This window comes from Anastrepha ludens, chromosome 3 (assembly GCF_028408465.1).
Source record: "Anastrepha ludens isolate Willacy chromosome 3, idAnaLude1.1, whole genome shotgun sequence".
Classification (NCBI taxonomy): Eukaryota; Metazoa; Arthropoda; class Insecta; order Diptera; family Tephritidae; genus Anastrepha; species Anastrepha ludens.
The window spans coordinates 56965032-57109210 of NC_071499.1; the positions used below are offsets into that span (position 1 = coordinate 56965032).

Sequence of the window (144179 nt, forward strand, 5' to 3'; positions counted from 1 at the left end):
ATAATAAATAGTCAGGTGTGAGAGAATTGGACTGGTTGGACACTTCTATCTTGTTGAATGTGCCAGAGACTTCACTATCCGAGACGATTAATTGCTTCTCATTTTAAAGTGCCACTTGACTCTTTTCGTTTTCTTAGCAATCAGTCAAACAAAAATTTCAAATTACGAACCTGCGGCAACTTACCATTCCAACTCAAATTAAAAACAGCAAACTGCTTTTTGTTAATAAAACAAATTTGCTACAAAATTTTAATGTACATATCAACTGGTCTTTAAACATAATTCAATTATTAAAGGTTTGCTCACTAGTGACATTCGGTTTTTGATACTCCTTTACAAAAGGTTGTATTTAAGAAGGTGAATAAAGTGGAACAAATTAAATCCTTTTTGGTAAAAATGGTAGCAAAACAGTATTTTCTTACTGAAATGGAAACAAACTGCGAACGATTTAAAAAAATTATTTTAATTAATATTTGAATGTAAATAATGGTACAAATAGAAGTTATAAGCGGAAATTGCCAACTCTAATATTAAAACATGAAATTATTTCGCTTAATCCAAGATTTTATTTTGTACATTAATTATTAAATTTAATTAATATGAAACTATTTTGTTAAAAATAAATAAATAATTGGCACGTACAATTCTATTAGTTGTTTGGCCGAGATCCACCTCCTATTTGTACCGCATGTCTTGATGTTGTTTCAAAAATGGAAGGGCCTACAGTTTTAAGCCGATTCTGGTAGATGGTTTTTTATATGCAGCTTTTTCATGCTGGTACTGTGCTTTGCCTCCTCAGGACACTTCATCCATCCATGGTAAGGTGGGCTCAATGGAAACAAGTTCCGTCAATCCCAACTTTTTTATAATGAGGTATGCAATGTTATCGGTCGCGTCGGGACTATCCAGAATAATTGGCCCTGTCGTAACTCTTTGGGAAATGCTAGCTCTTCGCGAAACATGAGTTCCTTCTAAATTAACGCATCACAAGAGATAAAGCTTTGTAAATTCTCCACTCAACGATCTTGGAGTACGTCAAATACTCGATCATGTCCTGACTTAAGCGGTATGTATTCCATGTCATACTAGCATAGTCCTGAACATCCGATGAAAACTCATGAGCTAGTTGTTCCTCGTAAGCAGACCATTTTGAAAATGAACTGTTTTTTCTACAAATTTTACTTTTCCTCCACTTGTACTCAAAATTTCTATAGCTAGCAACCCAGTGTCTTGCTAAGGTTGTCAAGTTTGTCAAGAGAGAACGAGAAAGCTGCTTACTGAGCAAACCTTTTATCATAGAATCATGGTCTTTAAATATATCGGTCCGAGAGTATAGTAGGCGCTTGAGAGAACGAAAATGCATTTACTGTTAGTTGAGACTTTTAATTCATAAATATTTTTAAAAGTGTTTGGAAAAATTTATTATTCTGCTTGACAAATTTGGTTTAACTTTTTTACATTTGTTGTTTGATAAATTTTATTTATATATACTTTTTTAATTTAAAATTTTTTTTTTTACACTTCGGTAATAACTGCATTTCCCAACGAAAATAAATGGTGCGCGACAATATAAAAAATATTTCAGAATAAAATAATAAAATTAACATTTGTATATACAGAAATATACAAGGAGAAAGAGTTAAGAAAAATAAATAAACGAATACTGAATCTTTTTTTAAGTTAAATAAGTACTATTAAAAATATTAGAAATATGTATAATGAAAATACGAAAACAAAACCTTAATCATGTCAGATAAATAATTAAAATCAAATCAAGGCAACTGAAACTGTGTGGAAGGAAATACCGAAATATTTATCATTTGCTTCATTGAAAATAAAAATATGTGTAGGATGTTCCAATAGGGATATAACAAGTGAATATCGCTTCTTTGGTTAATTTCACCTTGTAAGAGACCAAGATTTTTACGTCAAATGCGCCCCAATGTGGACAGAGAGATCTTCAATCCCTGTGAACAGCGTAGAAATGAACAGTTTAATGTAGCTCATTTTGAACTTGCACAGGAGCATTCCCGGAATATGGTAAAGGGTGGTTAAGTTTCAAGGGCCGGTGTTGATTTTGAATGAAATACAATTTTTTTAGGAATATATTGTCATTTCTCTTTATTATGATAATATTGGTATAGCTCAATTACGTATGGAATAAAATATTGGCCAAATGGCCGCCGCGGCCTCGGCGGCACACCTCCATCCGATGGTCCAAATATTCGATAACGCTGAGGCATAATTGAGGTTCTATGCCGTTAATGTGCCGAATTGTCTCAGCCTTTAGCTCTGTCGTTGCTGCTGACTTATCGACGTACACCTTTTCTTTCAAATAACCTCAAAGAAAGAAGTCCAACGGTGTCAAATCACATGATCTTGGCGGCCAATTGACATCGCCGCGACGTGAGATTATTCGGCCATCAAATTTTTCGCGCAAAAGAGCCATTGTTTCGTTAGCTGTGTGCCAATTGGCACCGTCCTGCGGAAACCACATATCGTCCACATCCACATCTTCCAATTCGGGCCATAAAAAGTTTGTGGGTGCATTGGTTTTTCGTCAATCACTCTTGGATTATAATTCGCCCAAATGCGGCAATTCTGCTTATTGACAAATCCACTGAGGTGAAAATGTGCCTCATCACTGCAGATGATTTTCTTCGAAAATTGGTCATTCACTGTTGCCATTTCCTGCCACCATTCTGACCATTGACGACGCTTGAAATGGTCAAGAGGCTTTAGTTCTTGAGTCAATTGCACCTTGTAAGCGTGTAAATGCAAGTCTTTATGCATAATGTTCATCAACGACGAGCGTGAGAGGTGAATTATTAGGCACGACGACGAGTTGAGGTGGACGGCTCTTCAACCACACTATCGCGAACAGCAGCAATATTTTCTGCAGTACGAGCTGTACGAGCATTCACTGGTATTTTCACATCTCCTAAAGATCCGGTTTGCTCAAACTTTTGCACAATTTTTCCGATTGTACGCACATTTGGACGATTAAATTGACCGAAAAAATCACGAAGTGCGCAATATGAATTTTGATTTGAACGCCCGTTTTCAAAATAAGCCTGAATAACTTTAAGGCGTTGCTCGATTGTGCACCTTTCCATGGGTCAAATTGAGTTAGTCTGAAATTGAAAAATGTCAAAAGAAATGCAGAAAAAAACGTTACGTTTAGGTGTGGTTCACATTCAATATCGGCTCTTAAAATTTAACCACCCTTTATATGAATTCAGAAAATTCAAAATACAAATTTATTCCACAAAAGTGATATTATCGCCTTCAAAGTACTCCCCATCAACCGCAGCGCATTTATGCCAGCGTTTAGTCCAGGTCTTCAAACATTTCTGGAACTCTATTTTCAGTGTAACCTTCAGAGCCGTCTGCGATTTTTCCATTACCTCCTTTCGGCTGTTAAAACGTTTTTGACGCGATTGAACAGAAAAATTGCAGAGAGCCATGTCAAGTGAATTTGCTGGCTGTTAGATGGTATTCGTTTTTGGCAAGGCGAATTTATTACAGGTGACAGCAAACTCATATAAGTAAAACCCTACATGTATTTGTTGTTGCGTTTGGTCCAAGCATCACGTCAAAATCAGTAATCAAATGTAAACATACGAATGTAAACATACCAATACATACAAACAAAGCATATCATTTTGACGTAAGCCATACCTACGGCGAAAAATTCAGCTGGGTGAATGCTGTCACCTTAATAAATCCACCTTGGTTTTTGGTCAAAAATTCACGTATAATGATGACACTGTGCAACGGTGCGTTCTCATCGTGCAATCATCCACGAGTTTTTTTCCCACAAATCTTTTCTTTTTTTGGTGAATCGTTCACGTAAACGTCTCATAACGCCCAAATAATAGTATATATTAAGGGGTTAGGGGTAGTCAGAGGGCCAAAAAAATTATGATTTTCAAAAAAATTTGTTTGCTAGTCAGTTCCTTACTTAACAAAAATAAAAACATAGCATTAATACATCATGTTTCGACTTGACTTTAGGAAAATTAAAAAAAAAACTAATAATTGTAAAAGTTATCGCTGTTTGTGTGGAGCCCGTTTCTCCAGAAGTCCCTTGCGGTGATCATCAAAAGTCCTTGGAGATTCATCTGAAATCAATCAGACAAGAGAAATTATTGTAGTTTCATTAATAGATATGGAAGTTATCTTGTTTAAAATTAACCTGCCATATTGTTAATATATTTATAATACAGGAAATATTTTTCAGATTTTCTAGAAAAAAACCGACAATTAATTGTTTAAAAAAATTGAAATTTTTGAAAAAAAGGTCCTTCGATCAGGCACAAGTTTTTTATGTTTTTCAAAAGCAGTATAAATTTTATTGAAATCTACCAAGCGGTTTTTAAGATCCTCCTCCTATTTGTAGCGCGTTACAGTGATCACCAGTTCAAAAACATAGTTTTGAGAAAAACTCATTTAAAGTTTTGATATCAGCTCCGGAGCGCCCTTTGTTAATTGTTGAATAACTCGAAAAGTATATGTCGGATTCACTTCAAATTTTCACACAATATCTTTAAGTTAATATATTGTACTTTAAGAAAATTGAAAATTCTGACTACCCCTAACCCCTTGAAGTAATAATTAATAAAAGAAGCGATCTAGTAAATAACTTTGGTCCACTTCAGAATAATGCAAAGTGAAATATACGCACTCGTATGTTGTTGCTGCATGAGAGTCGAAACTTTTTGTTTACTTGGCAATGATGCAAAACACATTTACAAATACATACACACACACATACATGAGTGTTGCTCAATATCGCTCATTTTATCACTCGATTATAACGATTATTTAAACAAATAATCCTCCAATCACGTTTTGCTAATTTTTTAATTCAATTTTAATAAATAAAAAGAAAAATCAAACAAAGAACGAAACAAAAGCCCACTTGAAAAAAACTGCTGCCCACTATTAAATATCATAACTGACAAATAATTTTTATAGCATTTACAGGCATTTGTAGGGGAAAAGAATCGCAATGTGTATAGCATTTGCAAATAAATGTAGGTATGTATATAAGTATGCAATTTTTTAAAGCGCAAAGAACTATGAATCTTTATAAAAACTAAGCACAAATATTAGAGCAAACTCGTTGGTGCCAAAGTAAAATGCAGTGAACCGTAATCGCTTTAAACATCGCAAAGACATGAAAAAAATCTACATAAAAATATATGTACATATATACAGGGTACTTGTGAGACCTCACATAAAACAATAAATAAAGTAGAGTATCATATAATTGATGGAAAGTGCTGGAGATGCATACATTTTTGTAACACCAAAAATAACTTCCATATCCATCAAGAAACTATTGTAATATCACAAAATATCCATAAAACACAACTAGAAAGCCACCTATGCACCCACACACTTTGTATTTACAAGAGTTTGTACTCCCCGAAATGCTGTAATAAATTATTTGTAATTCATGCATACTACTTACATACATGTATACAGTACACTCGCGATAACGTGAACTAATTGAAACGCAATTGCGGAAATTTTCACGCCAAGATAGTGATAGCAAATCCGGGTCGTTTCTGTAACGTAGGACCGACTGTCGAGGAAACGACATACTCGTCTTCGGCTTCGCTTCCACTCTGCCTGCAACCTTCACTTTTCTAGAATTGAATGGGCTATAAATGTGCCGCCGTAGCCGAATGGGTTGGTGCGTTACTACCATTCGGAGTTCAAAGAGAGAATGCAGGTTCGAATCTCGGTGAAACACTAAAATTAAGAAAAACATTTTTCTAACAGCGGTCGCCCTTCGACAGGCAATGGCAAACCTCCGAGTGTATTTCTGCCATGAAAAAGCTCCTCATAAAATATCTGCCGTTCGGAGTCGGCTTGAAACTGTAGGTTCCTCCATTTGTGGAACAACATCAAGGCACACCACAAATAGGAGGAGGAGTTCGGCCAAACTCCGAAAAAGGGTACGCGCCAATTATATATATATATATATAATATATATATGCACATGTATAAATTAAATATAAATAATTAAAGCTGGAATTTTGATTTATAAAGCTTTTTGTTATGCATATAATGAAATTTATTAAAACAACACTTTAAAGGTAAAAATATGTATAAGCAACATTTGATTTTTGGCTCTCAAATTCACCCGACGCAAATCCGATGGATTATTCTCTTTGGACCATTTTGGAGAGCAACTAAAAGATTCACCAGTATCGAGGCGCTGAAAAAACCCCATTGTTCGCAAGTGGGCCAAAATAGCTGCAAGTCACATTCGAGCAGCTTGCAATTCGTTTCTGGACCGTTTTAAGCCATAGTGAAGACCAAAGGTGGTCATATCGAGCAAAAGTAAATTGATTCTTAATTTTGTATTAATTTCACGCATTTTTTACTTTGTATTGAATAAAAGTATAACAATTTTCCAAACTAAATTTATGGCCTTTTTAAATGGTTACACTTCGAGTGCCGGCCGCTGTATTTAGTAAAATACGTGTCTGCTTATTTTCCATAACCTATTAAAAATACTAAAGGGTGGTTAAGTTTCAAGGGCCGGTGTTGATTTTGAATAAAATACAATTTTTTTAGGAATATATTGCCATTTCTCTTTATTATGATAATATTGGTATGGCTCAATTACGTATGGAACAAAATATTGACCAAATGGCCGCCGCGGCCTCGGCGGCACACCTCCATCCGAGGGTCTAAATTTTCGATGACGCTGAGGCATAATTGAGGTTCTATGCCATTAATGTGTCGAATTATCTCATCCTTTAGCTCTTGAATTTAGCAACTTTTCTTTCAAATAACCCCAAAGAAAGAAGTCCAACGATGTCGTTAACGTTTAGGTGTGGTTCACATTCAACATCGGCCCTTAACATTTAACCACCCGTTATAAGACACCAGAGATTACAGTTTTTCGTATTGTGGCACTGTTAAATAACATAAATAATTGCTGTAATTTTTATGAAAAGTTATAGCCTATTTCCACCAAGAACTTAACTGCAGTTAAAAGCTGCGTTAAGTTTCAGAAATATCAAATATTTCCACGGCATTATAATGTAATTAACTTGAACAGCAATTTTTTTCACATAAAAGCTTTGTTAACAACAAATGGCTGTCAGAGCTGTTTGTATTTTACATTTTTATTTAAGAGGTTATCAGCAAGTTTCATACTTTCTTTAGATTTGTTGTTTCCGAACAATGGGAAAATTTACGTACAGCGTTTATTAAAGAAAATATTTGCATATTTTTGCTAAAAATAAACGAAAAAGCATTTTATGGTACGCAAAACTTCATTAATGTTGCCTCTTTGGTTTGTGTAGTTCGCATGGGCTTTCGGACATATACGAGTACTTGTAAATTAGATGTTTAACTGTAATTTAGCATAAGCCGCAGTTAAAGCTCAGTGGAAATACGCTATTATAATTGTAAATATACTTAAAAACCTCTTAAAGTTATAACAAAAAACAGATGTCCTTTTCAAAGGAATCATAAGTCGACGTGAACTCCAAATACAACTCAGCGAATACAAATGCCAAAATGACTGACTCCAAAAGTGTAGGTATGTTCATGTAGCTCTGTTAAGGAGAAACCCAACTATAAAGTAAAACAAAAACAAAAAAACGATATACTAGCTTAAAAATGGCGTAAATAAAGATTAAATTATTGTATAAAATGGTACGGGCATTTTGAATTAGTAAATTAACTTTTTGTATGAAGAAAATAAATTAGACTACATAACAGCTGCCGAAAATGGCTGCGGTGACTAATTTTTAAACGTCATATTTTTTTAATTCTATTATACGCAAATATAAATGTTTCATTTCCAACTTAAAAAGTTAAAAAAAACAAATGCTTCTTCAGGTTATTACTGTGGTGTATTCCCCTCAAGAGAATTCCGTGCCAGTGCGCTCACCCATAAATATGTAGACTGCAACTGTAATACAACAACTATTAACATATGTAACACTTTAAGTGCATCATTAATAGATCGAAAATCGTTTGCGAAGCTTCTTATAAGATATGTAGATTTTGCCTGAGTACTGGATTACTGCGGAATGTTAGTTACTACTTTGAAGTAAACTTCGCATTGTATTTTACATAAAAGTACTGATTTTCAAATAAATTTTTTGTACTAAATGCTTCCTTTTCATCAAAACAAAAACTGTAAATAAAAATTTGTAAGTCAAATAATCTATGTAAACGTATTAAGCAAATATTAACGTTTCATTTTTTCATTATTCATAAATAAAATGCATACATACATACATATACTCGTATGGTATAAGAAATAAGTGGCATGATTGCATGCAAATGATGATTTGTTTATTTGTTTAGTTAAAATAAATGTAATTATTTATATATTTAGTATACGTTAGCAAAAAAGATATTTAAACAGTATTATAAACGAATAAAAAATAATAATCACAGTAAAAGAAAAAACTATTTTTCATACATTTTGTTCCTAGTTTATTAATAGTTAGGTTAGGTTAGCAAGGTTGCTTCTCTAAGACAAGACACTCGGTGGCCCTAAGGTCCAGTGAGATACCTGCATTTAATTTCCATCCCCTAAGTAAGGCCATAACAACCGCGCTGGTGGTGAACGAGAACAAAACGAAGTACTTCCTGTCATCAAACAAACAGTCGGCACACTCGCGTATCGGCACCCACGTCACTCTTGACAGCTATGATTTCGAGGTTGTAAAAGACTTCGTATACTTAGGGACCAGCATTAACACCTATAACAAATGTCAACCTAGAAATCCAATGTGGACTCAGTAGGCAATTGAGTAGTAATGTCCTCTCTCTTAACGCACAAAACTAACTCTCTACCAGGCTCTCATCATGCCCGTCCTAACGTATGGCGCAGAAGCGTGGACGTTGGCAACATCCGATGAAGCGACGCTTGGAGTGTTTGTGCAAAAAGATTCTGCGCAAGATTTTTGGACCTTTGCTCGTTGGCAACGACGAATATCGCAGGTGAAGGAACGATGAGCTGTATGAGCTTTACGGCGACATAGACATAGCGCGGCGAATAAAGATCCAGCCGCTACGTCGGGTCATGTCGTCCGAATGGATACAAAGGCTCCAGCTTTGAAAGTATTCGATGCGGTACCAGCTGGTGGTAGTAGAGGAAGAGGAAGGCCTCCTCTGCGTTGGGAAGATCAGGTGCAGAAGGACTTGGCTTCACTTAGTGTGTCCAACTAGCGCCGGTTAGCGCGAGATAGAAACGACTGGCGCGCTTTGTTAAACTCGACCAAAATCGCGTAAGCGGTTATCGCGCCGATTAAGAAGAAGAAGAAGTAAGTTGCCTAGAGCACTTAGATCTTTTTAAAAAAGTAACTAGTCCCTCCATTGAGACATTTTGCAAACTTCCCAGACGTTCAAAGAAATAATCGTCAAGATATTTGGCCCGCTTGGACTCCCTACTCTACCAAAGAACGTCAAACTGCAATTGTTGTCGTTGTTGACAAAACGTTTTGTTCGTACGCATTAGTCACTTGTGTCTATTTGTTAACATCGCCTCATTTTGTGTGAGAAATGTGAACCGCAATGTACAGGGTGAAGTCCAAAACACACAAGACTGGCGTCTTGTGGGCGCCATCTTTTCAATAAGCTAGTGCGGTGAAAGCTTGATGACATTCGGTTCAGTGGAAGCGAAGTTATTGTGTCTAAAGTGTCAGTATGTTCGTGTCATCGGTACAAAAATGAGTTTCGAGCAAAGAGCTAATATCAAATTTTGCTTTAAAATCGGTAAAACCGAAAACTCCATCGAAATTGTTCGTAAATTTATTAAAAATGAACCGAAATCATCGTTAAAATTCATGGAATCAGAGTTGGATATCTCCAAAACATCGACTTATCGCATTTTAACTGATCATTTGGGCTCACGAAAGGTCTGTACACATTTCATTCCTTACAAGTTAGCTGAGGACCAAAAATTGATCAGAATTCAACATTCCAAGACCTCATTTAAAAGGCGAGAAAATACGAGAACTTCCTTTACAACATTGTAACCGGTGATGAAACGTGGTATTTCCAACATAAACCTGAAACTAAGCGTCAAAGTGCCAAATGGAAGGCCCCAGACGAGCCACCACCCAAAAAATCAGGTTTCGAGAAGTCAAAAATCAAGTCGATGCGTAATTGTTTTTACAATTCCATGGGAATTGTCCACAAGGAGTTCGTACCAATGGGCCAAACCGTCAATGCAATTTTCTATCTTGACGTTTGTTGCATTTGTTGCATCGCATTCGTCGAATTCGCCCTGAATACCGCGCAGGAGGAAGCTGGCGCTTATTGATCATCGATCCACTCTTGTAACTGATTTTTTGACTAGAAATCGCATTTTAAGCATCAATAACTCGCCGTATTTGTCGGATATGGCTCCCTGTGGCTTCTGCCCATTCGGAAAATTTGCATTTGGCCATGAGAGGAAAACGTTTTGCGTCCGGAAGAACATTCCGGTCAATGACTTGACACTTTCTTTCGAAAAGCTTTTAGATCGCGTAAAACAGTGTATCGAGGCCAGAGGGGACTATTTTGAATAAATAAACTCGAAGTTATCAGAACAAAGCTCCTGTCGTTTCTATTTTAACTCAGTCTTGTTTATTTAGGACTTCATCTGGTATAGTATTTTTATTTGATTTTAACGTCGTACTTCAATCACGCAATGGTGTGCGTAAAGTTCTATTCTCGAAATGTTTTTTTTATTTTTTTATTAGGAAAAAAGTTATTCAAAAGCAAAACTGGATGATTAATTTTGCGCTATCTTATCTTATTTTTTAATGTATATTACAATATTTGGTTTTTTAGCAAGTACAGCACTCAGGCAACATTGAGTTGATTGTACTGCACTCGGGTTCAGTAATTTTCTTCAAATCTACCCGACCTCCGAAAAAATCTGAGTAGATCTTGTGGACCAGAAAGTGGTCCGCCGCATTATTTTCCTCTCCACCTGCTAGGCAGAGTGCACTGCCTGAGATGCCCACCTTTTCCATGTACTTTGTCCACAGAAAGTGGCCCGCCATCAGTTCAACCAGCTGCCGCAGTCCCTTCTGCTTAATGACAGGAAGATCTGCGACAGTCGGTCGGGCATGACAGGTGACATCAGTTTTGTCCATATGTATAGCCTCTTCAACCTGCCAAGCTCGCTTGTGGGTTGAAGTAGCACGTTTGCTAATCGTTGCTATGATGGCTACAGAAGTGAGTGACGGAACGAGATGCGAGCCAAAGAAGTTGGCCTCTGAACCTATTCTAGCTAAAGAGTCAGAAGCCTCGTTACCCGTGATACCCACGTATATCGGTACCCATGTTAGCATCAGAATATTATGTCTACCGCCTGGATTGACAACAGGAGCAGAGTGTAGTTTTCTCCCGCTGGATTCCATGTAGACACCAGGGCCGGAACCATGAGCCATTTGTGAAAATGGAAAAACAGGGTTTGTCGAGCCCATTTTCAGAGTTTAACCACAATTGAGCCTCTGGCAGCACCACACTGCATCTCTTTTTAAGTACGACTCCTGATGGAATGGAGTCAAAGGGCATGGAGAGTATCGTTCGATCGAAGTACATACCTTCTCTGTTGTCCAATGCCGGACAGGACAATGTGTTTCAGCAAGCAGATGACCTTCAAAGCCTCACCTTAGATGAAAACACCGGACCATCTAATGCCAGGCCTGAAGTTGTCGGAAGAGCTCCGGTGCAACAGATAGCCAAAGTGTATTGTAGTCTCCATAAGGTTCTCCTGACTCCCACAAGAGAGAGTCTACTCATCCAGACCACTGATTCATAGGTGGCAATAGGTTTTATCATAGCCCTGTAGATCTGTAGGACCTTGCTAGGAGAAAGACCCCACGTTTTCCCAAACACACCCAGAAGGCTGTCAGTGCTTTGGATGCCTTTGTTTCAACGTGTGACTTCCAAAGGAGTTTACCATCGAGGATTACTCCAAGATATTTGATTTCTTGGAATCGCTGGATTGTGACTCCTTTTAGCTTAGACAGAACAAGTTCATCAAGCCTCCGTCTGGTAAAGAGGACAATACCAGTCTTGGTAGGGTTTGCCGATAGCTCATTAGCATAGTTTCAAGTGTCAATCATATCCAGAATTTTCTGCACCTCTTAACAAACAGGCAACGTCGTCTGCATATGCTTGTGCTCGGACTCCAGCATCATTTAAGTTGCCTAGGGGGCAGCCTCTGTTTACCCCGGATGACACCAGCAGATCTTCCTCTATCGCACCGTGACGATCGTTTGAGCTAGCATCGAACGAATCCAATTCACTAGCTCCCCATCTACGCCACGCCTACAAGCAGAGTTGCACATACTGTCAAAAGTGGCATTATCTCCCTCTGTGTCGAGCGCCAATCTTCGGTGGGGTACCCGGGTCTTGCCGTTTTTTGTTCTGTTCGGGGATCCTTTTTAAAGGTTTTTATCTATAAATCGCGGGAAAATTAAATTTTATGAAGCTACCTGGAAGCTCAGGTTGTTAGCTAAATTGAAATATGTTAAATTCACGTCCAAAGTTGAAATAGCCAATCTGGCTAGACCCGGGAGCCACAATGGAGGGTTAAAGGAGCTTTCTACATCTGCGATGGTAATAGGCGCGAGCTTAAAGGCAAAAATATCAGTCGCTGTATATTTTTCAATCGGATGAATTGAACTATCTTTAAATTTTGGTTGGACAAAAACAGGAATAATAACATAATTAACGTGTTTGCACATTTGCCTTACTATTTAATACTTTATTCCTTGAAATTGTAAAAAAATTCACAAGTTTCACACTATGCATACACTTTTTTTCTGAGTCGTACAAATATACTGGCGTTTCGTGAACTCAAAGTCATTTTAGTTACCAAAAGAGCCGTCAATATAATTACAATTTCTGGAAATTTTTCCTGAATACTAAGTATTTATAAATTACAAAAATTTATTCACTTCTATATACATACATATGTCTGTTTGCAGGACAAATAAATGTAATAAAATCAACTCTTTCAAATATTAATTCGAAATTAGTATATTAGGTTCAATGGTGTGTAGAATATTGAAGCCTTTATGCAAAATGCAAACATGTAGTACTCCACACTCCACCAAGAATTTCGAGAACTGAAATGTAAAATTCAGTCAGTGCTTTTTTCTTTTACACTAAATCAAAGGTTACTCACCTGAACGGCGTGTTCGTGTGTGTTACTAATGCATATTACCGTACGACCCGATAACATTTCCTCCAATTGCGGCACACCCAAAGCCTCTAGGCGCGGCTCCGATATTTGTGCTGTGGCAAAAGGTATATTAATGCTTAAAGGCACGCGCACATGCGCGAACTCGACAGCACTACGCAAATCCAACGCCAGCATATCAGTAGGCGTATGATGTAGAAGATGTGTAAAATCATTTGCGCTTATACGCGGGCACATCTCAGCTTGCAAATGCATCAAAGTTACATCGGGTGTAATATCCTGAAAATTATTATTTTTTTATTAAATTACAATACTTCAGATGTGCGACATACAAATTCAGAAAGAGGTGCTTCACGTAACACGTGGAAACGATGGGAAACACTTTTAGGTGTGCACTCATACATTTTTTGCGACTCTAAAACGCAAGTTTCCATTACGATGTCTGGCAAATCGGAGAAAAGTAAAATGCACTCGTTGAATCCAGAGTTGAGAAGGGTAGTCTTTAACTGCTTCAGTATAGCGATACCGATAAACAGAGGATAGGAACTATCACCTAGCATAAGCTTGTCCCAGAGATGCATTATTTTGTGTAGCGGGAAAACGTCTGTAGCAAATCAAAATATTTTAAAAGAGATAATAATTTTATAAGTGCAAGTATAAACTTACGCGAAAACATTGTGAGAAACCAAGGAATCGCAAAGAGTTCTGGTATAAAATTTATGATTGATAAATGCTTGGCCAAAATAGGTTCATGGAATGCGGTGAGTTGTGAGAATTTACTGAGATACTCTTTAATAATCGCTGAATTATCTTTGAGGAAAAACCATTGCAAATATTTTGGTATGAATTTGTAAAGGCTGAGAAATGCTAACTCTAAATATTTTATAAAAAGTAATATCGTAAATTAGTGCATCTAATCTATAGATTGAAATTTCGTCTGCTATTCACCCTCATTATTGAAGTTAAGATATAAAAACGGCGCCGTCAGCGAATCTAATCCTTGCCAATAGACGTATTGTGGATGAGCAGTTACCCAGGCTTTTAAAAGTCGTTTTAACTTGCAATGACCCTCTGGTGAAGACAATAGTTCGTCATATTGATGACAGCGCGGTATATCTACTTCGATCTGAAAATAAAAGAATTTGTAAGTGTATAATTTCGTGTATGATTGTACAAATTGTCGCACTCACTTGACGATCTGTGGAGGTGGGTGTGAACTTATCGATTTTCTCATAACTGCCATTTGGTATTACCCCAAGCAGGCATGCCCAAATAGGGCCGCGTAAATGTGGTGGTATATCTGCCGCAGCTTCTTTACATATCATTTCCCTCGTGTAAGGATAGCCCTAAAACAAACGTATTTAGTTTTGAGAATTTGGTAATTTGGAAGTACACCAAATGCTTATCACCTTTAACAACCGTGAAAAGAGCCGTACACGATAAAATTGATACTCGATATCTTTTTCGCGTATTACCAAAGGTAATTGCTCCATACCAGCACCAAAGTTGTGTGGGAATTTCGGCGAATGTATCAATGGAAAATAAGCCATTGCCGGTAGGTTGCAAAGCTTTTCAAAGAGATTGTTCAATTTGAGTGGCACTACACGATCATCCATAAGATACGATTGACTACGTTTCGGTCCGACGATTGTGCCATTCAGGCAAACCAATTGCGGTATCGCCAGTATTGGCGCCTCGCTACGAATTAAACCTTCTTTTTTAAGTTCGGCTTGCACATCACCGCCAGCTAATTGCCACCAATAATATATCTGTTCCAGCGGACAACGCAACAACAGAACGGATGATTGTGGAGGTACGGTATATGTGTAGGCTTTGATATTTTTTGCAAAAAACTCATGCGATAAAAGAGTACTCGGCAGTGGGCGTTGTGAAGGTAACACACATAAACAATTTTCCACCAAGGAACGTAAGTCTTCATTTATGTTCTCATATAGTTCCAGGCAATTATGTTCGCGAGCAATTTTCTCAAACACATTACTTGTTTGACAGAATGAAAGTATTTTTCGCGTTATATTCGATATTTTCAAATTAGACCAAAACGTGGTGTGCAACAAAAGTTCAGCCAATATCATTCCCAAAGACCATATATCGCTTTTTATATTATTTTTCGCGCCGAGCAGGCGCTCTGGCGGCATATAACGTATATTGCTGCCAACGATAAAATAGTGCAGTGCATAATAAAATAAATTACTTTAAATACAACTTACCCAATAGGGAAGGGTACATAGTCGCCGCCCTTAGTCATATGGTAAAGCCCATAATTGAACAGCTTGACATTATCGCACTCATCTATAAGTATATTTTTTGGTTCCAAATTGTGTATGACTAAATTGTGTTCTGAAAGCTCATTCAGAGCACAAACAATTTGATAGAATATTCGTGCTACCAGCGAATCCGGTAATTCTACTCGCGATCTTTCTTGCAAGGTATTGCCGAAGTACTCAGATACTACAATTGTGCGCTCTAAATGAAAAGTAGTATTTAATATAATTTAAGGGATAAGGGGCGTATTTACCATGCTACATACCATGTTTACCACGCACAAAGTCCAAGTATTGGCACAGATGCGGATTTCTCAATTCCTTAAGCCGTTGCGCTAGTCCCAAAATCGCAATGGAATTTGGTGTTAGTGGTAAGCCATTGCTGCCACATACATCACCTGGGTGGGTTCTCGCAAAGAATGTAACTGCGGCCAAGCGCGATTCTGGTTTGCTCAAGGAGAGACTCATCCTTCGTTCCCTATTCCAGCTTTGCACTCAATTTCCGGAACGACAAATTTACAAGTTATCCTGCTACTACACTGATTTCATCTTGCTTTACAATTGTACGGAATCAGCCGGTAAATTAGTAAATTCAAGCAAGAAAAGTATACAAAAATGTAGTAAAACCTGACATTTGTTTATGCGGTCAGCTGGTTACCAACTTAAGAGGGAAAGCGAGTTCATACAAAGTGCCCTCCAAGGCGAATCTATTAAAGGTGGTGTTGGTAAATCAGCTGATTTGTTTTGTTTTTTTATTCGCCATGTCCATGTGGCTGTCAGTCCGGAATGAATATACTTACAATACTTAGCTTTGACAATCAAACGTACAGAACTTTGTTGTTCTCCTAATGCCACCACCTTTAATGAATGCGCCTTGGTGGCTTTGGTATGTATTTTGTTATTGCAGTTTGGTATTATAAATATCAAATTATCAATTAGATTGAACACAAACAAATAAGGAATTAACAAAGAAGCAGGGCACTTTGACATTCAAAATACCAAATCACAAGAAAAAACAAACAAATCAGCTGCTTTATTTAAACCTGCTTTATTTAAATAAAATGAATTCGCCTTACTAACAGGGTTCTGGTCAATGCTTAAGTTTAGTAGTTTTTAACCAAAGTTAGCCATTTACTTTCCTTATAATACGTTCACATATAAGTAGATTATCTACTTTTTCGTGCTTAACTCACAATCCGTAATTTAAAGCGTGATTGCACATACAAAAATTCTCCCCCGAAATCTGAGATAATAAAATACTGCTAGATTATTACCACGCTTTTTTAAATATAACCCTGTGTTATCAATAATTTTTTTTACGAATGCAAAGAGAAGCGTCAATGTAAAACTAACTAAAATGGCTGCCATAATTTTTTGAAACCTCGGTATACGTTTTTTCTTCAACTGTTTATTACTAGCAGTCAGTTGCAGTGAATAATAATTAAACAAACCAAAATCTTCCACCAAAGCAATTTCTATGGAGAAAATGCTTTTTTTTTTTGTTTTTAGTGGGTGAGGTAGGGTTCAAATGGCCTTCGCACTTACAGCGACCGTCGACTACTGCGTCGTGTAGTGTGTCCACTAAAACGATTCCTCCTCTCCTTCTGGCGAGGCACCTTTAAAGAAAAACCTTTCAAGCAGTCTTCACAGCTGATTGCCAATTTTGCAGGTAATCTGCCATATGTGAACGGGTAGATTAATTTTGTGGATTTGTTGCTAATTAATGCATCTGTGATGGTACTTTTACTTTCTTTTCTTAGTTATTTGGTTACTGTTGTTCTAAAATGGATTCTTTTTGGTGAAATTTCATAAAAATACCTAGTAGATATTTTTTGACTACAACATGAAATTGAACATTTTCATTCTCCATTTTGGCAACATTTTTGTAACGTAACTGTATTGGCAGCATTCCATATTTTGCATCCAATGGTTGCAATAATTAATGACAATTGCCATTGAATTTGCGAGAATTAACGACCCTGCATGGATAGGTGCAGAGCGAAAACTTTCGCATCTTACAAATATTAAAACTAAATTTTGAAATAAATTGGAGATGAAAACTCTTCACCTCATAATTTTTTCAAAGGAACTGTTTAAAAATTAAATTAAAGGATGAAGTAGTGACTCCTGGAGAGTGGTTATAATTTTGAACCAGACACTTTATTCAATTCTGTTAAGAGTTTCCCCCGCTGTCGAGCTGGGTGTGGTGACATCGTTGTTGTTGTTGTAGCATTATAAACATTCCCCATACATAAACGGGGAATGCTGCTGAAGTGACAGTCCTTTGGCCGGATATAAATCCGGGTCGTTCCGGTTAAGAAGAACTGACTGTCGTGGGACCGTCTGGCGACATCGTTTTCGCAGTTAATTTCATTTTCACATTCACACTATTCGTAGCCCATGAATCTTCCCACTACTAAACTTTTTCTGGACTTAGTCTATAGCTCAACCCAATCAAATTGTTGGCCAACTAACTCTGAATTTTGTTTTGGTTGTAGTGCAACCACCTTGTATTAATTCGTCTTTTTATGATTCTTATGCAGTGGCAAGGCTTCCGTCTACTCGTTGCAAAAGTTCTCGTTGTCTTGTATTCGACCGAGATGTCTTCTACGAAAAAGTTTCCCACTTCCTTCTTTCTGTGCTTGGATCTCATCGTGTTCACTTGTTCGCGTGTGAATTCTGTATTCCGTAGGCTGTAGAAAATCGGAAAGAAATGGTAATTATATTATTTCGTAAAAATTCATAAAATTTCGTAGATAATTTTTAATTGATGATACCAGATGACGAGACTGAGTCTAGTCTTTATCGCATTCTCCTTTGTATTTTTCATTGGAGTTTGTAACATTAAAGTACACGACATAAGATTAATCGGCAACGCTGAATAAAAATGTAGAATATCTTTATTGTGGTGTAATGAGTTTGTTACTTTAATTTCTTGTTTATTCATTTTAGGAAAATGGTAAAAAGTTTAATCCAGTCACAAGTGTTATGGAAGTCTCATGAAAGTAACGGGGAAATATTGGATTGATACAGATTCCTCTGAAGAGCCCATAAAGATGGCGGTTTGAAATGGTACGTTTAATAAATGGATGATTATAATTTTATATAGTCCTGGAAATATATGATGATTAAAGTATCACAGACCTGTTCTGATAAATTTTTGAAAGACAGTTGATCTGCTGACAGTTATTAACCAGTCCAGCAATATAGTAGCGGAATAAAACGATATCTAATATGTTACTCATTCTTACAGGCTGTTTCACGGATTTCCTAGGAAGATAGTCCATGACGCACCAATTGGAAAAGAAAATAAGGTTAGTATTTTTCCATTTTAAAACATTTCATTTACAATTTCCATATGATGAAATTCTGCTTCTGAAGTACCTTGTGGATTATATAACAACTCAAGCTCAACAGGCCTGAATGCATTATGTTCATAAATTAATATTTTTGCATTTTCGAAATCTAATTGATGGTTATTTTGTAGGGAATTCTTTTGACGAATGCAGAATTACGTGCATGGAACATTGAAGCTGCCGAGGAAAGGTAATTATATTATAATGAATACAAATAATTTAGTATTTTAATGCAATTGATGATAAAACATGGCATTTCCTTTTGCGGTTTCCACCGGAAGTTTCTAATGACGGTTAGGACGTCTGATGCTTAACATAAAATGTTTTACATTTATTTGAAACTCGGCAATCATTAAATATATTTTTTTTATTACAGGTAATTTCTTCATGTGTACAGTATTCGGAAAATGTATTCGTCCTGCTATTGAAGGTGTGTAAAATTTCCAGTTATTTGATTCTGGTTTTTGTATGATGATAAAACATGGCATTTCCTTTTGCGGTTTCCACCAGAAGTTCCCTAATGATGGCTAGGATGTCTGATTCATACACCAAAATTTTTTTCTATTCACGTTTTGATTATGTATTAAAAAATTGCTTATTTTTATTTTTAGGTCCTTGGAGCATACAAGGAAGTTCGTTTAAATAAAAAAATTAAAATCGTAAACTATGGTGTTTTATTTTCCTATCAGAATTTTTGTTCAACCTTAGGCAATTCGATATGTGGTGTTCCAAATACTTGGCTCGTATATTTTACGATCTAATTTTAAACGTCATATATTACGACGACCGCCGTAGCCGTAGAGTTTTGTGTGTGACTACCTTTAGGGAGTGCGTAGGTTCGAATCTATCGCCACTCGATAGACAATGCCAAATCTCCAGCCGTGAATATTTACCATGCGGAGTCGGCTTAGAACTGTAGGTCCCTCCATTTGTGAAACAACATCAAGATGCTCGCCAAAAATAAAGGGGAGTTCGGCCAAACACCGAACAGAAGTGTCCGCACCAATTATTTATTCATTTGAACCATATCACTTTGACCATCAAGTTAGACTTGCAATAACTAAGAATTTGGAAAATTTCTGAACTTCTTCAAATATAGTAATTTAAAGAAAAATGCCATGCTTTGAATTTTAAGAAAAACATTTTTTTTAAATCATTGTAAAAGTGAGTAATAAAATTTACTGCGTATTCTTACAACGTTACTTGCAAGGGTTTTATCTTTCTTGGTTAATGTATGCATCGGTTCATAAACACATCTTCCCAGCTTCCCTTAACTCCACCTCTGGTTGCCTGTTACTTCAGCAGCATTTCCCATATATGTATAGCGATTGTTTATGCTGCTACAATAACAAGTATCGATCTGTTTCTAAAAGGAGACTAACTTATCTGTGAGGACTTCAAAGAAATGTGTTCGTGCGACTTTGTTGGAATTTATTATTTGCACATTAACATCTCTTATGGCTTCAGATTCGCTTTCGAAAAATAGTCAGTCAATGAAATAATATAAGTTGTTTTTGAAAATTGGAGAATGAAGTTGCTAATAATGCATGTGCCCATTGCGTATTTGAAAAATAGGGGTCATCTTAATCATCCTTTTTCTATATAGACCCATTTTACTGTCTACTTGTTCATTATTTTCTTCGTCAGAGTGTTTTACCGGTTAACTATTTACCAATTTATTGATATAGTAAAATGTCAATCGACCTATAATTATTTTCCTTACCATAATATTGAAACTTCAAGTTATTTTACCAATAACCAACCCTATCTAAATTAAATAAAAAACCCATGATTTAAAGTGTTCTCGTCATTTATTTGTTATTTCGAGATTTAAGCCTCGACTTGGTGACGTGCAGCAGCGCTGGTTGGCTTCTCAGCCAAAAAGTCTGCGAATTCTTGGTATGGAGTAGCACCCAAAGGCATTTCCTTCCACAAATCAGGAGTCAAATAGGCATAGGTCTTAGCAATCGCAGCATAAGTGGCTTTGGCGAAATTACCCAAAGTACCAGTTGAACCACGAGCGGAGGTGTAACAATCCTCAATACCAGCCATGGTCAGCAACTTCTTGGGGACAGGGGCCGATACAATACCAGTACCACGTGGAGCAGGAATCAAGCGCACTGATACAGAACCACACTTGCCAGTGACTTTACATGGTACAGTATGAGGTTTACCAATTTTGTTACCCCAGTAGCCTCGACGAACCGGTACGACTGACAATTTAGCCAGAATGATGGCACCACGAATAGCTGTAGCTACTTCCTTACTGCACTTGACACCAAGACCAATATGACCATTGTTGTCACCAATGGCAACAAAAGCCTTGAAACGGGTACGTTGACCAGCACGAGTCTGCTTCTGGACAGGCATAATTTTCAATACCTCATCACGGAGTGCAGGGCCCACAAAGAAATCGATGATTTCAAACTCTTTAATGGGCAACGAGTAAAGGTAGATTTCCTCCAATGAATGAATTTTTCCATCACGCACCAAGCGACCCAATTTGGTTACTGGAACCCATTCCTTTGAATCTTCTTTGCCTCCACGGCCACGTCCACGTCCACGGCCGCGACCACGACCACGACCTCCACGGCCACCACGAGAACCAAATCCTCCACGGAAACCACCACGGGCTGGAGCTGCGTCCGCCATTCTGAAATGAAATACACTTATTAATATGGAAACATTTGAGGTTATGTACATTAATGCTAATAAATTGGATCAGACACCTTTAAGCCATCATTAAGTTATTACGCCTAAGCTCAATAACTTTACGGTGGAAACCGCAAAAGGAAGATAAATAGTATCATCATAAAGTTTTATTTAAAAAAACTAAACTGTGTACTCAACACAATCGAACACGTGGATGTCAAAATAATCAAATCGAAAAAACATTTACACCCACAATTCGAAAATAAGAATTTTATGTATAAAACGAGAAAACACCGAATTTTACAAATATTAATTAATTTGTTTTCAATATCTGTTAAATCACATATTTTATAAAAAATTGTTGCTTACCTGTAGTAAATCAAGTAATATCGGTGAAGGGAAAAAACCGAATGAACGAGTCGATGGCGCTCGCTTTTTGAGAAGCCATTTTGGTTGTAAGCGGCGAGTCGCTACAACTCGTTGGTTACCAGCGATTTGCTATTAGGTTGTGTTTCGAAAGCGGTTTAGATTTTCGGGCAAAACACAAAGGTGTATTTCGGTCGTTTTACAAACCACTCAAATAATATGCTCTTTGGGTTATTCAGCTCCGGATCATAGATATGGTTGTTGACAGCAGCTTTTGAGTGCTTATGTATTCTTCCAAGGCGCATTTATTAAAGGTGGTAGCACTAGACCAACAACAACATTATGTACATTTCGTCCCCTTAGTATAACAATAGCCTATATACTCATAGGCTATTATTTTTTTTATTGAATTTTTGGATTCTCCATCGTCGATTTTATATGTGGTCAAAATTTGGTCAAATTCTAGTTCCACAAAGTGGGTCAAAACGTCAGTCAAAAATAATAAATATTTACAGACATAACGAGATTTGAGTGAGAGCTACTTTCGACAAAAAGTTTGAAATTCATTTTCTCAAAACATCAAAAAATTTATAGGCTATTTTAATACCAAGGGGACGATTTGTTTGTCACGGCAAAGTATTGGAAAAGTAGAAAACACAAAATTAATTCGCCTTGCTTTATTCTGTGCTGACATCCACATGGATACAGCGAAAGAAAAAAAAAAAAAACAAACAACACCAACACCACCTTTAATAGATTCGCCTTGCATTCTTCCCAACATTTGCTGTTTGGAACAAGATAGCATTAACGATGGACTTGTTTGTAAATTGTACACATTTTGAATAGAACAATATTTCAAATAAAAATCAGCATAATATAAGTTGTCTTCGATTCGCTACTTCTCTGCTCTCTTAAAACTGGTATAACTCTGTATTCTCAAATGCGATAACTCTCTTTTCTAATAATAGGAACGTTGCATTACTAATACTCATGAAGTGCCTACAAATAAATATCAGCTTTGGTAGCTGACAGCGGGGAACGTATGTTCATTTATGCCGTTGTTTCATCTATTCGCCAATCGCTAACGTATAGCGATTCTGTAAAAAAATTGGCCTCTACACATTTAAAATGTTCAAGTTATATCGCAAATTAATTTCAAACTATTGTAAAGTGATAAATGCATACGAATTTTGCTTTAGAAGTATTTATTGCCTTGCAAATGTTCTCAAATTATCCACAATCTCAAATGGATGCAGACCAGCTGTATTTGAATTTGTAGGTTCTTGTATATTGAATGCTGGCTCAGCTATCGCTCAAGATTGACGGCCCTCAGACAACTACCAATGCAAGTATACACTATCTCAATTATTAGTATGTATACAATTTTGAATCAAAAGATTCATAAAATACTTGAACCATTATTAATAGATTAGAACTCTTTCCAAACAGCATTGAGCATAATTGTTCCAATCTGCCAAATTAAAATAATTGATAAGCTTACATCAAGGCGAATCCACATAAGCGAGACTTGTTTTCTTGCATTTACTGGTTAGTCTGCTTTTTTGTCAAGAATGCTAGAATAAAATATTGTGCTTTCCGAATGCGCTGTGTTGTAAAGCCCATACATAAACATATAAAAGAAAGGGGACAATTCGTTTTCATTAATTTGTTTAGTTTAAATATCACAAATCACAATATTACTAAGCCATTCACTGAATTTTCACAAACATCAATTTTCTCTTTTTGTTTTGTTAATTTTTTTGTATTGGAAAGGGAGCTGACGCCAGATTTGTCAAAACGCCATAAATTAAAGTAATGTGTGTATCTTCATATTCCTTCGTACCATTGAAGAGAGAACGACTAAATCGGCCGATAAAGTATGGAGTGTGCAGGCACTATAAATATTTTCATGTCTTGCACCATAGTTACCAAAGTCAAAGTTTGACAAAAAGCGGTTGTTTTTCTTTTGCCGGTTAATTCCTTTTGACTTTTCTTCTAAGAACTAAAAAATTTTGTGTAAATTGTGGAATATACATATATACCATAACAAAAAAAGTTATCTGTTAACAAATTACAATTAATTGCATGCAGCAGACGAAATCGCAAATATAGCCTAAACTGATAAAGGAAAAAACGTGATAAAATTAGAGAGACGTTGAAATTGCAAAAATGACATTTACTGACGCATTGCATTATGTTGCCATTGGTAATCCAGTAAGCAAGGCCGTCGTGTCCGGCACATCGTCATTATTTACCCGAGGAACGGTATGAATTTTTAAGTAGTTTTTTTTTTTATTGCTTACATAAACGATAACATTTTAGGCCACCACCAACAGCACACCAATCGTCAAAGCAACAACAGAAGTCGTCGGCGCAAAAGTAATGGGTGCATTACCTCCCTTATGGAAACTTGCTGGACGTAACCATAATTTTGTGCGACTAGCAGGCTTAAGCGGTGCTTCAGCCGTTATACTTGGTGCCATAGGTAGCCACACATTGCCGCCATCGCATGAGAAAGATGAATCAAAAACAATTTTTGAAACGGCCAATCGTTTTCACTTCTTCCACTCACTAGCGCTTCTAGGTGTACCATTGGCAAAATATCCGCTTCTGGTAAGATAGCAAACTAAATGGCAAAGCTTTTGTTATGGCTAAGTTAATCATTAATGATGTTATCTCAATTACAGGCCGGCACTCTTTTAGTTACTGGAACATTTTTGTTTAGTGGTACTCTATATTATCGTGCATTTACTGGTGATAAACGTTTTGCACGCTTCGCTCCGTATGGTGGATTTTGCTTAATTGTTGGCTGGCTAACACTGCTGCTGTAAAAATTGATCTTATGCGTTAAATAAACAATAGCATTTCTGGAATTTAACTGATGGCTTGATCAATATGTGTACACATATATTTTTACGAATGAATGGCATTATCGTTTGTATATAGAAAAGAGGCAATGGAAATATTATAATAAAAAATGGTTTCGGTTTTAATTTCTATTTAAATTAGGTGTAGATTAATTTTTTACTGTTGCATATAAAAATTAAGGCAAATTTATAAAGACATTGGAAGTAATCACAACTGCGCATCAAAAATATGTACATACATATTTGTGTTTGCGCATTTTTTTATTTGCGAAGTCTTTTGTATTTGTAATTTAAACATACTATTTTGCCTTTGAAAATGGCAACAATCAATTTTAAGAAGCATTTTTAGTAATATAAACATTGTTTTTTATGGAAAAAAGCGTCGCAGGAGGAAATTTGGAGTAAAATCCGCTTGATTGTCTGGATTATGTATCACAAAAAATAATAAAGTAATTAAAAATCCAAAATCACCGTTTATAAGTGTATTGTACTGCTTCGACAAGCTTGACAAAGCGGTTCTCGTGTTTTTTTGCATAGAACTTTTTCTCGTGTGGGCGCGACTTCAAAAAAATAACCCCCATCAGTCCAACTCCGGCTAAGACCTCTTTCCACGTTAAAACTATTCAATCAAAAATTAAAACGTCATATGCATCAGAGAACTGCACCGGCTCAGTGTAAAACATTCATACGCTTCGCTTGAACAAAAAAACAGGCCTTTTCGTTCAAACGATCGAACTTGTTCAAATAAGTTATTGTCATTGTTTATTTCAGCTCAATCAAATCATGTGCTGCGTTTTAGCTCTCCGATGTTATCACCAATCGTCTTCATACAGCCGTTTCGGGTATTTGCTCGTTCGGCTATACATTCATTTTTTTGAGCAAGAATAAAAGGGCTATAGAGCCAAATGAGCCGGTTTGAACACGTATGATCCCGCATGAGTTTTTGCTTGTAACTAACGATAGCAAAGTAAAAGCAAAATTTTAAAGCAAAAACACTATATTTTCATATTTGTTTTTTTCTTACAACTTTTAATAAAACACGAAAGAAAATAATGTAAATAAGGAAACATTGCTGAAACCAACTAATCCTTTCAAATATGAAACGCAATTTACAGCGTACATTGTACGCCAACGCTCGTTTGCTCGAACAAGTGCTATTTATAATAATGACACTTACTTCTTTGAGCAAGTTTGATCGTTTGAACGCAAAGGCCGATGCTAATTTCATTCAATGCTGCTTTTTGTTCAATGATTAGATTTGAGCCGAAGACATTAGATCATACGTGTTGACTGAGCTGAACTGCGCGTTCGCCTGCATGAGCTGACTGCACTTGACCAAATATTTTGGTTCAATTGACTGAATGTGAGCAAGAAATTTAGCGTATGAACAACTCAAGAAAACAGTGAGCCATGCAGGTCTCTGATATGCATGTTTTTCTAGTAAGGAGGCATAATAACCGCCATCCCCATTATCAACATTGAACTGAAATCCTTCATTTTTCTTTTCATTCGCAGGCATCCGGCAACACTATTCTATTGTCAATTCTAATGAATTGTTATTCGCGCATTTGCATTTAATTTTCATAGAAATATTTCGAATACAAGCATAGAAATAAATAAAAACACGCGTGTGACTATATACAGATTTTATGAATTTAAGGGGTTATATACAGTTAGAAGGCCGAAAAAAGTGAATTTTCCAGAATTTTTTCTGAGAAAACTTTTAAATTTATTAATCTAAACATTTCTACATACATATATTATATTATCTTTTAACTGTATTTTAAGACTTAGTATTAGTAGGAGCTCTTCTCACGGATTTACACTGCGTCAATAAAGCTGGAGCAAGAGAACGCCTTTTTGATATTGGAAAATCTGCAAGATCTATAAGAAAACTAAAAGCTTTTTCTCTAAGTCAGAATGACCTTAAGGGTATTGAACTGCTTACTAATCTTCAAATACATCTTCAAGATACTGAAAGTAAGGGAAAAACTCGCCAAAGCTAAAATTTCTGAGTTTTGTAAATCAATTTGAATATCTTGTGTAATAAATTTTGTTTTGATAAAAATGTTGATTGAAATCCGTTTTATGAACTCGTTTTTTATATTTTTCTCATAAGCGGACACATTTTTTCAGTCCGTTAGGTGTCCACTTAAGAGAGTGTTCACTGCATATGTACGTACCTTAGTATTAATTACTTTCAGAATTCTGAATGATATTTCGTTTGATATTTACGGTCGATAAAGCAGATTGCCAAAAGCCGATAAATATACTACATAATTAAACTTGGAAACACCGATTTAATCTGCATCTATTTCATAAGCGCATTTAAAACTGTGCGCTTATTGTTTCACACTAGGTTGTTCAATAAGTTTTGCGATTCAATAAGAAAAACATAATTTTATGGTTTGAAATACACTTTATTATTCAGTATAGTCTCCCTGAACATCACTTATATATTTGTTCCAACCAGATTTCATTGTATGAATTCCATCCCTGAAGTGAGAATCTGGGCTGCAAAATACACAGCTGTTATAACCTCATCATTTGTTGAAAAACGCTTTCCACACATGAAACCGATGGAAGTCGCTAGCGGCTAAATCTGTTGCATACGGTGGATGCTCCAACAATTCGAACTTTAATCCATGAATTTTTTGCCATTGCCAAAATGCACTTGTGCCAGGGTGCAGTGTCCTGATTAAAAATTAATTTTTGCAAATTGTGCTTTTTTCACGAATTTTTTACTCCAGCTAGTCTAAAAGATTATAATATTCTTCATAATTTATTGTTTTTCTAGTTTGTAAATAATCCAAAAAAAAAAAAAATTTCTTTCGTAACCAAAAAACTGATGCTATCCCCTTCTTGGTCGATTTCGGAGCCGCAGAACCAGGTTCACACCACTCTTTAGCCTCTTGTTTTGTTCCAAGATCATTGTGATAGACCCAAGTCTCATCCATGGTGATGAATCGACACACAAAATCCGCTTTATCCTTTCGAAAATGCTCTAAATGTTGCTGAGAAAGTCTTATTCGAATGTGTTTTTGCTACATTGTTAGCGAATGCGGCACCCATTGTGCACACAGCTTTCTGAGACTCAATACTTCAGTCAAATAATTGCTTGCACTGACCAATGAGATGCCTAGACTTCTACTCTTTATCTAAATATCCTTCAGTCACCCCATTATTTTCCAATACGTTTTCCTGTATTTTTTCTACGATTTCTGGTGTTTTTGTTTTTAAATTTAGCAACCCATCTTTATACTGCACCAACTGATGGGGGAAAGTCCTTATACACTTTCGACATTCGTTCATAAATTTTCTTTGCTTTTAAACCTTCCAATAAAAGTTCAATCAGTGCAGGATACTTGATTTTTTCCACGTCGATACTAAATGGCTGGTAAACAAAGAATGAATTGACAGATTGAAATGAGACTTCACATACGTTCATATGAAGAGCGTTCCAGCATAATGAAAAAATTAGGTTAGCAGCCAACGCTCATATCGAGATGCAAAACTTATTGAACAACCTAGTACAAAGAAACGGCTAATATATTAGATGCAATTTTAATACATACATATATAGTTTTCGATCTTTTTTTCGAAATTCGTCAGCAATATTAGAATCCTTATTTTGAACCTTAAAAACGTTACATCAGATTTGAAATCAGTACTTTGAACACGCCGTAATACCGAGTTTCGAGTAAATCCCTTCAATTCATCAAAATTCGATTGCCATTTTGAATTTTGAAAGACTTACATCACTTTATTAGTCAGCGATATCAATAATTTAATTTCAAAGTTTTAAAATAAACGTATTTCTCTAATACCAAATATGAGCAAATTTTATTTAATGCTTAGTTATGTATGGGAAACGCACCGCATAAATTGTAAGAAAAGTTCAAACTAATCCAGTCCAGTTTGCGCCACACAAATTTTTTTTTTAATATTGTGAATGTTTTATAATTATTTTATTTTTTTCAAATTGTACTTTTTCTATGTATTTTTATAAATAATGTTTTAGTAAATTCTCAACCTTACCGACTTTTCATAGGAATTTTGAAATTTAGTTCATACCATCTTATTATTCAATTTACGTGCAGTGAAACCTCCATAAAACGAGCTTCGTAAAGGCAAAAAAATTATACGACAAACTTTTTGCTGAGACCCCTGAAAAACCTTCGAAATGTTCCGTACAAAAATACTTTCATATATATAACGAGGAAATTTTGAGCAAGCAAACTTTGGATGGACCGACGAAGTAAAGGACGACTTCAAGAAACTTAGGATAACGAACTGGAAAAAAGTTGCAACCGTTCGAGACGTATGGAGGTCCCACGTGCAGCAGGCCAAAGCTCACAAAGAGATGTAGAGCCAAAAGATGATGATGAAACTTTCGGAAATTTTGAGCAAGCAAACTTATGCAAGATGACGTTGCTCAACACCAGCAGCGCCGTCAGAATTGGGAAGGACCTCTCCGAGCCGTTTGATACCAAACGAGGTTTCAGACAGGGGGACTCGCTGTCGTGTGACTTCTTTAACCTGATGTTGGAAAGGACGCTCAGGCACAATTTTTTATAAGAGCGTACAATTGTTGGCGTATGCCGCTGATATTGACATCATCGGTCTTAACAACCGCGCTGTTAGTTCTGCCTTCAAAAACTGGGTCTGGTGGTAAACGAGGACAAAACGAAGTACCTCCTGTCTTCAAACAAACAGTCGGCGCACTCGCGTATCGGCACCCACGTCACTGTTGACAGTTATAAATATTTTCAAGGTTGTAAAAGACTTCGCGTATTTAGGAACCAGCATTAACACCGATAACAATGTCAGCCTTGAAATCCTACGTAGAATCTCTCTTGCCAACAAGTGCTACTTTGGACTAAGTAGGCGATTGAGTATTAAAGTCTTCTCTCGACGAACAAAACTAACACTCTAAAAGGCTCTCCCGTCCTAACGTATGGCGCAGAAGTGTAGACGATGACAACATCCGATTAAGCGAAGCTTGGAGTATTTGAGAGACACATTCTGCGCAAGATTTTTGGACCTTTGCACGTTGGCAACGGCGAATATCACAAGCGATGGAACGATAAGCTGTATGAGCTTTACGACGACATAGACGAAGCGCAGCGAATAAAGATCCAGCGGTTACGCTGGCTGGATCATGTCGTCCGAATGGATACAAACGCTCCGGCTCTGAAAGTATTTGATGCGGTACCAGCTGGTGGTTGCAGAGGAAGAGGAAGGCCTCCTCTGCGTTGAAAAGATCAGGTGGAGAAGAACCTGGTTTCACTTAGTGTGTCCAACTGGTGCCAGTTAGCACGAGAAAGAAACGGCTGGCGTGCTTTGTTAAATTCGGCTAAAATCGCGTGAGCGGTTATGGCGCCAATTAAGAAGAAGAAGAGAAACTTTCGGAATATATTGATGGTTAAAGTCCTGTTAGCAAAAACTTCCATGTAATGAAGTGGAGTGCACATTGTTTGACCTGTTTTAATTGTTGTTAAAATTCTATAACTGATAATAGAAAGTCAAAAAATTAATTCATTGTTAAATCTCGAAGTCAAGCGCCAATTAACTCATAAAGGTTCTTAGGACCAGGGAAGCCATAGAGAGACTAGCCGTAGACAGACGGTTACACATCTATTGGGTACCCGGGCATAAGGGCATTGCAGGAAACGAAATTGTAGAAGAGATTGCCCAAAGTGCTATTTACATATTTATAATTCGAACAAGAAAACGACATACCGAAACCTTTAAATACGATATACAATTAAATCGCTGCGGATATTAAAACATGAATATACAGGAGGTGGAATAGTCTTGCCACTAGCCACACAGAATGCAGATAAATACGCCAGATTCCTACTAGTCCTGTCTAGAAAAGAAATCAGAACTGACATAGGTCAGTATACCTACAGGCCACAATTTGTTAGCGGCACTCGCATAGCAGGTGGGAATTGCAAACAATGATAGCTGCAGATTTTGCAACGAACTATATAGAAGAGAGGGAAACTCATGAACATCTTCTATATGTTTGCCTTGCATTAGCTACAACCCGAATGAAATGTTTAGGAACTCTACAATATGAGAGGTTAGAATGTCTCTCGGGGCTAGAGCTGCAGAGCTTACTTAGAGTCGCAAAAGACACAGTCTTATTAAAAGAAGCCTACTACAAGGAAACGTAAGGGTCAAGCTCCATCTGGTACCACCAAGGAGCAATAGGTCTATGTGATGGTTTTCAGCCAAACAGCAGGTGCGGCCGAGGATCTCCGAGTATTGATCTTGGAATAAAAGCTACGATGAAATCCTTCGAATTGAGATGCCTGAAGATCTGCACTTAGTGGGATACGCAGATGACATTGCAGCTGTAATAATCGCTCGAAACACGGACGAAGCCAAAAGGAAGGTAAATCAGGTAATGATCCGAGTTCAGACATGGCTAGACGACCATGGATTAAAGCTGGCCACAGGGAAAACAGAGCTAATCCTTCTAACCAACAGACGTATCCCATTAGAAGTAGATATTCCAGGATTGCAATTAGGCACAAGGTTAACTTACTGGGCGCACATAAATCATGCTGCCACAAGAGCTGCCAAAGTAAGCGGCATGTTAAGTTAGCTCATGACAAAACTTGGAGGTCCAACGCAGAACAAGCGAAAACTTTTAATGGACACGACGAACTCGATTCTCTTATACCGATGCGAAATATGGGCAGATTCGCTAAAAGTGCAATACCGGCGGAAAACTCTATAATCTGTGCAACGCACCTGCGCTCTCAGAGTGGCTTCTTCATAGAGAACAATATCTGAAGCAGCGGTGTTAGTTATCAGCGGAATCCCAATTGATATTCTAGCACAGGAGCGCAAACGGATATGGGAGGCAAAAATCCCAGGAATTCCAGTAGCACGCTTCTCCGATATTACAGGTTGAATTCAAATGCTCACACTTTGGCAGGCACGATGGAACTCTGAACGGTACGGTAGATGGACAGCGAGACTAATACCCGATCTAAAAAAGTGGCTAGAAAGAAAGCACGGTGAGGTGAACTATTACCTCACACAGTTTTTGTCCGGACATGGGTCCTTTCGCAAGTATTTGTGGCGAATGGGAAAAGTGAGCCTACCAAACTGCATATATGGAGATACTGAGTATGATGATGCGGAGCACACCTCTTTTAAATGGGAGAGGTGGAATACAGAGAGAACAGCTCTGCAACGAGTTATTGGTGTATTTACACCTGAAGAAATAATCAAAAAAATGATGATAGGCGAAGAAAAATGGAATTCCGTCGCAAATTTCGTGGAGCATTATATCCGAAGAAAGAAGCGTGAAATGGAAACTTATGTTGAAGAGCACTGAGCATAGGCTTCTCAAAACAGGCGACCCTGAGGGTGAGTAAGTAAGTATTCTTCTTAGGACGCCGTCTTGGCCCTCTACCTCGAAGCAATGCGAAAGCAGTTCCGGGGTGGAGGGAAAAATCCAAGAGAAGAGGAGGGATACTTTCAGTGGAATCACCATACACGTAGTGGCGACGAAAAAAAATGGCTTTCAGCCAGTCAGGTCAACCTAACCTAACCTAAATAAAAACTAGAAGAAAAAGTCAAATTAAGCTTAAAACGTATTTTTTGTATTTTTGCTTTTTTTTTGTATTTTTTGCATTTTTCATTATATCGAGGTTTGGATATTCTATAAGTATAACGAAATTATATATATACTAACACATTCATCAAATTCCTTCAACTTTGTTTTATCGAGGCTTCACTGTACCTACGTACTCGTAACTGTTTAAGGTGAATGAAATTATGTATGCGTACCTATACAGTAGATAAATTTTAAGAACGTGAATTGGAATTCATGGAAAATGCAACTAGGCAAAACGAGTTCGCCAACTTCACCTTTCTTATGATCACAAAATTCTGCTTAACGTATCTTAATTGATTAAAATGAAACAGCGGCTCAAAAGCAATGCACAAAAATGATTTAGTGTGTAGCATATACACCTAAATATAACTACATGTGTATATACATATTTATATATAGTACCAAAAATAGTCAATTAATATTAGTACCGGTAAAGTATCCCGTCAGTCAAGCCTACTAGTTCTGAATTACCTAAACTATATTCTTGCCAGTTTGCCTTGCAGTTGAAGCATTTAAAAGACGACTTCTCTCTATTTTCAATGCTAGCAACTGGTATAGAGAAGTCCTACGAAATGTCAAGCCTTGCCATACCGACTGGTATTTAATTACTCAGTCTCTTCATCACCATTTATCAGTTTACCCTATTACCCTAATTGTGTGCATCCTTAATGTTTTAATCACTCTTATTTAGATATATAATAAGCATATTTCTTTTGCACGCATTTTGGTATTTTCCCAACTGGTACAGTCATAGTCACTCTCGTAGTATGAGTTCTTCCGTCAATTACCAGTTCATGTACCAGAATGCTTGCTGAGTACTTTGGCGTTTTACTGTATACTCTGCAGTGAAGGTAGAGATTTACTAACTATTTATGTATGTGATATAGTAATGTGTATCATGACCCACATTTAAGTGGGGAACCCCATGGCAGAAATTATACCAAAATACACGAATTCATATACAGTTTGCCAAGAAAAAGTTTTGACATATGTACTAAAATATTCAGGTTATTTGCACTTGTGCAACTAAAATCATCGCCACTTATTAAATTCGCTTGTTTCAAACTGATGTCATTAATTTACATAGTTACCAGCACTTCGTAATGATAAACTTTTTGAATCCACCAAAGTATGTAAAAAAAAGCTTCTCTCAGTTTATTTGCTTATTTTCAGCATCGTTTGATAAGATGATTTGATATGTTATACCGTCATCTCACTGAATTGTTACACATGCGTTAGTCATCGATCAGTCATCTGTGATCGCAAGAGTGATTTGTTGATCAAAATATCAAATCATACGTAAAATAGATATAAAGAACGTACAAATGTCTGGAAAACGGACATCGTTTGGGGTGTTTCCATTAGGCCTATTATAATTATATATACAATCAGGAAAAAGTGTGCAACTGTTATCAGAAATGTTTTATTTTCTTCGATAAACTGTTTATAACATAATGAATTGTGTAAAAAATTAAAATAGGTTGTAGCGAAAATCTGCACCGCGGAAAATATCTGACCGCGCCGAATATGGACCCTGGACCCACCCGCGGAAAATGGCTTTTTTAAGCGCCTCGAGACTGGTGAATCTTTTAGTTCGGACTTTCCTCTCCAAAATGGTCGAAAGAGAATAATCCATCGGATTCGCGTCTGGTGAATTTAAGAGCCACTGTGTGGACGTTATGAAGTTTGGAACCCACGGCTTCAAAGCAACCTCCAGAATACTTTCCCGATAATGCTTAGCGTTTACCTTGACACCAGGCTCGATAAAAACGATTGGAGAGCATCCATCTGCGGTTGCAGCGGGCCAAACTATTACCTGTTTTTGGTGCTGTCTCCTGGTGGCCAATCGATGACTCAAATTCTCGTATGAACGGTCGGTCGATAGGGTTATCGTTTTGGGAGTTTATGAATTGTTCAATGATGCTATGGTTAGATATTTTCAGTTCTTTCGACATTTGTTTGTCACTTCATCGGAGATTTCACTCAAGTCGCTTCTTCATTTTTTGAACCATTTCAAGTGACGTTGCAGTCTTTTGATGACCACCGACATGGCGTTTCGCGATGCTACCAGTATCATTGTGCGATAAACAAAAATTGTATTTACTTTAAAGTGTTCGAGCTCACGAACAAACGCTGATTGTGATTTTCTAGCCAAATATTATGCAATCACACTATTACGTTTAAAACCCATTACTGACTTTTTTCGCGTTTATTCTCGACAAAATGCTTTCGCGCGCTTGTAAATAATACTCTGGACTGTCATTTAGCCATGCACGGGCATCAGCTGCGCGAGTGGTCTGAAGTTGGTTACATTTCGAGAGTCGGACCCTGTATGTTATTGAGAAAAGTAGCCACAAACCCGCAGATTTCGACAATAAATTTTGCTAGTGAGTCAGAGATGGGTGTGGGGTCGAAGTTTCTCATGAAACAGTTCACCAAGTTTTGCAAAAGCACAATTTTAAACACTTCGCGAGTTGTTCGTAAGAAGCCTTTGCTCTCTGCATACCATATTGAAAAGCGGTTATATTTCACTAGAACGTACCGAGCTCAACCAGCTAGGTACTGGGATGATGTGATATTCAGCGATGAAACTGAAATTATGCTGTGTTACAATGTTGGACCCAACCGAGTGTGGAGGCGTAAAAAATAATGGAGCTTTTTATAAATAAAAAGAACAAACGATGCCATCGTTTGGAAAAGTTGCTATACAGTGAAATAAGTGAGACATTTGGATGTATGTAAATAACTGCAGTTATTGCGTCAGCTCTGTTGGTATGTTTTTTAATGTGGTCGAAAAATGAGTTCCAAGCATAAATCTGAATCTTAAAATAATTCATTGAAATGCACGGTAACTTATCCCTCACGAAAGCTTACAAACGACTTCAGTCGGGTAGAGAAATGTTTCAATGAAAGACCGTGGATGACCCGGCCAGTGAATGGAAAGTGAATTATATTCAGAAAATATCCAAGTTCATGATTTTATTATAAGCGATTAGAAATCGTCTGTGAAAAGAATGGAGATGTGACTGGGACCGAGTTGTGAGGGAATTTTTGACAAAAAGACAATTATTTAGTTGACCCATCGAAGAAAAAGGCAATGAATACATTAAAGCTATTGGGATTACCATCCTAAAGAAAATTCCTAAGCAGGTCTTAGAAAGGTCCATGAAATCATGCAAAACTTTGCACAGAAGGTGAATGCATTGATTAATGGAAAATATTTGCTTGTCATAATGTCTTTTGCTTTTGGGATAAGGGTCTAGACCAGCTATTTCTAGATTGATGGGGTAGACAGGTTACAAAGCTCCTATGCATCCTAAAGAAAGTCCATGAAAAATTCACCCTATATAGGATGTATTCAAAATGATTCTACAACCTTTTATAGCTAAGTAAAGAAGGATTTAAATTCAGAATTTAACAAAAAATCAGGAGTGGTGGAGCAGAAGCCCGATTATCAGTCGTCGATCAGCAAAAAAAAAATATTTCATTTCATCAAAGAATTGAATTGCCAAAGCACACCGCTACTGAAGTGTCACAAAATGTCACAATGTGTTGGTCTCTGTCGAATCCATGTAAAACTTGAAAGATTCGATGGAATAAAGCATGCACGCAGATTAAACAGGCAAGGTTGAATCATTTCATATTGCAAAGTCAGGGGAAGGCAGTATAATGTTGTGGGGTTGCTATTGTGGGGAAACCGAAGACATGAATGACGCCTCTGTTGAGGAGGAATTGAAAATTAAGTCATGTCCTGACGCATCCCAACATATTTGCTGTATTGATTTTTTTGTCTGTGACGACATTACGAGTATTTCATTAGAATTGAAGCCTTCGTTATTTAGTTATTTTATAGTTGTTTTATTTTGAAACATACTCGCTTTCTTCATTATATTTGTTTATCCTAAGACGTTAAAAATAAAACAACACACGTCTGTTAATTTAATTTATTTATTTTCAATTTTATGGTGGTTTCAAAACAATTTGCTTATTATTTATTAAAATTATTTTCTCTCTCGTACTGAAAGAAGGAAAATCTTCTTTGAAATTCTTCCGTTCGCCACGAAAAACAAAAATAAAAAAAAATATACACATGCACATATAGGCGGGGTGTACTGCTCATTTTACGCCACCTTCTAAATACGCAATGCTGTAAAACTCACTTCACCAGAGAGAAAAATGTCTAAGAACTTTTGTGGAAGCGTAATATAACCTTTAAATTGCCATATAGTATACATCGTGACATATGGCTCACCATAAACATTTAGCCGAAAGTATTTGTTCACCTTATATTATAAATTACATGAGATGTTAACTTTTATTTAAGACTCCTCAAAAAAAAGGAATATCGTAAATTGAGCTTGTGTCTTCTTTAATAATATGCTCACATACATATAACGAGATTATCTATTCTTTTCGTGCATATCTCGCAATCAATCAAATCATACAAAATTTCTCTCCCGAAATCCGAGATTATAAAATAAACTGTCTCTTCTTCTTGTTCTTCTTCTTCTTCTTAGCATCAAAGTCCTTCGTGAGCCATTGCTTTATTCACAACTTTGCGCCTTTGTGTCTATTTAAGGCTACCTCCTTCCATCGCCGCAGGTTTACCTTTTCAAGGTCAAGCGACTTTCTTTGCTTTTTGACGTGATAACGTCTTATACTTCGATTTAACAGGCTGCACGCACGAAAAAATGTGTCGTTACCTTGCTCATTAGTGTTACCTTGCTCATTTGTCGTTACCTTGCTCATTGCCGTTACCTTGCTCATTTGTCGTTACCTTGCTTATTGTCGTTACCTTGAATGAACTGCAGGCGAAAGCGCGGAACGAACGGCAAAGCAAACGAAAGGCAACGTTCGGCATCTTGCTCTCTCCTATTTAAGTGAGCGTATATATGTATGTATATGCGCAAATGTACATATATAAATTCACGTATTTGTATTTGCATATGGCATCTTATTGATTATTATTAATTTGATTTACTTGAAGAATTTAAAATAAAACCAAGTTTGTTAATAATACCTGTTGTTTTAAGGTTATTATTATTAATTTTTTTATTATATATGAAGGAAAAAATGTATGGTATTGTAATATTTACCATATACCTTATAAGATATGTTGTATACTAATATATGCATATAAACATGCATCTTCTTATATATAAAAATGGAGACGTTTTTTTGTGTTCGTTAGTCGCCGATTCACGCCTAAACGCATTCACCGATTTCAATCAAACTTTCACAGATCATTGGTATTGGTCCATAGACGGTTTATGTGAAGTTTTAAAGAAATCGGTAAAAGTATGCGTGCGTTGTGTAAGTGTGAAAAATACAATATTTGCGTGTTTCCCTTATACGGACATTACGTATACGGAATGAGAATACACGCAAATGAATAGAATGTACACAGACATGAATAACATTGTTTCGATGTCGAGTGACGTATGCGACTGTATTATTCGTAACGCAATAGTTGCCCTGTTTTTCCTGTAAGAACAAAGACGGCGAACTGGTGACTGACGTACAGAGCAATCTTAAATTATGGAGGGAACACTTCTCGAACTTATTAAACAGTGACAGCTGCGCATGTCACCGAGAAAGTGAAGATCCCGATACCCCAATCGTTGACGACGGAATTGTCGTTCCGCTGCCCGATCAAGACGAGGTGAGAATATCGATAACGCGGCTAAAGAACAACAAAGCCGCGGGCGCCGACGGACTGCCGGGTGAGCTATTCAAGCATGGCGGCGAGGAGCTGGTAAGGTGCATGCATCAGCTTCTATGCAAAATATGGTCGGATGAAAGCATGCCTGCCGATTGGAATTTAAGTGTACTCTGCCCAATCCATAAGAAGGGCGATCCTGCAATTTGTGCCAATTACCGCGGGATTAGTCTTCTAAATATCGCCTATAAGGTTCTAGCGAGCGTATTGTGTGAAAGGCTGAAGCCCACCGTCAACCAACTGATTGGGCCTTATCAGTGTGGCTTCAGACCTGGAAGGTCTACCATCGACCAAATATTCTCAATACGCCAAATCTTGGAAAAGACCCATGAAAGGAGAATCGACACACACCATCTTTTCGTCGACTTCAAAGCTGCATTCGACAGTACGGAAAGGAGTTACCTGTATGCCGCGATGTCTGAATTTGGTATCACCGCAAAACTAATACGGCTATGTAAGATGACGTTGCTCAACACCAGCAGCGCCGTCAGAATTGGGAAGGACCTCTCCGAGCCGTTTGATACCAAACGAGGTTTCAGACAGGGTGACTCGCTGTCGTGTGACTTCTTTAACCTGATGTTGGAGAGCATCGTACGAGCAGCAGAACTTAATCGCTCAGGCACAATTTTTTATAAGAGCGTACAATTGTTGGCGTATGCCGATGATATTGACATCATCGGCCTTAACAACCGCGCTGTTAGTTCTGCCTTCTCCAAACTGGACAAAGAGGCAAAGCGAATGGGTCTGGTGGTGAACGAGGACAAAACGAAGTACCTCCTGTCTTCAAACAAACAGTCGGCGCACTCGCGTATCGGCACCCACGTCACTGTAGACAGTTATAATTTCGAGGTTGTAAAAGACTTCGTCTATTTAGGAACCAGCATTAACACCGATAACAATGTCAGCCTTGAAATCCAACGTAGAATCTCTCTTGCCAACAAGTGCTACTTTGGACTAAGTAGGCAACTGAGCAGTAAAGTCCTCTCTCGACGAACAAAACTAACACTCTACAATACTCTCATCATGCCCGTCCTAACGTATGGCGCAGAAGCGTGGACGATGACAACATCCGATGAAGCGACGCTTGGAGTGTTCGAGAGAAAGATTCTGCGTAAGATTTTTGGACCTTTGCACGTTGGCAATGGCGAATATCGCAGACGATGGAACGATGAGCTGTATGAGCTTTACGACGACATAGACATAGCGCAGCGAATAAAGATCCAGCGGCTACGTTGGCTGGGTCATGTCGTCCGAATGGATACAAACGCTCCGGCTTTGAAAGTATTCGATGCGGTACCAGCTGGTGGTAGCAGAGGAAGGGGGCGGCCTCCTCTGCGTTGGAAAGATCAGGTGGAGAAGGACTTGGCTTCACTTGGTGTGTCCAACTGGCGCCGGTTAGCACGAGAAAGAAACGACTGGCGCGCTTTGCTAAACTCGGCCAAAATCGCGTAAGCGGTTATAGAGCCAATTAAGAAGAGAATAGTTGCCCTCTCTTTTCTTTCTTTTTTATGCATGCGTGACACGGCATCAAAGCACATTGCTTTTTTTTAAACTGGAAAAATATTTTGAGCTTCATTTGAACGTTTTATGATTTAGATAAAATAAAAATTCGTTAAATATATTTGATTCCATTAATAACCATAAGCCTGTATTTTTCGAAGTTCAAAGTTTTTGGACAAATATTGAAACATTTACTTAAATTAAATGTTAAATACATACATATATATAAATGCGCAAATGTAAAAGTTTAGATGGATTTAAAATATACGAAATTATTCAGCGGTTGAATCCATACATTTTTTGAAATCCATCAATATGGATCGACAGTCGCCATAAATGTTCTTTTAAAAAATAAAATGTGTTAATTTGATGGTAGCTCGAGTATTAAGATCAGGTTTCTATTAGTATAACTTTGTTCATGGGTTTGAGTAATTTTTTTGTGGTGAAAGTCTAAGATCACAAAACAATATAGCATTAGCGCTTGCATCGTCTGGAATAGCTGCTACATTATTAGATGGTGGCCGTACAGCGCATTCCGCACTTAAATTACCATTGAACATGCAAATTAATAAAAATCCAACATGTAACATTTCAAAAAATTCTGGATTGGGAAGAGTTTTGCAACAATGCAAATTAATTGTGTGGGATGAATGTACGGATGAATTACGTAATAATCAAGAAATATTTGGTGGCGCTGTAATATTATTGTCTGGTGATTTTCGTCATACTTTGTCAGTAATTCCCCGTTCAACACCAGCAGATGAATTAAAAGCATGTTTAAAGACATCCCATTTATGGAGGCACGTAAAAACTTCAAAAAGAACAAATCTATATGTAAAGATGCATACAAGTCATATGGACATATCAAATATACGAATCTATTCCGTACGCAAGCAAATGTAAGCTAATGTGCTTGAACTGCAAGCGAGAGCGCGGAACGAACGACAAAGAGCAGAATCGGCCCCCGCGTTCGGCAACGTTCGACATCTGGCTCTGTCCTACTTGAGTGAGCATATATATGTATGTAGTATATGTATGTATATGTGCATTTGTATATAAATTCACATACTTGTATTTGCATATGCCTTCTTCCTGTGTGCATGGTAATGAACCATTTCTCTGTTGAGAATAGGACGATGATAGAAAAAGTAGGAAATGAGATGGAGTGTTTCGAGTGTATAGTGTCTTGAAAAAGGCAAATCGATGATGGTGCCTCTTAGTGTTGTTGACTTATTAACGTCTGATGCACAATCGAAATTGAACATATCTTTCATGAATTTGATAAATGTTTCGTCATTTTTCACGTTTGTGTAAATGTAACTTGACCTATTCCATTGCAATTCCATTTACCTCCTCCTCTATATCCATACAAAATATCTATCAAACAAATAAAATTAAAATTTTGTTTTGAAAATTGCAACCATTACATCAGTCTTCTTATGACGTTTTCACGTTAAACTATCGTCAGTAAACCGACTTTACAGACAACCTCTTTTTTGTTGAGCTGGTGACGCACACAGGCTACCAATTTTTCCGCGAATCCGATTGAATGACGGTGATTTAGAATCGTTTTATGATCGCAGTTCATATTTTCTGCCGATTCCCGACTGGTTTGGCGACCGTTCTCCTTCAAAAAAGATTTGAGATGTTCGAATTCAGAAGGCCTTCCACCGTGGGACGTGTCATCGACGTCAAAGACGCCATTGTTGAACTTTGTAAGCCATTTCCGTTTTGTAGACTCGCCTATGACAGCTTCTATAGACACGTCGCAAATGTCACGGGCTACTTGGGCTGCTTCGGCAACTTTTTGACCTCGATGAAAAGCAAAGATGAGCAGGTGTCGAAAATGTTGATTTTTGCCTCCTGGGTATTCCATTTCTTAGCCTCAAAACTAATAAAAAATTAAATAACTCAAAAATACAATTAACATAGTTTTGTAGAGCAGAAAGAGTTCTATCGAATGAATACCATTTACCAAAGAGAAAAAAAAATCGTTGTAAAATAAAAGAAAATATAAAAACGCTATGAACTTATTCCCCAACTCAATATTTTTGCCAAAGTGAAGTTAATGGGGTTGCAATGTTTGGAAATCATTCAAAATGACTACGAAAATTCGAACGGAGCTTTAAGAAGTCTCAATGCACTTAAAAAAAAAAAAAATAATAATAATTGGCGCGTACACTTCTGTTAGGTGTTTGGCCGAGCTCCTTCTCCTATTTGTGGTGTGCGTCTTGATGTTGTTCCACAAATGGAGGGACCTACAGTTTCAAGCCGACTCCGAACGGCAGATATTTTTATGAGGAGCTTTTTCATGGCAGAAATACACTCGGAGGTTTGCCATTGCCTGCCGAGGGGCGACCGCTATTAGAAAAATGTTTTTATTAATTTTGCCTTCACCGAGATTCGAACTAACGACCTCTCGGTGAATTCCGAATGGTAATCACGCACTTACCATTAGTAATAATTGTCCCTTCAGTCTGGCTATGTGTGTTAAATTACTTTGAGCATTTTCAACTTCCACGTCTTCGAGCCAGCTCTTTCTGGGCGTCCTTTTCTTCGGCATCCAACTGGACGTAATTCAACTGCCTTTAGAGTTGTTCTTTCCTTGGGCATTCTAAGCACGTGCCCGAGCCACCTTATCCTCTGAGATTTTATAAATCTTATGCATTTATATTACAGAAAAAAACGTAGGTATGTCCTTAGACGCTTTGGTCTGTTATTGCTTATTATAAAATGTAATACCGAATTTCACATGCGTTTGCTGGCATAATTCTTTGCAACCACGTCATTTACGGATTTCCTCCAACTGTCTGTTACTAGCAGAATATTTTGCAATTCCATTAATTACTACTTCTCTTTGGTGCTTCTTCACATCCTTGACGATAATTTAAAAAAAACCCCAAAAAAAAAAAAATAAAACATTCCAACAAACCAGTATGGAAAAATCCTTTCTAAACATTTTCACAGCTGATTGTCAATTTTGCAGCCAATCTGCTATATGTGAACGGGTGGATTAATTTTTCTGGATTTATTGCTCATCACTGCATATGTGAACGTAATTTAGGATTATAATTTTAAATTAGGATTATGATTACGATCCAGTATTTCGTGCAGTAAATTAGAATTTAGAACGAAATAAACCTAATGTAGTTAGTCACAACAATCATAAGTAGTATGTATATATGTATGTATGCGTATGTATGCATGCATGCGTTAGTATTAAAATATAAAGAAAAATAAACGCTCCAATTGAAATAAAGATTACCACTGTCACCGAGATATATAAACAATTACTTTTGGTACGTTCCAAGTCCACTCGTAAATCGAGTAAATACATGCTTACATACATACAAATGTATGAAGGTATTTATTTAGTTGTACATAACGGATCTTAGACGCAATGTGCAATACTTCGCATCTCGTCTTTGTGTTGATAATCTCCTCAATTTACCTGAGAGATAGCTAGTAGATGTCTGTACAGCGTATCTGCGGTGCTGTATCTAATGTGATGGAAAACAATATCATTTACAATGTGTCCCGAAATAAAATGATTTAAAGGGGGAAAAAGGAGAGAAAAAATGTATATATAATATAAAATATCTAAAGCTATAGTCAAGATTTCGTTTGGATATTTCACTTGCGCGACGGTATTGCCACCGTCATACCATTACAAGTGGAAATGAACCTGACAACTTTATTGCGCACTTCCAGAAAGTGCTTAATTTCGCAACCTACCATATATACGGACATGATTCAAATATGCAATGGCACGTACGAGTCGGTGGAGTGTTACGTTAATACTTTATTTGACATTATTTTCCACTCAGAAGGTTCTAAACCTGATAATTATATTAACAAGACTGAAAGTCGAACTATCATTGTAGGAAACAAGAGAAGTTGTATGTACGAAAAGGCAATTTTCAGAGTGGTGGTGAATGAAAGAGTCAAAACTTAAATGCGACTTTTTAAAAGAATTACTGTCTGAAATGGAATATTTAACTATACAATGTGGGGAACAAAAAATTTAATAAACTTTCAGGGAAAATTTGACGCTTCGACAAGTAAATTCTTAACAAAAAACAAGTAAAATCAGCTGGATTTTAGAGGCAGCCACAATCAATTGAGACAAGTTATTCGAGCTGATTTTAGCTATTCCTTCAGTCAAGTTTTTGAGAGTATTTGACTATATATAAGTTCACATTTTAAATTTGCAAAAAAAGTAATACTTGTTTTTTGTGAGTTATCAATTTACCTCTAAACTTTAAACAAACTGACTGGGGTAATCAAAAAGGCAAGACTTGAAAGAGTTGTGTAAAAGGCAAGTTCGTAGGTATGATGACTTTTTGCTTGGTTCAAAATATACGAACTTTTTACGTTTATCCTTAAATTTGCTACGTGTTTTATTTAAAGCTATTCATATTTAAGAATTTTTTTCGTAAAATTTATATGAATGAAAAAAATATATATATTGTAAATATTAAATGATAAATAATAAAAGCGAAGAGCCATAGTTTTGCTGCATCTTATATTTGAAAACAGCAAAGTAAATTTTTTTCTTTGTGAATTATTTATAAATCACTCTCCTTCTATCAACCATTAAATTTCGATCTGAATTGTTTAATTTACTATTCCCAGCGAACTATATAGTAGTTGTCAGGTGAATTTGAAAATATCGGTCTCGTGCAACTCTATTTATATTTTTGTATTCGCAAATTTGCACATTTGCACTACCCCCAGCTGCGCTCCATAAAATGTAAATTCTAACCTAAATGCCATAGGTAAAATGAGAAATATAGTATAGCATGTGCTGGAATGAGTCGTATATATCTACAATACAATATTATTTGTTAGCGCCATCTGTACTATAACCACATAGGAAATACTCGTAAAACGTTAAGTCGCGCGACTTTCTGCTAAAAATGATAAAGCCAAGTTGTCTCCTCAAATTCCAAATGAATGAGCGAGCGTACAGCAAGCGAGGCACCGACCGACTTGGGTAAATACAAAACGCAAATTTTATGAGTTTATGACCAGTTGAGTGTTAAGTAGCTAAGTAAGCAACAACGTAGATGCCGACTCGAGGATGAAGAAGCATCTTTACTAGATCTACTAAATTCAGTTAGCAATGGGATAAGTGAATAAGTGTATATGTATGTATGTGTGTATGTTCATTGCAGTCAGTTGATTATGAAGTTGTTAATTTTTTTTGTTTTCCTTAAATTTATTGTTACTGTTACTGTTAATAAACGTAAAATAAAATAAATAACATAAAATCCGCAATCCTAAAATTTAGTTTAGAGAACTGTCAACTTTGGTGGAAATATTACATTTGCTGCTTTAGTTGTTATTGTTAGCTCGATTTAAAAGAAAAAAAAACAATATATGATACTTTCCTTAAATTACGTTCGGTGGAGATAATCAAGTTAATTTGAAGGGTTTTGAGAGGAGGAAATTTTTTCCTTCCATTTTAATCCTTTATCTTCCACGTAGGATCACAACAATTCATAATCCACCTGTTACTTTCTTTTCTCAATAAAAAAACTATAATCATCATCATTGTTTCCTTGAATCCCTATCGGGACATAGGGCACCAACAGCGTCTACACGCTATCTCTTCCGTCTACCGAATAATGCCTTCCAGCTTAGCCCGAGTTGAGCCGTTTGCAATCCAAAGTTCTTTTCCATTTTTGCCGTGTCCTCATAGGTGTATACACCAATTCATATAAAATCAAATAAATTTATGTTAAAAAAAAAGTAAAATAAAATAGGGATAGTCACTTAGAGGGTTGCCTTAACAGTAATGTGTGACGCATGTATCGTTCGCAGGAGTTTGATCGAGTATTCCTTTCAGTTTTTGGCTTGTGCCGTAATGTTGCCTTTAACTGAAGTCTCTACAGTTCATTTCTTAGTTTCTTTACCTAACATATAGCGAAATAACCAAACTTTTGTAGTGCCTAATTGGCGAAAATTCGCTTCCTTATTTAAAGAGGCTTCACTTCTGGAGATAATTTCACCTTGTAAAAATGTAGGCCTCGAGAGATTGGGGAATTTCCAATGCCTGTGAAGATCATCGAATCGAGTAACTTAGCTAATTTTGAACTGAATCAGTTACGGTCAAATTTGTTTGATACTTCGACCGGTGCGTTGTCTCACTGGCACAGAAGCATTCAATAGTGAATATGTTTTAATTTAGCACACATAGCCAGACTGATGGTTCAATTATTACTAATGGTAAGTGGATTAAAATATTGGGTTGGGGAATAAGTTCATAGATTAAGTCAAGTTTTTATATTTTCTCTTATTTCACAACGATTTTGTTTCTCTTTGGTAAATGGTATTCATTCGATAGAACTCTTTCTGCTCTACAAAACTATGTTAATTGTATTTTTGAGTTATTTAATTTTTTATTAGTTTTAAGGGTTAGAAATGGAATACCCAGGAGGTAAGAATCAACATTTTCGACACCTACTCCTCTTTGCTTTTCATCGAAGCAGCCCGTGGCATACGACGTGTATGGAGAAGGTGTCATAGGCGAGTCTACAACACGGAAATGGCTTGCAACAGAATGGTCGCCAAACCAGCCGTGAATTGGCAGAAAATAGTAAGTGCGATCATAAATCATATTCATTCAATGGGATTTACCGAAAAATTCGAAGCCTGGGTACCTCACGAGATCAAAGAAAAAACAAAGAAAGCCGCCTTCAAATTGCTTCTCAGCATCTCGCCCGCCATCGAGCAACACACGGTCATAGACAGCGCTTTTTGTACCGAATCGTCACGGGAGATGAGAAATGGTTCCTATACATCAATATGAAGCAAAGAAAGAAGTGGGTGGCTTCAGGAGATACGCCAAAGCCGGATCAGAAGATCATGATATGTGTTTGGTGGGACTGCGAGGGCATGGTGCACTAGGAAATACTCGAAAAAATGCCACGATCAACAAGGAGCTCTACATTACATATTTTTATAATATACATCTTGAATGCCGTTTCAAGGTTACTAGATATAAAAGAATGGGTGCGTCCGATTGAAAGCCAGTAGTTCTATACCAGCTATACCCAAAATTAATGTAAGTAATTTTTGCGAATACATATATTGGGTACGCGTAAAATCATTGATACTTCGTGTTCTTCATGTTTACCGTTGCAAAAGTAACTTTACCATTTCATAAGGAAATCATTAGTTCATCTATATCAATTTCACTTTCGTGTGTCCATGTTGCATACTTTTTAACCAGAATCTACAAAAATTCGGCATAGCGCTTTGAATTTTGGTATAATACTAGGTTGTTTAATAAGTTTTGCGGTTCGATAAGAGAGGACGTTGCTACTAGCCTACATTTTTTGTTGTTATATTGGTACACTCTTGATTGAACGTATTTGAAGTTTAGTTTCAATCTACCAATTCACTATTTGTATATACGTGTCGCATATTTTCTACAAAGGAAAAATCAAGTATTATATCTTGCACTGATTGAATTTTTACTTTTTGGAAGTTTAAAAGCAAAGGAAGTTCATGAACGAATTTTGAAAGTGTATGAGGACTTTCCCCATCACTTAGTTCAGTAGAAAGATGGGTTGCTGAATTTAAACGTGGTCCTATAAGTCTTGAGGACGATGAAAAACAGCAACATCAACAGAAATAGTTGGAAAACTACAGTAAATCGTATTGGAAAATCGTCGAGTGTCTGAGAGAGATTGAGTAGAAGTCCTAGGAATCTCATTCGGCAGTGTAAGCAATATTTTGTCTGTGGTATTATGTTTCAGAAAGCTGTGTGCAAAATGGTTGCCAAGTCCAAAATAAACAAGACTGGCGTCATAAAAATGTGTCTGATGGTGCCATCCTTTTAATGAGTTAGTGCATTGGAAGTTACATCCCTAGCTGTCTTCCATTGAAAGCTTGGTGACATTCGGTTCAGTGGAAGCGAAGTTATAATTAACGTGTAAAGTGTCACTATGTTCGTGTCATCGGTACAAAAATTAGTTCTGAATAAAGAGCTAATATCATATTTTGTTTTAAAATCGGTAAAACGTTTACCGAATCATTTGAATTGACGTAAAAAGTGCATGGCGATGATTGTCTATCTCGTGCCAGAGTTCATGCGTGGCTTACACGTTTCAGAGATGGTTGTGAGGACATAAATGACAATGAAGATATGGGCTGCCCAAAATCAGTAATCACCATTAACTCCATCGAAATTTTTCGTAAATTTATCAAAAATGAACCGAAATTACCGTTGAAATTTATTAAACATCGATTTATCGGTTCATTCCGTACAAGTTAACTGAGGACCAAAAATTGCTCAGAATTTATCATTCGAAAGACCTTATTAAAGAGTCGAAAAAACACGAGAACTTCCTTTACAACATTTTACCTGGTGATGGAAGGTGGTGTATCCAACATGAATCTGAAACTAAGTGCCGAATGGAAGGCCCCAGACGAGCCCCCACCCAAAATAATCGTGTTTGGAGAAATCAAAAATAAGTCGATGCTCATTTGTTTTTACGATTCTAAATGAATTGTCCACAAGGAGTTTGTGCCAACGGGCCAGACCGTCAATGCAATTTGCGTGCTTATTGCATGATCCACTCTTGAGACTGATTTTTTGACTAGAAATCGCATTTTAACCATCAATCACTCACCGAATTCGCCTGATATGGCTCCCTGTGATTTTTACCTATTCGGAAAATTGCATTTGGCTGTGAAAGGAAAACGTTTTGTGTCCGTAGAGGCTATCCAAAAAAGCCGACATCCTGAAGGACATTCCGGCCAATGACCTGAAACACTATTTCGAAAAGCTTGTAGATCGCGTAAAACAGTGTATCGAGGCCAAAGGGGACTATATGGAATAAATAAATTCGAAGTTATCAGAACAAAGCTCCTGTCGTTTCTATTTTAGCTCAATCTTATTTATTTTGGACTTCACCTTGTAAAACACATCCGAACGCTACACGAGCAACATTTAGAGCGTTTTCGAGAGGATAAAGTGAATTTTGTGCGTCGATTCATCACTATGTATGAGACTTGGGTCTATCACCATGATTCTAGATCAAAAAACAAGGCTAAAGAACCTCCGAAACGAGTTCATGTCCAGAAATCGGTCAATGTTTTTTGGGATGGGAAAGGTATTTTGTTTGGGGGGTTACTTGCAAACAATAACAATAAGTTATGAAAATCATTGTAACCTCTTAGACCAGTTGGAGGAAAAAATTCTTGGAAAAAGACTCAGTTTGCAAGAGAAAAAAAAAAATCCTTTTTCATCAGGACACTGCACCGTGTCACCAGAGCATTTTGCCAATGACTAAAATCCATGAATTAAAGTTCGAATTGTTGGAGCATCCACCGTATTCACCAGATTTGCTCGCTAGTGGCTTCTATCTTTTCCATGTGTGGAAAGCGTTTTTCAACAAATGATGAGCTAAGCAGCTATAAACTTATACTCAAAATAATTGAATTTAGAAATAGAAATTAAGGGTAGTAAAATATGAGAATTGAAAGTATAAAATTAAAGTGGTTTATTTATAAAACCCTATGTACGAGTACGTGGGTAAGTGTATTAAAATAAAATAAAATTAATTAAGTAAATAAAATGAATTAAGTAATTTTTAAATAAAAAAAAAAAAAAACAACGAAAGGATATTGTGTTTCCTTGCCTAGAGATGTATTTCTAGAACAGTCTATTTTTTGTATTTCCTTGCTTAACAACTAAATTAGACGAAATTAGTTTTGCATATGTAAATACACTTGTATCCTATCTATATAAGTATATGAGGGAACATGTGTGTGTATGTATCTTTTAGCAATTTTACAGCTACTCCAACACATACACAAGCAGCTGCAAAATCCTCAACACCAACACGAGTTTGTGTGTTTGTATGTGGAGAAGCACTAAAGCCCATAAATTAATACAATAACTTTATATGTACACACACATATGCACATTTATACCCAATGGGCATGTTTGTCGCTAATGAACATAGATATGTACATGTGTGCGTCTGCCTTCAACTCTCAATGCTCGCTTTTCGTTTGCTGTTATCAGCACCAACTTTGCCGATCGTCAGCCGCTTAAGTCGCTGCTATGATCGTTTTGGCCCACTGCCGCGAATGTATAAAACTGTGTTACACGCCACGCTCAACATCAGTGAGTTTAGATGAGATCTTGCAATAGGTTAGACATTTTGGCTGCTAGATTCGACTGCTTTCCACTGCTTCGAATCGAAATTGATTTTTGCTTTGGTTACTGATCTGCATTGTCGCCTTTATTCAGTGCGTACATAAATACAGTGTGCAGATACATACACGCTCGTATGTATGTGAAAAGAAATTAATATTGATTGCGCTGGTCATTAGTAGCTTCCTTTCGTGAAGCTCAAGCAATTAGATTTCAGTTGTGATTTATCTGTTCAAGCGAATTGTAGTTTATTTTTTGCGAAATTCTAATCTAACATTAATTTGTATGCTGGAAACAATTTTATGAGTAAAGGGAAAGCAACACTTTGGTTTTCTTGTGACTAATTTAAGTTTAGTGAATTTAATAAAATATAGTTTTTGTGTGAAATTGGTTGTGAATCGCTGCAATCAAAAATGTGCGAATTCAAAGACAAAAAAGGCGGCACTACACATGGTAAATACATTTTTTATTTAATTATAAATTATTATATATTATTAATTATTATAAATTAAAAAATAAATTATTTTGAGGTGCAAATGTTTTAAGCAAAACATGTTTTTATTTTATTTTAATGAGTGAAGGATTGTATGAAATAAAATTTAAAAAATGTAGTTCCACACTAATAATAACAATAAAAAAATTAATATTAAATAAGTTCAAACGAAATAAACAAAAATACAAAAGAATGAATTGAAATGAAATAAAAACTGAAACAAAATAAGAAAAAATGCAAAAAGTAAAGAAACAAAAACTAAATAAGGTATTCAAAATCTACTTTTATTAAGTCTAATTAGAGTTTATAAAAATAATTTAACAAGAAAAGCAAAATTAAATAATTTTAAATGAAAAATAATAATAACAAAATAAAAAAATTACAATAAAATAAATGAAATAAATTAAAATTAAATTTATTTAGTTTAACTGAGATTTTTAAATCTACAATAGTTTAATAAAAAAAATAAATAATGAAATTTAAACTAAATGAATTAAGTTTAACTAGAATTTTTAAATTTATTATAATAAAATTTATATAATAAAAAAAGAAGAAAAATGAACTAAAAATGATTAAATGAAATAAATTGAAATTAAATTAATTAAGTTTAATTAAAATTTTTAAATCGAGTTTAATAAAATTTTATATAATAAAAAGGAAAGGAAACATTTAGTTAAAAATAAATAATTAATTAAAACAAATTAAAATTAAATTAATCAAAACCTAAAAAAATGAATTAAAAAAAAAATAAATTAAATAAGTAAAAAATTTAATTAATTAAGTTTAACTAGAATTTTAGAACTTAAGTTAATACAATTTATACAATAAAACAGAAAAGAAAAAAATTAAATAAAATGATATAAAATTCAATTAATTAAAACCTAAAAGAACAAGAAATAGAAAAAAATAAATGAAATGAAATAAAATAAAATAAATTAAGTTTAACTAATAGGATTATCAATAAGTTCGTGCGGTTTTACAACAGATGGCGTAACTTGATTATTATTCCATCGATCCACATTTCCAAACATTCATTGGAGAGCTACTGTCGTAAGGCACAAACGTCAGTATAAGTTTTTTATTTGAAGCGTAAACAACAATATTTTTACCACACTTGAAAATGTCGAATTTCGTGCCAAATAATGTGTTTTTGCGGGGAATTCTTCTTCATTATTTTAATATGAAGAAAAAAGCAGCCGAAAGTCATCGTATCTTGGTGGAAGTTTATGGTGAGCATGCTCTATCTGAGCGAACGTGCCAGAAGTGGTTTGCACGCTTTAAAAGTGGTGATTTTGGCTTGGAAGACGAAGAACGCGAGGGTGCGCCGCCAAAGTTCATGGATACCGAATTGGAGGAATTGCTCGATCAAGATCCGGCTCAAACGCAAGAAGAGGTTGCAAAAACTTTGGGAGTTGATCAATCAACCATTTCCAAACGTTTAAAAGCCATGGGAATGATCCGAAAGGTAGGCCATTGGGTGCCGTATGAATTGAAGCCAAGAGACGTTGAACGCCGTTTTATGGCATGCGAACAACTGCTTCAACGGCACAAAAGAAAGGGTTTTTTGCATCGAATTGTGACTGGCGATGAAAAGTGGGTCCATTACGACAATCCAAAACGTCGGGCAACGTATGTATACCCTGGCCATGCTTCAACATCGACGTCGGCGCAGAATATTCATGGCCTGAAGGTTATGCTGTGTATCTGGTGGGACCAGCTGGGTGTTGTGTATTATGAGCTACTGAAACCGAATGAAACGATTACGGGGGATGTCTACCGACGACAATTGATGCGTTTGAGCCGAGCACTGCGAGAAAAACGGCCGCAATACGCCGATAGACACGACAAAGTTATTTTGCAACATGACAATGCTCGGCCACATGTTGCACAAGTGGTCAAAACATACTTAGAAACGCTCAAATGGGATGTCCTACCCCACCCGCCGTATAGTCCAGACCTTGCGCCATCCGATTACTATCTCTTCCGATCGATGCAACATGGCCTGGCTGACCAGCACTTCCGTAATTACGATGAAGTCGAAAAATGGATCGATTCGTGGATTACGGCAAAACCGACCGAATTTTTCACAAAGGGAATCCGTGAATTGCCAGAAAGATGGGAAAAAGTAGTAGTAAGCGATGGACAATATTTTGAATATTAAATTTGTAACCATTTTACGTCAATAAAGTTTCAAATTTCGAAAAAAAACCGCACGAACTTATTGATAGTCCTATTAGAATTTTTAAATCCTATTTAATAAAATTTATATCATAAAAAAAAGAAAAAAATAGATAAAAAATAACTAAATGAAATAAACTAAAAATAAATTAATTAAAACTAAATATATTGGAAAGAAATAAATTAAAATAAAATTAACTAGGCTAAACTTGAATTTTTAAATTTATGTAACAAAAAAGAAATGAAAAAAATTAAATAAAAAATAATTAAATGAAATGAACTAAAATTAAATTAATTAAAACTTAAAAACAGATATAGAAAAAAAATGAATTAAATTAATTAAGGTTAACTAGAACTTTTAAATTCTATTTTATAAAAAAGAAAAGAAAAAGTTTAAATAAAAACTTATCAAACGAAATAAATTAAAATTAAATTAAGAATTTAAATTAAATTTAGTTTAATAAAATGAAAAGAAAAGAAAAAATTAAATAAAAAATAATTATACTAAATAAATTAAGTTTAAATGAATTGGGTGTAATTAGAATTTTAAAATTTAATTTATTGAAATAGAAATAAAAAATAAAGAAGTGTATAAAAATAAAAATTATATACTTATGTATATATTATAACTAATTATATAAATAAATAATTGTTATTAAGTTTATTTAGAATTTTAAAATTTATTTAAATTAAATAAAAATAAAATAAAATTGAGATTAAATTAAATAAAGCGAAATGAAGTCCGATAAAATAAAATAAGATAAAAAAAAATAAATTTAACATACAGACCATTATTCATTAACAAAAGGTTTGCTGAGTAAGCAGCTTTCTCATTCCCTCTTGACAAATCACAAAAGTGGAAGAAAAATAAAACTTGTAGGAAAAATGTTTCGTTTTCAAAAGGCTGTGTAAGCACCTGCTCTGTCCATAACCAAAACTATATGGCAAATATCCTGACATAAAGTTTAAATTAGGATATCATAAAACGTCTTTTTGGGGCAATGCACGTGGAAGCTGGACGTATTAATAATAATTAATCACAGCCTCCGGATGGCAGATGGTTTTTTATGAGGAGTTTTTTCATGGCAGAAATACACAACATTTCCTATCATTTCTTGTTTCATGTCCGGGGTAGTTTGTCAAGTAGTTAGGAATGCAAGAATAATCGCGACTTGGGGGTCAAAACTACAAACTTACGTGGGTGTAGCATAGTTAAGCAAGGGGTGGGTATGCTCACAGCTTCTTTTTAGTCAACTAAATTTATGATGACTTCGTTTCTCCTCTGAAAGGCTTTCATTACGGTCATTATGCTTAGGTAATACGTACCGTCATATTGGCGAAATTTAAAAAATTAATTTTTAATAAATTAACAAAATATCAATCTGGGTTTAGCTTAATAACCTCTTTTTTTAATATCACTCCTGGCAATTCCCGTTTGTACCATTTGAAATTTACGTACAAATAAAAAATTTTTTCCTACAATTTTTACCAAAAAGATATGTATTTAATTTTTCACTTTCTTCGCCCTTCTTAAATACGACATTTTGTAAGTGAGTGTCAGAATTCTAATGTCACAAGTGAGCAAACCTTTAATAATTGAATCATGCATGCAGACGATCTCCTACTAATAGAGTTGAGTAAATCGAATAACAAAGAAATAGACACTTGCGTGTTTTACGAAGATGAAGAGTGAAATTTAAACATTTTTTTTTTTAAATTTGAAGTATTCGCAAATTAAGATATTGCCATTAGAATACGTACGCGAATTGTATCGCTATCTAATTTCCCACTAATAATTGAGAAATTAGTTTCTCTCACGTAGCGCAAAATATATGTATGTTTCTGCTGATCTTAATCAGCATTCCTCAGTTTTTGCAAGCATCAATACACGTGATTTTCACGCGATTTCGTGCAACGCATCAACATTTTATATTGGAGACTAAGTCAAAGCGTTTGTTATGTAATCATAATCAAATTCGCAACTTCCAGTAGCTCTTTTGCTGGTACGAGTATTTGTTTTGACGCGCTTTTTGTTTTTCTATGATTTGTATAAGACTTAGAAGTTCAAAAAGTTATCAATAAAAAAAATAGCGAAATATCATAAAAAGGTAAACCGAAAAAAACTGGTGAAATCAGCTTCTGAACCAGGAAAGCATGTATCATTAAAAATCTGAACTTTCGCAAAATAATTTATAAAATAGAGGCGGTGTCACGTTCAAAAAAAATTTGTTCCAGTTCTTTAATTGAAATAAATTATTTTTTAATGACATTTATATCAATTCGATCCATAATTTTTCAACTCTCAATTAAAGCAACAATGCAATAAACTGTCACGAGAGTCTACTGCGTATACACATTTCTTTTTAAGTACAGTGAAGTTTCGATAAACGAGCGTTGATAAAACGAAAAACTCAACATAACAAAATGTTTGCTAAGACCGTTGAAATACCCCGTTGTTGCGAAATATTTTATACAAAAATGATCCATAGATATACTGAAGAAATTGCGGTCACGAATACAGTGGTTGTTTTTCTTTATTATTTGATCTAGAAATAAAAACTAAAAAAGAAACAAAAATTATAATACTTTTGCGTCCAAACGCGTAGCCATAAAAAGTGAAGCTGTACTTTAATTATTTTTTTTTCAAAAATTTCTCATTTTTCGTTGTATCGAGGTTTTGGTATTTTATAAATATAACGGAACTATAGATATAATGAAGCAATGAAGCATTTGCCCCACCTATTCAACTTTTACTATAGCACGTACAACAAACAGGTGCATTGGATTTGTTTAAGAGAAACATTGTAATTTTTTTAATTGCGTTATGTTACGGACGTTTAATTTGCATTGGGGAGCGTGCGAATTGTAATTAAAAACTTTTCAAATGAATTGCTTTCTTCAAAGAGTTTACGGAGTAGACAGAGTTTTGTTAAAATGCTGAGAACAAATTACTGAAAAAAATTACGCTTTACTTTTCTAAGAAAACCTGATTTATTGAAATATTTGATGATACTAGTTTTTTTAATGAAAATCTAGTATTAAGTAGATGTCTGTGCACTTTTGATAAAATAACTTAAGTCGACTTAGCATTTTTCTGACCGGCACTAATTTGCTTGCTTTTCCCCAAATATTGAATCCATTAATCATTTATAGCCTTCGGAGCCTTTCATAATAATAATAAACATCTTAATAAAAGTTCGATACAGTAGTAGAAAGCAGATCCTATTAAAGTCGTATAAGTTGTTGTTGTTGTAGAAGCATAAACATTCCCCTTGCATATACGGAGAGTGCTGCTGAAGAGACAGTCCTTGTTCGGATATAATCCAGATCGTTCCAGTTACATACAACCGCCTGTAGTTGGAACGTTGTTGAATTATTTTAGTGCTCTATTTTGCATATTTGGCGGCCGCCGTAGCCGAATGGGTTGGTGCGTAAATACCATTCGGAAGTTACCGAAATTCTGTGAATGAAACATCAAACGATAGAAACAGTTTTTTCTAATGGCTCTCGGCTCTCGGCTGGCAATGGCCAACCTCCGAGTGTATTTCTGCCAAAATGCCTGAAAAAGCTCCTCATAAAAATTCTGCCGTTCGTAGTCGGCTTGAAACTGAAGGTCCCTCCATTTGTGGAACTACATCAAGACGCACACCACAAAATAGGCTGAGGAGCTCGGTCAAGCAACAAAAAATAATATAAAGAATATTGTGCATATTAGATAGATAAACATACAATTCTAACTTGAAATACTATAACAATTAATACTATAGATATGCTACTGTAACTTTCTTTCAACTCAATACAAAATTCTTAATCGGTAGGTGCATATTTCCAACAATTACAAATAAACGTTTTCATTGACGGCTTTTGTGTTTTCGGCAACCCCCATTGAAATTATCTTGTAAATATTTTCATTGGATATTCTAGCCCTCAAATGTTTTATTTGAAAGTTGTTTTCAACTTTCCTTAAAAATGGGAACCAATTGGCTCTTAAAAATATAAGTTATGGAGTTAAAATGATCGCCATGAAATTCTACTTTAATACATTGACACTGATGTTTTTATCAGAAATCAACTTATAACACTTTTTACAACGTAATATTAAAAATTATAAGACCAAGATTTAGAAACTTTGTCCCATTTCAAACAACTGGGTTGGCTCTCCGCAATTCAATATGAGTATCAAAGTATCGTTTTTGCTTTCGATAATAAAAAATGTCGGGGTGTTGTATCGAAAGTTCGATAAAAACTGTACTACAGCACGATTTCACTCCGCAGCTGTTAAATGCAACAAAATGCAAGTTACAAATTTTAATGTTTGTGATAATATTGTTGTGCTTTTAAATGTTTTTTATTTCATATACAACATTTTTTTATATAATTACAATCATGGCATTAATGCTATGCTTTCATTTTCTATAAATTATATGCTTCAGCAACTGCAAATGCGACGACGCTAATCGACGACTCCAACAACTGCAATTCTACGAATTTACCCCCAAAAAATGGTATATTTCATTAAACCATTCTTTATATGACTAGAACTTTTTATCATTCATTCTATTCGCCATTTAAAGGTTCTTCCATGTAAAACAATGTGTCGCGAAAAGTCTTTGACGTAGTACTTGACCCCTAGTATTGTTCCTCCTGTTTGCTGTTAGTAAAATATCCACTTGCGGCCGCCGTAGCCGAATGGGTTGGTGCGTGACTACCATTCGCAATTCACAGAGAGAACGTCGGTTCGAATCTCGGTGAAACACCAAATTAATAAAAACATTTTTCTAATTGCGGTCGCTCCTCGGCAGGCAATGGCAAACCTCCGAGTGTATTTCTGCCATGAAAAAGCTCCTCATAGAAATATCTGCCGTTCGTAGTCGGCTTGAAACTGTAGGTCCCTTCATTTGCGGAACAACACCAAGACGCACACCACAAATAGGAGGAGGAACACGGCCAAACACCCAAAAAGGATGTACGCGCCAATTACATATATATATAATATATCCAGTGTTCCTGCTAGTCTCAGGATTGGACGAATATTGTACTTCTCATGCATTCTCCTTAGTTTTATTATTTAATATTTATTTTAGAATGTACGTAAAGACTTCTTTGGTCAGCTGGTAATTTGTTTCTACAAAATTAATTTGACTTACCATAACTCTGGTAACTCCATATGATTTGACGCATCTCTTACCCTTCTTCTAATTATTGGAGCGTTTTCCGCCTAAAATCGTACAAAATCACACAATAAAATTTCACACTTTCATACGACTTGTTACTTTTATTTATTTCACACATCTTTTGGCAACTACAAAGCGAAACACTGCCTAAAATTTGAAAGCGAGAATGCTCATATCCAAATATGGAAACAAAAACGGTCTCGTCGGGAGCCTGATATCGAAATGAAGTATGGAGCCGACGAGTGTCGACTATCGAATTACGGAAAGTCACCCCTGAGAGGCATTACTTCGTTCTACAAAGGAGTTTACTCAGCCTTTGTAGAAGGCACCTTGTTTCAAGTTAAGATCCACAAATCCAGAACATTTGGACTTCGACCAATCTTTTTGGCAGTTTGGCGATTTCAAAGTCCCTCTGAGGTGGAGATATCAATTTGTCTTTTTCACGACCTGTTCAACCTTTCTGATTTTCCATTTTATTAGAATTGAGATTTTTTCGACCAAACACAATGAATGCTTGAAAAACTATCCCTTTAATGCGCAACTAATGTAGGCTAACTGAGTGCGTCTATGTGAATTAATAAATCAAGTACAGTATTACAACTGCTGAAGTTTGACTGCTGCGAAATACCGTTAGATGGAATAATGGTTTGATGTATGCAAAGTGATTCGCGCAAAGTATAGTCTTCACTTGGATTATCAGAACCCCTTGTGTTACTATATCAAATACGGTTGCTTTAATAACCATTTTTTTCCATAGAAATTATTGCCTCTAATCAAGTGAACCGTACTGTATTTCAGTTTGATAAGGCCGAACTTAACTCCAATAGGATTTGGCAAACAGCAGTGAACTTATTGTCTTCATTTTTGAATAACTATGATAATTGTCAAAACATTTATTCACAATGTGATCTTAGGTTGGACTTGGTTGACCCTGTGACCGCACTTAGACCAGAATGTGAAATGTGATCTTAGTTAGTGTCCTTTTTAAATTGTCTTTGAATTATCCTGTTGACAAACATTATACAGGTGCTTTATTATTGTATTATAAATAACGCAGCTAAGACGATTTATTGCTAGAAGAAACATTTATATACCATCTACGTATATGTTGGTTTTGCAGTTGAGAAGTGCTTGTTCGAAATATATCGCACAGAAATAGTAAATATGTAGTAGTGTGCAGCTCAGAATTAAATAATTAATGTTTTAAAAGTGTCACATTCTCAATCGAGTCATACAAATTTAGATAATTGGTCATCATCGTAAAGCAAAACACATTTAATTATAGAACTTCACCATAAGTACATTCCAAATATACTTACATACATACATATATACGCATATCAAGAAAATATGTTCAAAGAGTACTTGGTCAGCGAATTTTTTCAAGAATGGCTCATATATCTTTCAAACATATTTACACTACAATCAGAATCATTCAATCAAGTGTACGTGGGTATGTATGTATGTTCATGCAGGCGTTTGTAATGAATGCAAAAGTAATGAAGTTGTAATCTCGTGCATCTTTGTGTGCAAATACCACAGCTTGTCATTTTCATATAGATATGTATGTATTGAGAGAGAATATACCCACCTACATATATGTATGTACGTACGTGTTGTGATTCATCACTGTTTACAATTATGGTAAATCTGAATGAGATTGTAGGCCATACAGATATACATACATATGCACGTGCGTATTCTTCTGCTTAGATATACCTGCCTATTAACCCGAATAGTATCAATATGATGAGTAGGTATGTACATATGTAGGTATGTATGCATCTATGTTTAGCGTCATGAGTTGTAATTCGAAGCTTTTCGTTACGCTGTCTCATCTTTAAATAAATTTGGCTCCAGTTACGGCCAGGCATCGATAAACCTTGCCAATTTATTGGTGTTATGAACGCGTGATTTCCTCATAAAGAAATTAAATTCCAGCACTTCGAAATTCCACGTTAACACTTGATAAACAATATGAAATAATGCGATTTGATAGTCAGGCGTGTAACGCGTTAAACTTTAAATTGTGAGTACACGCTTATGCTCAATTTTCTTTTAATGACAAATGCTAAAGAAATATTTTTTGTAAAATTATTCACTGTTAAGCGTTTATGTGAGTAAATATTTGCTTAATATCTACTTATATGTATGGATGTGTCGGGAAATAAACAGATACACATACATATTTATAATATTATATAATCAACTACGCTGCGATAAATAACTACGGTACAGGGTTTTATTGAGTAGTTTTGACAGATTTGTTTTTTAATAATTTGTATAATTTTTAATAGATTTTTAATTTTTTTATTATATATTTTTTACAATTTGTTTTGTGTTTAATAATTTTTTAAAATTTATTTTTAATAATTTTTTTATTACATTTTTTTAACAATTTGTCTTATTTTTAATAAATTCTAAATTTTTTTTTTTAATTTTTTTTTAAATTTGTTTTATTTTTAATAATTTTGTAATTTTTTTTTAAAACTTTTTTTTAATTACATTTTTTGTAGCAACTTGTTTTATTTAAAAAAAAATTGTATTCCAAGTTTTTATTCTAATTTTTTTTATTTTATTAAATTTTTTTAACAATTGGTTTAATTAATAATAAGTTTTTATGAAAATATAAATTCAAGTTTCAAAATTTGTGCGAATAAAAAAAAATTCAACAAATTTTCCTCAAAACTTCACACTTTTTAATCAGAATTTTAAGAAAAATTTCGAATCTGTATACAATTACAATGGGAATTTCAGTATAACCAAGTGCTAGTGACTACAAAATACTGTTAATTTTTGATTTTTTTTTCGACGGTTTTATACATTTTCTCCATATAACGATAATGGATAAAATAAATATAAAAAGGAAAAAAATGTGAAATGATTAATCCATTTTTCTATTAGGTCTATCGAAAAGTGACGAGTAGACAGTTTGTGGGGAATTTCATTATCTTGAATGTGTTACAATTCGTATTAACATTGTTCAAATGGTTCATAGATATAGATATACAATCATATTTATATATAAGTACACCAATGGACAGAGAAATAGCGCACATACCCAGAATAAAATATTACGATGATTATTTTTACTGGACGACCTAGTAAAACAGTTTTTGGACTGGACACTGAAATTGCGCACTTTTTCGATGTGTAAGAAAAACAGAAATTAGTTATTTCAAATTGGTTAAATTTGTTTATTAATCGCTTACCTGAAGAGTATTTCATTCAGTATCCATAATTTTTCATAGCTGCTTCACACCGGCATGGCAAACTTTGTATTAACTTTTGGTAGCTGTTCAAAGAATAAAGTTCCATGCTTCCTGTACTCCTTGCCATAGTTCTTAGGCATTTTTAAAATTTTTTATCCAATATTAACCTTTATATCGTTTCACAGAGCATTGTACTGGCCAATTAAGAACTGCTATTTTTTCTTTTGAAAGCCAAATTCTCACCACTTTTGCTATATGCTTGGGGTCGTATCATACATGAATAACTGCTTTCGTGGCATGGATGCGAAGGAATATGTCTGCATTGTATTTTTGAGAATATCAAGATAAGCAAACTTATCTGTATTGCCATTTATGCTCACTATTGGTCCAACTTCATTCCAAGAAAAATATCCCCAAACTATCAAGGTACCGACTTACTTTTTATTGTACACCGAGGATTGAACTCTAAGCTTTTTGGCCTTGTCCTACTAAATTGTTGTCCTTCGCGTAGGTGTCTTTCGAAATTTCTTTCTTTTAAGCATATTTTTGTCTGCACTAATTTTATGACATTGTATGCCATTAGTATATAAGTCAGGGGGTCAATTATCGTTCTGTATAAACGTGAAGTGAAAACAAGTTTTAATTTTCGTTTTCAAAGACACTTTTCACTCTGCCTTTTCCCAAACGATTATTTTGCGATTCTCGTTTGTGCGATGATAGAAGTGTTTCATTTCCACTGTAGTCATGAAACGTTTGCAAGTGTGATATTCAAATTTCAAATGACATTTGCTTTGAAGCTGGAATAAATTTAAAGAAAATGTGTCGCAAATAATTATTTTGCTTGATTTGGAGCAAAGAGTTCCTGATGAAGAAAGGTAAGATAACGCGTTTTAATAAATTTAGTCCTATTTTGAAAATAATTTAATAATTATAGAAATTCGTTGATAGTACTGAGACACTCACTTAGCGATGGACAAAATCTACTCCATATTCCCCTACAAATATTTCAAGTTGCGATATTTTGAATATGACAAAAGGATTCAAGGATTCGACTTGATATTGAATTTTAGAGCTCATTCTACAACAGTAACCATACATATCCTAGTTTAAAACTTTGAGAAATTTAAAAAAACATCTTAAATATTCATTAAATTCTTCAATTTTTTACACACATTTTTTATAAACTTTTAGAATATATAGAGTTTTGTAGCCTCCTTCTCCATTTTTTTAAACAACAACTATCAATGAAAAGAAATTTTTCATATAAAAATATTTTGACATTTCTTTTCATTTTTTCACATAACGCGAATCGAAAGTGTAAGACTTTTTATTTCACGTTTAGGCAGCACGAAAATCGGCCCCCCAGCTCATTATTTGTGCAATTTTTGTTTAGTTTGTTCGTAAAGTCCAATTAATGTTTTTCTTTTCAAGTTCAAAATATATGTATCAGTGTTATTAATTAATTAACTTGTTGTGCCAAAAATAGGTAAAGCAGTAGTCATATTGAAGATTAAATTCTAGCTTCTAATTCTAAGGCTTTTTCAATATCTTTATTCTATTATGATTTTACTTTCACCACTTAATAGTCAAATTAAAAGAATCTTTATAGTAGGCTAATTCATAAATAAGTCTAAATATCAACACAACAACAAAATGTTTACATATATTTACCCTCATAATTTACAAATGCTTGCTAATTCAAAATTGTGCTATTGAAAAAGTTTTCGTCTGCTTCGCTAAGTGTAGTTCCTTTTTAATTAATAACACCAATCAGTCATTGCAAAATGGAGTACTTACGTCTGTTTTCGACAAAACTCTGTAAAAGCGTATAAGAATTAGTTGTTGATATACTTATATTGTACAAAGTTAATCACAGTCACTTCAATAATATTTGCACAATCATTCAACTATATTTTATAGGTACGTACGCATAACCACACGTGTGCCGTCACGATACATATTTTGTGTAATGTCTGTCAATAAACTACACGCGCCAAATTGTTTAAGAGTCAGTGGAAAATGCATGTGGAAAAAATGTACTCGTATAGCTATCGAAAAACTTTATAAACGCACACTTATAAAAGTCATATAAACAAACAATTACTTATACGCCCCACCCTCCACACGAGTATTCGTAGTACAATGCAATGCGCAGTACCGGCACTTTCACAAATTTTCAATCTTATAGTAGTCCAGCTTATACGGTACTTGAATTAATCTCCCATGTGTATTTCATTTACTATGCGTACCCGAAAAGAGGAGAGCTTGCGGGCATTGGCGTAAGTGGATAGAAAAAGCTCTTACAAATAATACTAACTATAAAAAAGAGAACTATATGTTATAGAGACAAAACACTGGAAGAAAAACTATCAATCCGAATATGAATCAATGAATCCTATTAAACATGCAAGCAACTCCAGCCATGTTTTTGACCGTAAAAACTTTCAACGTGGATGATCGACTTCGGCTATTTTGCTTATACAGTTTGTCTTACACTATAGACCGCTATGACCGCTACAACTGAGCAGTTATTTGACCATTTTAATTAAAAAAAACTCCATTGTATGCGCTTGCAATATTTATTATACGCAATATATTCAATAAAATGTATGCTGGTGGTGATGGAGGTGTTATCTGAGTGCCACAGCACAGATCCAATTAGCACAAAGGATGCCTCTTGTAAAACCACTACTTATTATTAGACGAACCCTCTTGATTTGACTTTTCTGCAATTTCTTTCATGTTGAGAATTCTCCCAGCATTCTATGTCGTAGAGCTCCCAGACTTGGGCACTCACACATTTTTCTTGATTGCAGCTTCTACATCTATTGTTGTACGACCACCCCACCTTTCTGGCAGGGTCTCCAAAAGGCCAGTGACCGAATATTATTAAAGTTATTCTTGATATATCTGGATATGTGGCTTTCTTAACAACTTGTCAGTTCTGGATTTGTTGAAATTTGGCCACGTTTGTGTAGTTATTTCGCTGGTGTCCGTGTCAGTCCATCTGTCAACGGCCTGCTTCTGGAATAGCGAGAAGATCTCCTTTTTGCTCATGAATTGGGGGCAGTCTATTTCTACCGCTTCGGATTCATTATAAGATGCTCCCTGCCATGCAAGTTCATCAGCTTTCTCATTTCCTTCTATGTTCCTATGGCCAGGTACTTAGATGAGAGCGGTGTCAGTGGTACGCCCTAAAGCATTAAGTTCTTCTTTGCATTGCCTGATGATTTTCGAATTGGTGGCTTTAAAGCTAAGATGGCTGCTTGACTATTTGAAAAAATACATACCTTCGATAGTTGTTGTGGATGATTTTTAATTCTCCTGTGAGCTTCTCTTATCCCGAGAACTTCTACTTAAAAAATACTATTCCAATTCTCCAGGCGAAAAGACGTGGACGTTTCAAACCAACTTGGATCCGTCAGTATAAAATGTATAGTCATTACCATCGGTTATAATGGCTTCACTTCTTCGAGTGACATTTTGTTATAATTTCTGCGCAAGTTGTGGAGGAAATCGCATCTAAATCAATCGAGCTTACCTTGATAACTGTCATTTAAAACGCGGTAAACACCAATAAACGGCCAAATCATTTTTAGGAGAACCTGCGACAAATATGAACCTTAACTGGATGTTTAAGAGTTCGTTAAAATTGTCGATTATCAGCAATACACTAGGATTGTTTTATGCAACTATTCGCCCAAAAAGAAGATTCATACGTGAATATTACGTTTACCCAATTCCGTTCTGAACTCTCCTTAGTCCATGCAAGTATTTTCTCAGTGTGTGATAATGCGAGCGGCGATTTTTCCAATGTGCTCTCTATTTTGAATCTTCAGCACGTAAACGATCTCGAATCGTGCCTTTGGATAAATAACACCACTTTACCTTAAAAGGGCTTCAACTCCGTACAACGATAGGTTCGATCTCGTCACTTGGATGAAAGAAGTTTGGTTCATCCTTTGTGATACCATTGCAAGAGTGGAAAAATAGGTGAAGGAAAAAGGACGAAAGTGAGAGGGATGAGGAGCGTTGAGTGTTCGTGGACTATGAACGGTGACTAATTTGCGGTTGTGTTAGCCGTTTTATGCTGCTGAAGATTCATTAGATTTTTGTTAACAAGACCTGCTATATCAGCAGGCGCAGAAAAGAAGTGAGAACCAAGATGCTTGAATCTTAGTCCCGTGAGAGCTGGACAGGTAAGCAGCAGGTGTTGAGATGATTTCACCTCATTCTCCATACAGCTGACGCAAAAAGGACTCGAAGTAATTCCGAGTCTCATGGCATGTATACCCCGCGGAAAGTGCCCCGTGAGGATGCCCACAAAATTTGTGAGAGGAGATTTTGTCATCCTCAGAATATTCCTCGAACGCCGCCGATCCAAACGTGGCCAGAAGGATTTCGCGACCTTACACGTTCGTGTACTTGCTCAGCGCTCGCTGAGTTGGTGCAAAGCCCATCCTTCCAGGAGTAGAGCGCAGGTTGTCAAGGGGATCCCGATCCTCCCCTTTCGCGGGCACACTACCTCTCAGGTTCCTTGTCTGGGCAGCTCGTCGGCTTCGCAGCTTCCAGCAATGTCACTGTGACCAGAGACAATCGAGAGAGAGACCATAATAGAGCCTAGGGCTTTAATTGCCGCTTGGCTATCGGAGTAAATAGCCAGTTATTACACAAGTAATTGCGGCCACCTCTGATTGGAAAACACTGCAGTGATCCAGTTGCCTGAATTTGAGTTTGATGGGGAGCTCTTTTCAGAATACTCTTCCTCCAACCCTATCGTCCAGCTTCGAGCCATCCGTGGACAGGTTAACCAGGCCCTGTCCCTAATGAGTGCATAGCTCTGACCTCCTCTACCTTTTTAACTGATGTCACCTCTGTAGTGAGTTCCACAAACATATCAATATCCTCTGATCTTGCTTTGGAGAGGTATTTTTTTATTGGCTTCATCCGGGAAGTCGTCAACATTTTTGACTTCAGTACACCGTGACAACCATTTATGACCATCTTTGATTTCTTGAGGGAGTGTACATAGGAATACGTTCGTTTTTCATTCGTGGAACTCATTTTGTAGAAACAACATACACTTTATAAATTTCTCACAAAACTAACCAACGCCTATGTAGCAGCATTTAATGTTTTTTATACTGGAACTCAAAGTTTGGATTTTACCACTCACGCTTCTATTAGATGGACTATCAAATTTTTAGCTAAACCGTTACAAATGTTTTTAAGATGGACCATATCAAGAGATACAAAAAATGGTAGTTATTTTGACATACATTTGACACACACAAAATTGAAAGATAGCATCAAACTATGCCTTCACTACCGACAACTTTTTAGTTTTGAGGATAATATAAACAAAATTTTACAAATCTGTATTAATTGTAAATATATGAAGATACATCGCTAAAACCAATAACCGGAAGATTGCCGAGTTAGCAATTTCATTTCTAGATGCTCATCAATTAGTGTCAGAAAGCGACTTCTGTTGACAGCATTTTTCTACGCCCATAGAAAAAATGCTGTAAAAATAATCGAATAACAGGTTGTAACAACAGATTGCACAGTTAAATCACATTCAAAGGATAAATCTGTTAAATTAACAAATTCTCTTCTTTTGAAAAGAGGTTAACTGTTTACTGTCACATTAACTTTTCTCTATGTCGTTAGTTAGCCTAATAAAATTTCTGTTATTTATTAACAACCCCGATTGTTGTTTTGTTAACAAGACTGTTGTTTTATCCCATATTTACGTCTGTTTGAGCAAGTACAAAATTGCTGTTAATTTAATAGTAAACACAATTTTATTCACCGTCAAAATTGTTTTTTTTTTCATAAAAATCGTTTCTAAATATGTTTTTGTAGATCATTGTTCCATATATTTGAGTCAGTGCATACATAAAAATATTTGCTTATAGCAAACAACTTCAACTTAGCCCATAAGCTGCGCGCACACTTTACAAATATTTTTAAGCTGATTAAAAACAATACAAATTACAGCTCAAAACATATTTTATTTACAGTCACTCAATCACACAACGAACCCATTTCGTGGTCTAAGTGGCATCGCTGCCCCTCTGTGCGATGCGGCTGCCAAGCCTAAGCTACAGCCACTGAACCTTATTTGAAACAGAGAGGATTTTCTTGTAAAGTGTTCTATATTTCATGATATTAATTTGGGGGAACAGAAATCCATTATTTTCTCGGTAGATGGCTGAAGTGATCGATGCAGATATCTCGTAAAGCGTCGATAAAATGTTTTAAAGTTTATGCTCGTTGTCAAGGTCACATCAGACATTAAGCACTAAAAATATTATTTTGCTATTTTTTGTTTGTTCTATTCAGTTGTGAGTCACAGGGTGCTAACAATGGAAGTCAGCAAAGAGAAAATTCGGTGGAATTACAGTTTTTCTTTCATAAAGGCGAAAATGCAAACCAGGCCGCTGAAATTGTGAATGGTGTTGATGGTGACGATACTGTAACAATTGTGAGCTAATTACGAGCAATTTCGGTTGCGTCAATTCCGTTCAGGCATTTTTGATGTTAAAGGAAATGTTCATAATACCGAAAATATCGATCAAATCACAGAAATAATCGAAGTTGACCGGCATATTAGTAGTTGTAGCATCACCCAGGAGCTAAATATCGACCATAAAACAATTTTAAACTATTTGCCCAAAGATTTTAGGCAAACATCGTAAATTTCTTTAAATTTAATTTAAATTTATTAATAAATTCCTTCTTCCCCAAACTAGTTTTTGAGAAAATGAAAAAAACAGATATGTGATGATGAGAAAACAGAATGCAGAATTTTATTTATTTTGCGTTATTTCACTTCTCAACATAAAATACAAAAAAATGTCCACTCATTTCATTGCAATGCGAAAAAAAAATATCGCGCCGCAACTCAAAAGACACAATAAAAAGAGCGCAACTATTTATTTATAATTTTTTGAATTTTAAGGTACTTAGTACTTTGTTGGGTATCCGAGTATCTTTTATTATCAATTAAAGCTTAAAGTCCACGTGGCATGGCGTCAACCAATTTGTTTGCGTATTCTGGACTAATTTGGTTCCACTCTTCAAGTATCGGCTTTTTAAGATCAGATTTGTTATGGATGTCATATTTTCGTATATTTGCCTTCAAAACCGACCACAAAATTTCGATGATATTCATATCGGGTGAATGTGCAGGAATTTCAACAATGTGGGGACATTTATATATTAACCCAGTTTGTATTATAAAGCGAAAGTCATCTTTAATTCGTAATTTTCCAGCGCATTGAACCAAGTTTTCTACGAACTACGGGGCTAAGAATTAATACAGAAAAAACGAGGTTTATGGTCTGGTCCAGCTCCGGTTTAAGACATGATGACCTGCTGATCGGAGACTATATATTCGAGAATATGCAAGAATTTACCTATTTGGGTATGAAAATATCAGCCAATAAGGATTTGTCATTGACAATTAATAATAGAGTTTTAGCAGCAAATAAATCTTCTTACTCTAATTTGAAACTGCTGAAATCAATGTTATCATTTCGAGACCAAAAGTTAAGAGTAGGTAAGGTTACGAAGTATGGACACTAAAAACCGCTGACATTAATCAGCTAATGGCCTTCGAAAAGAAAAAATGTACGAAAAATTTATGTACCAATAAGACTGCAAGACGGTACTTATCAAATAAGATATAATCATGAGCTGGAACTTTTAGCAAAACTTGAAGCTGTGATTAGATTTATAAAATTTCAGTGGATAAGATGGCTTGTACACGTGTTTAGAATGCCTAAAGGGAGAACAGCTCGAAAGGTAGTTGAATTACGACTTGTTGGAGGCCAAAAAAGAGGATACCCCATAAATGGATGGCTCAAAGGCGTCACCTTGCAAAGTTGAACTTGCGGCGGTGGAAGGAAATAGCCTTAGATAGAGACGGGTGACGAAAGGTTGTGAATGAAGCAATGGTTCACCAAGGACTGTGATGCTAAGAAGAAGAAACCAAGTTTTCTGATAGAAGTTTTAAATAAACAGATTTGCTCATTGTTTCTTCGATTAAGGTCAAATTTCCAATGATTAAATTTCCAACTGCATTTGATGACATGCATGCCCAAGCTATTATGTTACCACCGCCGCCTTTATAGTAGCTCGCAAATTTTGGGGTTTGAGCTTCGTATCAGCAGATCCAAACTTGTTAACTCCTGTAAGGAGGAGATCAAATCTCTTGGGTGTGCAGGTAAAATTTCTCTAATCTGGGTTCTAGAACATAGGAACATAGGGAAATAATATTGCTGTTGAGCTTGCGAGGAAGGGGACTGAATTGGTCTTAGAGACCTTCTACCCAGACATCGGCATCCCCTTGATTGTTGTTAAAGGGGAATTGCATAACTTATTTCTCAGGAAAGCGCAGAAGATATGGGGCTCCATTTCCTTTTCTTCTCATAAAGTCCTGGGTACTCCACGCCATTCAATTTCTATACTCGTCGCTGTGTTTACCGGTCATTGGACGATTGGCACACACGCAGTAAAGCTAGATTTACCTTTTAACCTTCATTGCAGAAGCTGTGGGGACCTTTCAGAGAATGAGACTTGCTTTTTAAATGTCCAGGTTTGGCAGCTGGATCTTAATCACAGAGTACTCCTTTCTTTGACAGCCTGGGACAGTGCGCCAACCTAAATCCCATCAATCTTCTCCATTACATTAACAGCTCTGGCTGGCTGTAAATATCTGCCTGTTGCAGGCCTCAAATTGGTATCAAAACGGCGCTTTAGTGCTACTTGGGGAGTGCCAGAGTGGTGCTTCAACCATTTCAACTACCTACCTACATGAGATGCGTATTGGCCTTGCGTCATATAAAAGGCGTCACTCTGATGCGTGACATCAAATCCCTGTATGGCGATTTTCACTCATTTTATGACGCCACTAAAAAAGTTACTTCCGGCAAACACGCATAAAATAACCGTGCGTTCGTCTTCAAACTAGACTAGAATTAAACGAAGATCGGTTTAATTACATCATTTATTGCAGAGGTAAAAGCACAGAAATAAAAATATAAACCAAAAATATTGACAAAACTTTTTTACTCGTAAAACTAAGATAATAAATAAAAATTAAAATAACTAAATATACTTAAAAGTAAATGCTTTTAGTGTCCAATCTACTTAAAAATGTATGTATATACGCACATAAATGACACCAGAAAGTAAATATTCTAGAAAGGCACGCTGGTCGCTCATGTGCGAGAACATTTAAGAGCCCATATCCTCTACTCGCTCAAAAAAAAGCAGTCACGTTGCTGTATATAATTTGCTTGTCTCCAGCTAAATAATATGGAACAGTTGATGCCTCCTCAATTAATTGGAAAGTTATTGCTACTTGAAAGATCCGAAGCCTCAAGAAGAAGCAAAATAAATTTGCAAGTGTACAGATGCGCATACAAACATACATTTATTTATATTCTTATATGATTTGATGCCATACAAAATAATTAAAAAGCGCTGATCCGTATTTCTACAATTGGTGAATGCTTAAAAACTTTTATGTGTATGCATGTTTGAGCTTTTTAAATTCCTTCGGCATGCGACTGCTTCATTAGCATACAAGTATGCCCATGCATACTTACCCTGCAGGAAAAGTCATTGGTTCGCTTCTATAGAATTTACAATAAAATTTATAGAATTTACAATAAAACTTACATTTTATTGTAAAACAAAATTCACAGTCCTACACTACGGATGAAATGTGCGAGATGGGCGGTTGAAGGCGTACACTTTTCTACTCTCACGCGCAATAGACACCTGATGGCGCTTCTCGTGACATGAGAGCGATTCCATGTCAAGTGATCCAAGTATTTTGGGCATTGGCGTAAATTTTTCGAAAAATTGGTGTCTTGGATGATTGAATTTAATGAGAAAACTGAAAAAATGTTTAGAATTCAAAGATTTTTGCATTGATGAACATTTAGGTGTAAAGTTTTCAAAGTGCAATGACTTCGGTTCTTTTTAACATTAAACTTTTCTTAATTTTTTTTTTTTAATTTTTTTTTTAAATATATAAAAAAAATATTTTTTTTAATCTTTTTAAAACTTTTTTCTTCATTTTTTTTCCAATAGTGACAAAAAATTTTTTTGCGAAAAAAAAAAAATTTTATTTTAAAATATCGTCAGTTCTTACTAAATTATTTTTTTAAATTATTAAATTTAAATAATTAAATTTTTTCAAATTTGTTATTCTTTTCTCAAAGTGTGAAAAATTTTTTTTAAAAATGTTTCTAAGGAAAACATTCAATTTTTTTCATAACATGTTTTTAAGTATATTTTAAAATAATAATTCAAAAAAATATATATATATGTATATATAAATGTTAAAAGGAACCGCAAATATTTTACTATAAAAAACTTTACATCCAAGGCACATTGAACAGAGTAGCAGCAGATCAAAACCAGCAAGAGGGATTTATTTTGTTTTTGCTTTCTATCCTTAAAAAGCCAAAATCATAAACAAAGAAGTAAAGTAGGTTAGGTAAGGTTGTAATGGTTGCCCAGAGAGTGGGCCCACTTGGACGAAAGAAGTTTGGTTCATCCTTTGTGATATCGTTGCAAGAGGGGAAAAATAGGTGAAGGAAAAAGGACGAAAGTGAGAGAGGGATGAGGAGCGTTGAGTGTTTGTGGACTTTGAACGGTGACTAATTTGCGGTTGTGTTAGCCGTTTTATGCTGCTGATGATTCATTAGATTTTTGTTATCAAGACCTGCTATATCAGCAGGTGCAGAAAAGAAGTGAGAACCAAGATGCTTGAATCTTAGTCCCATGAGAGCTGGACAGGTAAGCAGCAGGTGTTGAGATGATTTCACCTCATTCTCCATACAGCTGACGCAAAAAGGACTCGAATTAATTCCGAATCTCATGGCATGTATACCCAGCGGAAAGTGCCCCGTGAGGATGCCCACAAAATTTGCGAGAGGAGATTTTGTCATCCTCAGAATATCACTCGAACGCCGCCGATCCAAACGTGGCCAGAAGGATTTCGCGACCTTACACGTTCGTGTACTTGCTCAGCGCTCGCTGAGTTGGTGCAAAGCCCATCCTTCCAGGAGTAGAGCGCAGGTTGTCAAGGGGATCCCGATCCTCCACTTTCGCGGGCACACTACCTCACAGGTCCCGTGTCTGGCCAACTCGTCGGCTTCGCAGTTTCCAGCAATGTCACTATGACCAGGTACCCAGATTATCTTTATATCGAAGAATTTTGATGCAATCGAAAGATGAACCAGGCATTCCCTGACCAGTTTCGAGTGCACCATAATAGAGCCTAGGGCCCTAATTGTAGCTTGGTTATCGGAGTAAATATTTACCTTCTTAACAGATGTTACGCAAGTAAGTAGCTAGTCAGCTGCTTCTTTGATTGAAGAAGTAAAGTAATTTAAACGAAATTTCACAATTCAGTGACTGAATAATAAAAAAAAAAAATTAGGCCTAAACGCGCCAATTCTTCGCGCTCTTAATGAATCCCTCATCTGATATCGAGCTTGAATTTATTTTGTCTAATGTTGTTTTCATTAATTTTCTGAAATCTTGTATATAATCTTATTTAATTTGTGTTAGTAGAAAGTAAAAATTTGTTGTTCGTAGACTTTATATGTTTAATTAAAAAAATATATAAAAAAAATAAAGAGAAAAAAACAAATCATCTGCTCTACTGATCTTACTTTGTCTATATTCAAAATTTCAAACATTGAATAATTATAAAATTTACTAAATTTTTTTTCGAAATATTTGCAGTTTACTTTATAAATATTATACTCTTGTAGGCTTGAGTATTTATTTTATTTAAACAAATTTTCCGAAAAAATTACGACAATGCCCAAAATACTTGGATCACTTGACATGGCATCGGCAAAAATATACTGGTCTTTAATCACAAATTTGTTTTATTACTTCAAGTTTTCCCTACTGGGCACAAATATATCAACAAAACACATGTTTAAGGGCTCAATTGATCGTTTGTAGGCCGATTAGTCATTTTAAGACTCTTAACAATTGCCAATAATAAGGAAGAGTTGAAATGGCTGAGCTTAATTGAAATGCATAACGAACATCTGCGAATCTTGTGGAAAGACGATATTGTAGGTTAATTATTAGGTAGATATATGTATTTCAGGCCAAATTGAAATATATTAAATTTTTCTGAATTAGTTATCCGAATTATAATTACAAAGTTGCGAAAATACAAAAATATTTTCAATGGTTTTGTTATTAGATTTTACGAAAAAAAAATTTGTCTGGCAATAATACCCGAAAATAAAATATGGACACGAAAAAAAAGTAAATTGTGTTTACTCATCACTTGCGTAAAACTAACTGTAAATAATAAATTAGCACTATTCATATTGTGTTTATTGTCGTTATTAATTTGACGTATTCACTTTCTGTAACTTCTACGTATTTTTCAAAGTGTATTCGGTTAAGTGTGAGCTTGGGGAGAAAATTGTGCGCAAAAAACAAGAAAATGGCCATTTGTCGCATAATGCCATAGCAAAAACTTTAAATAGTCCGAATAGTATGGCTACTTATGAGTTAAAGAGTTTGATGAAACTTTGTCATTCCCTAGCAAAAAGTTTTAGACCAATCAGTTTGACATCGTTCGTGTTGAGTAGTCTAGAACGAGTGGTGGAGAAACATATTCGAGTGGGGGTATTACCGAGAAGTCCACTTAGTAGAAATCAACACGCTTACCAGAGTGGAAAATCATGTGAATCAGCCTTACACGATCTTGTTAGCAAGATTGAAGCCGGGCTGGAAGCTGACGAATACACAATGGGCGTGTTCGTAGACATTGAGGGGGCTTTTGATAATGCCACTTTCGGCTCAATATGTTCTTCTGCCGAACGACACGGAGTTAGTCAAATCATTGTTAAATGGATATATTCCATGCTCGACCTGATACCCACACTTTCACTTCATTTGATGTCAGATTTCCATTGCGTGAGCACCATTGTGTCCAAAAATGAAAATGGAGTTTTCAATGACAGTCAGGCTGCACCGAAGGCCCTGGAGAACGCGAAGAAAACCTCAAAGATTGTTCAAGAATGTAAGAAGAAGCTTAATTCTGTCGCAAGACAGAACAGGCTTATACTTATATGGGTTCCAGGACACTCCGGTGTTCAAGGAATCGAAATTGCCGATGAATTGGCCAACCGTGGATCAGCGGCTCCCCCACAAGGTCCAGAGTCAATAACCGGAATCAGTTCCGCAGGAATGATGAATTGGATTGGCGATTATATAGGCAATCTACATAAAAAGCGATGGTCCGGTCCAGAACGCTGCAGAACTGCAAAGTGTTTTGTGACAAGTCCGTTAGGTGGTGGACAGCCCTGGCGCTTTAGGGATCTATAGTCCCACCAAACAACATTAAAATTAAAAACATATTTAATATTTTAAATTAAAAGAAAAAGGTAGAGAGAAAAATAAAATAAAATAAAATAAAATACACATTGAAAGAAATAAATATTAACAAATGTCAGAGCTAATCTTTTTCACTTAGTACCAATCTCGCTATTCTTACATTGTCTGGAAAATTCCTCTTTCATGTTCTCTGGGAATGCACTTTCAATTAGTCAATATTTCCACAATCAGTTCGATATCAAAGTGTTATGCACGAGTATGCGCCTATAGACTTAATTCTACTGAGTGAAAGCTATATTATATTATAAGTTTGTATAAGTGTGTCAGACGAAAGGTACTTAAAACAGCTTATGAAGTTTATATAGAGATTATTATTTGAACAATAATTTGATCATAGTTTCAATTTATTTTCTTTCTTATTTATTTTAGCTGAGAACAAAAAGTTAACTGTCGCTACTATTGAAGGCGGTAATGTTATTGCCAGTATGCCGGAACCCATTAAAGGTGCTGAGTATTTTGAACGTGCATTGGAAGCTACAAGTAAGTGGAGCAAAAATTTGTCTGATAGTAAAAATTGTGCCAATCCCATAAAGCAAGTTTTCTTCTGGAACTACTGCATTTGTGCGTTTTAAGACATTATGAAGCACTGTTATAAACAATAGCGGCGATAAGAGGCAGCCCTGTCGAATGCCTTTGTTTATGGCTTTTAGGTTTTTACACTTTTTGTAGTCTGTTGCTTGCTTTCGAATAATAAGATTCGTCCAAGTCAGACAAATAGTCATTCGGCACTTCATCCTTAAGGCCTCTTATGCTCTCTACTCCTTACAATACTTCATTCAGGTCCAGTTTTCATAAACAATCCTAGATGGTACTAGGCTGGGCTTCTCTTCCGGCCATACCAGTCCTATATGCTTACGTCTTCTTATCGATTTTTTGTTGTTGTTCCTTGTTCACTCCTCTCCGGAGCATAGGGCCTCGACAAGACTCAGTCTTGCGTTGGTTTCGTTAATCTACTTTGATTTCTGACAGGGTAGGTGATTAGCCTGCCGCTACCAGTCCTATAGTGGGAATGCCACCCTGTCGTTGCTTAGGAACAACGCCTTATTGCTTGGAGCGCCATCTGTGTTTCACATTTTTCTGTCAGAAGGATCGCACAGTTGGTTGAGGACTGCACTAAATTTGCCCACTTCCTCTTGCTGGAGCCACTGTTGCAATGTGTCTTGCTTGTTTTAGCAGCCACAATGCAAATAATGCGCTGACTATTGTGCGGGAGTAAGGATGGAAAGGATAAGTTTTTGGGGTTGAGGGCTGAGAATTTTTTTTTTTTTTTAGAAACAGGGGAAGTAGGCAAATTTGGAAATGTGCAAAGACTGTGACTTACGTGGAATTCGAACCCACAACTTCTGGGATGGCAGGATACTGGACTTACGCTAGACTACCGAGACCAAAAATGCGAAATGGCATCGCATTTGAGAAGCAAATGTTATAGTGCCTCTGAAGACGAGTCGCAAAACCGACAAGAATCGTTGGGCATTCTCGCGAGTCTGTGAACGTCCTCCATTTCTTCTCAATGACGTTTGTCTATCGCATAACACGTAATTGTAGAGCTTATACACCCGCATATCTATGTTTGTAAAATACTTAATATGGTAATTTCAACTTTTTGCAGCATTTGGCAAATTCAATTATTTGCTTATACTGGTATCCGGCTTAATATTGGCTAATGTACTGCTGGAAACGCTGGGTATCAGCTTCGTACTGCCTGTGTCACAATGCGATCTAAACTTGAGCATACAGGAGCGTGGCATACTGAGCGCGATCGGATTTGCTGGCATTATTAGTAGTTCCCACCTCTGGGGCTTCTTGGCAGACACAACTGGCCGGAGGAATATTATTCGTCCTACTTTGTTGTTGGGGTTCGTTGTAACGGTAATTTCAAGCTTTGCAACAAATTTCTGGTTAATGGTGATATTGCGTTACATCAATGGATTTTGGTGAGTAAAAATTTTTTTCATATACATATCTACTACGCACACATTGAAAAAAATTACATTCTATGGAAATTTTGAAAAAAATAATATAAAATTTAATTTTTGAAAAACAAAAATTTATATATTGAAAAAATAAAATAAAATTTAAATATTAAAAAAAAAATGTTTATAAAAATTAAATATAAATTTTTTTTATTTAAATGATTTACAGATAAATATTTTTTTTTATAATTGCTAGCACAAATTGTTTAACATACAGAAATACACATTTTCTTCTTACTTTAACCAGCATTTCCGGTGGTTCAGCAACTATTTATGCATTTTTGGGTGAGTTCCACACTGCCAAGAATCGTTCACGCGCTATTATGGGCTCAGCGTTCATATTCGGTGTTGGTTCTATGCTAATGCCTTGCATAGCTTGGTTGGTCATCAACCAGGAGTGGCGATTTGTGATTCCCTACTTGAATCTTACCTACAAGCCTTGGCGTTTCTTCATGGTTGTATGCGGCATTCCTGGATTCCTGTGTGGCTTGGCCTTATTCAAGATACCAGAGAGTCCAAAATTCTTGCTCAGCCAAGGCAATGATGAGAAAACACTTGAGATTCTACAGATGATATTCCATGTGAACACCCACAGACCACGTGAGGAATATCCGGTACGTGATAAATTATAAAATAATCCTGCATGCGGCCTATTAATTACATTTAAATGTATGCACATTTTCATTTCAGTTTTCTCATGTGGTTGAAGATATCGACAGCGCTATGAGTCCCAAAATCCAACGACAGCGCAATCCGAATCCCGCTATAGCTCTGCTTCGCTCCATGTGGGATCAAACCCAGCCACTCTTCAATCGCGAATACATGCGCACCACCATTCTCATTTGTTCGATACAGTTTTGGATTTTCGTCACATCCAACGGCATGTACATGTGGTTCCCACACATTCTCAATAGCCTGGCTGAGTTTATGAATGAGAATCCCGGCAATCGTACTTACATGTGTGAGGTGGTCTACAGCAAGCAAAAGAGTATTTTTAATTTGGAGAGCGCACATGGCGCTGCAGCAAGTGATGGCATTAGCTTGGCACCAGAACAATGCAATGAAAAGTTAGAGATCTCAACATATCAACACTCTTTAGTATTGGAAGTGTTCTATGCTGTTGGCTTCGCCTTCATTGGCGCGGTCATCAACAAAGTGGGCAAGTCTTGTATACTTTGTAAGTGATGATTAAGTTTTACGCTGTTTGGTAGGCAAGATTTTCATTTCTACTTTTCACTCTGCAGTTGTTTGCCTAGCTGGTTGTGGCGTTTGTGGTATAGCGGCTACCTATGTGGATGTCCCTATGGTTGCCATTTATCTCTATGTCATCTTGCTGCTTTCCGGATTAGGTATTAATGTGTTAAGTGCTGCCACCGTCGATCTATATCCCACGCGTTTGAGGTACTTAAAATAACTATTCACTGAGAACCAAGTACATTTGTATGCAATTATTCCCTTTATTTCCCACAGAGCTATGGCAGTTTGCATTTCGCTTATGATGGGTCGCATGGGCAGTGTTGTGGGCGCAAATGTTGTTGGCGCTCTCTTAAGTAACCACTGCGATACCGCATTTATTGTCTCGGGAGTATCGTTGATCTTCAGCGGGTTTCTTGGATTTCTCATAAGAAAACCGGGTAAAAAGAGCGGGATGAAAGTGCCGTCGCGCCGCACTAGTCTGGTCTCAATGACGGGGAACTAATTAACTAAATCGTCTAAAGCCATTGACGGCGAGTGGTGCATCGAACAGCTAGAATTTATTATTTGATACTTAGTGCATGTTTTAATGCTTCGTTTGTGAAACATTCCGGTCTGATAAGTCTGATTGTAAACGACAGAATACCTGATAGTTTATGTTAGGGCTACAACTACATACTTATTAATTATACATATCGTTTTATTTAGGTACTTCCCAGTAGTTTTAAGACCTTGCTTTTTAAAAGCAATACATTTATGAAATGTATTTTGGAATAAATTTTGAAAAACGTTTTCAATAATAGAAGTTATTTATGAGGATATAAGGAAGATCGAGTTAATATTGCTTTAGATGGCGTCTTGATATTTAGATCACAAACAGTGACGGAACTGAAATCTAACTGAACTAAAATCTACCAAAAATTGCTGGAAGAATGTCATAATCGAAATTTGTGGTATAAATATGCAGAAATGATCCCAGTGCACAATGCAGTTATAGTTGTTGTTGTAGTAGTAACTTTGCCCTGTCAGTGTAGTGTAAATCACCGGTCGTCTTCGCCTAGCTCATCTAATGGTAGGCCCAGGAAACATGCTTTTTCGATAGGTTGGGTCCAGAGGGAGAGGGATGTTGGATGAGAGGGTTTGGTGGGGCGTGTGAAAAGGTGGTTAGTGTCGTGCGGGGTGGCTTCACATGCCGGGCATATGTTTAGTGTGTCGGGGTCGATTCTGGATAGGTAGAAGTTTCACCTGCTACAGTACCAGGACGTAATTGTGCCAAGGTTATGCGGGATTCTCGGGAAAGTTGGAGCTCTTCGTCTGCAATGGCCGCTGGTTGGACTCCGATTACGGCATTCGGGGGTCGGGAGCTTAAGAAGGTTGTAAGAGTCTCTCAATGAATATTGTTAATCTGTCTGTCTGTACACTGTCCGATCCAGAAATTGTCGGTCTGTTTTGTCCTGGATCTCGTCCGCGTAATTGAGGAGGTGCCTTCTAACGTGCCTGGGAGGCGGCTCAGGTTCAAGCAGGTGTCTGCATGGGTGGGACCTGTGGTAACACCCTAACAGGAACTGCTTGCTGAGCAGTTTATTATGCTGCTTTACAGGAGCATATGGGCCTCGTCGTGGAGATGCCGCAGTCCTAATGGCAGTGTTTTGACAAGTTTGTAGCTTCGTTCACTGCGAATCACTGGTTCCAGGCGACCAGTCAGGCACAGCATAGTTTAAAACAATGCAGCTCTTCCCTTATGCTGAGTAAAAATTCGTGGCGATAGCTATTAACAGTAACTCATTTGATGATGAAGACCAATGATAACATACGCCGCGGTCGCTTGGGCTTCGAGAGCCACTTTCTCGACAGTGCGGGCAGCGCTAACTAAATTTCAGCGCTTATCATGCGTGTGCATTGCGGGGGCGATGTGAACTTGCCCTACAGCTGTGATGGAGGTGATGCTTGAGCTGACACCGCTTTATATAGTTATTTAGCAATCAGCCAAGCGTACCCTGCTGAATATTACCAGGGAAGGCTTCGGAAGAGAAAAAGTGGTGTCAATTAAAAACATGGAATTGCTGAGGCTGCAGCTCCCACTTACCGAGCCACCCAAAGTCATCAAATGCGAAAAAAAGTTCAGAATTGAACTGGACGATAAGTTGAACTGCAGTAGACCCGCATTTGAAAGGAAACTTCAGGAGTGAACCCTGCATTGATACATAGATGGCTCGAAGACCCTAGAAGGGATACGCGCTGGAATATTCAGCTCCAGAACCAAGCGTTCTGTGCCGATGACTAGTTTTCCAAGCATCTCCAAAAGGAGATGTATGCCATCTGTCTATGTGCAGAGATAAACTTAGACGAAAATTTCAAGAATGAGCGAATTGCCCATTCTGAGTGACAGACAAGGGGCTCTATCGTCCTGTGATATTAAGTCCTCACTGGTACTTGAGTGTATCAAGAAACTAAATCTACTAGGAACGTACAATCGCATTCGTTTAATTTGGGTTCCAGGACACAGGGTATAACTGGTAACGTAGTAGCGGACGGACAATGCGTTTGTCGTTTCTGTTACCAATTCCAGGATACTCCCATGCACTTTGTCTTTGAAAGTAAAGCTATAGCGTGGAGAAGGTTGAAACATCTCAACCAACTGGAGCCAGAAGAAAGGCGCAGACGCTCAATCAAACCCAGCTCTAGCCTGAGGTTAATAAGGGAACTGGGTCTGGAGGAGGTATTGTGATGTGTAGAGAGCATAAAATACCATGAGATCAAAGCGAAACTCTCATACATAATCTAACTCATTGGATGAAAATATGTTCACCTTTGATTGGGAGTTTGGCTGAGCTCTTCCTCCCATTTGTGGTGTGCGTCTTGATATTGTTCCAATTACCAATTACTTAGATTTAAATCACCAATGCAAAAGGTATGCGTCAAGTAATATTACTCTATTCCACACTTCACAGACTTCTTAATAAACCAGTAAAATCTGAGCAGTGGTAGAAAACGTGCTAGATCTATTGCCGACGACTGAAGTTTTAATGCGGATGAGACCCGATACTAGGGCTAGGGAATTGATAAAACCAAGTTTTTATAAAAGTCTGAGTTGCATAAATTCTTTTCAATTTAAAGTTGCTGCTTACTGAGGAGTATTTAAAAAAATAAAATTAATTTTTTAAGAGCTATAGGAAAGTTTTTCAAAAAAACACACGTAAAATTCAGAAAAATGCATGAAATGTTTATTTAAATCGATAGAACAGTCCATATAATAGGACTATCAATAAGTTCGTGCGGTTTTTTTTCGAAATTTGAAACTTTATTGACGTAAAATGGTTACAAATTTAATATTCAAAATATTGTCCATCGCTTACTACTACTTTTTCCCATCTTTCTGGCAATTCACGGATTCCCTTTGTGAAAAATTCGGTCGGTTTTGCCGCAATCCACGAATCGATCCATTTTTTGACTTCATCGTAATTACGGAAGTGCTGGTCAGCCAGGCCATGTTGCATCGATCGGAAGAGATAGTAATCGGATGGCGCAAGGTCTGGACTATACGGCGGGTGGGGTAGGACATCCCATTTGAGCGTTTCTAAGTATGTTTTGACCACTTGTGCAACATGTGGCCGAGCATTGTCATGTTGCAAAATAACTTTGTCGTGTCTATCGGCGTATTGCGGCCGTTTTTCTCGCAGTGCTCGGCTCAAACGCATCAATTGTCGTCGGTAGACATCCCCCGTAATCGTTTCATTCGGTTTCAGTAGCTCATAATACACAACACCCAGCTGGTCCCACCAGATACACAGCATAACCTTCAGGCCATGAATATTCTGCGCCGACGTCGATGTTGAAGCATGGCCAGGGTATCCATACGTTGCCCGACGTTTTGGATTGTCGTAATGGACCCACTTTTCATCGCCAGTCACAATTCGATGCAAAAAACCCTTTCTTTTGTGCCGTTGAAGCAGTTGTTCGCATGCCATAAAACGGCGTTCAACGTCTCTTGGCTTCAATTCATACGGCACCCAATGGCCTACCTTTCGGATCATTCCCATGGCTTTTAAACGTTTGGAAATGGTTGATTGATCAACTCCCAAAGTTTTTGCAACCTCTTCTTGCGTTTGAGCCGGATCTTGATCGAGCAATTCCTCCAATTCGGTATCCATGAACTTTGGCGGCGCACCCTCGCGTTCTTCGTCTTCCAAGCCAAAATCACCACTTTTAAAGCGTGCAAACCACTTCTGGCACGTTCGCTCAGATAGAGCATGCTCACCATAAACTTCCACCAAGATACGATGACTTTCGGCGAACTTATTCATAGTCCTATTAATTTAATGTTTGAAGATTATTTCATATAAATCTTGACCGCGACTACGCTTCAAATGGTCCAACCGCTTAGTCAAATTTTGGCATACTCTTTCCAATGTTTCGGCCGGTATCTCACATATAAATACTTTATTGTTGTCTTCCAGTATTAACGCACTGCAGGCTTGTCTGAATAGACATGAGCTTTAATATAGCCCCCCAAAAAATAATCTAAAGGTGTTATATCGCACGATATAATTGACAGGTCCCGAACGTGAAATGAAATGTTCACCGTACCAAACTGTAATCGACCATAATCGACAATTCTGCTTCTTTACGTATCCATTGATCCACAAATGAGCTTCGTCGCTGAACACATTTTTTCGATAAAAAGTGGATCTTCGGCCAACTTTCCAAGAGCCCATTGACCAAAAATTCTGCGTTGCGGTAGGTCGTTCGGCTTTAATTCTTGCATCGGCTGTATTTTGAAAGGCTTCACACCTAAATCCTTTCGCAAAATTTTCCACGTCCATAAAATGGAAGAAGCGCGCGATAAACTTTCTTAACAGAACACGCATTTTTATAATAACATTCAAAGATTTTCAAGCGTTGTTCGTTTGTAAGACGATGCATGGTTAAATTATAGACCAAACTGAAGATGTTTGACAGTGAAACAAAACACGAAACGTGCGTCAGCTGTTTAAACCAACTGTTTAAAAATATAATAGCTAAAAAATCTCCCGCTGTGTTTACCACCAAAAGATCCTTGGGGGGTTTCGAGTACGCGTAAGTTGAAGCCGCATATTAAATATTTTCACCAAAAACGTACGCTTTTATAAATTCAGGTCTAACGAACGAGATGTTCATTTTTTATTTTTATTTTTTCCCCTAAGCTAACAGTCGTTGTTATTCAATTTGGTCCAGGGCCAAGTAATGCGACGAGCTTGTGCGGAAAATAGAGGGATCTGAACAGTCATCTTGAAGACCTAGACTATGCGGCCGATATTTGTTTGATGGCGCACAAACGCTCGCAAATATAAGCGACTTGCAATCGGTTAGTGATTTTGCAACGCAGACAGGGCTGAAACTCAACAATGCCAAGACAAAGGTAATGTGCGCCAACACCACATGAAGTAGACGAGTTATCTTCGCAGCATCATTACAAAAAATACAAGAAATAGGCATACAAAATCGCATAGCAAAAGGACGAGCTACCTCTCGCATGCTGGATAAAATTTGGAGATCGACGTACATATCGACACCTACGAAGTTGAGGTTTTGTGATGCCAACGTGAAGCCAGTAGTATTTTATGAAAACGCGAAACGTGGAACTTGGCTGCATATGTCCTGCAAGAGGTGCAATCCTTCTTCAATCGTTGTCTTCACAGGATCATGCTGATATGCAGATATTCAAACCCGATGCCATATGCAACACTGACCTTTGGATTGCAACTAAATAAACACCTTATTTTCCTCAGTTCATTCCTCTCGGAAGCATAGGGCCTCGGCAAGCCTTGTCTTGCGTTTGGTTTCGTTAATCCTACCGACAGCTATCAGAGGAAGGAGAAATATTTTTAAGCTTCAGTAGAGTTATTTTTGAAAATAATCGAAAATCACTTCCTATCGCAGCATTGAAGTTTGTTTTCAGTTGAAGATGATGACGAATTTGATTTGGAGTAAATTTAATGTGATAAATAAAGAAATATCTTTGTATGTATGCATAACACGAGCAGCTAAAACTATTTTTTCGAAAAACTTGTAACGAAGTAGTTGGTTAGCCATAATTTTTTTGCCAAACACGTACAAATCATGCTATGATACTTACATATTTTTTATTTACAATTGGCACTATGCAGTTACAAAACTACACATCAATAATTTTGACCAGCTTTTGAAGGCGAATACCTCAAAATGCAACATAGCCCAAACAAAATTTTAATTCAGTGAGGCAGTGTTGCTGAATGGCTGAGTACCGCTTAACGACGCCATGCGCAAGAATCAATAAAATATGAATTAACTTTAACAATTAAAAAATATACATACATATGCGTATTTATGGATATGGATGTAAAATATGAATAATATTTTATTTGAAAGTTGTTAAAAAAGGTTTAACCTCTAACGTAAAATGCACCCTGTTTTGCGCACATAGCCTTAAAATCTGTTACATTTAGCATACATCCGTAGGCGCTAATAGGAGGGTTGTGTCTATGCTAATAGCAAAGTGTCTGTGCTACAATAAACGTGCCCTGGATACAAACCGGGTGTCGCTGATATTTTTATGCAGAAGTGACTTTTGCCTCAGCCAATCACGAGATAAAGTAAACATTGCCAAATAATATAATATTAGAATACAAGTGCTTGGTAATTGAAAAGGCGTCGTTATAAATGCTCTTGCAAAGAATTCGAGGTTAACAGTATTTTGCCACCGTTCAACTAGTACAACCTTCTATTAGTAACCAAAATCCAAAACTGAGTATGGCGTTGTTTTAAACGAGTTAATCGAAACTGGTTAGCGCTTATTAAACAATTCGTATTATTTTGGTAAAATCGACACATATGAATGATGCAAATACCATCTAAAATAATTCGAAGTAAGAGCAAACGAGCCAATTAGCAAAAAACACAACTAGGTTTCTGTAAAGGTGGAAATATACGCTCGGCATTGGTAAGGTGAGATTTTAAGAGTTAAGTTTAAGTTTTTTTTTTTAATTGAGAGTTTGTAGGCTCAACAGGGACCCCAACAGTACATCTAAAATGAATATATATTTATTCTGTAATTCCATGTCTTCTATAAAAAAAATATGCAGTTCTATTTGCACACTGCATTTGTTCGCGTGACTCGTAAGGTAGTCGTGCGAGCAGAGTCAAAAATTCCAGACTGTACAAAATATTGCGTAAAGTGTAACAATGGCTGCACTGGGTAAAACCGGTAAAAGCCGGTAAAGACCAATGTGAAGTTCACTAAAGCGCACAGAATTTCGAATTGGCTGGGGCACAGTCGGTTGGGGTGTACCATATAGCGCTTGTCGGTGGACGACGATGAGCTGCAGTGTATGATGTTTATTATGTGCAAGTCAACGCAATGCATATCGGTTATTGTACATACATACATGTATATATGTATCTACGTATGCATGCATTTCATTTGCGAGAGTGCTGCGATTGATGGGGCGGCTATGGTGAGACGCGATAATGAATTAAAAACTGATAGCTAGCCATCTAAACAGCGACGCCTGGCAAGCGAAGGAATTGTTGTATAAGTAGTAAATTTAATTGGCGCGTTTCTCGTGAAATAAAGAACGATTGCAATTAAAGAATATACATACAATACATAAATATGCGTATTTATGGATATGCATGTGAACTTTTGTGGGTCTGCTGCAGTTAAACGGAGCGGCTCCATACCTTTGGGTAACGTGAAGTAATTTTAAAACTGGTGTGAAAATACATTTTATATTTGTATTGCATTTATTTAATGATAACTGTGTTTAGCTACGTCGCTAATGACCGAATGACTGAGTGCAATGGCACCTCTCCACTTGGGTAGTAAACATATAAAATTATTTATTGGCATTTAAGGGCTGAGTAATGATGTGTGTCTGTCTCCATTGCCGCATCAAGTAAAGTTGCATAGCAAATGGCTTAAGTGCCCTTAACCAAGCATACCTAGCCTCCCCTTTCGTGCCTTTCAATGGCGCAGTGCCCCGTCAGAACTCTAATGGTAGTTTAGATTTGCTTCATACTCCTATTCACAAATTCATAAAATTTTCTAGTATTTTTCGCAGTTCGCGCACGTTTACCAAAAGCTTAAGCGAAAGCAAATGGGATATCCGTTAGTTGGCAGACACTCAGATGTACTACAGGGTGTGACTACATTTCTGCAAACATGCATACACACATACATATGTATGTATGTATGTGTCACGTTTTTGAAGACGTGTCATTTAAAACACTTAATTGCCTTCAATTGTTTTTCAATGCCATGCGAAATGTAAATAATTATTATTATAATATAAAAATTGTCAGTTCACTCAGACTCAATAAAATAGAACAAATACATAAATGTTAGTTGAGGAAATTGGGCTCAGAGAATTACTCTGCATCCATGAAGGGGGCAAAATAAATATTTAAGGTTGTAGTGCTAAATCCCCTTATAATTATAATAACTATAAGCATCGTCAGTAGTAAGAGAATAGCCTTGAAGTGTTTGTAGAGCTTAATATCTACATACATATGTACGAGTATGTTTTCTGAACGCACGGTGCGTATGAGTGACTTTTAATTTATTGCTATTTGCATACGAGTAACGTGCTGTTTGCCGTAGCGGTGTAATGCATTCATCTGCTCAGTGTGTCAAGTGGAAGAAGTCTCACTGCAATCGAATATTATATTTAGTGAGATAGTTTAATTGTTTATATAGGTTGTAGAAGTGCATTATTAAAAAAAAATTTGGTTTTGCGAAATTGAGGTAAAATATATGTTATTTAATGTCAAGGGAATCGGAAGCACAATTAGATGCTTTATTTTTTCTCATATTTCCGCGAAATTGAGAATTTATTTAGACAAAAAAAAAAATTAAATATAAATATTTTATTCCAAGAATTTTGATTTGCTTTCACAGAATTCGTATATTGCTGATTTTAGTAGCTCGTATTATTCGACATCCAATTGAGCTCTCTAAATATACAGTGCGATCAAATCATAGATATTGCGTTTCAAAGTGAGTTTTGTCAGTTGACAAGGTTTCACATAGCTAAAGACTGTTGCCATAAATCTCATTGTCAGTAGGAATATGCATTTAATTTACCGGTTTAACTCTTTAAATATGCTAGAAAAACGTTTTCTGTCTTATTTCTTGGTTGCAGGCAGACTCATGAATTCAATTTATTGAAATAAATACATTTTCAGCATGAAGCAACAATTAAAGGTGATTAAGTTGACTAATTTTCACCCTGTGTCAGGAATTTTTGAGCTACTTAATAAATCCGTTATGTCCTCCTACTTTTTATTTCAAAGCAAATTCTAAAGAAAAAGTACACAAAAGCATAGAATTTTTTTTTATTTATTTATTTTTTTTTTTTTTTTGTTTTTTTTTGAAACATTTAAATTTATTTACAGAACCATTCAAATCAAAACTTTTGGTAAAAAAGTTAGCAGACAATACAATTTTTATTGCGCCACAAGAAGTGGGTAAACGAGGGCATTAAGTTTGTGCATGACTCAAAAGACAAAATGAAAACGAAAAGTGGGGTAAAATCGTGCGGCACTTCATTGGTATCATGCGAAAAAGTTTGCGTGCATCACTTTTCGGCAACGAACTTCGAGATCGGGCCAGATTGAAAGAGGCAAAGTTGCTAGTGAAAATCTTCCTATCGAAATTTCGCATTTTTTGTATAAAAAGTGTAGTTTTATTTAAACGTATTTTTAATTTAGATCACATACTGATTGCCGTCTATTTTACCTGGTAAAAGAATTGGCCCATCTTAAGGAACGACTTGTGAAACTGGATAAATTCAAATCTCACGTCAGTCAAATATTTTCTGAGAGGCATATTAAAAACTGGGAGGACCCACACAAAAAAATTCATTGGGTAAGCATTGGACGACAGGGCAAAAGCAATATTCAAAATTCCCACATGCATAAACATCCCCCTGGGAATGGGGAAAATATTTTTTTTGTGGGAAGCTTATAGTTTTTAAGATATAGGCTAGTAAAGCTTCTGTGAAACGTACCAAAAGTTGCAGAAATTTTTAAAATAGATGCCAGTCATATGCATCGTCAATATATTATATACATATGAAAGCTTATGGAAACGCGGTAAAAATTTGCACACTATGCAACTCAAACGAAGAAGAAGACATGTACCATGTCTTAAGAAGGTGCCTTGTACTAAAGGAAATCAGAAAAAAAAATATACTTAAATGCAGAAAAGCTTAACAACGCTAAAGTAATATATATACTAAATGGCCAAGATTGGAGAACACTTACTGGCTTCATATACCCAGCCTGGCACTATAGAGATTTTCTTATAGCAGAGTTCCATTATTAACTAATTTAATAGCTGTGACAGGCAACATTGTTATTGTCAAAAACTTGTTTATTTATTTCTTTATTTACTTTAATATATTAAATGAATTAATGTAAGAATCAAATCAATTGTTAACCATAATTTTTTATAAATTAAATAAAGAATTACCTACTACTACTACTACTACACATCGACCTTTTCTCAATTTTTTACTACCTTTTCAAAGGAATAAGCTGTCCCTTTTTTCCTAACTTCCAAATTGCATCAGTGGTCTAAGTAGCATCCGAAATCAGTTGTCAAACTTTACACAACCTTTTATTATGGATTCATGCATTCTCAGCCCTAGCTGATTTTGTTGTTGCCATCACTTCTCAGAAAACAGTTTCTATTATATGTAACAAATTTTGTCAAATTTCAGCAATCGACTTAGTCAGGCGGTATTTACGTTTTTCATATATCTACGATGGTGAAAAGATTCTTAGAGGTGTACTACCTAGCAGACCGTTATTTGGCTCTGAGAGAATTTGACAGATATGCCGACGTCATTAGCTTTGTGTTGCACTAAGCTTAAGCTAAATTTTGGGAAACACAAAGCAAATGGAGTAGAATCCAAAGTTCCCCCCAAATTTTTTTTTCACCATACCTAACGTGCAAACTTGATATCTATCATCCTTGTATATCTACCTCTGAAATTTACCATATGCCAAATAGGAAACTAATCCGACAATAGAAAACTTAAGCTCTTTTTCGACGCGCAAAAAATATGCTTTAAAAATCCACCACTTTTGCCCGTCCAATTGTATGAAGTATGACAACGCCTGATAAGGCGGCCCATTCTTTCAGTCAAAGTTCTACAACTCTCTTAGTTTTCCTCTGATTGGCTTAGAATTTTGACACAAAACTACAGAACCGTGGACATTTCAAAATATGCAAGAAACACAAAAATCGGTAAAAAAAAAATCGGTCAAATGAACCTAACTCTTCACTACTTGCCTTTGCTAAATTCTTTTAGTCAAAGTTCTATAACTTCCTCAATTTTCCTCCGATTTGCTTGAAATTTTGACACAAAGCTACGGAAGCATTAACGTTTCCAAATATTTAAGAGAAAATAACTGCGAAAGGTTTATCAAAGACGTTGGTTGATGGATCGTGAGTGTGAAATACTGTAAGCAAACTATTAAAGTGAGCCATTAAAAAACTATTAAAAATAAATTAAATCCTTTTTATTTGCTTATAATTTTTGATATTTTGTTTTTATTTCACCAAGTACGGATGTATCGTGAAAAACAAAATTGTGAGGGGAACTTCGGCTGCTATGTAACGGGGGCGATTCGCCAGCTGAATTCTGCACGATCATTTGCCAAATCAGTCGTTGTTCAGTTGGCAACGAAGCAATAAGAGCGAGATTGTGTTGTTGCTTTTTCCTACATCACTAACACAGTCTTATCGCCAGCTGAAATCTGCACTATAATTTCACACATATTCTCACACTCCTCAAATCTGTCGTTGTTCTGACGCTTTCGAAGTGACATTGTGATAATTTTTTTATATATCACTAACACATTCTTTGTATATTCGTAAGAAAACCGATTCAGTACCCGGACTACGTCATCAAATTCGCTGAGAGTCAGCTAACGATCTAATATTGGCCACACTATTAAACATCTTTTCAGCATGATTGCGATCCTAAATGTGTTCCATCAATATTCCATACTACACTTTCAATAAATATAGTGATCCAAAAATACTGTCAGTAAATAATGAACGGTTGACATGCCCCTTTGATATAAATAAAAAAACTATTAACAAAGCAGCAAGCTGAGGAAATCTCATACATACATGCAAACATACATACATACATACAAAAGTGTAAAAATAGGTAGTTGTAAGGAAAGCTGCCAATTTTGCTTGTGGTAGTACAGACGAGATCAATTCGTATTTGTATATACATATACTACGAGGGCATATGTACTTGTATGTATGTTTGAAACGTGTGAATGAAACAGCTTCTAATAAAAATAAGGGGTAAGAAATATTTAAACCAACGGAGAACATCGAATTGAGTAGCAACAAAACACTGTCCAGATGGTGGCCGTCGCTACAATAAACGTCGCCATAACGAAAATAAAAAAACTTATTCACTGCCACTTTTAGCAAGTAGAGGGCGAAGAACATACAAAAATAAAAGTTAATAAATAAAGGGTAAGAATCATTTAAACATCTACAATCATGCAAAGAGCTACATACACCTGCAATGTATATTGTACCTTTATTCATAGTGCAAACAGCTCTGACGCCAGTGATGTTGCTTCTAAATTTAAATATGTACGTGCATATACGCCGATGTGGAGAAATTCAATAATTGAGTAAATATGCACACTTATGTATGTACAGTGTTGGAGTTTCGATGCATATGCATTCAAATTATAGGTCGTGAATATTGGCTCTCTTTTTGTATTAGCAGAAATTTTGATACATTTTATATAAAAATATTAAAAAAAATACAAACAATACAATTTTTTATTATTTCTATTATGGCTTCGAATATTTCCTTTTTGCTAAGGTGCACTAAATTAACCTACAAACAAACTGCATATGTATGTATATATGGTGGGTTAGTTGTATATTTACATGCATATGTATGAGCGTATGAACGTATTATCGTAATAATACGTTTAAATATCGAACATTTTGTTCTGCGAGACACAAACTTTTGATTCATTCTTTCTTCTATATTTTAGCATTACTGAAATGCTTAACAAAACACTGCGCGTGAGTCAGTATACATGCGCATACACAAATATATGCATACACATATACACAGAACTAATTCTAAGCATGAACGTTATCGATAAGAAATGTGGTGAGTGAATAAAACAATTAATAACACGCGTACGCACAACTTCAGTTCACTTTGCAAGCCGGCAGTAGTCGCAGCAGCAGTAAAGTCAACGACAGCTTTGACTGCAGCGCGTGCAGCGCAAGAAACAGGAAACTCAGTATTCAATATAAGTGCGCAGAGAACTGAGTTTTGCAGCCGCAATACCAACAAATGGCTCACAATGCAGTCGAACAACGGAACAGCTATTGCAACCACCATTCATTGGACGATGTGCAGCCGACAGAAATTCAACGAATTGAACCGAAAGTAAACAGAAAAAAAACACACACATGAAAATTGAGAACGCTGAAATGCAAATGTGCTGAGTGTTTCATTCCGTCAATTTTATGGTGGAAGAGTCAGAAATATGTGACAAAATATATAACGTCGTCGCGACTACAACAACAACAACAAATATTTTCTCCACCACCAGTAGATGCTCAGTGTCTGCGCTGTTGCTGCTGCGCGGTTGCCAACTGCGAATTACGAGTTCGAATACTCTTTTTGTTTTTTTTTGTGTTACAAACGATTTTTCGCAATATAGTGTTGTATATTAGGACCAATCGGTTGATGCATCGCTCAGTCATTTTCGTAGAGGCCAACGTATAACAACGAAGTGAGTAGCAACAAAGTACTGTCCAGATGATGGCCGTCGCTGTCTTCGCTTTCGCTACAATAAACAGAAAAACATCGCCACAACGAAACTAAAAGAACTTATTCACTGCCAGTATTAGCAAGTAAAAGTAAAAATAAGCAATTTTTACATACTTAAACCATACAACTAAAATATTATATGAAACGCGCAATTGTAAGAAAATAAGATTTCGGAAAAAAAGTCAACGAATATAGGCGGTGGTTTGTGCTATTTTGTTCCAGGTGAATTATTGTGGGTGCTAGCAAAATAGTCAATTTTAAAAATTGCACATTATACGTACTTGTTGACCGTCGTCCGCCGTGAAAAAAACGAAATCACTGCCAACGCAAGCAATCTACGTATATATGTATGTATGCATGTGGCAAACACAAAAGAAAAAACGTGCAAATTTAAAACTAAATAAACACAGAGCCTCAAAAGTACATGTGAAAAATTGTGAACAACACTAAACACATGCATATAAAATTTAACAAAAAAGAAATCCAACCTTTCGAATGTGATAATTTTTGCCAGAACAGCTGTAAAGTATAATTTTTAACTATTTTAGTAACTGGACCCTAATTGCCATATGTAAAATATAACAGAAGTTCAAATTGTGAATTTAGTTACAATTGATTTACTACTATGCAAATTACGTTTAAAATAAATATACAAAAAGTTTAAGTTCAAAAGCAAGCGCAAAAGTTAAAACATAACAGTGGATCATAGCCAAACTATCGAAACAACAACATGGAGATGCGTTCAAAACTTGGTAGCTTCGAGCTGAAAGACTGTAGTGCCGAGAGTGCCGCCGAGCGTTGTAAGTAATTATTTGAAAAAGTATTTTTTAATCACTTTCATACCTTCACAGGCATTTTGTAATTGTGCCACTGTCGTTATTCGTTGCCAATGCTATAATTGTAAACTCTATACTGTAAATTATATACTACAAATGACATTGAATATATATGTATATGTACTTATGTATTAACATGACATAGATGCATTCTTTTTTAGCCAGCCGACACGGAAGTGTTATAGCAAGCATTAAGTTCTTCACTATCATTTGTACTTACAAACTTATGCATATATACATCTATATAAAAATCTGTTTAGAAGAAACTCATCCTTTTATATAAGCATATTATGTAAAGTATAATTTAAGACAAAGGGTTGCCAGATATTCCATTTATTTTTTATTTTTATTTAAAATATGAAATAAAATTTAATTAAAATTAAGTAAAATAATATAAAATAAAATAAAATAAAAGAAAATAAAATAAAATAAAACAAAACAAAACAAAATAAAATAAAATAAAATAAAATAAAATAAAATAAAATAAAATAAAATAAAATAAAATAAAATAAAATAAAATAAAATAAAATAAAATAAAATAAAATAAAATAAAACAAAACAAAATAAAATAAAATAAAATAAAATAAAATAAAATAAAATAAAATAAAATGAAACCAAATAGAATAAAATAAAATAAATTGAAATAAAATAAAATAAAATTAAATTAAATAAAATAAAATAAAATAAAAAAAAATCAAATTAAATAAAATAAAATGAAGTAAAATAAAATAAAGTAAAATAGAATAAAATAAAATTAAATGAAATTAAATAAAATAAAATAAAATGAAATAAAATTTAATTAAACAAAATCAATTTAAATTAAGTCTATTAGAAACAAATTTTGTACAAAAAAAATTATTATTTTTTAGTCGTTAATTAGATACAGTTAACTGTCATAAATGTATGTATTTAAAATAAATCTAAAATTTCAATTTTTATAATCCGCATTCGTACACATTATTCCAAAATGCTTAGAAGTTGGGAAAGAGAATAATTTGTAGCGTAAAGCTCTCTTAAAAATACAAGCGAAGTTTGTAGCTTGGGTGGGCTAAATTCTGTTTGAAATTTTAAGATAAGGCGATACTTAAGACTAAAAGAGCATCGACAAATTTAAGAGACAGAAATAGAAAATTTGCTTCTTCCCAAGCAATTTGCACTACTGTGTATTCCCGTCAGGTCTGTTTTAGATTTTGACTTCAACAAATTTATTATATACCGAAGCCGATTAAAATTAGGTTAAACAAGTTTGGTCATTAGTCGTCGGAATGGAAATAATCGATTTAAGCTAACTGAAATTATGAAATGAAAAAAAAAAATACCCAAAAAGAAGGAACATGTGTAGCGGTTTGCTTTTCACATGGATCGATACACTCCAATCGCAAAAGATATCAATCCGCGCTAGGAGCGGCCATCAAAATGTCGACATATGAATGAAATGAAACAGGGCGCCGCTTACAGTGATGCATACGCACACCTAACAAGTGCAATAAATATCGCATGGAGGCCATTATGAGTCGAAGAGGACCACATTCAGTTTTTTCTGAGATAAAAATTCGAAGCGAAAGAGAGTGACGGGGAGTTAGCTTTGAAACTCTATGCAAAATCGTTCTTACCAACAAGTGCAAGGTTAGTTGACTAGTCACAACGAAGAAAAATATTGTACTCGGCGCTAAAAAAAACCACAATGGCATAAAAGAAGTAAATATTCCTGCGGAGGAGACTGCCCACACTCGGCAATAGCAAATGGGTGGCTTGCTTTGGTTAGTGGCATGGAAATAACGACACTTACATGGAGATTTTAGTAAAATCGTTACAGCTGTGATTTGTATTAAGTACAAATGCAATACGAGGTAATTGCAATTTTTATCCCATTAACAAAAACAAACTTTTTATCTAAGAAAATCATGTAATAAAAGAGCGATACTTGAAAGAAAAATTGTATTACTAAATATAACAGCAAAATTTAAAAAAAAGTAAGCGTAATTGCTAAAACATGACAAAAAGATTTCTAGTTGAAATATCGAATATCTGAATCCCTTATTATATTAGGTTAACCAATAACTTAAAATAACGAAGTAAAGAGTACAAAATTACCAAAAGGTTCATTAGACGAAGCACTGAATTTATATACCATACCAAATTGGATAATAGTTATATAAAAAATATACATAAATACAAATCGATTGGAAATAAAAATTATACAATTCAATATCAGTGTAAGTGTATGTGTTTCTCAATAGAAATAATTAATGAAATAGCTGTAAAGAAAAGAACAAAGCACACAACGCTAAATGTACCTTATAAAGCGGGGAAAAATGGTGAAGCTTTTCAATTTGACAGATTGGGCGTCGAGTGTAAAAGTGCGGGTAATAATTTAGATATTAATAGTATTTATGTACATATTGCCGGTAAATATTAGTGCATTGTTGACTTAAATAAATTATAGTATATTTTTAATTGAGCAAAACTTTTGCTTGCAACATTTTTATATCTACATATAATAGAATTAAACTTTTAATTTATTGGAAACTGAGTCAATGGCCGCGTTAATTGCACCTTGAATTAATAAATCAGTCTAGTATATAAGTATACCTAATTATATATACCTATGTAACCTAAATGTAATTACCTCATTATTTATGAAAGCATTTATAAGTGTAAACTAACGGCTGTGTTTCGTAATTAACATTTGCGGGAATTCCTACAGACCAAGTAATTCATAGGTACTTTAATAAATATTTATAGCGATACTACTTATACATACATATGTGTATAAAGCACATATCTCTTTAATTGTAATAAATGTAATTATTTCAGTTATTTCAATATTTAGCAACTTCCAATGCACGCTCATTTCAGAATAATTAACTGTTAGAAATCCCCGACTTTTTCTTATGAATCGATGGAATTTAATTATTTAGTGATTAAGTTTTTTTAGAATACCGAACACCCTGTAATGAGAATGACGGAAGTGCTTGCACGCCGATGAGTTGTGATTTTGTGTGTGATGCAGTACATACCACATACATATATAGTCTTCTAATATTAACGGTTTATTTGCCAATGCCAGACATTGGCCCAGGTCAAGGCAGCTCGACTGCAACCCCCTTATTTGCATTAGTGTACGTGTATATTCACATACATTGTATATGTAAGCATGTACATATATCGAAATTCCTTATATATTTGTGTACCCTGTACTCTGTTGAAACTCAGACGCATACATGCATGGTATATTCAAGTGATGCAGTCAATGCTCTCAGCAAAGTCTATACATACCCCGTAGTAAATCGAACTAGTTTAGAATTAGCGCATGCGCTTTGTTGTGGTAGTCATTCCTGCAGGAACTATTGAACACTTTCTGAACCGGTCCATTTTTGGCAGCTCATTGCAATAAACTAAAAAAAAGAAGAAGAAGCAAAACTCGAATTCAAGTTTAAAAAAACGATTCAGTACAATTGTTACGTTAAATCTAAGAAGCCCTAGGTCCGATTCTTCGAACAAACGGTAGATGGTTGTCAGCATATGTATTTTATTATATTATTAGTCTTACATCAAACTATATTTTTTAAGTTAACGTATCTAAATTAAATATTTATAAATGACTAAAATCCAAAGTCATGCAACAACTTCTACGAGTATTCATTGAATTCGAAAATCAATACATCGTGCTCCATCGTGGGTTGAACTACCGACCTAGTGCATCAACAACGCCGCAGTCAATTTACAAAGCTAGTAACTATCGGGTTGGTTGGTTGGTTAAAGCGGTCCTCCAGAATCCAACTTGCGCTTCCGCATCATTTTGTTGCTACATCCCTGGGTGATTTTGCCGATTTTGTATCTTTATTTTTCAGCTTTCACATTCACAACCAGTGTAGCATTTGTATGGTATAGTATTTGCTAGTTGTTAGGCATTCCTACGTGCAACAGTTTAGTAATCTTCTTTGTCATATTTTTACTTTTGCCATTAAGTAACGTTGAAGTCGAAAGAACTTTTGTAAAGAATAAACTGCAGCAGAAAGTTAATTCTGTAATATTATTTATTATTAACTGTAAGATCTGGTTTTAAAAGTATTCAAAAGTGTTGTAATGCCTTAATAATGATGTAAGGAAATAACGAATCTAATTAAATTAATTTACTTCACGAATTTTATTAAGATGAAGAAATGCTTCGCGATGAAAATATTGGTCCTATAATGTGACAAAGTATTTTTATTTTTATGAAATACAGGGTGGCTGATGAATTTTGCTACATTAAGAAACTCAAATAACTTTTTTTTTAGTGTATGGAATTCATTTTTTTTTTTCAAGTTGAAGGTCATTAAATTTTATTAAATGTAGCTTAACTAGTTTTAAAAGTAATTGAATTTAAATGCCCCCTATGCTCGTTGACACAAGTGCGGCATCTTAGTAAAAAGTTGTTCATTGCTGCTTTGAGAGTTGTGACAGGAATAGCCGCAATTGTTGCCCGAATGGATTGTTTTAGTTCATCCAAATTTGTTGGCTTTGTTTTATAAACTTCTTGTTTACATAAACCCCACAAGAAAAAGTCAGGTGCAGTAAGGTCAGGCGGCCTGGGGGGCCAACGAAATTCGGAGTTTCTTGAAATCAGTTTATTGGAATATTTTCGTCGCAACTCTGTCATAACAGTCTGGGCTATGTGAGACGTTGCCCCATCTTGTTGAAACCACACAGAGTTGAAAGGAATTCTCTTTCGGCGTAGTTCTGGATAGAAAAATTCTTTCAGCATTTTCAAATAACGGTATCCAGTAACCGTAACGGTGTGACCATTTTCTTCAAAAAAATAAGGCCCGACAATACAGCGTGAAGAAACCGCACACCACACTGTCACGCGAAGAGGATGCAATTCCGTCTCGTGGAGTATCTGTGGGTTAGAAGTACTCCATATTCGACAATTTTGTTTGTTCACATTGCCGTTTAAATCGAAATGGGCCTCATCAGACATGAAAAGGCAGTTTAACATGTTTTGGTCTTCTTCCACCATTTGCAGGATCTTCTGGCAAAGTTCCAAGCGAATCGGCAAGTCTGCTGCATTCAGTTTGTTAACCATTTGAATTTTGTAGGGAAATAAGTCTAAATCTTTGTGCATTATTGTTTGCAAAGACTGTCGGCTGACACCAAGTTGAGCAGATAAGCTTCTTGTTGAAACCCTTGGATTGCTTTGTATAGCTGCAGCTACAGCAGCGATCGTTTCCTCCGTCCGAACTGGTGGGTTTCGATGACAAGGCCTTCTTGCGACTGTTCCTTGCTCAGCAAAATTATTCACCAGTCTCATTATGGTCCATCTGCACGGGGGATCGCCGCCAAACGGACTCCAGTGCGTGGTAGCGGCGGACTATCCAAATTCTTGTTTGCGTGTCCCAGTTATCCATTTTAATAAATTTTAAAGATCAATCTGCAAATTAAAACAAAAATGGAACAGATAACTTAGAAAGAAAAAAAGTTATTCAATTTTTTTTTGGTAGCGGCTTTCATCAGCCACCCTGTAGCTTGCATTACAATATTAATTAAAATTACTAACATTACAATATTAAAATGTATTACAGTTACAAAAAATGCAAAATTTGCTGAGTTCTTCATCCAATAAGTTTAGTTTGTATCGAAATTTGTAAAAATATTTAGGTATGAAATATTTGCTTACAATGGAATACTAAGACTTTATTTAAAATAAGAGTTTTAACTACGTGAACTAACTGAAAATTAAAATATAGATTATTTAGCCTAAATTAGCTACTTTTAAAATGCGAACACTGAAATTTCAACCGCATCACTGATAGAAGGCTAGCTGCAGCTACTCAGCAAAGTTGAGTACCAACTGTATCACCTGCATCCCTTTTGTACTAGTTTAGATATAGTCATGGAGGGTACAATAAACCACTAGTTCTTTAAGATATTATTGCATTTTTTTACTGGAGGACATAAAAGGCATATATGAAGAGAATAGTAGTTGAAGAGCACTTCGACTGTTTGCATATCCCAATATTTATTTTTTAATTTTTAATTTTTAATTTCATTTTGGGTCAATGTGTATGAAAATATGCGCATATATTGTTAATTACAAAAATAATTAAATAGTTTTTATTAGCTTTTTTAAATGGTTATGACCCAATTAATTTAATTGAAGCGCGTAATATTTTTATTTGAATATTGGTTATCCCGTAAATAAATAGTGCGTGAAATTTACAATTCCGCAAGTAAAATTAATTACCGTAAAATTCGTATGTGTCAAAATTTCATTTCATAAATTTACATAAAATCTGTAAAAGCCATCGGCATTTGCCGTCAATGTGGAGCCAAAAAAAAAAACTACCTATTATATGAGAAAATTATTATTATGATTAGAAAATTAAGGAGTCGTGTTAATAGAAATTCGTAGCAAGTTTGGCGCTAATAGAACCCGCGTACGATGGACAGAATAATGAGGTGGCACCTATCGTGATGTCGTTACTTTGCTGATTTCAGCTGATTTCCTTGACGTCCCACTAACCCAATTGATGATCAGAGTGGACGGATTACCATTTTCATAACTTGATTAAGCATTTTTTGTTCTCTAGCCTCAGAGTTTTGTATTTATTTATTTATTAGTGAAAATATATAAAGGTTCTTACTGACTATTGACTTAGTGCTAATATAAAAAACATATCAGTAGAATCAGAAATAAAACGAGCTGAAACTAAAACATAAGTTGACTAAAAAGAATACAATTATATTAGAAAATTAAATGCTGCAATAAAGAAGAGAATTGATTTTTAGTTATTGTAAAATTTAACGATATGGAATTCGAGATCTCATTAAATTCGCGCAGAGTCCGAGCAAAAAGTGCATTGGATTCGAAATTCGTTTTGAATATCTCAAGATAAAAAGGCTGAGAGCTTCGTAAAGCTCGCGCCGGAATGAGAAAGTGAATGCGTTGCAAAAGAAATGCGCAATCAATGCCACCTTGAATTAAATTAAACACAAAAGAAAGCGAAGCGACTTTAATCCAATTAATAACAAGCGGGAGCTGTAAGAGGGAAATGAGACAGACAAATTTAAAAGTCATAGGGCAAACTTAAGAAAAATCTTTTGTACCCATTTTTCTAGTCACTTCCTACATTAAAATGTAATGTTAATAATAATTATTATTATTTTTTCCCCCTCCTCTCGGGAGCATAAGGCCTCGACAAGACTCTTCCATCTTACACGGTTCTGTGCAGTTGTTCTTGCTAGTTCACGCGGCATCGACCTTCTCCAAGTGCTTTTTGGTCGACCGCGACCTCTGCTCCCTTGCGGGTTCCAGTCCAGTGCCATTCTCGTGATGATTATGTACAATATACATTTTTCAAAAATTAGTTCAATAATTCACTCTGTTCTATTTCGAAAAACACTTTCTTGTCGTATTTGGGGCTATGTAATAAGATAAGGTATTCCTTTTTCAAAAAGGTCGGTTCAGTATTATCTGGTATGTTTGTGTTTAACTTTACTGTGAATACAACTCTATCGCTTTAATGCGTTCAGCAAATTCAAAGGCTTTTTAAAATTCATAAAAAGGTTTTAAATGTAACCCTAAAAAAATTAGACTCGCACTTTCAAAACATTAAATTTTATAAGAATCAATAATTTTTCACTAGCACTAAAACTTTCTCAACATTAGTTTTATATGCAAGAGTGGCCTTTTGCGCATTTTTTTAAATATACATTTTTTTTAACTAACAGTTTTGGCAACTTCTAACTAAAAAAAAAAGGAAATGAAAACCAAACAACAATTTTCACATTTTGAGTATAAAAAGCACTAAATTTATTTCCAAAAAGCAAAGGGTTAGCAACACTAAACAATTAGGCTAGAGTGACGTCACGGACTCTGTTATAGACGCAATCTTGTTTCTATCATTCTTGGAACTCGCGTAATCGCGTTTACCGAGCTTGTTCAGTATTACAGTCTGTGCCAGAAGAAAAGAACCGGTTTTTTTCTTGGAACTTCAAGGCATATTTCTTTCTGCTTTTTGCTGCATTATAGTCCCACTCAAGGGCTACGACGCCAGTGCTAACTCAGGTTAATGTCGTTCGAAACTTTCCCGTAAACGCAACCAAACAGAAATGAGTGACAAGTACGCGAAGCGTTTTGAGGCGGTATTTTTATGTAATCATTCGAAAGGTCCGAAATTTCTTACGCGGCTGCAAAAGTAATTAAAAAATCAAGAAAGTTTGTGGTGATGTGGAATCAGTGGTATAAGGTGTAAGGTGCTGATGACTTTTCCGAGCGCGACTTGAAGCGAGTGACGACAAAAAAGCAGGATAAAGTGATCGTCAAACTTTTTAAGCGGGACCCTTCTTTGTGACTACGCCAAGCATAATCAGTTCTTGCTAAAAAGGGAGTAGATGTGAGTATCAACACCATCGAACATCGACTGAAGGAGGCGAACATATCCTACCGTCCCACACCATCAAAACCACTGCTCTCAGAAAAACACATTGAGAAACAACAAAACACAATATTGGACTGGCCTTCCCAGTCCCCAGACGCCAACCACATTGAAAATGTGTGGCGAACTATGAAAACGCATCTTGCCGGAAGGCAAGTTCGCAAAATCTAGCCCTGTTTGTCGAGGAGCTACACAGAAAGCTGGTTCAAAGCATGAAGAAGATGCCAGACAGGGAGACTACAGGGCTTATTGAGTAATTGTGACTCGTAGTTTTGTACATACTTTCATGTAAAATTTTTTTTTAAATATATATCTTTTATACTTCATGAATAATCGCGGTTCCTTTTTCCTGACACAGACTGTATATAAAAAACTGTAGTACATAAAATAAAATCACAGACATCGAAAAAAAAAACGATAACAACTCGTTGGCATAAATAGAGGCAAATACAGTAAGCACACGTTTGGCCAATTCGCTACAGTATTAAACGCCAAATACAGTATTCTCTATTGTAAGCAATTTCGCAAAAATTATGTATTATCAGTTAATTGAAGGCCATAATCACACGGCATAAACGCACGCGAATAATAAATAACTAAAAAAAGTAAACAGCACGCAGACACTGTCGTCAGAGATATTTATTATGTACGAGAACTTGTTCGAATATTTCAATAATAAGCGCCGGACTATGATTTCACAGCTATTAACTTTTATTAGAGAAAAGCTAAGAAGATTAGGAAAAGAATGCGTAAGAACGAGAATGTGCCACAGTACGTGAATAAAGGTGATTAAGCTTTGATAGATAATTTCCAACAGTACTTACTTATATATGTACATATACTATATAAATATGAAAGGGCGCTACGTATGAACATACTCTCTCTCTATCCCTTATCAAACATTCATAGGAATAAACAAGACAAGTTCCATTGGCTTACTTTTGTTAGTAGAGAGAAAGAGCTGGTGTCAACCACCTCCGCACAGACGCTGCTGTGGCTGAGCAATGCCCGATCAGTTTAAAGCTGCTTCAAACTTTAAATGATAACACATTTTGTAATATACTCGTATTCAAGCACATAGCAACATGAGCACCATCATCCAGTAGCAATAAAAAAATAATTACAACAATGAGATACTTAAAGAAATTAGAGTAAACACAAACATTCATTAGAATTCAGTTGACAAAGCGGAAGTGAGCATCTAGAAAATAAAAAAGCGTAGAGAAAAAAGCTGCCTACCTCACTAAACACTCACATGTTCGTATGCCTGTAAATATTGCATATGTATGTGCATGTGCATGCATGCATATTTGTGATTGCAAATGTGAGTATGTATTTTGCCAATTCGCTCTACATGTCTAACAACCCTGCAGGGAAATCCACATATAGTTTTCTGAGCGGCTGTAATTCGATTCCTCTCGAAAATCTAAACAATTAGGAATGCGGGCTCATATTTTGGTATATAAGTATAGTATTTTTAGTTAAATCACTGTACGGTTTTTAAATGGAGTCATATTTCTGTTTGTCTGCGGTCTGCTCCTTGAAAGATGGGCATCGCACCAACTCAGCGAGCGCTGGGCAAGTACACAAACGTGTAAGGTCGCGAAATCCTTCTGGGCACGTGTGGACCGGAGGCGCTCGGGCGAGCTTCTGAGGCTGACAAAATATCAGCTCTCTAATCTTGTGGGTTCTCTCACAGGACACAATGCGCGAGGAATGCATGCTGTGAGACTTGGAATCACCGCGAGTCCTTTTTGCGCTGGATGTATGGAGGATGAGGTGGAATCATCTCAGCACCTTCTCCTTAGCTACCCTGCTCTGGCGGGGCTAAGATCTAGGCATCTTGGCTCCCACTTCTTTGCCACGCCTGTTCATATAGCTGGCGCTGGCATTAAAAATCTGATGAATTTCATCAGCAGCATAAAGCGGTCGACGCAAATATAGTCATAGTTCGTAATCCGCACGCTCCTAACCATCCCAGCACCACCTCCCCGCCCTCTCCCTGCATCCCATCGGTCTTTCTCTCCCGCCTCACCCCTTCATAATGGTATCACAAAGGACGAATCTTTCTTCGTCCAAGTGTGCCCATTCCCTGGGCAACCATACCAACCTAACCTAACCACATTTCTGTTGATTTTGAACTGGAAAGGATTTGAATAGATTAGATTAAACGAAGAGGTAGAAAAGCATCCAGAGCCAATTACACCTATTAGCCAAGCATGCGTATCCAATTACATGCATAATTTTCTATAATTCCTTCATTTCTTAGTGTCACTCACAGATGTTGCGTATTAACAGAAATTTACTTTTTAACCCTCCTTAGTTCGAGATTGGCGAAGACGTCGGTTATATATTTTGACGTTCATTTGTCTAGCACCTATTTTTAATAGAAAAAGATTATTAGAAAAAATAAGTTAGTTTTCGTCGATAGGACTTGAACCTGAATTAAATATGCGACACAAAAACTACATGAATTACAAGGAGAAGTCCACAATAAACAAGACTGGCGTCATAAAAATTTGTTTTGATGGCACCATCTTTTTAATGAGTTTGTGCGTTGGAAGTTATGTACATCCCGAGCTGACTTCCAGTGAAAGCTTGGTAACATTCGGTTCAGTGGAAGCGAAGTTACTGCGCCTAAAGTGTCAGTATGTTTATGTCATCGGTACAAAAATGAGCTTCGAACAAAGAGCTAATATCAAATTTTGTTCGCCGTTTACAGAAACATTTGAATTGATGAAAAAAGTTTATGGTGATGATTGTCTATCTCGAGTCAAAATTCATGAGTGGATTACACATTGCAGAGATGGTTATGAGGACATAAATGACAATGAACAAAATCAGTAATCAAATAAAACTGCATTTAAATTGTTCGTAAATTTATCAAAAATTAACCGAAATCATCGTTCAATACTCATGGAATCGGAATTGAATATCTCCAAAACATCGACATATCGCATTTTAACTGAGTGTGGTGCAGAGCTGATAAAGACAAAGCTTGGCGCTTACACAATTTTTTCGGGTGTTTGGTCGAGCTCCTTCTCATGTTTGTGGCATGCTTTTTGATGGTGTTTCACAAATGGAGTGACCTACAGTTTCAAGCCGATATTTTACAGATATATTTTTATGAGGAGATTTTTCATGGCAGAAATATGCTCGGAGATTTGCCATTGTGTGCCGAGGGGCGACCGCTACTAGAAAAATATTTGTCTTCATTTTGGTGTTGCACAGAAATTCAAACCTACGTTCTCCGAATTGCGATTAGCAGTCACGCACCAAGCCATTCGGCTACGGTGGCCGCTCGTAGACTACATTACCACCCTAATAACTTAGCTTTAAATTTGCTAGACCATAGTGTAGAGTTTAAATCTCTTAGTTGTAAACAACATATCTTAAGTAAAAATTTCGGTTACAGTAAATATAAGATAATTACCGTACTAGTTAGAAATAATATTCTGAAAAGTGTTAGTACTGAATCAGTCTTTAGTTCATGTTTTCCCTGCAGGGTAACTTCGCAAAGTTTCTCTCGTTAAAGCAACCATCAAATTGTACATTCGTTTTGGGCGTGATTGCACTGAAGAAGGGACAAAGCAAAAAAAAAGTTCAAACATTGAATTTAATGCTAAATTCAAGACACTTCTTCGTTGTTGTCGCAGAATATAAAGGGTTGTTCAGCTGTATGTGTGACATTCTGTGAAGAGAGAGGGAGAGAGTGCCACTCAATTCAGCACGTGCTTAATTTTTTTTGTTTTTGTAACATTTTCCACCCTGAAGGCCACATGCTTACATATATCCAAAGCATGAGGTAATTCAGACCCAACAGCATATAGTTTGTGGACTATATTTACTTGTACGTACTTATAGATATTATATACATAGTTAATTATTGGTATAGAAGTTTATGGAGTTGAAATAGTCTACAAATCTTTTGATCAAAAATATTGTCAAATGGCGGGAAATACTAGGCAATCTAAAGTACTTTGAAGTAGTCCAATTTCTACTTATATATGTACATGCATACATACATGTGCATACATATATATATTTAAAAAAAAATTTTTATTTCCCTTGCCTTGCTTATATTCAGATGTGAACTTCAACAAATTACCCCATTATTATCGATAATTACTAAAATATTTGCACACCTACTCATTTGCAAGTGGGTGGTTCAGTTTGCTTTAGCAAGAAAATAAGATAGCACGTTTCAATGAGTTCGGCCCAAAAGATACACGTACACATGCACATACATACAGTGTACGTAGCACTTGTTTGCTTTCGCTATCTGAGTAAACGAATTACGCTATAAACATCTTTTTTTCATGACTGACATAGTTTTCCGCTGAATGTTTTACTACACTTCATTATTACAACAATGAAGCATCTAATCAGCACGACAATTAATGTGGATCTTCATACATATATTTAGATTTATTGTTTATTACAAGTTGCTTTTTTTTTGCGAATCAAATTAATTAGTTGTCATTTATGGTAGGAGATCAAAGTGAGCCACATGATAATATACAAGTGTTTACGCACATATACTCGTAAATACATATGTATGTATAATAGATGCCTAAGGGCGTGTATATTGAATGCATTTGACAGGCAATCGCATCAATAGAGTATTAAACCCCAATTAATTTGAACATAACATAAAGCAAGTTAAGGCACTAGGCAGGCGGACGCTAATCAACGGACGAACGCAGTCCATTCTTGAGCTCTTCGACATATTTATGAGATATTAAACCGAAGATCATTTGTAATAAAATAAAAGTTAGACGCATTCGGCTAGTGGGAAAACACTTGACCAAGTCGTCTTTATTGCATGCCATAAATATACCAGAGATTTGGTATATTGGCTGCATAAGCCAAGCCTTTATTAATCGTGTACCTTTTTATTACGATGTGTATAGTCAAAGTGAGGTGGTAAAAAAAAATATTTCGGAAACATTTGTTTATTTTTTTTTTTCATATTGCACAGAACATCACAAATTAACATCTAATTAAACATTTATTTAGTTAATTTTTTCAGTCAAGAAATGTTTAATGGGTTAAGTGTAGCAGAGGGCCGAAAAAATTATGATTTTCAATAATTTTTTTTTGCTAGTCAATTGCTTTATTTTACAATAATAAAAACATAGCATTAATACATTATGTTTCACTTGACTTCAGCAAAATTTCGAAAAAAAAAATTAATAATTATAAAAGTTATCGCTGTTTGTGAGGACCCTGTTTCTCCAGAAGTCCCTTGCGGTGATCGTCACATGTCCTTGGAGATTCATCTAAAATCAATCGGACAAGAGAAATTAGGTTTATTAATAGATAATCTTGAGCCTAATCGAAGCTTTTTTGTTTTTTTCAAAATTAACAATATGACGGCCTAAGGAAATATTTTTAAAGATTTTCGAGAAAAAAACCGACAATTAATTGTTTAAAGAAAATTGAAATTTTGAAAAAAAAAAATCCTTCAATCAGGCACGACTTTTTATGTTTTTCAAGAGCATTATACATTTTGTTGAAATCTACCAAGCGGTTTTTAAGTTACAGTGATCACCAGTTCAAAAAACATAGTTTTGAGAAAAACGCATTTAAAGTTTTACCATCTGCTCTGGAGCGCCCGAGCGCCCTTTGTTAATTGTTGAATAACTCGAAAAGTATTTGTCGGATTCACTTCAAATTTTCACACAATATTTTTAAGATATTATACTTTAAGAAAATGCTAAACAAAATCCAATTTTGTGAAAATTCTGACTACCTCTAACGCCATAAATCAAGTCTATCCACGATTAATAATATCTTTTTATTACGATGTGTATAGTTAAAGTCAGTTGGTTAAAAAAAATATATATATATCTCGGAAACATTTTCTTATTTATTATATTTTATTTTCTTTCACATTGCACACAACATCACAAATTAACATCTAATTAAACAAAATTATTTATTTTGTTCACTTTTTTAGTCAAGAAATATTTAACATAAATGTTAGACCAAAATCGATTTCGTGCGTCTTTCAATCACTTGTGCAACAAATGTGGAACAAGACCAATTAACACAATTTTTGTTGAATAATAATTTTTTATGAGCCAAAACCATAACTCATTTCTTGATTTGGTTTGTCATATTTCCCTCACATTTTTCAAACATCAGAAAAATTAACGCATATGCCAAAAACTTCAGAAACATTTGTTTAATGAAAAGAAAAATACTACTTACAATTTTAATTTAATATTTTACAAAGTAAGTACTTGCGCAGCTCTTTTACACAATTAACAATTAGTTTCACACCAATTGCTCAGTAACGGTGCTTTAACGATCACAACAAGGTTTATAGCAAATAAAGAGAAAAAGGAGGATCGTTACATAATAAAAAATATATAAAAATACCATCAACCTGCACAATTCATGCATCTGAACCTGTAATTAAATCCCTGAACATAAACTCGAACTTTAGTTTACTATTACTTTAGCAAACACATGAAAAATCGAGTACTTCGTAACTAAATACAATTTTATTTTGGTTGTAGTTAGTGATTCCTCAACCCCTGTGCTGGCAAGTAAATACTCGATGCTTTTTTACCGAAAGAAATTGTTTTTTTACTCGATGCTTTCCTCAAGTTTGGGGCTAGGTATAGATAGTTCCCTGCAGTATTTGCTATATGGCAACGCTATAACCAGAGAATTTCTATGAAATTTCATTAACATTCTCTGGTCAAAGTAGTGAATGCGAATTTCAATTTGATGGCAGTTTTTCGTGTTTACTCTTTTTGTAACTGCTGGTGGTAATTGATTTTGAAAATTTGCGATTTTGCAATGCCTTCAATACCTTTCGCTCAGAAAAACTGCGAAAAAGTGCATTCCAGTAATAAAAGGGTGAAGGTAAGGTGTTTCCGGAAGCTGGAAATATAATTACACAGAAAAGAAAGCGCCTCTAAGGCGAATATTAAATAAATTGCTCTTTGTACCTTAGTTAACGAATATGATTTTTTCTTAATATCTTTTGCTAAATTCAAAAATATAAATTTTTTTTTTTCATTTCATAAGCACGAAAAAATGATTTACCATTCAAACATCATAATTTTTTTCCTTGAGTCCTTAGCGGCATATCCGTTCAATAATCAAAATAAAATTGTCAGATTTTTTAAATTATTTTTTTTACTTGATACTTGAATTTACACGATACATTTTGGCACCCGATAATTTGTTCGGATGCTAGAAACAACTGAAAGTATCGATACCAAGTGGCAACGAATGATCGGTAGCTATGATTAGTTGTTTACTACCTTGATCGCACCCATTCAGTTTTTTCATCAATATCACAGTCATATGCACCGCAACTGTAGTTTCACTTAAGTTATTTCCATACACCGATGTATGTATTTACTTATGTTCATTGTGCGCCTGAACGTATGCTTTAAAATCATTCACAAAAGTGGAGAAATGTTAAGCTTCTGTTAAATACCCATCTCTGTTGATCTTTTCAAACAATGAAGGCAGATAATGTTAATGAACATGATCATTTATTGCAGATAATGTTAATAATACTGTTAATGAACATTCTCTGTTAATGATAATGTTCATTAACATTTTCTGATATAAGCTATAAAAATTGTTAAAAGGTGTTGTTTTAAGAGCGAATTGTCCCTGGCGTATGGTGTGCCTCAGCATCTGCTTCCGGTATCAAGGGAATACCGCGCCTCGAGGCTGACATAGACCAGATTACATTCCTTATTGCTTAAGGTGAAAACCTGATCTTTTATAATCGATGGTTCTTGGATGATCGCGATATCCTCTTCTCTTTCAGCGAGACGGACGTTGAGTTTGGCTAGGGCCGCCATATTGTGGTGGATATTGAACTGTACAACCTCCACTATCGTGTGTGTGTGCGTTGTTGGAGGACAGCCAACCATGGTTTGGGCAGATTTCCAACCTCCATAGCGTAAGAGAGCTTGGAAAATTCCCCCGCCGTATCCTTTAGAGTAACCCGTCAAAAATAATGAAATTGGATGCCACCACCTCATTTTGAGGATTTTCATTTGCAGCTGAAGTCGCCCTCATATTTTTTGCGGATGAGGTGCCCTTGCTGGCTACGTTCTGCCTATAGATATGAAGTGTCCACGCTTGGAAGTCATAGTTGATCCTCCAATTCTGGTTGGCGAATTTTGTCACTGATTCTTTATTAAAGTTAATCACCGCTAGCCTTCTATTGCCCACCATCTCGCCTATAAAACAATTACACTTTATCTTTATTTTTTTCTTTATTTCCCTTTTTACGACTAAGCGGATATGACAGATTATTTTCTTAACCAAAATTCCTTAACTTTATTTTTAATTTTCAAGATGAAAAATAAATAAATAAAATAAAACACAATGCAATAAATTAAATATACTCTCACCCCGGCTTTTTAAGCCTATCGTAAACACCTCATATCAGTGGCAATTCACACTACGGCATCACTCGTTTATACCATCCACCTGGTTCCCACGCTATAATATACCTTCAACCTCACACCGGCTCTTATCTGTTGACAGTTGTTTAGTTTATTTCAAATAAAATGACGTTTATTTATAATTATGTACATTCTTACATGTACTTATGTACATACAACAACAAAAAGGAAAGAAAAAGGAATTTTTGTATTTAACTTGATTAATTATGTTTTGAAGAAAGAAAACAAAAAATTACTTTTTTGTTGTTAAAAAGTGAGCATAACTGGCTTAAAGTAGATGGTTTTCGAAATTTGCAAAAGGAAAAAACATTAACTTTCTGTCATTCTTTAAAATTAATTAATTAAAACACAATTTTTTTAATAAAATATTATTTTGAATAAATTTTAAATAACTAACTTAGGAAAAAAGGCAACTACCAACAAAAAAAGGCAACTAACTACTATCGTCCTATAAAATATATTTGTGTGCACTGTTCCTCTTGTTCGTTAAATATAAAAAAATAACCTTGCAGGCGGTTTATACACACACACATACATACGTAGCACATACAAATTGTAATAATCTGAGTTTAATTATATATTTATTTGTGGATTTGGCATTTTGTAATATAACTAAAAAATAAAGGCCCATATATAAATATATACTTACATATGTATGTGTGTATGACTGCTGGTAAAATAATTTTTTTGTCGGTGCCTACGGTTTTGTTTGTGATTATTCGAAAACAACTGAGGTAATTGAAGAAACGGTAAATATTAGACAACTTTGCTTGCTTGCTATCTGCCTTGCACTACATATGTACATATGTATGTGCGTAATATACAAATTTCTCTATACAAACGCATTCAGTAGGTAGAAAATGCATTGTTCTAGACATGGGTCTTATCCAGGTGTACATATTTTGATGAATAGCTGATCTTACTGACGCAAGCATTGCTTGACGATGGGCATATAAATATGTATGTGCGCTTCGTACTTGCTTACATACATATATAAGTGCATATATGTGCATATATATATATGCATATGAACACAGCCACCGCAAAACAAGACTTCCAAGTTCAACTATTCGAACGTTACAGAGGGTACATATACGAGTATGTATGCATGTATGTATGTAAGTATGTCTATTTAATATATGAAATTGGGATTCTTTACAAAAATAAGCAAATGAAATGGAAAATACATATCATCCTCGTAGGAATGAATAGATCTTCTGCATGCATGGGCATTAATAAAAATTTTAATAAGACTTATAAAAATGTCACAGATCTTAGCTCTTAAATTTGTTGTATTAGATAACGTACGTTTGTATGCAGGTATGTATATATGTATGTGCATATGTGCTATTGAGTAGCAGAAAAGGTTTAAATAGGTGGTTATTTTCGTAACAAGCATTAGTATCTTAGTACGACGCGAATGTCAGACAGTACAAAAAATTATAAGACTTGTATACATAAAATATTTAGCTTCTAATTAATATTCACGCATATTTATTGCATTTATTTAAAGAAAAGCAAAAAAAAAAACAAAAAATATTTAAGACATAACATTTAAAATTATTTCATACTCAAAGTCATAGAATGGGTAAGAATGACTTTCTTTGTTATTACCATATATGTTTGTATGTATGTGTAGTCCGTTGCAGCATTATAAGATCACCACCTCATTATGACGAGTTTTGACTGTTGATTTATTGATTTTTTTATTTCAATTATTTTTTTTTATAAAAATGTAGTTTATTTTATCTACTATATTTAAAAAAAAATTATATATTATTTCTATAATAATAATGGAATACAGCAGTGGTGCAACTATTAACTATGAAACTTGAATTTTATTTTTTATATTTTTGTATTTATATTTTTTAAAAGCTTAAATGACAATAAAATTGTTTATTATATTTATAAAAAAATAAATTATATTCCTACAATACAATTGTTTATTTTTTTATAAATATAATAAACAATTTTATAAAATTAAATAATAATAAAACAATAAATAAAATTGTTTATTATATTTATAAAAAAATAAATTATTATATATATTATTTTTATAGAAATATAATTTATTTTTTTATAAATATTATAAACAATTTTATTGTTACTTAAGCTTTAAAAAAAATAAGCATAAAAAAATAAAAAAACAAAATTCAAGTTCGTAGTAAATGGTTGCACAACTGGGTGTATTCTATAAATGTTTTTTTTCTCTTAAATAAATTAATTAGATTTAAGTAATAATATCGCTGAATGTTTAAAAAACAGATCCCAATAAAGAATTGGATTTAGAAAAAAAAATTTAAAGTTTAAAACTTTGCGCAAGATTAAAAAAAAATCAACAAGTTCTAAAAAAAAAACTTCAAAAATTTTAATCAGAATATTAAAAAAAATGAACTACGTACGCAATTTTGTAGCGCATAAAATTTAACATAATAAAGTGCAAATTTGAAGTGGCTCAAAATTCTCGTTGATTTTTGATAATTTTTTGTCCTGATTTTAATTTTTTACATTTTCTACATATAACGAATGCACGCCTCCATATAACGAATTTCTGCCATATAAAAAATTCCTCCATATAGAAGAAGATTGGGAGCATTCGTTATATGGAGAAAATGCGCAAGACCGCCAGCCAAAAAAAAAGTCAAACATCAACGTGGTTTTCGAGCAGCTTAAAACTTGCACTTTGTTATACTAAAATGTCATGGGCTATAAGACTGGCAATTAATTTCAATTATTCTTTATCAAAACACAGTTTATACTACAACAAATGTAAAATTTCAAACTTTGCACAAAATTTGTAAAAATTCGGCAAATTTTCATCAAAATTTCTTTACTTTTTCATCAAAATTGCTTTAATTTTTTACTCAGAATTTCGGAAAAAATTCAACTATGCTACTTTTATAGCTCTTTAATATTTTGTGTATTAAATGAAATGTAAATAATTTAATTAAATTTAAAGTGCAAGTTTCAAGTAGGTAAAAAACCACACTGCTTTCTCAGAATTTTTTTTCGGTTGCGTTCTTGTGCATTTTCTCCATTTAATGCATATTTTTTATATGGAAGATAACACCAATCACTGTCAGCTAAAATTGTTAAAAATAAACGGAATTCCACTTCAAATTTGCACTTTATTACACCACAATTCAATGATTGGTTCGTGTGTGGCTATCATTCGGAAGTGCACAAGCTCGAGTCTCAGAATATCACCGAGATATTAGAAAAAGTTTTTTTTAATAGTAATCGGCTCTCCGCGGGCAATGGCATACCTCCGAGTGTATTTCTCCCAAAGTGCTGAGGCCATAACCTTTTCAGCCGATTGTTCGGTGCTTTCGGGCGCTTTGGACGAGGCTCATCGGTTGCTGTTCACTCAGATGACGATCGTTTTCATTCCGGAGTGCAGTGATGGATCCATGTTACATTCATTGCCACATATCGACGCAAAAATTCCGGTTTATTAAGTTTAAACATGGCCAAACACTGCTCAGAATCGTCAACACGTTCTTGTTTTTGGTCAATAGTGAGCAAACGTGTGGGTGCCGCGTTTCTCATAGTCAAATGCTTTCTCATAGTTAATCGCTCATGCAATAAAGTAAAGCTAACTCGTTCTTTTGATATCTTTAGGATGTTAGCTAACTCACGCAACTTCACTTTTCGATCATTCAAAACGACGTTGTAGATTTTTTTATGTTTTCTGGTGTTACCGTCCCATTGGGACATCCACTGCATTGTGCATAATCGGCGTCTCTACGTTCAGGTTCGAAGTCAGCAAATCATCATTTTAATATTGTTTCTGATGGAGTGGAGTCGCCATTACACTTTTCAAGCTATTGCTTCGCTTGAACGGTATTTTTCCGATCAAGAAGCAGTGTAAAATTAAAACACGAAATTCATTTTGGTCCATTGTTTTGAAAATAACAGAAGTAGCGTCACTCTTAGCACAATAATTCACGAACTTCTGAATAGAGTTTCATGAAATTTTAACAGCTGTCTTTTTAAAGTTAGTACTAACTGAAAGAGAGGTGAATGCAATAATGCAAAGTGAGGTGAGTGCACAATGCAATGCCATCTATGTGTTAATATTCTTCTTAATATTCTGAATAAAAATGTTTAAAAATTTTGAACAAAGCTTGAAACTGGAATTTATGTAGTTATTGTTGTAACAGAAATTTATTTTTATAGCATAAAATTAGTAAAATTAAGTTAAAAAAAAATATTTATACGAGTACATACAAGTATAGACAAACCTTATCACTTTGTGGTAACCTTATAATTACACCAAACTCTCTTTTTACATGACGTTTACGTTTCCAAAAAAATTCGTGTAAAAGGAGAATTAGGTGAAAGTAATATTAAAAATATATTTTTATAGTTCGCTTAAGAATTTATTTCGTGCTTACACATTTTAATTCGTCAAATATATTATAAGAAATAAATCATTAAGGGGTTACCTTCGTCCAGCAGCGCCGAAAATGCGCTAAAAGGAAACCCGGTTTTAGAAGGGATAAAAAAATTATATATATATTAGTACTTAAACTTTATAAAAAAATTTATTTTAATTTTTCTTTACAAAAATTAGTGCATAAAAAATCACGTGGCCCAAAGTTGCTACACAGTCTGCATCATTTCTCCTTGAAATGTTGATGGATCTGTAAAAAGTAAAAAAAATCTTGTAAAATAAAGTTGTAGTTATAATCTGTCGACCCGGATTTTTGAATTTCGAAAAATTTAGCAATTTACGGCATTTTAAAACAAAGTTTGCGTTTACGTCTTAAATGTCACACATTTATTATGTTTATAAAATTTTTTAATAAAAATATCAAAAATCAAATCTATAGAGAAAACACTTTCTAAAATTAAATAAAAAAGCGGCATCATCTAAAATACTAAAAACTGTATGAGTCATCATGCAGATCGTGCCGGAAAAAGTAGTAGTAGAAAAAGTAGAAAACCGAGTTTAAACTTTCAAGTGCCTCAAACGAAGGACATCAAACTCTCGTGGGGCAGTTACATTCGCTACCATAACTTTGTACCTATGGGGAATTTTTACAATCGAATTTTTACAGAAATACGCCTAAAACTATAAAGAAGAATAATCTGTAAAAAAATTGATTTTTTGAAAATTCTCTTAAACGACGTGACTAATTTAAGGGCAGATACCTGTAAACGGCCATATTTTCCCTGACTTTCATTAAAATTATTTAAAATGAAGAAGTCAATATATTTTTTTCAAAGTGGTCATACAGTTTATTTATACATAAAAATAATAAATTTTTATTTTTTATTTTAATTATTTAAAATGGCGGATGTACACTCAATTCTTCCAGGAAGATCGCGGCGGGGCTTCTCAATCGGCGGGCATTGTAGCATCGGCGTCAGTGACCTGAATACAAAAACCAAAAATTTTTTTGTTTATTAATGTCATAATTTCTATATGAAATAAAACAAAATGGGGGAAAAAATATTCGCGGAATAAAATGCTTAAAAAACAAAAAATTAATTTTGGGGCGAATTCTCGTACAACTTTTGCTTCGAAAATTTTTTTTTTTTCGAAAAATATTCGAAAACTTGTAAATTCATATAGAAAGTAATATCATAAAAAGATGTGTGCAAAATTTTAGGGAGATCGGTCAATAACTTTTCGAGTTATCGTGTACGCCAAATCGAAAAATATAGTTTTGAGGAAAACGCGTCTAAAGTTTGAATACAACGTAACTATACCTTTCCCAGCGCTCGAACGCAAAGAATAGAGTCGTCATGGTTGACGATCTATAATATAAGAAATACTTAAATTTACGTTTGTAACGTTGTATTTCTTTTATTATTTAAAACTTATAACGTTGTGTTTCTTTTTTCGTAAAATATATCTCTCGTATTTTTAATTGTAATAAAAACGCCGGAAAACTAAAACAAATGCGTTTAGTAAGTTGCGCGAACAAGAGCAACACTTGTTTTGCAGCGGCCAGCCAACGCTGTCCACACTACAAAGGTAGTTATTGGCAAGCACCTATAAGCTCTGCTCACCGCCGATTACCAAACGGAATGTGTTTGAAAAAAGACATCTAGTGGTCATTTCAATTTTAGGGCATTGACATATAAGAAAACTTTAAAATAAATCTTAACAATTTGAAGGTATTGCCATATAGAAATAAATACATTAATAAATTATAATATATAAGTATGCTACACGTTTTAAATATTTTTTGACATATTCTTAAAGGATTATATTAACATTTTATGAAAAAAAAAAAATTTCGAAATTTTACAGGTATCTGTCCCATTAAACGCTTCAAAAAATCTCACTCTATTTGCTCTATTCGATTCAAGAAAAAATCATAAAATATTGAAAATAGTGTTCCAACAAAACAATTCTGTAGAAAAAGGTTTTTTTTTCCTTTTAACTCGTGTTAAATCAAATTCGTGTAAGAAGAGAATGAAATTTTAAATTAAATTTTAAATTTATAAATAAATGAATATTCTATCATTATTAGCCATCATTAAACATTCTTGAAAATGTTGCAGTTTGTCTATCACAAATTATGTATTTGATTATTCATTCATTACTGTTATTCATTATTAACAGTTTTCCCAACATTAACTCTTTTGCCTCTTCGCTCGAAATGTGCGATGTACTCGAAGTAACTTCCGTTGGCAACAATTTTACTGCTTGTTCTAATGAAAAAGAATTTTACAGGATTACCAAAATTATTTATTATCCCCAAACTTTAACAAAGAAATGATTTATTGCAGATCATTCCGTTCTTGGTGATAAGAGAAAGTTTTTTTTTATGCCGTCGCATGATGCTAAAGGGTTAAGCAATGAAAATTTGATAATATACGGCGTTATACCAGCACAAAGTGTTAATAGCTGTTTTAATATCTCTTAAGTAAACAAAAAGCGGATAAAAAATAAATCTTTATTAATTACATGCAAATATTAGATTAAAAAAATGTGTCATTGTTAATAGTTTAAAATTATAAAATTTTTTTTAAATGCGAAAATGCATGTATGTATATATATTATAAATATTTATAATTTAAGAAACAATTTCTTGTTTTTGTAATTTGAACTATTAATGCACATACGTGCATATGTATATAATATTTATTTTGTAAGAAAAGCAAAAACATGCAATAATCTAATTGAAAACAATTCGAAATAAAAAACCATATTGAAAATTACTTTTTCATTAAAAATGAAATATGTAGGCGTACTTCAACAGCGATATCCTCACCCCATCGAAAAAAAATTCCCATACTACATTCACGCATACTCATATAACGAATATTTGTATGTTTTTATGTGTAGACGTCCATTTCCAGAAATTTTATCGACTACGAAAAATTAATTTACAAAAAAATTTCCCACCTTATTCCAGTACTTTCAATTATACATACAGAACCAGTTAAGGTAAATCGTAAACATGGGGCCATTTCCTTTTCAGAAGCATTATCGCTTACTGGTAAGTCATTTTTGCGCTTCGTATTCCTCAAGTGAATACCATCAAAGTTACAACGATTAATTTTTCTCAATTCATAGGTTTCGGCAAGTTCAATTACTTTCTCATCTTCATATGTGGCATGATTTTGGCCAATGTATTGTTGGAGACCGCAGCGATGGGCTTTGTCTTACCAATTGCACAATGTGACTTAAATCTTACGAATCAGGACAAGGGCATATTGAGTGCCATCAGCTTTGCTGGTATTATTACTAGTTCGCATTTGTGGGGCTTTTTGGCGGACACAAAGGGGCGCAGGCGCGTGATTCGACCGACTTTGCTGGCAGGCTTTATAGTTACGTTACTGTCAACTTTCTCGCACAGATTTTGGGTTATGGTGATGTTGCGGTTTATAAATGGATTTTTGTAAGTTTTTCAATGGTTTTTATGTAGTTTTAAAAGTACACCCTATGATCAAAAAGTACCGGTAAGGTGATGTTGACTTCGATTGCCAAGGCGTACTGCAGCATGAGTACCTTCCATCGGGCCAGACAGTCAATAGAGAATATTATTTATCCGTTTTGAAGCGTTTGATAGATGCTGTACGTCGCGAACGGCCGGAAATGTGAGCAAACAATTCTTTGATTTCGCATGATGATAACGCGCCATCGCACCGAGCCTAAGGAGAAGAGATCAAAGAGAATGCGATAAAGGAGTTGAAGGCCATCCCTTCATCGGCCTACCAGGGGTGCATGGAGGACAGGGTTCAACGTTGGCGTGCGTTGCTTCAGACGGGTCATATTTTGAAGGAGATAAAGTAAAATTTGCCTGAAATTTAACTCTGTTTTGTTTTATTTAAACATTCCCGGTACTTTGTGATCATAGGGTATTGCGTTATTTCATTTGATTTCACATCGATTTTTTGCAAACTCTTAATTCTTTCCATTCTTTTATTTCTCATTTTACAGCGTCTCTGGCGGCTCGGCCACAGTTTATGCCTACCTAGGCGAGTTCCACACAGATAAAACCCGTTCACGCGCTATGATGGGCTCTTCATTCATTTTCGCCATTGGCGCTATGATCTTACCAATGATTGCCTTTCTTGTTATCAACCAAGACTGGATTTTGCCTATGCCATTCTTGGGCATCGACTATAAGCCATGGCGTTTATTTTTGCTGGTCTGCGGCATACCAGGCATGCTTTGTGGCTTATCTATGTTCGCTTTGCCCGAAAGCCCGAAATTCTTGCTTGCGCACGGCCGCGAGGCAAAAGCCATTGAAGTGTTGCAGAAAATGCAACGTTGGAACGGCGGCACTGAGGATCTTAAGGTAGGGTACCTGCACTTATTAAATGCTTACTTCAACAATTTGCGCTAATAATATTTTTTGCACATCACCTATGCAGTTGAAACATATTCTTCCCGAAGAAGAACAACCCGGCTCAATGATGCAGTTGAACAACAAGTCGGCTTCCAAAGAGAATTTCGCCACCGCTTTCATGAAGAGCATGTGGAATCAGACCGTACCACTGTTCCACAAGCAATACTTGCGAATCACGTTGATCGTTTGCAATATGCAATTCTGGCTGTATGTGGTGACGAATGGCATGTATATGTGGTTTCCGCACATAATCAACAGCATGGTCGAGTTCATGAATAGCCACCCAGGCGAGCATAAACAGATCTGCCAGATTGTGTATGACAAACACGAGAGCTTATATAAGACTGATGGTGTAAGTGGCAAAAAAAAAAAAAAAAAAAATATTTACATAAATTTTTTACCTAAAAACAAAATAAATACAAATTCCACAAATTCTTTACAGACAATGGAATGCGTTGCTAAGCTAGAGAATACAACATATTTTTACTCATTAATCATGGAAATCTTATACGCCTCCTCCTTTGCCTTCATTGGTTTGATTATCAATCGTGTCGGCAAGATTACCATACTTTGTAAGTAAATTCAGCACCCACACGTTTTTCAGCATTTAATTTCTTAGTCATTTAATTACTTATTGCTTTTCTTTTTCTTTGATCTCCAGTCATTTCCATGATTTTCTTCACATCGTGTGGCCTTGCCGCCGTTTTCGTCGTGGATCCTTCGATCGCCGCCTACCTGTATGTGCTCTTCTTTATAGTAGGCGTGGCTATAAATGTTCTGGGCGCGGCCACTGTTGAGCTCTATCCGACACAAATGCGGTAAGTTATGATTTTTCATATTTCCACCAATTCAATATTCAATTCAAATTTTCTCTTTTTTTCTCTCTCCCCTTAGTGCCATGGCTATATGTGTTTCGCTGATGTTTGGCCGATTGGGCAGTGTTGTTGGTGCTAATATTGTGGGCGCACTGCTTGCCAATAACTGCGAAATGTCTTTCGTCGCTGCTTGTGCTGCTTTGTATATTTGCGCTTTCCTGGCGCTCTTGATTCCACGACGAACGCTGGCACCTCCAGCTAAACCTGTTCTGGATGAGGCATAAAAGTGTGAACTTCTTATTTTAATATGCGACTTAAATGCGGATAGCAGACTTAACTTCGCAACAAATGGAAGGGATACAAAATACAGTTCTTATAAATTGTGATCAATATTTGTATGAGTCCTTGTGTGTGTGTGTGGTTATTTAATTAGTAGTTTGTGTGTATGTATGTGTGCAAGTGTGATTGATGAACTTAGAAAAAGTATGAGAATGAAATTACAAATTGAATAAAGGAATTGAATGATTTAATATACAAAATTATACTTGTGTTGCTTGATAGACCTTCCAAAAGCGCGGTGGGGGCTTTAGATTTTAAGACAGAAGTAAATAAGGATAGATCAGAATTTTTTTGTCAGGCTGGCAGCTTAGGTTGGGTTAGGTTTGGTAGCCGCATCGCACATAGAGACAGCGATGCCACTTTGACCAATAAATGGGTCCGTTGTGAGCCGCAGCGGCTGGGCTACATTTCCCCTTACAGATTGAACCATCCTAAGCTTTGGACAAAACCTAAAAAGTTGTTGATACCTAAAGTGTATAGATTACCCATATTCATTAAAAGGTAGGATTTTAAATATCGGTTCCTGCTTCTGGCTAGATCCGGGCATGTGCAAAAAAAGGGTTCAATTGTTTCCAGCTTCTCCTCATCTCTGCAGCTACGACAGAAATCATGCGTATAAACGCCTAATCTACTTGCATGATTTCCTATGAGACAAGTTCCTGTGAGGGCCCCTATTAGGGTCCTAGTATACTAAAATTTATAATAAATATTCTTGGACAGATATAGATTTAGCCTTGGTCCTAATTGCGTAGCAATATCACAAGTATTGGCACTAATCTATTTTTAATTTACAGAACTGATTAGTGCGTCCATAACAAGAAGCTTACAACTTGCGAGAGGTACCCCCATAAAATTACTTACTATATGTTATTTTGAAAAAATCTCAATGCAAATTTAATACGGATGAACATCAAAAATATGTTGATTATCTCTAGCGAAACTATTTCTTAAGAGCTTCATGGCCGTTTTAGTAAAAACAAACTCTAGAACTTCCTCATGTACTCTGCCTTAAGTCTTATTAAGTTTTATCATTCAGCATACACACTAAGCTTGAAATAAAAATGCGAGGTCAAATAGGTTTTATAACATTTGTACAAAAAGTTTATAATGTTTGAGTTACATATCTATGTAAATGCTTCCAAATTCTAAAAATATACCTACGGAGTAACAATTTCTTATTTTAATATATGTGCATATAGTTCGTACATTAGAGCGGGCCGAACAAAAAGTTCAAAAAATCAACTCTATTTAAAAGCTTATGGGTATAGGACCACGTAACAAGAAAAGCGCCACAATTAATTTCGTGTCATAACTTTGGTATTCGCCTGCTTCGGTTGTAGTGATAGTGAAGAACTTATTGAACGCTTTAACATACAACTGTTAAAAAACTTTGTGAAGCGTAATACAGGGTGTCCGATGGCAGAATTAGGAACTAAAAGCCAAATTATAAAAAAATTACCAATAACGAAAGATTATTTCAAATCAGACAAATCTTGATTTTGTTTTATTATTATTGGCTCTAAATGTAGACCGTTAAGCGGAATACACTCTAATGCTGCAAACAGTCACCGACGTAAACGCAGTCCCCTGTCAGCTGTTACGATCACAGACCCATGTAAATGAAAAATTACTTCCCGTCCGTATCGTAGTAACGTAGATTGTATCGCAGAATTTTTGAAAACTCCCGTAGACCGTGTCAGCTGATTGCTCTCTCACACACAGTGTTGCCAAATAGTACATTTTGAAATCATTTACAAAAGAAACTTGGAAAAATTTTAATTTTTGTTAAAATAACTTAAAAACAATGTTGAATAATGTTAATTATAGATAAATGAACTATTGGCATTTGTTGGTTTTTGGCTTTGGTTTATTAAACAATGACAAATTGTAACTGATTACGCGGATGTGTGAAAAAGTTTGTAAGCAAAAATATCAATGGCAACATTGTGTCTATAGAACCAAACATAAACACACACAAACCGATGTATTGTATAAATATGTAACAAAAAGAATGCCGTTGTTTTCAACGAGATGAGTTTTTCTCAATTTTGTGTTCTCTAGGGGCTGCGGTAAGGGACTACGATACGTCGGCCAGTGTGCGCACTATTAGAATCTGGCCTTCGTACACCATGCCATTCGCTGGAGAAGTGACGCCCAGATGCCATTAACTTTCCGAATGGTATTGAGTTTTAGTGCTGAGGTGATAGTTGGATTTGTTTCATAGACTTTACTTTTGAAGAGGAAGAAATCATCACAGTATCGTCATAATCTCTCTGGACTTATTCGCTGTAGCGACATGTGGCTGAAACCATGTGTGTGCTCTGAAATAGGGCTGTTCTCTCATTATTCGCAGAAAACAATCGTTCAGCATGCGCTGATAAGAGCTAATGTCCACAGAAATCGCTTGCCCTCGACAACTTTCGAAAAAATATGACCCAATTATTCCACTGCTTGAAAATGCACATCAAACCGCTACTTTCGGACTGTGAAATGGCTGTTGTCATTTAGGTGACCAATAACGGCAATATTGCTTATTTGCACTTCCATTTATATGACAATGGACTTCATCACTCCGAAAGATATTATTTACCGTACGAAATCGCTCTCGCAGAAATGTAATCGTTAGGTTTAAGCAATTAGTGGTGCCGTAGCCATAACGCCATAGCCGTAACATTACAGCATCTGTTGATTAGTTATGCCGTTATCATAAACAGCTGATATTGAAGTAGAATTAATAACATTTTGTCATAATAATATGGATAATGCAAATCAATTAATTTTTCGTTTCTTTTATTTCTAATATTCAAATTTTTATCGCAATTATCAAAGCAAAGTAAAAGGTGTTTTTTTTAGAGGTTAGGTTTTCAAGTTGGCACTACTTTTTTCGTAGATGGTCTTTTTGACAGCTGTCACTTGATTTATGCTCAGTTTGGTTTGCCATTTCATAATGAATAGACTTACACCTGAACAACGTTTGCAAATCGTGCAAATTTATTACGAAAATAATGGTTCGGTTCGCGCGGTTCGAAAATAATGGTTTTTGTTCGGCGATGAAGCTCACTTTTGGTTGAATGGGTATGTCAATAAGCAAAATTGTCGCATTTGGAGTGAACATACTCCACAAAAAGTCACTGTTTGGTGTGCTCTATGGGCAGAGGGAATCATTGGTCCATATTTCTTTAAAAATGAAGCCGGCCATAATGTTACAGTCAATGGAGAGCGCTATAGAGCCATGATTAATGACTTTTTCGTGCCTGAATTGGACGATGTTGATGTGGACGACCTTTGGTTCCAACAAGACGGCGCTACATGCCATACAGCCAACGCAACAATCGATTTATTGAAGGAAACTTTTGGTGAGCGCATTATCTCGCGCCGTGGACCTGTGGCGTGGCCTCCAAGATCGTGCGATATAACACCGCTGGACTATTTCTTGTGGGGCTATGTGAAGTCGCTTGTCTACGCAGATAAGGCCGAGACGATTGACGTCTTGGAAGAGAATATTCGGGGCGTTATTGCTGACATACGGCCCCAATTGCTGCAAAAAGTGGTCGAAAATTGGGCCTCTCGGCTGGAATTTATTCGAGCCAGCCGCGGCGGCCACTTGCCCGAAATCATTTTTAAAACATAATGGCAAACATTTATCTTTATAATAAAGCTAAATTCTTGGCCATAACATTAAATTATATACGTTTTATTTCATCTTGAAAACCTAACCTCTAAAAAAAACACCCTATACATATTTCACAGCTGCTTACGGTTCAAGGGAAACCCCAAATTGGCATGGCACCTATAATCGGTTACGAAGATGCCCATATATTCGATCAGAAAAGCTGATTGCTATGGTGACGGTTGTGGCTATTGTACGGCAACATAAATTGCAGCTTTAAGTTCTTGCACAATTTCAGTTTTGAAGCGGTGAAGTCTAAGGAAGGATCCTCCATACACAATAGTTCTTGAAAGCCCCAGGGCAACCGTTCTCTTGCGCATGGATTGATGCGGATTATCGTGCAATCTTGTGCCCTCCAGCCTAATATTTTTATTTGTTCTCGATGTCCGGCTAGACCCCGGCCGCGGGCTGTTTGCTCCCGAACTTTTTGCTCAGAATCTTCTCACCCACGAACGAATAAAATCTCCACTTGAGGCATAACATAAACGCACCTCTCAGTCATCAAACCATAGTTCGCGTGCAGCTAAAAAAACACCCGATATATGATAATAAGGAGGATGGTGCCATGTGTAGAAGTCCACGCAAGTGGGGAAAGTTACTGATCGCCATTCACTTGGGAATGGCCAGGACGATTCTTCTGCATATGGTTCAAGCAGCTCACAACGGCCGGGATTAGCCCACGTATCCTCTGGGTAGCTTCCGAACACCCGTTCGGGAGTGAGCTAACGTGAGAAGGCGAAACATTCCAGGATAGCTGGTTGTGCGTTGGGTTTGGGACCCGCCACTTAAAAATCCCCCCCAATGAAAAGTTTGAAAAAGCCTCGGATGAGACCTCTCTATGCTGATGACGACCCCTGCAAACGAAATAAGGAATATGATTTGAGGGCATGCACCTGGAATGTCCGGTCCCTTAATGGAGAAGGTGCCTCTGCCCGGCTGGTTGATGTCCTCGTGAGAGTAAAGGCTGACATCACTGCCATCCAAGAGATGCGATGGACGGGGCAAGGTAAGAAAACCATAGGACCTTGCGACGTCTACTACAGCTGCCATGTAAAGGAGCGCAAATTCGGTGTCGGATTTGTTGTGGGAGAGAAACTTCGTCGCCAAGTACTGTCGTTCACTCCGGTGGACGAGCGTCTCGCAACAATCCGCATCAAAGCCCGTTTTTTTAACATATCGCTAATTTGCGCCCACGCCCCGACGGAAGAGAAGGACGATGCGACCAAAGATTCTTTCTATGAGCGCTTGGAACGCTCCTATGAGCGCTGCCCCCGCCACGACATAAAAATCGTGCTTGGCGACTTCAACGCCAGGGTGGGCAAGGAGGGAATTTTTGGTCCCACAGTCGGAAAATTCAGCCTGCACAACGAAACATCCGGTAACGGACAGAGGCTGATCGACTTCGCCGGGGCCCGAAACATGGTAGTCTGCAGCACCAGATTCCAGCATAAGAAGATTCACCAAGCCACCTGGCTGTCTCCTGATCGAAAAACACGAAACCAGATCGATCATGTTGTGATAGATGGAAGACACGCTTCTAGTGTATTAGATGTACGTACGATCCGAGGACCCAACATCGACTCGGATCACTACCTTGTTGCAGCCAAACTGCGCACACGCCTCTGTGCAGCAAAAAACGTGCATCTACCTACGCAAAGAATGTTCGGCATCGAAAAGCTGCAATCACAACAGACAGCCAGAAGATTCGCCACTCGACTCTCACTCCTGCTCTCAGAGAGTACTGCCCAACAAACCGGCATCCACGAACAATGGAGCAACATTTCTCGTTCTCTACGTACCGCCGCCGAAGAAGAAATCGGATTCCGGCGAGCCCGAAAAAACAATTGGTACGACGAGGAATGTCATGCTGCCGCAGAAAGAAAGGATGCCGCCTATAGAGCCACGCTGGGATCGGGCGCAACGCGAGCCATGTGGGATCGCTACAGAGAGCTGAAAAAGGAAGAGAGACGTATTATCCGAAAGAAGAAACGAGAGGCCGAAATACGTGAGTGCGAAAAGCTTGAGATGCTGGCCAACAGGAACAACGCCCGAAAATTCTACCAGAAAGTTCGGCGGCTTACAGAAGGTTTTAAGACCGGGACGTTTTCCTGTAAGAACAAAGACGGCGAACTGGTGACTGACGTACAGAGCAATCTTAAATTATGGAGGGAACACTTCTCGAACTTATTAAACAGTGACAGCTGCGCATGTCATAGAGAAAGTGAAGATCCCGATACCCCAATCGTTGACGACGGAATTGTCGTTCCGCTGCCCGATCATGACGAGGTGAGAATAGCGATAACGCGGCTAAAGAACAACAAAGCCGCGGGCGCCGACGGACTGCCGGGTGAGCTATTCAAACATGGCGGCGAGGAGCTGGTAAGGTGCATGCATCAGCTTCTATGCAAAATATGGTCGGATGAAAGCATGCCTGCCGATTGGAATTTAAGTGTACTCTGCCCAATCCATAAGAAGGGCGATCCTGCAATTTGTGCCAATTACCGCGGGATTAGTCTTCTAAATATCGCCTATAAGGTTCTAGCGATCGTATTGTGTGAAAGGCTGAAGCCCACCGTCAACCAACTGATTGGGCCTTATCAGTGTGGCTTCAGACCTGGAAGGTCTACCATCGACCAAATATTCTCAATACGCCAAATCTTGGAAAAGACCCATGAAAGGAGAATCGACACACACCATCTTTTCGTCGACTTCAAAGCTGCATTCGACAGTACGGAAAGGAGTTACCTGTATGCCGCGATGTCTGAATTTGGTATCCCCGCAAAACTAATACGGCTATGTAAGATGACGTTGCTTAACACCAGCAGCGCCGTCAGAATTGGGAAGGACCTCTCCGAGCCGTTTGATACCAAACGAGGTTTCAGACAGGGTGACTCGCTGTCGTGTGACTTCTTTAACCTGATGTTGGAGAGCATCGTACGAGCCGCAGAACTTAATCGCTCAGGCACAATTTTTTATAAGAGCGTACAATTGTTGGCGTATGCCGATGATATTGACATCATCGGCCTTAACAACCGCGCTGTTAGTTCTGCCTTCTCCAAACTGGACAAAGAGGCAAAGCGAATGGGTCTGGTGGTGAACGAGGACAAAACGAAGTACCTCCTGTCTTCAAACAAACAGTCGGCGCACTCGCGTATCGGCACCCACGTCACTGTAGACAGTTATAATTTCGAGGTTGTAAAAGACTTCGTCTATTTAGGAACCAGCATTAACACCGATAACAATGTCAGCCTTGAAATCCAACGTAGAATCTCTCTTGCCAACAAGTGCTACTTTGGACTAAGTAGGCAACTGAGCAGTAAAGTCCTCTCTCGACGAACAAAACTAACACTCTACAAGACTCTCATCATGCCCGTCCTAACGTATGGCGCAGAAGCGTGAACGATGACAACATCCGATGAAGCGACGCTTGGAGTGTTCGAGAGAAAGATTCTGCGTAAGATTTTTGGACCTTTGCACGTTGGCAATGGCGAATATCGCAGACGATGGAACGATGAGCTGTATGAGCTTTACGACGACATGGACATAGCGCAGCGAATAAAGATCCAGCGGCTACGTTGGCTGGGTCATGTCGTCCGAATGGATACAAACGCTCCGGCTTTGAAAGTATTCGATGCGGTACCAGCTGGTGGTAGCAGAGGAAGGGGACGGCCTCCTCTGCGTTGGAAAGATCAGGTGGAGAAGGACTTGGCTTCACTTGGTGTGTCCAACTGGCGCCGGTTAGCACGAGAAAGAAACGACTGGCGCGCTTTGCTAAACTCGGCCAAAATCGCGTAAGCGGTTATAGCGCCAATTAAGAAGGAGAAGATATGATAATAAATATAATTATGGCAAATTATATAGACCATAATTTATAACTTTGTTGACGTATATTAAACTATAAGTAATAGGAATGCACCTTTCTGTGACAGCTGTCAGCATACAACAGTTATTTATCAGAAAAGCTCTATCCCATCGGAAGATTTCTAATTTTTGTAAATGGCGTCGTACGTCAATCGTATTTGACGCTTTTGAACTAGACAGCTGCAGTACACAAACAAGCAATGGAGTGGTAAAGGTCAAAATAAAAATTTCCATCACTCAAAATAATTTTTTATTTAATAAAAAAGTTAATCAAAAACAAAATTGATGATAAATGCCACCTTGTATGATTCAAAAAACAAACAAATATAAAAAACGCTTATTTTTACTTATATCGCATATTCAAGCTGGTGTGAGGAGAGCTTAAACTTTACAAAAGGAAATCAGCATCTGTGATCAGCACCAGTGAATAACTTGAAGGGGTCAGCTCAACTGACTCGCAAAGCATGATCTGCCATGCGCTCGGTTTCTTTCAAAGCTTATTTTCATATATCCAGTGAAAACGTCACAACCACATGCTAAGGAAATGGGAGAATTACTCTATCGAACGATTATACGCAGTGTGGGTCATATTCATTTTTACTCATTTTGTTCCGTTTCTCTTTGATTACCTCTGAAAGGCGTCATTGTCAGCATCGCTTACAACCACTACAATAATCACAACACCAACTAAACAAATAAAAACATGAAATAATGCCCAGCAACAAACATTTCCATGCAATGTACGTAGCGAAAAACGAAGAACCAAACCAGAACAATTTGTAATTTCTGTTTGGCTCAACTCGAATAGTGTTGATCAACTAATTTGTAATGGAATTATCCCAGCAAAGGCTACATACATATGCACATACTTCCATATAGCGAATACAATGCAATACGAGTGCATAAAGATTTTTATTATGATCTGCCAGTTTATGTGTGCGTATGTGGTAATGCTTTTTGTTGCAATCGGCGATTCGACATTAAAAGCGGAAAGTTTTAGTTTACTTCAGCTTAAGTACTTAAGTGCGCATGCACGGATGTATTCTATAAGGACTGCGAAATTAAATTTATTTGCATAGTACAAACATAGCAGTACATATACGGTGGCGTAAAATGAATCACCCTATCGGAAATTTTTTTTTGCAAATGGCGTCGAACGTCAATCATATTTGACACTTGTGACCCAGACAACTGCAGTGTACAAACAGACAAGCAATGGAGCGTGTAATGGTAAAAATAAAGATTTCCATCTTCTTCTTCTTAATTGGCGCTATAACCGTTTACGTGATTTTGGCTGAGTTTAACAAAGCGCGCCAGTCGTTTCTTTCTCGTGCTAACCGGCGCCAGTTGGTGGACACACCAAGAGAAACCAAGTCCTTCTCCACCTGATCTATACAACGCAGAGGTGGCCTTGCTCTTTCTCTGCTGCCACCAGCTGGTACCGCATCGAATACTTTCAGAGCCGGAGCGTTTGTATCCATTCGGACGACATGACCCAGCCAACGTAGCCGCTGGACCTTTATTCGCTGCGCTATGTCTATGCGGCATACGCCAACAATTGTACGCTCTTATAAAATATTGTGCCTGAGCGATTAAGTTCTGCGGCTCGTACGATGCTCTCCAACATTAGGTTAAGGAAGTCACACGATAGCGAGTCACCCTTCCCAAGATTTCCATCATTCAAAACAACTTTTTTGTTGAGTAAAAAAGGTATTGTAAAACGAAATTGGATGATTATTTTTGCACCATATTTGCCACAAATGTGTCGATATGCAAAGATTTGTAAATTATTGCCAGACTATTTGCCGCGTATACACTTCATGCGTAAGCACTACTTATTTTAAAAATAGCAAGCGGATTGAAAATCGTAGCTAAATTTAGAGAGTACTTCTCAAAGCAATTATCGGTGAACTTTTTAGAAATATCTTGAACTAAAAATTTAAATGAAATTGCACCCAAAGTTTTTAGTAAGTTCGAATTCCAATCATATTACAAATATTCCAAATTTTCTTTCTAAAGAGTGGGTCTGGAAACTGGCCTTTTGAAATTAAACTAAGCTCAAAAAAGAAAGTCGGCACATTAACTTATAAACAGGATGCAACAGGAAGTGATAGCACACATTTACCACATTCTGCAAAACTTTTAACTTATAAGCCCAATTCGCGTATTTTCAAAGTCCTTTCTGATTTTTTTAATTGAATTTTTTTTTATTTAGAGATGCAGCAACATACCCACATTCATTCAAATCCTTTAAGGTTTGGTATAGAAAAATTTATTAGAATAATTACTTTGTTTCGCATTCAAAAATTCCGTATTAGGAAAATCGGGTGGAGTTCAAACGCACTTAACGCCCGACCCCGTAGTGAGAAAACGTATTTTAACAATTGCAAAAGTTCTTAGTAAATGTAGGTTTCATTGGGGTCGGCGTGGTTGAATCGGCTTGTGTGTGACTACCTTTCGTTGGTGCCCGGATTCGAAATTCACGGGAACATGAAACATCAAATAGTAGAAAAAGGTGTTACCAGTAGAAGTCACCCCTCGGCAGGCAATGCCAAACCTCCGAGTGTGTTTCTGCTATTAAAAAAGCTTCGCAAAAAAACTATCTGCTATTTAAGAGCATATTAATATATCTCAGAAATAATTAGCAAACACAAATTACATATCGTTATTAAGAGAGAAGTAATCGGTTAAAAAAAAATGTACATCCCTGAGATAGGCCTACATCAGGGTGCACACTTCAAATTGAGGAGAACTTAACAAAGGATGGAAGCGCCAATTATAAAAATTACCATAAAATACTGAGTTGCGAGAAATGTTCAAAACAAATAAATATTTTAAAATCAATCTCAAGCTTGCGCTTTCACCGTTTTGACCTGTCAGAGTCTAATGTCATTGCATTGAAGTAGCGTTAAGTTAGGTTAGACGAACTGCTGTTAAAACAGAGTTCGCTCGTTGGCCACAGTAGTCCAGTCCTATCCCTACTTGAACTTAGACCTCCAAATTCTGGAAAAACCAATTCCCTAGAAATTAGTTGGCGATCAGTGATTAAACCGGCCCATAAAGGTTACCAAACGGAACGGTGACCTTTTCTGGATGTAGCGAATTAAATCATGTTATTCGAAATATATTTGAGCAAACTACACTACGGCATAGACTAGATGCGAAACTCTTTGATGTGATTTGTAAAAATGCGCCTAGAAACTCGTTTAAGTACTTGGCAGCACTGTCAATCCCTGAGCTGATAAATAGGTGGTAGACAAAATGGCTGTCACAAATAGGGGGCCAAAAATAACTGATAAAAATAGTTCGTTTTTACGTTTAGAGGCTTAGGGGTAGTCAGAGGCCAGAAAAAATAATGATTTTCAATAATTTTTGTTTACTAGTCAATTGCTTTATTTTACAAAAATAAAAACATAGCATTAATACATAATGTTTCGACTTGACTTCAGCGAAATTTCAAAAAAAAAATTAATAATTGTAAAAGTTATCGCTGTTTGTGTGGAGCCCTTTTCTCCAGAAGTCCCTTGCGGTGATCATCACAAGTCCTTGGAGATTCATCTAAAATCAATCGGCCAAGAGAAATTAGTTTTATTAATAGATAACCGTGTGCCTGATCGAAGCTTTTTTTTCAAAATTAGCAATATGGCGGCCTCCGGAAATATTTTTCAGATTTTCGTGAAAAAAAACCGCCAATTAATTATTTAGAAAAAATCAAAATTTTTGGAAAAAATCCTTCGATCAAGCGATCAAGTGTTTTTCAAAGCAGTATGAATTTTATTGAAATCTACCAAGCGGTTCTTAAGTTACATCGATCACTAGTTCAGAAAACATAGTTTTAAGAAAAATGCATTTAAAGTTCGATTTATGCAGAGTTATACGAATTATTTAATTACTTACATTGTGCCATCTATTCTTGGGCCATATAATAGTTCTTCAGCCGTCATAGCAGCTTCCAGAATATCGATTTGCTGTTGCCTACATCAAACGTTCTATTAAGGGGTAACACCACTCTACACGCGTAAAATAAACATGATTTTTAAAGAATTTTTTTGTGTAGAAAGAAAAGGAAAACAATCACTCTGATTTGGGAAGTTATTACTTATATACTAAAATACAAAACTACAAAGTTTGATCGAAAAATTTTACAAAATGGCGGCATTGGAGACATTTTTGTAATGTGGTTTCTCTTGAAGGAGCTCCGCTGCACGCAGCACAGAGGGTGCAAATTTTAATCTGGAACAAGGAAATTTTTTTTTTCTTAATCTAGATAAGAATAGCTAGAGAAACACGTAGGGGATTTAAAAAATATTTATTTTTGTGGAATTAGCAAGCATTTGAAGGAAAATACTCTATTTTGGACTAAAAAAACGGCACTTAAATAATTATAACAATCGTTTAAATTAATCTATCGAAAATCCCCTACGCTCTTCTCTTAAGAAGGTTATTATACAGACGTAGTGAAAAACCTGATTAAAAATATTTAAAATTGTTTGAGTTATGCTGCGTGCCAATTTCAGAAAACGTGTTTTGAGAAAAACGCGTTTAAAGTTTGGAAATTTGGAGAAATCGTTAGGTAGCAGTCACTAACGCTTGGTTAAAAGCTTAAAATATTTATGAAATAAACTTCGGTAACGTATAAAACTTTTTGTTCTGTATTTTAAAAGGTTCAAAGAATTTTTTAAGCTTATAAAAAAAAATTCAATTTTTTGAAATTTCTACAGTGGTGTTACCCCTTAATTGTTGAATAACTCGAAAAGTATTTGACGGATTCACTTCAAACTTTCACACCATATTTTTAAGATGTTATCTTTAAGAAAATACAAAAAAATCCAATTTTTTGAAAATTCTGACTACCCCTAACCTCTTAATGCCGCGATATATTTACATATTTTGCAGGAATTTATATTCAAATAAGGCCGAAATATAAAAATGAAGAAGGTAAATATTTAAGTTCCTGCAAGGTTGATGTTTTATGCTAATAAATTATATTCCAATACTGTTTTTTAGCAAGAAAATGTCAAAAGTAAAGACTAAGTGGGTTCGAGGATGTGTTGAGGATAACGAATTTTCAATTTTTCAAGTCAGGAAAGGGAGATAATTGAATTGTGAACTTATGATATTTAAAAAAAAATTTAAACAAAAAACAGTGTTGTCATTTAAAGTTCTTCACCTCGGCAAAAACACCCCTTACGTTAGGTTCAGTTGGGCTAGTTAACTTAATGACTGCCCTTGCGAGGGGCCCACTTGGACAAAAAATAAAATGTGTCCGTTGTGATACCATACAGGGGGAGGGCAAGGGGAACAGGAAAGGTGGAGGAACCTGAAGAATCCAGGGCTTGGAGTAGAGCATTTAAGGATGACGACCAACGAGTGGCGATTTCCGTTTGTGTTAACCGCTCTAAGCTGGTGATGAATTTCACCAGATTTGTGATATTCAAGCCCGCAATATCCGCTGGTGTAGCAAAAAAGTGAGAGCCCAGATGTTTAAACCTTGGCCCGACGAAAGCAGGGTAGCTGAGAAGAAGGTGCTGAAATGATTCCACATCGTCGTCCAGACAGCTTCTGCAGAAAGGACTTGCACCTAACTGACAGTGTCCGGTGAAGATACCTATCAAATTCGATAGCTGTGGCTCTGCTAGCCTTAAAAGTTCTCTCGAGCGGCCCCGATCTACCCGCAGCCAGAAGGACCTCGCAACTTTGAACGTTTGCGCACTAGTCTAGCGCTCTCTGAGTTGTCGCGACGCCCATCTTTCCAGTAGCAGACCACAGATTATTAAGGGAACTCCAATCCTCTCACATTGCGAAGACACCGTCTCAGGGTTCCCTGTCTGGCCTGTCATAGCCCAAGCTTAATCCCTCAATGCAATTCAGACACCATTTAATTAACCAACTCTTACAGATAAAACCTTGATTGCATACAAATGTGTAATCATACACATATTCATTCATATCAATAATTATTTTATAAACCTTTTCCAAAGTTCCTGCTAAAGTTGTTTAAAATATGCAATTCAACTCATTCGTATTTTTCGTTTGTAATGAAAATTCACTCGAGCTTTTCACCACCCGAAAACAAGAAAGCTTTAAGTGCCTAACTCTGTTGAAAGCGTTACCAATGCGTTAAAATGAAATTAGCCAGAAGCGGTAATAATATTCGATATTAAAAGTTTTCGGTAAGAAATGTAAGAAAATGTAAAATGTAAAGAAAATTTATTTTATCCTACTACCACACACACACATAGGGTGGCGCAAAATTAATCACCCTATCGGAAGATGTATACAAGTGGACAAGCAGTGGAGCGCGTTAAGGTCAAAATAAGGATTTCCATTTTAATGACTTATACGAATTCGAGCATTAATATATTAATATAACTTCGTCCAAGTGGGCAATTGAGAAGTAAAGTCGTCCCTCGTCGTACAAAAATCACGCTATATAAGTCACTTATCCTACCTGTGCTGGTGTATGGCGCAGAAGTATGAGCAATGAAAACAACTGATACGACGGCTCTTGGAGTTTTCGAGAGAAAGGTTTTGTGGAAGATCAATGCGCATTGGCAATGGCGAATACTGCAGGCGACGAAACGATGAGCTGTATGAGCTTTACAACAATACATATCATACATAGTGATGTGGATTCAAATACAGTGGCTCCGCTCAAGGATGATAGAATACAAGGTGTCTTGCTATAACACAAAACAACTGCATTTGGAGGCTTTACATTAATTTGTGCTTTCACAATTTAACACGAGGCACTTCGTTTTCAAATATGTAATTTCTCCTCCTTTTATTTGTTTTGTATTGGTAAAGGAACTGATGTCAGACTTGTCAAAATCTCGAAAAATGAAGAAACTGTCCATGAAATTATTAAAAGTTTGTAAACACTTATTTTCATTCTAATCCATAATCTCAAAGTCGACAGTTCACAATATGTTTAAAACTTTCACACGCGCCATGACAAAAGTCGTATGATTGGATGCTGTCATAACTTGTCATAATAACAAAAAGCTGGTTTAGTTTCCACGTGAGAAGCTTTATATATTTCCTTGTGTCTAAATAATTTTTTTTTTCTGTAAAGCAAACAAAGTTTCAACAAAGTAAAAATACTATTATAAAAACAAGTTTTACGGTTTTTATGGAGGTATTAAAAAACCTTTATTTAAAAACCTGAAAATTTATTGAATACTTTCAAGTTCATTTGTGTTTAGAAATGGCATTTCCTCGGGGAAATTTACGTAAATGGATATTGTGACATACGAGTACATAACTTAAAAATGTTGCTTGGGCGTCAACCTGAAAATATGTCTTCATTAAGATACTTTTGATTAAATTTCATTTCACACCGATATACTCATATTTTGTATAACCAAACGCACAGTGCATCTAGTAGTTTTATCGAAATAAAACATAGTTTCAAACGAGACCCTTCTAAACAAGGCGCATTGATTAAAGGTGGTGGCACAAGACCAACAACAATGTTTTGTACATTTGGTTGTCAAAGCAAAGTATTCGCAAAGTAGAAAACAAATAATGAATTCGCCTTGTTTCATTCTGAGCTGACAGCCACATGGACACGATGAAAGAAAAAAGAACAAATCAGCTGATTTACCAACACCACCTTTATAAGATTCGCCTTGCTTCTTAAGTAAATTATCGCGCCCGGATTTGAGAATAATCGGTTGATGGTGAGGGTAAACTCTGAACCACTGGGCTGAAATTATTGAAAAATTATATTCAAACTCCAAATCAATTGTAAATATGGACAAACAATTTATCTCCTCAGATGAGGTCTATTTTTAGCTCAACGGCTGTGACAACAAGAAAAATTGTCATTATTGGTATGCGAGGGTTGCCTTTTAATAAGGTCGTCTTTGCAGCCTCACTGAGATAAACTGTAATTCGATATTTTGATCGAAAATTTGGTATATTTCGCTAATATATAAACGTTTTCGCTTACGAGCTTTATTTGCTCTTTCTGCAATGAGTTGAAAAATTCATTTTGTCAAAAAGATGGAATCAACTAATGAAAATTTTTGCGCGGTGATATATCATAATTTTCGACGTGCACTAATCAACTTATTTCGACTTTGGAGTTCCAATACCGTAAAGGCCGTCCAAAAACAGATGTTGTGCCAGAAACAATGGATGCTGTGCGCAAATTGATGATCGATGTCACAAGATCGTCATGTGACATATCGCCAGATAGAGTCATCCTTGGGCATTAATGGCATCAGCATACATTCAACACGGCATGAACATTTGGTCGCCGAGAAGATTTATTCTCGGTGGATATCGCATACTTCGACAGAGGCACAAATAAGGACTCGTGTCGATTGGTGTAAAGAAATGTTGAAGAAACTCAGCCGCGTTGGCTCAAAGCACGTCTATGGAATCGTAACAGATGAGGAATCTTGAATATTTTCATATGAACCAGAAACAAAACAGCAATCAACAGTATGGGTCTGCCAAGATGATCTTAATCCGATAAGAGTTGTTCTCTTAGGAAGCAGCTCAAAGCAAATTATCGATTGTTTTCTTGGAAAATCTGGTAATTAATTCTACCATTAGAGAAATTTCAAATAGTCAATTCTGAGTGGTACACAACTATTTTCTTGATAGAAGTTTTCAAAGAATTAAGGAAAACTTCCCGCCGAAGATGAATTATCTCTCACTAAGACAATGCGACCTCTCACGTCTGGGATTAGACAAGAGAGTTTTTAAACCATCACAAAATCGAATTAATGGATATTCCGCCTTACAGCCCCGATTTGGCAATTAATGATTTCTTCTTGTTCCCTAACATAGAAATTAAAATACGAGATCAACGTCTGAAGCAGCTTTTGAAGCCTTTTAATAGCCCGTTTTGGAGCTATCCACTTTTGAGTGCCAAAAGTGCTTTGAAAATTAGTTCAAGCGAATGAAGAAATTTATTGACTTTCAAGGAGAATATTTTGAAAAACAAAACATCCATTTTTATTATAATACAATATTATTTTACAGTGTTTGAATTATTCGACGCAAAATGTAAAACACAACTTCCGTACATTTATTTATTTATTTAAAAAATGAGGCAGATATAGGCTTTTAAGGGGTTACACACGTCCAGCAGCGCCAAAAATGCGCTAAACGAAAAACTGTTTTTAGAAGGGATAACAATAGAAATAAATATAAAAAAATTTATTAACTTAAAAAAATTAAACTTTACAAAAATTAGTATATAATAAATCACGTGATTGCTCCACCGTTTGCATCATTTCTCCTTGAAATGATGATGGATCTGTTAAAAGTAAAAAAATCTTGTAAAATAAAGTTGTACCTATATAGTTATAGTCTTTTGCAATTTACGGCATTTTAAAAAAATGTGCACATCATAAATGCCACTTTAATTATTTTTAGAAAGTTTTTTAATAAAAATATCAAAAACCAAATCTATAGAGAAAACACTTTCGAATATTAAAAAAAAAATTTAGAACTCAAAAAATAAAAAACTCTATGAGTTATCATGCAGGCCGTGCCGGAAAAAGTAGTTTCGAAAAAAAACGAGTTTAAAGTTTGAGGTACAGGAGCGCGCAGACCGCTCTCTACCTAGTTAATAGGCTGTAGGAGCTATTGTATACTATTAGGAGTTTCCGCATGAAAATTTCACAGCATATTCTTGAGATACTATACTTTCGAAATATCGAAAAACTAAGTTTAAGTACTAATAAATAATGTATTAATTTTTTTATATTTATTTCTATTGTTATCCCTTTTAAAAACAGTTTTTCTTTTTCGCAGATATTCCTGAAAATAAATAAATATGTGAGATTCCCCTGCATTTGTCCAACCGTACAGTTCAGCACTTCAACTGCACAATATTTGAAGTTTCTTGAGTGTCGGTCTCTAAAACAAAAAAGGGACTAAACGTGTTCACAATTCTTCGAGCACGCGAATTACATCGATTATGTGACGCAGAAATACAATTAATGAAAATAGTACACGTTAAAAAGACATGCATACAATAGAATTTTAAACTGAAGTGGCTTAAACTTGTAATAGAGAAATTATAAGCGCACTAAGTATGTAAATATTGAGCAGTTCTGGCTATAACTAGACACACTCAATTCCCGGCAAATTGCGGCACACCTTTTAAGAGCTCCTCTTGTGTTGAAAATTATCATTAAAGATTCGTTAAGTAAATGAGACAAATACGCATTTGCAATTTAGGAATAGTGTTTGCTAAGTACTGCAGTAGGTACATTTGTTAAAATGTTATAAAACTAATCAAACCAGTTTCAATTAATTGTGGAAAATCTTGGCATACAATCAAACTTTTAACCAACACCTTGTTGTTTTAGCCAGTAACCGTTTAATACACTTGAGTAGGCATTCATACACACTCGTAGGTACTTAACTGAGTGACATTGACCATATTGATTTGTATGCTAATTGCAGTAATACCAACAAAAATCAAATGCAGTGATAATTCTATTGAAATCATAAACTGTTTTAAAATGCATTGAACTGTATGAAACTAGTTCAAAAAGCAAGTATCGAACGCACTATACATATATAAATACATACATGTAAGTACATGTAAATTCTTATAAGTTACTACTATGAAACCTCCAACTGCCAATAGTATTCAAATTTTGACTGACAAGCCGCCCAATAACACTGTGCGGCGAAATGTGATGAAAAAGATAAACAAGAAGGCGATGTTATTTATTATTTTCCTTTTGCTACTATTAGAGCATAGGACGCCTAAGGCGATATGGTTACTATGAAAAAAGAAAAGCTGTAGACCATTAGACCACTTGCCTTTTTGTGCCTAAGCCTAAAAAACAATTTTTTACATTGCATTAAAGTTTTATTAATTTGGTCTCAAAATGAGTATGCCACTATTATTTGGTAGCCTCATCATCAATTCTCAAACAATAGGATTGAGTAGATTCAAAATGTTTTTCTTACATATGCTTTGCCCTCTTTACGATTTATTGAACGTCTTTCTTTATACAGGGCCCGCCTCTCGAAGTTTAACCGCTCGCGCAGCTGATGCACGGGCATTGCGCGAAATCCCCGATGCAGAGCCAATCAAATGGCGAAAGAACTGAAAATATCTAACCGTAGCATCCGCTGCATACTGAAAAATGATCTCAAAGTAAAGCCTTACAAGATCCAAAAGGCGCACGATCTCACACCAAAGCAGCAACAAGTCAGACTTGAGAGAGCGAAGGAGTTGCTTCGCTTGGCCGAAAGTCGAGAGCGGTCAATTTCCGAACATTGTGTTTTCTGACGAGAAAATTTTTCAAATTGAGCAATTCGTAAACTCCCAAAACGATAAAGTTGATTTGACCGACCGTTCATACGAGAATTTGAGTCATCGATTGGTCACCAGTAGGCAGCACCCGCCACAGGTAATGGCTTGGGCCACTGTAATCGCAGATGGGCGCTCTCCAATCGTCTTGATCGAGCCTGGCGTCAAGGTAAATGCAAAATATTATCGGAGAAAGTATTCTGGAGGTTACTTTGAAGCCGTGGACAGGCAAGCATATCGGAGGCAGACCATAGACGTTTCCACAGAACTCAGCACCGTCTCACAAAGCTCGAGTGAACCAAGAATGGCTAAAAAATAACGTTCCGAAGTTCATAACGTCAACACAACGGCTCTCAAACTCACCAGACGCGAATTCGATGGATTATTCTCTATGAGCCATTTTGGAGAGCAAGGTACGTACTAAAAAATTTACCCGTCTCGAGGCGCTGAAAAAAGCCATTGTCCGCGAGTGGGCCAAAATACCTACAAGTCAAATTCGGGCAGCTTGCGATTCGTTTCTGAATCGTCTCAAGACCATAGTCAAGGCAAAAGGTGGTCATATCGAGCAAAAGTAAATTGATTCTTAATTTTATATTATTTTCACATATTTTTTACTTTCAGGTGAATAAAAGTAATTATCCAAACTAAATTTATGGCCTTTTTAATTGGTTATACTTCGAGTGCCGGTCCCTGTATAATGCTAGTTCACTTCTTTTAAATCTCAAACCTTTAGAAGAGAACTTCCTACGTTTTTTATGGAAGTATTAATAAAGCAAATATTGCCCGAAACCCGCCAATTGCTCGCGCTCTTAATGAAGTCAACTAGCATCTAATGCTATTTTCATTAACCTTCTGAAATTTTGTATACAATCTTATTTGATTGTTGGTAGTTTGTGAGAATTTCTTGTTCATTGACTTTATATATTTAAATAAATAAATAAAAAAGTTATCCAAAAAAACTCGTGCAAGACCATATCAACCATTAATATTTCTTTAAAAGTCAATATGAAATTTAATGGCGCATATTTGCGTGAAACATTTAATCCAATATTCCTTACCCGTGTGGGTCATTTTAATCCTTATTTTTAAAAACCTGAAATATATTATATTTGTGTCCAACTGGCGCCGGTTAGTAGGAGAAAGAAATGATTGGCGAGTTCTGTTAAACTCGGCCAAAATTGCGTAAGCGGTTATCGCGCCAATCAAAAAGAATTTCGGTCGATGGAGAGTGAAAGTGTTTAAAAAAAAATATTCCCCAAAACATTTCAGCAGAGGGGTTCTCAAACGAAAACAGTGTGAAATGTACCGTTAATTTGATTGTAACACTACTAAACCTAAGGCACTCACTTTCTTTTCCAATGAATTATAATACTCGTTTTTCCATATCCGTAAATCCCTAAATTTGTGGAAACAAGACACTTTCTAGCACCACATTGCCATTGTATTTTGCAAAATCTAATGAATTCTAAAAAAAAAAATAAAAAATAAGTAATACTTGCTTTTCTTATTTTGCGATCCTTCATGAGAGTTAAAAAACTTTGAATCAAATTAATTACAATATAATTGTGAAAGTAAGAAATGTCTAACCAAAAAAATAAAAATCTAACGTATAAAAAGTAATTTTGCTTACAGATTCTTAACCCGCTTAAATAAATGGTAACGACAGAGAATATTTATATAGTAATTGTCATAGAATTTTTACTAAGCCATAACTTTGTAACTATAAGACATGAAAAATGGAAAACGTTACTACGAATACGTTACTACATATGTACAACACCCCCGCCTATATGCGTACAACATTTATCCTTCAAAAATTCATTACTGCTGTAGTGCACATTTTATTTTAACAACAAAAGCTTATATAAAATTCCGATGCAGAAACCTTTCTGCAGACAAATCTACTAGTTCCAAACTACATGCCCTATCACCAGTTTTTTTTTGCAGCTGAAGTACACTTTGTCACAAAAGTACCGGGAATTGTTCAATAAAACGCAAAGTAATTATTTAGACATCACAATTTATTTTTTCGCCTTCAAAATAAGCTCCATTCGAAGCAATACACTTATGCCAACGATTGGTCCAGTCATCAAAGCTCCTTTTAAATGCGTTTGAAGAGTTTTCTTTCCACAAATTGGGCCGTTTCCTACGCACATTTTCTAGAACCATTTGGAACAAGTTCCGAGTTCACAACACCATGATAATCAAAGAAAACGAGTAGCATGACTTTCACTTTTGACCGACTATGACGAGGTTTTTGGGGTTTCGGCTCATGTGGATAGTGCCATCCAGCCGCCTGTTGACTGGTTTGCATGCCAAACTCATATACCTACGTCTCATCACTTATTATGATGGGCTGGATAAACGTTGGGTCCGAATTCACTTGCTTAAGCATGCTTTCAGCCACCTTCTTCCGATTAATTTTTTGAAAGAAATTCAACTCTCTTGGAACAAGTCGAGCAGCCACGCGTCTCATGCCCAATTGATGGTGTAAAATGTTGCGAATTCATTCGTGAGACACGCTAAGATCACGAGCTACCTCCCTCAAACTTAAATGATGGTTTTCCAACACCATTTGCTTGATTTTGTCGACGTTTTCATCCGTTGATGACAATGAGGGGCGACCAGATCGGTGCAAATCTTCCACGACTTCTCGGCCCTCTGCAAAAGCCTTATACCCCTCGTAGACCCCTGTTTTTGATAAAGCACACTCGTCATAGGCTTTCTGCAACATTTTCAATGATTCAACATACGAAATCCTGTTCAAAACACAAAATTGAAAATAAATTCTTAGTTCGATATTTTTATCCGTTGTGAAAATGGCATAAATAAAGCAAAAACTCTCATAAGTAGGCATGGTTCTTAATTTATGGTAGTGAAAAAATTAACATAATATTGTAAAAAATTATAATAATTCATTCGTCTTCTTTCTAGAACATCGACCTGTAAACTTTACAAATCGCTTATTTGATGGAACGGAAGACAAACTACTTATGACGTTCAATTCACTAGAAAAGGCCCAGTAGGGCATAGAGTGATTTCCTACAGGGTACGTATGCACTTACATATAAATATATGAGCTGTATGTACATATGTATTTTCAATACGAGTACCCTTATCATAAATATTAGCATTCAACAAATCACGCAAAGCGCCAACACATCGAACAAATGAAAACTGAGTATTAATGGTGAAAGTAATCGAATTAAACCACTTTACACAGACGCGAGAATGTGCTCACTAGTGTCTAACTGTTAACCATTTAATTTGTTACTATAATATTTATGTAATGAGATCGAGGTGGACACTTGAAGACAAGATTTAACTTGAGCGTGCGGGTGGCTGGTTAGTCAACGCCGTACATTCACTCTTGCGTGACGGTTCAAACAGTTTAGTTCGTCTGCGAAGTTGATGGGATTCGGTATGGCTTTGAGCGAGCTCAGTTACTCTTGAATTGAGTGTTTGAATAGGATAATTGCGAAATTCGTAGTTTGCCTTCAGCTTCAACTTCGGCAAATCGGCTTACTAAACGCTCGCTCGCACAGATCTTGTGACTAACAGCGGTTGTGTACAAGGAAACGCTGAAACATATCTTTATCACTTTATTGTGTTGAAGCTGCGCAAACGCGTTTTGAATTAGTCGGATAGTTGGCAAATTAACTTAAGCCAAGTTCAACACAGTTGTTTATTATTTAGCATTTGAAAACTAAAAAAAATATTGATTGACAAAGTTAGTAGACGTCTAAGTCAACACCAAGAGTGAACTCGAATCAAGCATACTTGTGACTAGAATCAAGTTTTTTATTCTGCATAAAATGGGTAAGAAAATTTAGATTGGCAAAAGCCTGAATTTTAACAGCAGTGAAGAAAAATTTAAATAAACTAATATAAAGCAGTTTTTTAAGATTGAAATATTACGTCAAACAACGAAATATTTTATTTATTTATTGAAGCGCGATAAAAAGTGATGTATGACAAGAAAAAACAACCAGTTCCATAATAAATATTTCTGCACTGGACAATCAAGGATCAATTAATGAAAAATTAAGAATTGTGCGTGTGTCGGAAAAACATAAACTGAAATGTGAACGAAAGTTAAGGAGTATAACTTTTTTCATGAAACCAACTATTAAAAATAAATCGAATTTAATAATAATTACTTTTAACAAAAATTAATTAATTATTGCACAGCGTTGGAAAATTGCACAGGCTCACAAAAATTAATAATTAATGATTTTTTTACCCAAGAAACAGAGTCCGAAAATCCTCATGGTTTTTTTGCTGTCATTTAGTTTTCGATATATCGCTAAATAACGATTTTTCAATTAAATCAAAAAGGTAGATCATAAAAATTTCTACGAGTAATACCCGGGGAAACCGTTAACCGATTAAATCAAGTTATATGTATATCAAATAAAAGATAATGAAATTTTTCATTAAAATTAAATATTTTGAAAATATTTACGAAGTTAAAAACAAAACAGTTTTCTTTGTAAAAATAGCAAAATGATCGTTTTATATTATAAGAAATATGTATATTGGCTAGTCTCGTTCTTGGATTTTTTTTGGCTTTAATTAGTGTTGTATAGCAGCGTGGTGGCCAAATGGGCAGGTTCGAAGGCCGGACATGAAACACCAAACGATAGAAAAATCTAATAGCGGTCGCTCCTCGGTAGGCAATGGCAAACCTCTGAGTGTATTTCTGCCATAAAAAAGCTCCTCATAAAAACTCATCTGCCGTTCAGAGGTGGCATAAAACTGTAGGATCCTCCATTTGTGTAAAAATATCAAGACGCTCGGTACAAATAGAAAGAGAAGCTTGGACAAATACCTAACAAAAAGTGTAAGTGGGTTGGAGCATAAGTTCATAACATTTTTTTGGCAATTTGAATGCGACTTTCTTTGTTTTTTCGTTGAGCTCGTGAGGCACTTAGACTCCCATTTTTTTGGTAAATCCCATTGAATGAAGGTGACTGGGAGTCGTTTTATGATCGCATTTAATTTTTTCCACGAATTCACGACTGGTTTGGCGACCTTTCTCCTGCAAAAGTGATTTGAGACTTTCTTCATCGAATTCAGAAGTCTTTCCGGTGCGGGACGTGTCACCGACGTCAAAGTCGCCATTTTTGAACTTCGCAAACCATTTCCGTGCTGTAGACTCGCCTATGACACCTTCTTCATACACGTCGCAAATGTCCTGGTCTGCTTTCGCAGCTTTTTGACCTCGAGGAAGAGCAGGTGTCAAAAATGTTGATTTTTGCCTCCTGGGTATTCCATTTCTGAGCCTCGAAATTAACAAATAATGAAATAATTCAAAAAAATATAATTAACATAGTTTTGTAGAGCTCAGTTCTATCGAATGAATGCAATTCACGTAAGAGCAAAAACAGAAAATATAAAAACCTATTCCCCAACCTATACATACATATACATTTTGTTTACAATTTATTTACAATATAGAGAGAAATAAAATATTTTAGCCATTTCCATTTAGTTCCATTCTAACACAGTTCTGGCGATCTGTTTATTTGGTCGACCTAGCCAAGCCTATTTTCTATTCCGAATAATTTCAGTTTCGACTGGGCCGGGGTTTTTGCGTAACAAAACTCTTTATTTGAAATACGATTTGGCCAGAATTTTCGCAGTATTTGTCGTAAGTATCGGTTGATAAAAACTTGGAGTTTGTGACTTGTTGCCTGCGTCAAGCTCCAAATTGTGCAACCGTACAACAGCACTGCTTTCTGACACTGTAGTTGAATATTCTTATTTTTGTGCTCTGTGCGTTGCATCTCCAAACTTTATTGAGTGCAAGATTGATATCTTCTTCGGATTCGCCATATTTAGTAATTTTTCTGACAATATAACAAAAGCTGTCAACATCTTCAATGACCAGACCCTGAATTGAGAGCGTGTTTATATTTAATGTGCCGATACGCATAAGTTTGGTTCTTCGTGTATTGATTTTAAGGCCGACATTTGCAGCATTCTCCAAGACACATTTCTGTTTGGCCTCAATATTAGTGAAAAAACATATATCATCAGCGTAATCAATGCCTCCGAGAAAGTCATTTATACTCCAGCAGATGGCAAAGGGCGCTTAGTTGTTTATTGCGTCAACAGCTGAGTCCACTCCACTCCTGTGGAGATGCGAAAAGGTGTACTTTCTCGTCCGAACTTTAATTTCGGCGTTTCTGTACAGCTCGCTGATCAAGGCAATGATCTTCTCCGGAATGCCTTTGTTTATTAAAGTAGTCCACATTGCTTCGCGTGAGACTGTGTCAAAAGCTCGCTCAAAGTCCATAAAAAGCAGATACAAGTGCGTGTCAAGTTCAGCAGACTGTTTAATGATACCACGCAGAGTATTAATGTGGTCAGCACAAGATCACCCCGG

At 35.9% G+C, this 144179-nt stretch overlaps 6 protein-coding genes and 1 long non-coding RNA gene across 10 annotated transcripts in view; 5 read left to right on the forward strand and 2 right to left on the reverse strand.

The window, feature by feature from the left end:
• Positions 1-12717: 12717 nt before the first annotated feature.
• LOC128858019 (TBC domain-containing protein kinase-like protein) lies at positions 12718-16195 on the reverse strand. Its single transcript, XM_054093938.1, has 9 exons — positions 15741-16195; positions 15421-15676; positions 14602-15361; positions 14383-14538; positions 14141-14318; positions 13859-14065; positions 13525-13796; positions 13178-13471; positions 12718-13118 (listed from the first exon to the last, which is right to left on the reverse strand). The coding sequence occupies exons 1-9, from the start codon at positions 15940-15942 to the stop codon at positions 13014-13016; spliced, it is 2430 nt and encodes an 809-aa protein (XP_053949913.1). The 5' UTR covers positions 15943-16195; the 3' UTR covers positions 12718-13013.
• A 1889-nt stretch (positions 16196-18084) lies between these two features.
• On the forward strand, positions 18085-19494 carry LOC128856466 (uncharacterized). Of its 2 annotated transcripts, XR_008453840.1 has the most exons (6): positions 18085-18190; positions 18427-18546; positions 18728-18788; positions 18962-19020; positions 19207-19260; positions 19442-19494. It is a non-coding gene; the product is annotated as an uncharacterized LOC128856466 (long non-coding RNA). The 2 variants fall into 2 exon arrangements; XR_008453839.1 differs by having other exon boundaries at positions 19207-19494.
• Positions 19495-20622: 1128 nt separating this feature from the next.
• On the reverse strand, positions 20623-21957 carry LOC128858020 (40S ribosomal protein S2). The gene is made up of 2 exons (XM_054093939.1): positions 21852-21957; positions 20623-21483 (listed from the first exon to the last, which is right to left on the reverse strand). The coding sequence occupies exon 2, from the start codon at positions 21480-21482 to the stop codon at positions 20661-20663; it is 822 nt and encodes a 273-aa protein (XP_053949914.1). The 5' UTR covers position 21483; positions 21852-21957; the 3' UTR covers positions 20623-20660.
• A 1808-nt stretch (positions 21958-23765) lies between these two features.
• LOC128856467 (transmembrane protein 256 homolog) lies at positions 23766-24853 on the forward strand. The gene is made up of 3 exons (XM_054091769.1): positions 23766-24113; positions 24171-24461; positions 24536-24853. The coding sequence occupies exons 1-3, from the start codon at positions 24018-24020 to the stop codon at positions 24677-24679; spliced, it is 531 nt and encodes a 176-aa protein (XP_053947744.1). The 5' UTR covers positions 23766-24017; the 3' UTR covers positions 24680-24853.
• Positions 24854-49732: 24879 nt separating this feature from the next.
• On the forward strand, positions 49733-78216 carry LOC128858021 (synaptic vesicle glycoprotein 2B-like). The gene is made up of 7 exons (XM_054093940.1): positions 49733-50200; positions 74632-74742; positions 75872-76196; positions 76483-76849; positions 76926-77412; positions 77480-77636; positions 77706-78216. Exons 1-7 carry the CDS (start codon positions 50161-50163, stop codon positions 77932-77934), a joined length of 1716 nt encoding a protein of 571 aa, XP_053949915.1. The 5' UTR covers positions 49733-50160; the 3' UTR covers positions 77935-78216.
• Positions 78217-91195: 12979 nt separating this feature from the next.
• On the forward strand, positions 91196-119164 carry LOC128858022 (synaptic vesicle glycoprotein 2A-like). Of its 3 annotated transcripts, XM_054093943.1 has the most exons (8): positions 91196-92085; positions 116371-116454; positions 116532-116856; positions 117399-117759; positions 117836-118162; positions 118253-118382; positions 118472-118628; positions 118705-119164. In XM_054093943.1, the coding sequence occupies exons 1-8, from the start codon at positions 92016-92018 to the stop codon at positions 118907-118909; spliced, it is 1659 nt and encodes a 552-aa protein (XP_053949918.1). In that variant the 5' UTR covers positions 91196-92015; the 3' UTR covers positions 118910-119164. The 3 variants fall into 3 exon arrangements, with proteins under 3 accessions (XP_053949918.1, XP_053949916.1, XP_053949917.1); XM_054093941.1 differs by having other exon boundaries at positions 117836-118382; XM_054093942.1 differs by lacking the exon at positions 91196-92085 and adding an exon at positions 110483-110582 and having other exon boundaries at positions 117836-118382.
• Positions 119165-141123: 21959 nt separating this feature from the next.
• LOC128858024 (synaptic vesicle glycoprotein 2A-like) overlaps positions 141124-144179 on the forward strand; it is a 17342-nt gene continuing 14286 nt past the window's right edge. The window contains exon 1 of the mRNA XM_054093944.1: positions 141124-141607. Within this exon, the coding sequence (XP_053949919.1) occupies positions 141604-141607 (4 nt within the window). The 5' untranslated portion in view covers positions 141124-141603. The remainder of the gene's footprint in view (positions 141608-144179) is intronic.

What these genes read in the sequence shown, in the direction of transcription:
- LOC128858019 (XM_054093938.1), bottom strand. Translation starts at nt 15,942, where the DNA reads ATGAGTCTCTCCTTGAGCAAACCAGAATCGCGCTTGGCCGCAGTTACA. An exon ending in TATGTACCCTTCCCTATTGG is followed by an intron (nt 15,362 to 15,420) that starts GTAAGTTGTATT and finishes TATCGTTGGCAG; the next exon opens with CAATATACGTTATATGCCGC. An exon ending in TCTTAACTTCAATAATGAGG is followed by an intron (nt 14,066 to 14,140) that starts GTGAATAGCAGA and finishes TAAAATATTTAG; the next exon opens with AGTTAGCATTTCTCAGCCTT.
- LOC128858020 (XM_054093939.1), bottom strand. Translation starts at nt 21,482, where the DNA reads ATGGCGGACGCAGCTCCAGCCCGTGGTGGTTTCCGTGGAGGATTTGGT.
- LOC128856467 (XM_054091769.1), top strand. Translation starts at nt 24,018, where the DNA reads ATGACATTTACTGACGCATTGCATTATGTTGCCATTGGTAATCCAGTA. An exon ending in CATTATTTACCCGAGGAACG is followed by an intron (nt 24,114 to 24,170) that starts GTATGAATTTTT and finishes ATAACATTTTAG; the next exon opens with GCCACCACCAACAGCACACC. An exon ending in TGGCAAAATATCCGCTTCTG is followed by an intron (nt 24,462 to 24,535) that starts GTAAGATAGCAA and finishes TCTCAATTACAG; the next exon opens with GCCGGCACTCTTTTAGTTAC.
- LOC128858021 (XM_054093940.1), top strand. Translation starts at nt 50,161, where the DNA reads ATGTGCGAATTCAAAGACAAAAAAGGCGGCACTACACATG. An exon ending in CGTTACATCAATGGATTTTG is followed by an intron (nt 76,197 to 76,482) that starts GTGAGTAAAAAT and finishes TACTTTAACCAG; the next exon opens with CATTTCCGGTGGTTCAGCAA. An exon ending in GGGCAAGTCTTGTATACTTT is followed by an intron (nt 77,413 to 77,479) that starts GTAAGTGATGAT and finishes TTCACTCTGCAG; the next exon opens with TTGTTTGCCTAGCTGGTTGT.
- LOC128858022 (XM_054093941.1), top strand. Translation starts at nt 92,016, where the DNA reads ATGGAGATGCGTTCAAAACTTGGTAGCTTCGAGCTGAAAGACTGTAGT. An exon ending in CGGTTTATAAATGGATTTTT is followed by an intron (nt 116,857 to 117,398) that starts GTAAGTTTTTCA and finishes CTCATTTTACAG; the next exon opens with CGTCTCTGGCGGCTCGGCCA. An exon ending in CTCTATCCGACACAAATGCG is followed by an intron (nt 118,629 to 118,704) that starts GTAAGTTATGAT and finishes CTCTCCCCTTAG; the next exon opens with TGCCATGGCTATATGTGTTT.